The sequence below is a fragment of the Sturnira hondurensis genome, unplaced genomic scaffold (genome assembly GCF_014824575.4).
Source record: "Sturnira hondurensis isolate 20B ecotype Veracruz unplaced genomic scaffold, ASM1482457v3 Scaffold0009733, whole genome shotgun sequence".
NCBI classification, from domain to species: domain Eukaryota; kingdom Metazoa; phylum Chordata; class Mammalia; order Chiroptera; family Phyllostomidae; genus Sturnira; species Sturnira hondurensis.
Window position 1 is genome coordinate 6812249 of NW_028082364.1, and position 101131 is coordinate 6913379.

General features: G+C 62.2%; 4 protein-coding genes across 12 annotated transcripts; 3 read left to right on the forward strand and 1 right to left on the reverse strand.

Moving 5' to 3' along the window:
* Positions 1–4401: 4401 nt before the first annotated feature.
* Positions 4402–13910, reverse strand: BRAT1 (BRCA1 associated ATM activator 1). Of its 3 annotated transcripts, none has more exons than XM_037057917.1 (14): positions 13878–13910; positions 12949–13091; positions 10279–10433; positions 9788–9935; positions 8761–9133; positions 8364–8480; positions 7917–8008; positions 7276–7394; positions 7015–7201; positions 6733–6806; positions 6081–6183; positions 5882–5980; positions 5548–5723; positions 4402–5261 (listed from the first exon to the last, which is right to left on the reverse strand). In XM_037057917.1, exons 2-14 carry the CDS (start codon positions 13073–13075, stop codon positions 4566–4568), a joined length of 2466 nt encoding a protein of 821 aa, XP_036913812.1. In that variant the 5' UTR covers positions 13076–13091; positions 13878–13910; the 3' UTR covers positions 4402–4565. The 3 variants fall into 3 exon arrangements, with proteins under 3 accessions (XP_036913812.1, XP_036913809.1, XP_036913810.1); XM_037057914.1 differs by having other exon boundaries at positions 4402–5264; XM_037057915.1 differs by lacking the exon at positions 13878–13910 and adding an exon at positions 13286–13852 and having other exon boundaries at positions 4402–5264.
* A 1703-nt stretch (positions 13911–15613) lies between these two features.
* Positions 15614–39241, forward strand: IQCE (IQ motif containing E). 5 transcript variants are annotated; one of them, XM_037057922.1, is made up of 23 exons: positions 15614–15809; positions 18276–18323; positions 18951–19053; positions 20556–20678; positions 20907–21044; positions 21610–21680; positions 22298–22411; positions 22506–22556; positions 22947–23017; positions 23599–23671; positions 23854–23903; positions 24999–25162; positions 25494–25549; positions 26207–26397; positions 27726–27830; positions 31020–31110; positions 31263–31433; positions 31782–31805; positions 33684–33779; positions 34218–34339; positions 35101–35195; positions 36189–36305; positions 37223–39241. In XM_037057922.1, the coding sequence occupies exons 1-23, from the start codon at positions 15648–15650 to the stop codon at positions 37414–37416; spliced, it is 2430 nt and encodes an 809-aa protein (XP_036913817.1). In that variant the 5' UTR covers positions 15614–15647; the 3' UTR covers positions 37417–39241. The 5 variants fall into 5 exon arrangements, with proteins under 5 accessions (XP_036913817.1, XP_036913813.1, XP_036913814.1 ...); XM_037057918.1 differs by having other exon boundaries at positions 15616–15809; positions 20910–21044; XM_037057919.1 differs by having other exon boundaries at positions 15616–15809; positions 19008–19053.
* Positions 39242–47012: 7771 nt separating this feature from the next.
* TTYH3 (tweety family member 3) lies at positions 47013–72562 on the forward strand. Of its 2 annotated transcripts, XM_037057923.1 has the most exons (16): positions 47013–47343; positions 59508–59527; positions 59589–59738; positions 59840–59951; positions 60109–60329; positions 60636–60731; positions 60941–61013; positions 61290–61365; positions 63166–63221; positions 63737–63829; positions 65813–65905; positions 66109–66245; positions 66813–66986; positions 67666–67741; positions 68404–68504; positions 69801–72562. In XM_037057923.1, the coding sequence occupies exons 1-16, from the start codon at positions 47221–47223 to the stop codon at positions 69814–69816; spliced, it is 1617 nt and encodes a 538-aa protein (XP_036913818.1). In that variant the 5' UTR covers positions 47013–47220; the 3' UTR covers positions 69817–72562. The 2 variants fall into 2 exon arrangements, with proteins under 2 accessions (XP_036913818.1, XP_036913819.1); XM_037057924.1 differs by lacking the exon at positions 68404–68504 and having other exon boundaries at positions 47014–47343.
* Positions 72563–81697: 9135 nt separating this feature from the next.
* On the forward strand, positions 81698–99615 carry EIF3B (eukaryotic translation initiation factor 3 subunit B). Of its 2 annotated transcripts, none has more exons than XM_037057925.1 (19): positions 81698–82157; positions 86442–86634; positions 87987–88106; positions 88538–88595; positions 88788–88916; positions 89131–89288; positions 90824–90955; positions 91044–91110; positions 91412–91458; positions 92221–92431; positions 93149–93221; positions 93910–94032; positions 95402–95480; positions 96126–96264; positions 97373–97498; positions 97872–97949; positions 98288–98396; positions 98576–98693; positions 99213–99615. In XM_037057925.1, exons 1-18 carry the CDS (start codon positions 81731–81733, stop codon positions 98677–98679), a joined length of 2373 nt encoding a protein of 790 aa, XP_036913820.1. In that variant the 5' UTR covers positions 81698–81730; the 3' UTR covers positions 98680–98693; positions 99213–99615. The 2 variants fall into 2 exon arrangements, with proteins under 2 accessions (XP_036913820.1, XP_036913822.1); XM_037057927.1 differs by lacking the exon at positions 93910–94032 and adding an exon at positions 94469–94591.
* Positions 99616–101131: the final 1516 nt, after the last annotated feature.

The following is a 101131-nucleotide window of genomic DNA, read 5'->3' on the forward strand; positions in this document are numbered from 1 at the left end:
GGGCCGGCCCGAGGGTGCCCGTTCTGGCTGGCCCTGCCTCCCTGCCCCACTTCAGGTGGCAGTGAGCCTGCGAGGGACACCAGGCCATTGCTGCAGCGCAAGGGTGGGACACCAGGCCATTGCTGCAGCGCAGGGGTGGCCCCGTCCTGATGCAAGAGCTCCGGTGAGAGCATGAGCCCAGGTCAAGGCCCTACCTGAGCAGCACTGGTGAATCTGGCTCTTGTTGACAGACAGACAGACAGACAGACAGGCCCGAGCTCCCTCTTCCTCCCCAGCGTACCTGCCCCAGGCTCCAGGGAAGGTCAGGAAGACCCCAGGGAGCTGGACCCAGTGCAAGTCTCTCCATAGGGGTTCTGCACCCCGGGACCCCACGGTACAGACAAGGTGTCTCCTGTTCCCCTGTGTAGCCAGGGCCCCTCCGATGTCCCCCCTTCCCTCCTGGGGGGCACCCTGGAGCCAGACCCTTCAGGTGCCAGAGGGGATACTGAAGCGGAGACACAGCGGACGCCAGACGGGGAGGGCTCTGCGCTGCCCCAGCAACCCTGGGGCCACGCTGACCTTCGGCCGGCCCTCCTCACCTCTGCTCTGTCCAAAGGCCCCGCAAGGGCGTGTCCTGGCCACTTCCTCCCCAGGAGAGCCGCCCAGCTGGAAGGGCATGCGCACCAGCCAGATGATCAGGGCTGGCTGTCCCCAAACCTCGAAGCCCTGGGCACCAGTCCCCCATCTGCCCGGACAAATGCCCCAGACTTTGAGCAAGAAGGCACACCGATTCTGCTCTTCTGAGAACGCCTGGCCAAACACGCCAGCAGCTGCATTATGCTAGTGGTCCAGGCGAGGGTGTCCCACCGGCGGGCTGCACGCAGCCTAGAATGGCTGTGGGTGCGGCCCAACGCCAAGCCGTAAATTTGCCTAAAATGTTATGGGAGCTTTTGGGATTGGTTACGTGCTGCAGTGTATGTAACGTGCGGCCCAGGACAACTCTGCTTCCTCCGGTGTGGCGCAGAGATGCCCAAAGGTAGGACACCCCCCGAGGGTCTGGGGTTTCACACTCCTCAGAAGTGTTCCGGGCATGCGCTCAGGCCCCCCGGCTCCTGTGGAGGCTGCTCTCGCCTGTGAGCCCCAAATTCCACTGCACCACCGCTTCCTCCCCAGTGACAGGCAGGGGAGGCCCCTCCCCACACTCATGGTCTGGGCTCCATGGAGCCCTGTTTGGGGAGATTCTGAGAGTCTCGGGCTGGGCAGGTGTGGGGTGGGTGGGACAACCCAGCCACCTGGATTGCCCAGGTCAGGAGATGCCTTCCTGCACCTTCCCGGCCCTGCTACTGCCTGCTGGTTCCAGTGGCCAGGAGAGCAAACAGTGCCCAGGTCACCTTCCCCGGGGGCCCACCCCCAGGAGGGGAAACCATGCAGCCCCTTCGCTGATCGGGACTCCCCGGCCCCCACACCAGCCCTCCCTTTGCAGCCCCAGCCCCAGCGCCGTGCGCAGATGCACCCTCCCTCCTGCACGCTCAGCTCCAACGTCCGCACAGCCCTCCGTCGTCCGGAGCAGGGAGTGTAGATGGTGACGCGAGTGTGTGTGTGTGTGTGTGTGAGACGTCCAAGCATCGCCCTCGAGAACTCCCGATTCTGCAAGCCCTCTCATTTCTGGTGCTGGGGTGGGTGGGACAACCAGCATTGCCTGCTTGGGAAAAAGCCTGCTCCATCAGGACAGAGTTCTTTCTTTCTTTTTTTTCAATATACTTTATTATGCCGTTACAGTTGTCCCATACCCCCCCCTTCACTCCCCTCCACCCTGCACACCCCGTCCTGTCCACATTCCCCCCTTTAGTTCATGTCCATATGTCTTAAGTTCTTTAGTTTCTACATTTCCCACACTACTCTTGCCCTCCCCCTATTTTCTCCCCACTGTCTATGCTTCTTATTCTCTGTACCTTCTCCCCCCTTTTCCTCCTCCAACTCCCCTGTTCCTAACCCTCCATGTCATCTCCATTTCTGTGGCTCCACTCCTGATCTAGCTGTTCGCTTAGTTTGCTTTTATTTTAGATGTGGTTGTTAATAACTGTGAGTTTGCTGTCCTTTCACTGTTCATAATTTTTATTTTCTTTTTCTAAGATAAGTCCCTTTAACATTTCATATAATAAGGGCTTGGTGGTGATGAACTCCTTTAACTTGACCTTATCTGGGAAGCACTTTATCTGTCCTTCCATTCTAAATGAAAGCTTTGCTGGATAGAGTAATCTTCATGACTTGGAATACTTCTTTCCAGCCTCTTCTTGCCTGTAAGATCTCTTGCTGCTTCTAGAATTCTCTCCTTAATTTTAATCTTGGTTAATGTAATTATGATGTGCCTTGGTGTGTTCCTCCTTGGGTCCAACTTCTTTGGGACTCTCTGAGCTTCCTGGACTTCCTGGAAGTGTATTTCCTTTGCCAGATTGGGGAAGTTCTTCATTATTTGTTCAAACAAGTTTTCAATTTCTTGCTCTTCCTCTTCCCCTTCTGGTACCCCCACATCTTGATTCAGACGTTGGAACATTTAAAGATGTCCTGGAGGTTCCTCAGCCTCTCCTTTTTTTGAATTCTTTTTTCTTCATTCTTTTCTGGTTGAATGTTTCTTTCTTCTTTCTGGTCCACTCCCTTGATCTGAGTCCCAGTTTCCTTCCCATCACTACTGTACATTTCCCTTTATTTCACTTAGTGTGGCCTTCGTTTTTTCATCTAGTTTGCAAACAAATTCAACCAGTTCTGTGAGCATCCTGATCACCAGTATTTTGAACTGTGCATCTGATAGGTTGGCTATCTCTTGGTCACTTAGTTTTATTATTTCTGGAGCTTTGATTTGTTCTTCCGTTTTGGCCATTTTCTTTTGTCTTGTCCCACCTATTAAGGGGCAGAGCTTTAGGTGTTCACCAGGGCAGGGCCACCCAAGTCCCTGGGTTGTGACGACATATGTGGGGGCAGGGTCAGAGAGGGTACAATGGTGCTTGCTCCACTCTCAGCCAGATTTCGGTCCCTTCTGCCCCTTCCCCCAAGCAAACTGGGCCCTTCCAGTGCTGATTCCTGGGTGGGTGGGCTTGTGTATGTTCAAAGACCCTGTGCGTCTCTCCAGTGAACTCTCCTGTGAGGCTGGGAGTTCCTCCCTGCGGCAAACCCCCACAGGTGTTTTCAATTGGTGTTTTGAGGCTTTATTTCCCAGCACTGGGACCCTGGGCTGCGCAGTCTGCTTTGCTCCCCAGTTATATGCATGTGACCGTGGGATCGCCACCGGTCAGCCAGCCTCCTTGCGTGTGGTGTCCCACTTCACAATCGCCACCTCGCTGGGTCTGCCCGTTGCCACCCTGTGCCCAGGGTCTGCCATTTCTGTAAAGCATTGAGTCCACCCAGATTTTCTTTCCTCATGGGCAGGTGTTGGAGCTTGGTCGTGTCTTTGAGGGACAGGTACGTCCACCTGGGCCATCAGAGCTGCAGGCAGAGTTGTCCCTTGCGTCCCTCCAGGGTCCTCCCAGCATCCACAGGAGCCATCAGGGTGTCCCCTCTCCCATTTCTGACATTAGTAATGGCTGTCCTTTTTTTTTTAAGTGTGGCTAAAAGCTTATCCATGTATTGATCTATTGAGGAAAGGACCAAGCCTGTGGTTTAGATGATTCTATTGATTTTCTTTTTCCAATTCGATTCTGCTTTAATTATTATTATTCTTCTTCTTACTTTGGACTTAATTTGGTCTTCACTTTCCAGCTCTCCTGAAATAAAGGCTTACCGATTTCAGACGCTCTTTTCTAACATAAGCGCTCAGTGCTATGAATTTGCCTCTCAGCACTGCTGCTGCTGCACCCAAGTTCTAGGTGTATTTTCACTTTGTCGAAAGATCTGCAGATTTCTCTTTACGTTTCTTCTTTGACTGCGCCAGGCCCCTTAGAACGCTAGGACGCTTGCCTTTGGAGGCGAATGGCAGACGGGGAGGCAGGGCCCAGAGCACGTGGCTCACCCACGTGAGCACATGACCCCCCACGCTGTCTGGGGGTCATGCCGCCCAGGACGGCAGGACTGAGGCTGGCACACCTGTTTGGCCCCTGGGAAGCAGCCTGGGTGTCCACTCTCCCAGATGGCAGCTCTGCCTGCCTGGTGGAGGTGGTGAGCTTTGATTCGTGATGAACCTGGGTTGATTGTGGGGATTCTGAGACTGGAAACGCAGCCTTGGTTGGACCTGGGGTCACTGCGGTGGGGCCAGAGTCTAGACCCAGACGCTCTCCAGTCTCGGCCACCTGACATCTGACCCTCAGGCCTCCCAGAGGCCCAGGGGGCCCAAGCGGAGACCCCGTGCCAGGGAGCAGGTGGCCGTACCCAGGAGGGTCCCTCTTCAGTTGCTTCCCCAAGCTCCCTTAGGACACGACTCTGACTCAGGGGCCCTGTCAAATGCCATTTATTTTCAGTAGGAAAAGCGCCGCTTTAACAAGACAGCAAAACGCACAACACCGGCCTTGCCGGCTCTGGCTTCCCTGAGGGTCCCATGTTCAGCCGGACTGAGCTGAGGCCCAGCGGCGGGAACAGGGAGGCCGCGTGGGGCGGCCTCAGTAGCAGTCGGCCTCGTTGTCCCCCAGGATGCCCGCAGTGGCCAGCATGTCCTGCAGCAGTGACTGGGGGCTCCTCTCCACGTGGTCGCTGCTCTCTGCCAGAGCCCCCCGCAGACCCTCCAGGTCCATGGCCCTCAGCACCGCCACCGCGGCCTCGGGCTCCAAGGGCCCCAGCGGCTGGCCCTGCTCCCCTGCCCGCCACCTCTGCAGCGTGGCCTCCACAGAGGCCACGTCAGGGCTGCTCCCCGCCCCCTGTGGGCCGTGGTAGGGGGCAGCCTTGTCCCTCAGAAAGAGGAGAAGGTCGCAGGACTTCTGGGCCACAGCTCGGTCACAGTCAAACAAGGCGCGGAAGGCGAACTCAAAGAGCCGCACTCGGCAGAGCACCAGCAGGGCCTGGGCCAGGCGGCAGGGGGGAACGGCCGCAGGCGGGGCCACTGCATAGGGACAGTCAGGGCTGGGCTGGCCCAGTGTCTGGGCCAGGAACACCCGTGCCAGCTCGAGGCCCTGGGCCCGTACCTCCCAGTCCAGGTCCTGGCTCGCCGCCTGGAGCACCCTGGCCACGAAGTGCTCCGTGTCCTCGGCCACCTCAGCGTGGCCGTCCCTCAGCCACTCTGTGAAGACCTGCATGACGGCCCTCCGGGGGAACCCCTCCGAGTCTGTGGAGAGCACGTGCAGAAGGTCCAGCAGCAGGCTCTTCTGGGGGACAGAGAGGAGCAGGTAGGGGCCCTGGGGGCAGGCTCCTGCTGACTCGGGGTGCAGGACAGGGAGAGCCCCTCGAGGGCCGGCCGTGCATGTCTGGGGCCCAGCCACGTGCCGCCCCCAGGACTCCACTGGCACCTGGGGGCAGCCGTACCTGAAAGTCGTGGGGCTGGACACTGAGTAATGGAGACTCAGGGGACGTGCCCAACAGAGGCCTAGCCCCAAGTGCCCACGCTGGGCATCGAGACGGGTCTCGGGGACGGGCCCTGCCGGCTCTTACCTGCGGGCCTCCCGGGTGCTCAGGGCTGCTGCGGGCAGCGTGCAGCCCCCGGCCGGAGAGCAGTCCCACGGCGGTCACCGCACTCGCGCGGACGTAGCTCTCGGGGTCCTGCAGGAGCTGCTCGGCAAGCTCAGGCACCTCCGAGGCCAGGAGCGCGTGTCTGAAGCCGGCCTGTCCTGCGGACGGGGCCGCCACAGCCAGCTGGGACCGGGGGGTCAGGCCCACGGCTGCCCTGCCCTCCGCGAGGGCAGCCGAGGGGGCCCAACTCCCAAACCAGCAAGGGTGCCGCGGCGCCCAGGCCGCCGGCTCCCCCGAGGCCCCCGCCCGCACTCACCTGCCCAGGACTGGGTCACCTGGGCCAGGAACTCGAGGCCCGAGTCCCTCACCTCCCAGCAGGGGCTGCACAGGCGCTTCTGCAGCACAGGGAGAAGCTCTGGGGCGGGAGGGCGGTTCAGAGTGGCCCGGCCGCCCGCCCCGCCCCCACCCCAGCCCTGCCCCTCGGGCCTCGGTGCACCCAGGAAGGGCCCAGTTACCTCCGAGGAAGCGCTGGGTGTGGGGTTCCAGGTCGCAGCAGCCGGGGGGCTGGGGTGAGCTCAGCAGCCACCTGAGCGTGGCCTGGAAGGCCTTCCTCAGGACCTGGGGCGGCAGAGGGGGCTGCAGGGCCGGCGGAGCGCCCACCTGCCCCACCCCCACCCCGAGCTCCCACCCCCTGGACGTGAGATGGGGCCGGCCTGGGGAAGGGGAGCGCTGGGCTTCCTTCCGTGAGGCCAAAGCCCCCCGAAGCAGCAGAACTGAGCCCCCAGATGAGGGAGAGTGGAGGGGGCCCTCAGGAGGAACCTCTCTCCTGGGGAAATGCAATTTCTGCCCCAAGACCCTGGAGATGGCCAGGGCACCTCCTCCCTAAAGCCCCAGGAGTCGGGGGTCCCTGTGTCTAGCTCTCACGTGCCGTTCACTCTGCACCCACGGGGCCGACTTAAGCGTGGGGCTGAGGGACCGGTACGTCTGCAGTAAACACCTGGACACGGAGCACAGGGGCCCCCTGGCTCCAGGCCACGTCTCCTGGGGAGACCCCACAAGGGGCCCAGTGCACCCCAGCACTCAGCCTTCAGCCACGCCAGGCCCCGGGCCGGCCCCTCCATGCTCACGCTGAGGAAGGACTCGGCCCCCCAACCCCGCAGGCTGTACCGTGGGGCTGGAGTCGGGGCTCGTGAGGTAGTCCAGAAGGACGGCGAACGCCTGCGTCACCAACTCTCGGGGGCCTGAGAGAGACGCGGGAGGGTGAGGCCACAGCCTCCAGCTGGGGGTCCCCAGCAGAGGAGGGAGAGCGTCAATCGGGGGAGCAGGGGCAGACCATGGCAGCCCAGTCCGCCCCACAGACAACGGGCCGAGGGCAGTAGCCCCTGCGCAGCGAGGAGCGTGGGGCTCGCTCCACACCTGCGCTGCGCGAGAGGAAGCGTTCTGACGCACCTGCGCCCCGAGACAGCGCCCCCAGGAAGTCCAGGGCCGCTCGCTGGACCCGGACACAGCCAGCCAGGGTCGTGCAGAGGCGGCTCCCCATGTCGGAGGTGGGCACTGCCGAGCCACGGCAGAACTGCAGGACCGTCACCGTGGCGCCAAGCAGGGTGCCCTGGGGCCAGGGCGAGGGGCGCTGGGGCTGGGGGGGAGGCAGAGTCAGTGCGGCTGCCGGTCTGCCTGCCACGGGGGGCTGTAGGCTGGGGCCGCATGTACCGTCTGCAGCAGCAGCTCCAGGTGGGCCAGGGTCTGGCACAGGAGGCCCACGCAGGCTGACCTAGAGGACAGGAGGGCGTCCACCACGGCGGAGTTGCACGCGGGCTCAGCTGGCAGGCCTGTGGGCGGACCAGAAATGGCTCCCAGTCAGCAGGCGTGGCTGCCACGGGCCTTGCGAGAGGTCGCCAACCCCTTGTCCACTCTCCGCCACCAGAGACTAGGACTGGAAGGTCCAAGCAGGCAGCTGGTCCAGGGTGACGGCCAGCCATTCCACGCTGGGCCCGAGCCTGTCTGCAGGGCTCCTGAGCCCCTGTCACCCCACAGCCCACTCTCGGGTCGTCGACCCAGGAAGCTCCTCTCCGTGCTTGGCATGGGCCACGCGGCACAAGTCACTGCCCGCCCCCTGCCCCTCGCCGTCTAATCCTTGACCCATCTTGCCGCTGATGGGACAAGTCACAGAACCCAGGTGGGTCTGGGCCCCACACCTCCTCTGCTCAGAAGCCACCACCTGCAACAGCTGGGGTTGGGGGAGGAAGGCCGGCAGCTCTCCAAGTCGGTGGGCGAATACCCACTACCGCACAGCCTGCCCTGGCCCGAGAGTTCCACACCCCTGCACCAGCCTACCCTCCCGAGTGGCGTACCTGGGGGTCCGGGGGCCTCAGCAGTGGCTTTCAGGACACAGGCCAGGGGCTGGAGGAGGATGTCGAAGGCCTGTGTCCTCAGTGTCTGGGGACTGAGGACACGGGATGTGGTGAGTGCTGCTCCCTGACACCAATGCAAGCCAGCTGCCCCCTCACAGCCTCAGCCAGTGTGGTGAGCAGGCCCAGTGCCCGGCTTCTGGGGCCTAATACCCAACCTGGGGTGTGCTCCCAATGGTGGCCCAGGGCCCCCAACCTGAGGTCACCGTGGGGGGCCGAGGGCAGCGGAGCAACCTGAGGAGCCCGCGCAGCTTTTGATGGAAACAGTTACGGCCCACGCACCACCGGCCCCGCGCTGCCCAGCAGGCCCTGGAGGGCCGCCTCTGGCTGTCCTCAGCCTCTAGCATTCCCTGGAGCCCCCTGCCCCCACACCATGGACCCTGAGCTCACCAGTCCTGCAGTTTCAGGACCCCCAGAGCCAGAGGCCCTGCCTGTGTGGGGCTCAGGTGGCCCAGAGTCTGCTCCAGGGTCTCCCACAGGCCAGCGTCGGCACTCAGCACAGGGCACCTGCAGAGAAGGGCCCCAGAAAGAGAAGGTTACTCCCGTCCCCGGGGTACCCAGGGGACCACCACGCCTGCAGCAGGGCGTGCCCGGCAGACGGAGGGTCCTCCCCAGGGGCTGGCTTTCAGACCCTCTGCCGCTCCCTCTGCCCGAGGCAGTGCACTGGGGGGTCCGTGAGACACAGCCCAGCAAGACGGCTGCTCTGAGGCTTCCCAGGGGCAGCCAGCACCCTCGCCCCCCCGCCCCCACCACGCCCACTGCGCCCACTGCGCCCCTGGGGCCTGACCGGGCCACACTGAGGAGGAGATCCACCAGCGAGTGTGCAGCTGGGACGGGGTCTCTCTCGAGCAGACAGGCCACCCGGGGACTCAGCCGCACCCAGAGGACTTGCACCCAAGGGCTGTGGCAGTGCCCGAAGGTGGTGCTCAGGACGTTCAGGGCCTGCGTGACCCGCGGGGCAGCTGTGGCGCACAGGGACTCTTCGATGTGGCCCACAATCCTCTGGGCGCACGCAGGCCAGTCGCGAGCCTGCAGGCCGGGCTGGGCCCCAGCTGGGCCTCGCATACACAGGTCCAGTACGTGGACTAGGAGCTGCCCGGCCGCTGAGGCCACGAACAGGCTGGAGTCTCCCTGCAGGGAGAAGATGGCGTCCAGGGCACCTGGGGAGCAGGAAGACAGTGGGGTCACCAGGACCAGGGCAGTGTCCATCAGCAGAGCCAACACCTCAGGGGAAGCTCCTGAGCACCGCCAGCCGCCAGAGGGGCCATCCTCTGCCTGGCCATCCTCTGCCTGGACACCGGAGACCTGGAGCTGGGCCCAGGCTGGTGTGATTCAGTGGGGTGGGCATCGCCCCGCAAACCAAAAGGTCGCTGGTTCAATTCCCAGTCAGGGCACACACCTGGATGCAGGTCAGGTCCTCAGCTGGGGGCTTGCCAGAGGCAACTACACACTGGTGTCTCTCTCCCTCTCTTCCACCTCCCTTCCCCTCTCTCTCCAAAACCCCACTGTTTCCTTAAAATTAAATATTTTAAAGGAAAAAGAACTGGAGCCAAAGTGTGGTGGGGTGGTCAGCACCGTTTCCTGCCAGGGCTTTACACCCACAGGGCCCCGAGTCCTCCAAGTGGTTCCAAAGCCGCCCCGGCTGCTGGGCCTCACACTCCCTAGAGCCTCCACCCCCGGTCACCGTGTCCCTCACAATAGCACCCCAACGTCCCTGCCACTTTCAGAGATGACAAAGCGGGGCAAAGGCCTCCCGGGGGCCACACAGCACCAGGCTCGGCCAGGCCCGGGGGAGGCGGGGGCGAGACACTCACCGAAGTCATCCAGGAAGCGCAGGGCGCTGGGGTGCTGTGCCAGGGTGCGCAGGCCCTGGATCCAGCCGCTGCGCACCGTGGGCGCCGTCCAGGCCGCTCCGCCCAGGGGGCCCGCCTCCCCGAAGAGCCCGGGCAGCACTTGTCCCTGCTGGAGTGGAGAAGGGAGGGTGACGGGCCAGCTCCCAGGGACAGGCAGCCTGGAGACCCTCTGCCTCTGCGGGTGCTCACGGGGGAAGCTTCAGGGCCACGTTTTAAACAAAGGTCCCTCGATCTTATCCCTGTTCGCTTCCGACACACTCCCCTGCAGGACACCACCCTCCTCGTGTCCCCTGCCCCGATGCCCAGCACCGCTGGTGTGGCAGGCCTGTCCCCACCCCCGTCCCACTCTTTACAAGCCACGGGGTGGGGGGAGCACACTTCAGAGACTCAGGAGTGGTGACAGCCATCCCTGCTCTAAGTGCCCGCGGAGAAGGCACCTGGCCAGGGCTCACCTGAAGGTACTGGAAACAGTCTTCCTGGGCCGCCAGCACGCCCGCCAGGCGGAGGGAGAAGGAGAGGACGCCGGGACTCAGGCCCTGGGCTTTCGGCGCCTGGAACAGCAGCTCCACCAGGCAAGGGCTGTCCTCCAACAGCACCAGGCTGGACCCTGGACACAGGCCCAGCCAGGGAGCGTGTCACCAGGGGCACAGCACTGCGTGTCCCCCAAGGGACCCCTTCCTCTCAGGCCTCCCGGCTCAGCCATCTAGCAGTCACCTCCCCACCGCCATCGCAACAAAGGACTCCTATCATGGGGACAAACTAGAAAGCCAGCACCTCAACACAGCAGGTCGGGGCAGAGACAGGAAGTACCAATGGCCAAAAGCCCTGAAAAGATGCACCGCCTTGATGGCCATGGAAAAGAAGTACAGGTCCCATTTCCCCTCTCAAATGGACACTCTTCCCTTAAACCGCGAGGACTCGCCGATGCAAGGCCCAGACCCGGCCTCTGAGGTCCTGCCCCACCCATGCTGCGTCCACGGCGAAGGCTGGGAGAGGCCCCCCAACCCGGAGCCACCCTGGAACGCGATGGACAGAGCGAGGGAGAGGAAGGAGCAAGAGGCAGAGACCCACAGCAGACACGTGGGCAGGTCTGAAAGGCAGTGACTCCCCCCGTCGGGAGTGACCGTCAAAGGGCTTAACACAAGAGGGACTCTGAACAGCAGATGAGGACAGAGAGGAGCATGCCGGCGTGCCGGGGGCCCAGGGTCCTCTGAACAGCGGGCAGAGATTCTCACTTACTCGAGACTGATACCCAGCCGGCGCCTGCCAGGAGCCACGGAAGAACACACGTGGATGGCACACGCAACTTGAAAACCAAAAGCTTTGACTACCCCACGGAGGGCGGAGAAAGGAGGAAATCGGAGCAGAGACAGACACGGGAAAACACGAAAGCACACGGTGAGCACAGGTCCAATAGAACAGCAAACTCACACACAGAACAGACCCAGCTTCAGTAAGAGCCCTCCGGATCAGGGTAGGAGCCAAAGGCCACCCGAGAGTGGGAGGTCTGTGGGAGACGGGGACGCGTCACGCACGGGGACCTTCCCGGAGCTGGCGGTGAAGAGAGGCAGTGGCCGAATTCCAAATTTAAAAGAGCTGGCGCAGCAAGAGTCAAGTCGGAGAAAACGGACTTCAGGCAGAAAGCACCCGCAGTGCTGCGGGACGAGGGGATGAGGGCCGCGCTCAGGGACAGACCCAGCGGGCGCGGAGGCCTCTGCCTGCTCGGACCTGCCCTAATGCCCAGGTCTGCAAAAGGGGAAGAAAGATTCCCAGAGAAACACTGCCGAACCCACGGTCTCGCAATAACATTTCGACACACCTCACAGAAACAACGAAGCAGATGAACTAGCGAGAATGACAGGGACTTGAACCAAGGGACCAGTGTGGGACTCCGGGCTAGAACACGTGGGGGGACTGAGCACGGGCTGGGGAGCGCAGGGGGTGGGGGGGCTGCTCCAGTACCAGGCTTCTTTTCGGGGTAAAAATGTCGCAAAACCAGACTGTGGCCATGGCTGCACCACCCTGTGCGTTTGCTATCGGCCACTGAATTGTGTGCTCTAAATGGGTCAACTGCATGGAATGCAAATTCCATCTCAATAAAGCTGCTCAAAAATATTCTTCTTTAACTGACTACAAACTAGGCCACCACGGAGGACTCTACAGACACCAAAGAAGAGCATCGTCCAGCACAAAACCCACAGCGCGTGTGGAAACTGCCCGGAGGCACACCTCCACCAAAGCCCAACAGACAGGAAAGAAAGAGAGTGCAGGTGTTTTCTCACTCCAACAAAACCCATGAGAAAGACTGAAAGGAAACCGTTTTGAAACTAAAAGGCACCCTGTTAATAAATACTTTGTGGGCGAAGGAAAAAACCACCATGCCAAGTCTGAAATACCTGGAACTAAATCATAGCAAAAAGGCACGCGGGGAAACGAGGAGAGCGAGACAGCCAACTTGAGAGAGGAAAAGGGAAAGGAGACGGAGCCAGGAACGAACTACAGACATCAGTGACTGGGATTATCAGTGGCGGGACCTGTAATAATGAAGCAAGAGACGCATATGTCACCTAACGACAGCGAAGTGATTAAGGCAGTGAGTGACAGCCCATCGCCCGGAGGGCTCCGTGCCGAAAATGCCCACCATGAGGGTGAGGGAGGAAAGGAGGGCGCCGAAGTGTCTCGGGGCATCATTTTTATAGGAAAAATACAGCTTTGCGATGAGTTAGGGAAAAAGCCTGACCGCAGACAGAGAGCTGAGGGTGGTTTATCATCTCTCCTCCTTATTCCTTCCCGCTGTTCACATTTTAGGTAAAGAATGGGTATTACTTTCATCATCGGAGAGAAAGCAAAACCCTGTTTCTTAATGAAGAAACAAAAACAAAAGCACTGATAACAAAAATAAGTCTGTCCACGCCCTCTGCAGCCATCTGGGAACTGGCTAGGGCACCAAGCTCCAGCTCTCACCCCCTGATGGCTCCCTCGGGGGTCCCGAAGTGGCCAGGGGGATCTTTAGGGTGTGAACGAAAGACTCCATCCAGATGGGTACCCCTTCCCCAGGACAGGGGAGCCCCGTGCACCCTCTGGCCCGTGGGCAACGTCAAGAGCAGCATGCCCACCCTTACCCGCTTCAGTTACGGTTTTAAACCAGTCCAGCAGCTTCTCCAAACAGGTATCATCCGCGACGGGCTGCCCGGGGTCTGCCAGGGCAGCACAGAGGGCGGGGAGGAGCTGAGAGCACTCGGGGTCCATCGCGAGGCCGGGGTTCCTGCCAAGGAAATGTCAGGGCCAGGTGCCACCAGGACTGCCAGATGAGGTGGACGCACAGCGTTAGCCTGAGTGGGGCTGGAGAGAGGAGGTCAAGAGCAGGCAGGGCCCTGTGTCCTAGCCACGGGGCTGGGAGGGAGTCTGTCTGGCGTCAACCACGAGGCTTTAGGGGAAGGACCAGAGCATGCCGCTCATCGAGGATGCGGGTAGGCCCGTGGGGGGTGTGGGTACGTTCTGAGGCAGCCACGTGTACAAAGCAAGCGCGGCTCTGTCCGGGTTGGAAGGTCAGTCCGGAGTCAGCCCGGCTGACTGACCCATAAACCCTGCAGTCAGCGGAGTGTGCGACGGGAAGGCCAGGACCTGGGTGTGCACCTGCGTGTGGGGCCTGGGAGGGGGTGCCCTCAGATGCATTAACCTGCACCCCGAGCGCAGTAAGTAACCTGCCTGGGGTTCAGGAAGCAGGGAGGGGTTTGGAGGTGGCCAGTGGCTCTGTCGGGGTCGGGACGTCTGCTTGGGCTGGGGTGTCCGTCTGTCCACCCGGATGAGACTAGGTCCCTGCTGAAGAGCCCTCCCTCTGTTTGGGGTCCGTCTTAGGCCTGTGGACCCCGCGGCGGGCGCCCGGCCCGGGCAGCCCAAAAGGTACACAGGGGACAGGGGCAGCCAGCCGCGGTGGCGCTGAGATCCCCGCGCACGCCGACCCAGGATGCGCCCCCGCCCTCACCAGGGATTCCCATCGCGCCCCGCCACGGAGCCCGCGACCCCCACGACCCCCAGGCACGCGCCTCACCAGCTCCGCGTTCTCCGCCACTAAGGCTCCGCCCCCACCCCGCAGGCCCCGCCCCGGGCCGCGCCACTTGCGGGATCTGGAGGGGACAGGAAAGGGGACTGCGGCCGTGGGAGCTGTGACAACTTCCTAGAGGCCACTATTGGTGCTCAAGGGTCCGTATTTGTGGGAGGGGCTCAATCCGAAAAGCGTTGGAGACCAGCCGGCGCAACACCGGTCGCTCCGACTCCGAACCTCCCCCCGCCCCGGGGCACTCAGTGGTACGCGCCAAAGCGAAGGCCCGACCGGCCCTGCGTTTGGAAGGCGGGGCTTCCTCGGAAGGGGTTGGGCTCTTAACAGGAAGGGGCGTGGTCTTCCCAGCCGGGGTTAGGGGAGCTATCTCCAGTTAGAAAGGGCTGCACGTGTCGGAAAGGGGTGTCGTCGCCCTTGAGGCTAAGTCCTTGGTCATTTGGCTTCAAACCTGGGTCATCCGGTGCCCGTAGCCATGTGCCAGAGGCTCTCAAGGCCAGTGGATAAAAATAGAAAAACAAAGCTCATCTTCACTGAGAGTTTTTCAGCAACATTTTGGGGGAAACGCTGCGTATAAGGAAGTAGAAAGCAGATTCCTGTGGGCATTAAGATAAAAAGGGACACATTAATTTTGATGGGGGGGCCACTTCGGGCAAGCGTCCTTCCTGATCCTCGCCCTCCGGCCCTAGAACTGCGTGGGTGAAAAAGTTCCAACCGCATGGGTACCTGCCCTGAGCTGAGACCCCTTCACGTAAAGTGGAGATGCGCGTCTTCGCCAAGGCAGTGGTCATGGGGGAACCTCTTGGCACTGTGCTAAGTGCTTCACTCCACACACGCTCGGGTGATTCAGCAGCAAGCCTGGGAGGGTGGGTGCCACGGCTGTCCCTCCAGATGAGGAAACTGAGGCACAGGGAGGCTCATCCCCACGATCTCACAGCGGGTGGGTTGGTGCGGCTTGGACTCGGACCCAGGCAGTCTGGCTCTGCACTTACAAGGTCCACTGTTTCTTACCAGGATCTTGGGGACAAATGGTTCATCTCAGAGTTGTTCAGATTTTATGGATGGTTCACTTGGGTTGTGTATGAGATTAAAATCCCAGGGCGGGGGGGGCGGGGCGGGGAACTGATGCCGACCCCACCCTACGGTATCCAACCTTTTGGCTTCTCTGCGCCACACTAAAAGGTTATCTTGGGCCATAAATTAAATGCATTGTGACTTGTAATCACACACACACACGCATGCACACACACCTTTATAATGTTTGAAATAAACTGGGCCGCATTCACAGCCATCCAGGGCTACGTGCCACCAGCGGGCACAGGTTGGATACCCCTGCAACTCGAAGCATTTGTCGTTCTGCCACGTGTACGCCAGTACACGTGGAATAAACACTCAACGGCCTCAGCGCAGATGCGTGTGGACAAATGCGTGAGGGCTGATTTTGCCAACATGGGTATTATGCAAGTTTTCCAAAGTTTTTAGCATTAAGAACGGCAGATAAAAGGTCGTAGACAGTGAGGCCTGTATAATCGAATGTGAGAAAGTGACGCAGCGGACGCAGGCCGCGCCAGGAGTCTGCGCAGCCCTAGAAGTGGGAGAGGCAACTCGAGCCGCAGGCCAAACGGAGCACTGACGGCCGAGGAGCCTTGCCGCAGCGGAGGCTCCGGGAGAGCGGCCTCCCGGCCCGCTGGGGCTGGAGCGCATGCGCAGGGTCAGCCAGCTTACCCGCGCTACATCCGGGGCTCAGCGGGCCAGCAGGTTGCCATGGCAGCGGGGTCGCGGCAGGCGCGCGGACCGGCCCAGGCTGCTGGCGGCCCGGCGGCCCGTGGAGCCCGGGAGACGGACGGCCGCGCCCACAGCGCCGAGGGGCGGCCAGGCACTGCCGCTGCCATGTCTCTGGGCACCGGAGATCCTGCTTCGGAGACGGTAAGCGTGGGCGGGCCGGCGGGCGGGCGGGCCTCCTTGCTCCCTCCAGCTCGCCGGGTCGGCCGGTCAGGGTACAGGCCGGAGGAGGCGGCCGCCGGTGACAGCTGCCCTGATTGCTACCGCCTGAGAGCGGACCGCCGGCCCCCGCTCGCGTGCGGCCCGCCAGGCTTCGCTGTCCCTCGCCCAGCCTCCAGCGCCTCTGGCTCCCGCCTGCCTTTGCATAGGCCGCCGCTTCTAGGAAGCCCTCCTGGACGCAGCGTCCTCACCTAGGCTCCCGGGATCGGGGCCCGCGTGGGGACGGAGCTCACTGTGTGAGTGCCCGCCCGCCCTGTGCCTCCAGGGACAGGCAGCGGACCTGGCGAGCAGCCGACCCATCCCTGGAGTGAAAGAGGGAACCCCAGGCTAGAGAACAGGGCCCTGCCCAGCCAGCACCGCCCAGAAAAGGCTTCCCAGAGGAGACTCCGCCCAGCTTCCCTCCCTTGGGTCGGGGCGAGTAGGCTCTCAGCCCTCCCTTTAGCCAGTGTTTGTGGCCCAAAGACCGGCTGTGAGGGTCGTGTGTGAGCATTCTAGCAGCGGGAGAGCAAGGCAATGGCCAGGTGATGGGCACGCGTCAGAAAGTGGAAACGGCACCAGACCGCGGAGGAAACTGCAGGCGGGCTGGGAGGGCTGCTTTCCAGTGGGTGTCAGCAGCAGGTGCTCTGAGCGCCCACGTGCTTGGAGGTCTGCAGTGGAGGGACCGGACAGCGCAAAGGCACCGAGATGGGAAGGAGCCTCTGCTCCAGGGCCCAAAAGAAAGCTCGCTGGGCCATCTGTCGTGGGGAAAGGGTGTGGATGGGGGCGCACACCTGGCCTGGCCTCTCGGAGCCTCACAGACCCTGCCGGGAGTGTGAACTTTATTCGGGGCCCAGTGGGAAGCTTCTGGCGGGTTCCAGGCCAAGGGAACCTCGGTCCCTGAGGCAGTGTGCAGTGGCACCCAGAGGAGGGCGCAGTGCTGCTGGCTCCTGGGAGCGGCCGAAGCTGCCTGCTTTTCCCTCTGGGCCGGGGTCCTGCCCGGTTGTCTGCAGGCCGCAGTTACTGCCCCTTCATCTCCGAAAAGTAACTCCTTAGCGATAAAAATAGTTTACGCCCATTAGAGCAAGTCTGAAGAAGGGCTAAAAGTACCCGTAACCTCACTACCTGCGGAAAACCAGTGAATGTTTGGGGTGTTTCCTTCCAGTTTTTTTCAATGCATCTTTTTTTCCATACAGTTTTGAAAATTGAGACATTTATATTGTTTTATAACCTTTGCCATTTAATCTGTTGTTCGTGCTTTTCCCATATTCACACATTTTCAAGAATGTGATTTTGAAAATTCCAACCCGAGGATCCCCCTGTCTTATGGATCCATTTACTTGCGTTTGCTCTTCCCTGTTTGTCTTCTGCTGCTAGAAGCATCCTTTCTCCTTTCTCGTGCACCTGTCAGGCTCCTCCCACAGCCAGGCTCTGTGGGCACACAGCACAGGAGTCAGGCTGCACTGAGCCCTCCAGGCACTTCGGGGACTCAGCCCTCGGCCCAGGCTCCCGGTGGCGTCTCTGCGGAGCCAGTCTGTTTCACCAGGCAGGAGCCACTGCAGGCCAGAGGCTGTCCAGCCTGTCCAGTCCCCACCGTCCCTCAGCACAGAGCTGCCCCCGGGCTTCCTCATGAACTTCACAGAATACTTGCCGGGGTGGGGGGGGAGCAGGTGGTGTGGTGCTCACCCTGCTGTGGCCGTGACAAACCCCACAGTGCAGAGCCCTGGGGTGCCATGGGGCCTGGATGTGAACAGCAGTGAGCCAACGCCTGTGAAAGGCCATCAGCATTTCAGCCTGACCTCCTAGGGGTGGCCCTTGGGTCAGCAGAAGGCACTTGTTAGTCAAAGCCTGTGTTTAAGGCCCTGGGCCAGTCCGATTCTTACCCTCGACCACTGCACGTGCTTGCCCCACGGCCCGGAGGCCGCTGCCACTGGTCGGGGTGGACGGGTCTGCCCGGCACACAGCAGGGACCAGCGTCCTGGTACTGGCATCAGGCAGTGTGGACCCACATCACTCACTGGGCCAGGGCAGGCGCTGGAACCAGGACACTGGGGCCTTTGTTGGCCCAAACAACGCAGGTGGCCCTGAGTGTGGCTTTTACACGACTGTGACTTGCTATCACCAGCACAGGGGCACAGGTTCCTGGTGCTTCTATGGGAAGATGAGTAAGAGAACATGTAAACAGCGTGAGAAATGGCACCCTTGTAGCACACTGTCCCCCGCCTGAGACTCTGGAAATTCGCTGCTAGGCTGGAGTGGCCCCAGGGGGAGGAGTCCTTGCTTTTTGTCCCCCACCTTCTCTTCCGATGCCACCGAGCAGCCCACTGCCGGCTCCCCGGGGGGCCTCTGCCGGAGCGTGACCGCAGGGGGCCCGGTGGGCACCGGGGAGTCTCAGTGTTGCATCTCTTCCTGCAGGGGGATGACAGTCTGTCTGCGATCACCTTGGACTCTGACTGCGAGACGGTGAGTGTGGTCGGGAGGCCGCCGCGTGTCCCAGGGCTGCGGCTCCCTGACACGACTCAGTCATGCCTGTGCCCCCACCATGGTGGTGCCTCGGCCTGGGGCACAAACCCCAGGTGCTACTCGGTGTTTGTAGAGTGGCGAGTCTTTAGCTGGAGTTGAGTAACTGTGACTATAATTTTAAAGCTCTTGTCCCTGAAGTTCATCCTGGGTAGACTGCATGCGAGGCGGTTGACCAGGTCCTTCCTGCACCTGCTGTGGGCCCTGCCCTGACTCCCCGACCTGACACAGAAGGGGTGGGAGCAGGGCTCTGGGCGAGGTTGGCAAAGCTCTGCAGGGGAGGGCACTCTCTGCTGCCGCACAGTGATGTCCTGGCCATCCTGGCCGTCCTGTGCGGGCGCTGGCCCAAGGAAGCATAGGCGGCAGGGTCACCTGGCCACACGATTATGGCTGGCTGAGCCCACCCTCAGGCACAGTCACACCTGGCACCGCAGGCCTGAGGTCCCGCGCCCTCCATATCTGCTATGTGACCAGGGCCACCAGGACTCTGGGGGCCCTGCCAGCCTGAGCACACGCGGTGCTGTGGCACCTCCTCCCTCGTCGTCCTTACACTCCCAGCCCCCTCAACAGGCCAGTGCGGCGGACCCGGGCCGCAGGGGCTCCGGCGGTTTTCGTCCTTCCTTCCAGACCACGGAGAGGAGAAGCGTCCACAGACCTCCACCCACGTCTCCGAGTAAGTATGTGGCTGCCCGCGCCTCCCCCTTCAGCTCCTCCCCGGAGATGGTTTTGGAGCCTGCACTGCCCCCATGTCCTGGGGGAGAGACCGGGGTGTTTGCTCCTTACGTACATAGGATCGCTGAGACCAACACCCCGGCCCCTCGCTTGGTTTTTCTGTTTGGATCTGGGGGGCGTCCGCCGGTCGCCACAGCCCTGGCTCCAGCAGGAGGAGGCCCAGCTGGGAGCCCGTCCCGGAGCTCCCTCAGACTCAGGGCCTCGTGGCCTTTTGTGCTGGGTTTCTCCCGCGGCTCAGGGAGCTCAGCCCCTCGGGATGCAGCCATAGAGGCCACTCTCGGCCTCAGGATCTGTTTCCTGAGACCGGAGCTGCTCGTCGGGGTGGGGGTGGGGGGCAGTGCTGCACAGGCGCAGACCCTCAGGCCAGGGGCAAAGGCAGCGGCAGTCTCCCACGGGCTTGCTGCCAGGAGGTGGCTCTGTCCCCCTCCCTTGGCCGAGCACACACCATACATCGTGCATGGGGTTCTTTGGATGACGACTGACTCTCGCAAACAAGCGCTTATGTGGACATTCGGTTCTGGAGGTTCCTTCCCTCAGAACATCCCAGAGTGCGTGTGGTCTTGGGCTGATGCCCTGAATCTGTTCGAGGTCTGGTGTGTCTTTTTTTTTTTTTAAGATTTTTATTTATGCATTTTTAGAGAGAAGGGAAGGGAGGGAGAAAAAGAGGGAGAGAAACATCAATGTGTGGTTGCCTCTCACGTGCCCCTTACTGAGGACGTGGCCCGCAGCCCAGGCATGTGCCCTGACTGGGAATCGAACCAGTGACCCTTTGGTTTGCAGGCCAGCGCTCAGTCCACTGAGTCACACCAGCCAGGGCCCGATGTGTCTTTTGTCCCTCATGCTAAGTTATAACAGGAAATTTTCCATAAATTTTAAAGCCATGGAAAAAATGTAGGAATTAAAAAAATGCATTAGACTTATATTTTTAGTTAAGAAATATATGCATGTTTTATAAATAACGTAGCTTTTGTATCAATTTGTCATATTTTACAAAATCAGAGATGAAACCCCAGACTAGAAAATATTTTTAAAACATTTCCCTCACTTTAATGACAGACTCATAAAGAGCCTGGAAAGATATAGTTATTTTTGTTTCCTCTAGACAGTTTACGTGTTGAGTTCCAAATGCTAATTACTGTGTTCGAACTATGTAGAAACATAAAAAGCATTTACATTACTGAGTATAAAGCATGCAAAATTACATTCACCACGACAACAACTATGTAAAATACGTTACCTGAAAAAACCAACTGGGAAGTTAACCGCTGTAAGGTTGGTAGAATTGCGGATCTGTACTGTAAAGCAAGCTTCCCGTCATGTTGCTGCTTCGAGACGAAGTGCAAACCAGCGCGAGCGTGCGTCCCCGCCGTAACTGCCACTGTCGACCATGCCGCCCTCCCCTGCCTGCAGTCTTCTGTCCCTGAAACGCCTGTTGCCTTTCAGAGTCGCCCTACTCCTCCCAGCCGAGGGCAGGGCCCTCCTGGAAGTCTCAGAGGTCGGCCGCGAGCTTGCCTCTCAGTCACAGAATGACCCCGAAGCAGCTGTGGCCGGGGAGTTCAAAGCCAGGTACGCGGGTCTCCCACAGAGGCCTTTTGGCTCAGGGGCACACTTCCTGGGGGAGCCCCAGAGGCCGCGCCTCGGGTGTCCCCGTTCCTGAGGGCCAGCGGCCATGCGCATACAGGCTCCCTGACCCCGCTGTCCACTGGTCGGCCGGCTGGCATCACGCCACGAAGTCCGTTATTGAGGCAGGGCCTCCCCTGTGGCGCTTGTACCTAAGCCCTTCCCCACCTCAAGCAGGCGGCGCGGCCCAGCCCCCGAAGCCAGGCCTCACCTTGGAGCGTCCCTGGGCCCACCCCCCAGGCAGCACCCCTGAGCACCCGACGGAGGCGCTGAGAGTGAGGAGGTCAAACCTCAGGCGTTCAGCCAGCAACGGTGAGCTCGTGGGGGTGGTGGGCCTGACGGAGGAAGAGAGGAGGGTGCACCCCGTCCCGGGCTCCACCTGTCCCTGACCCTAAGTTGGGCGCCCCAGAGACACCAGAGGGACTGGGCCTGCCTTCCCCGCTCTCTGTGCTGACGCCTCAGGCTCACTACCTGCCGCGGCCGCGGGCATATCTTAGGTCCTGAGAGATGGGTGCCCGTGAAAGCCAGCGTGCTGTGTGGCTGGGACATCGGAGCGGGTGTGGTCTGTGGGGAGGTGGTGTGCTTGTCTCTGTTCTGGCTGCTGTTGGAGGGGCAAACACACCCTCCCTCCACCCCTCCCCGCCTGCAGCCATCTCGGTGGTCCAGCCCTTCACGCCTCCCACCCAGCGCCTCCCCACCACCACCACCACTGCTCTCCATTTCCTTTGGGGTGCTGTGAGATCAGACTAAAAGTGTTGAAATATTTCCGCTGTTATTTTTAAGGGTAATTTTATTAGCTTCCAGGTTTTTCTAAAGGTACAGCCAAAAATTCTTTCTGCTTTTTGGATGGTTAAGGGGCTTGTGTGTCTCCCTCCAGGTCATGTCCCAGGGACCCCCATCTACAGGGAGAAGGAGGACATGTACGACGAGATCATTGAGCTGAAGAAGGCAGGCCCCCCTCTCTGCTCTAGTCTGACTTGGGGGGAGGAAGCCTTGCCCAGCAGTGGGGGGCGGGAGCAGGGGCGGGACACAGCTCCGGCAGGGCGACACCTGTGCTCACACCCGTGCTCACACCCGGGCTCGTGGCCCTGGGTGAAGAAAGGCCGGCTGTACCTGTGCTCCCCGAGTACCGGGCAGGTGAGGAGCCCTTCGGGGCTCTTGTCGCGGGGAGACCCTCATCGCAGTGCGGCGCCGTGGTGTCTTGCATTCCGTGAGCCCCCCACTGGTGTGTTTCTCCAGTGGAGCCTGAATGGCGGATGAAAGTTTTAGGGGGGCCTCTGCTCGTTTTGATTCTTAGTGACAGGCGCCATGGCAAAGTGGTCACTACCACCCCCCCACCCCCGCGCAGGGCAGCGTGGCTTGTAGAGCGGCGTCCCGAGGGGCGCCCGTGGCCTTCTGGGTGAGAGAGTTCTTAGTGGGGTGGGGGGTCTGCACTGACCCCCCAGTGGCAGTAGTGCCCTCCGTTCCGCTTACTGCGATGGCCAGCCTCCCCGCCACCCCGCCCCGCACGGGGTCCCGGGAGCGACCGGGCGTCAGGGAGCCTGTGCGTGGCCATCTTCCCGCAGTCACTGCACGTGCAGAAGGGTGAGGCGGACCAGCTGAGGACGCGGCTCCGGCGCCTGGAAGAGGAGAACGCCCGGAAGGACCGGCAGATGGAGCAGCTGCTGGACGCGTCCCGGGTAAGGCCCCGCCCCCGGGTGGTGCCCTGCCGCCTGACGGACGGGGCGGGGCCTGCACTGCGCGACCCCTTCACGGCTCCATCTGCTCGCCCAGGGCCCCGATCGCGTGTGGACTCTGGCGGACAAGAGGCCCGACGCCGGCTGGGTGAGTGTGACCCGCAGCAGGACGGGTGGTCTCCCCTCGTGAGGCTGGTGACGGCGCTTGGGTGCAAGGGGTAAGGTCACAGGGTATAGTTTCACTTAGAACGTGTTTTTACAAGAAAGCGTATTCATGTGCTACCAACACAATCTAAACTCCCCTTAAAATCCAATGAAAAAGTCGTTTGTCTGTTCACAAGGGGAGGAAGGGTCTTCTTCTGGGAAGGTGGGGCGTCGCCCCCACAGTGAAACAGTAACGGACAGAAGGAAGAAGTGTGGGCACTTCTGGGTCAGGGTCAGCTGCAGGGGCACCGACCCAGCTGGGGCTGGACGGCCCGTGTCCAGAGGAGGGAGGCCGCGCACAGGTGGCCGGCCTGACGGGCGGCTCTGCGGGCAGGTGGTCAGCGGGCTGAGGCAGCGGGTGCTGAAGCTGGAGCAGCAGTGCAAGGACCGGGACAGCACCATCAGGTACGGCTGCGCGGCCGCCCGGCCACCCCCCACCACCGCCCCACCCCCCCACCCCCGGGCTGCCGGCGCCCTCAGCCGGCAGCTTTAGTCCCACCTGCCAGCCTCTGTCCCTGGTCCCTGCTCCCAGCTGCATCTTTCCACCAGAAGAAGTAAGCGTCCAGCTGCTCTTCTCAGACATTGGTGAGAATGGTGCTGTGCGTCGGCCTCTTCCTGTCCCCATCCCTTTCTCTCCGTAGCCTCCTGGTGCTCCCTCCTCCCCTCCAACCTGAACTTGGCAAATGCTTCGCCATGGTGTCCCGTGTCCCCCCGCCCCTCCGCAGGCACGTCCCGCCGCGGCCCCACTTCAGCCTGCTGGCTGGGAGCAAAGGGGGAGCCTTTTTCAGCTGGGCTGGGGTCCATTTAAGGAAATCCCAAGTTCTATTTTCTGGTGCCCCAAACGTGTCCAGCTGTAAAGGCAGCCTCTTACTAGCAGAGGACAGTGTCAGGGAGTCGGTCACCTGCCCTTGGGAAGCAGCCCGTGGGTGTGTGCACGTTCTGGGGAACGCAGGCACCGCGTGCTGACCATGAGCTTGGGTCCACAGCAAGCTGCAGGCTGACATGAAGACCACGAACTTGGAGGAGATGAGGATTGCCATGGAGACCTACTACGAGGAGGTGGGTGCCCTGTGCCCAGGGTGGGAACCCTGCCCTCCTGGGCCAACGTGACGGGAGCACCGGCACCTAGTGCTTGCCTCTCATGGGGGGAACACGGACTGGCCCCCGGCTGGACTCTCAGGGGAGGGCCGACTCCATCCGTGCGCATGGGCACCTCATGCCTTTCCGCTTGGTGTTTGCAGATCTACCGGCTCCAGACACTGCTGGCGAGATCCGAGACCCTGGGCAGGAAGTATGATAACCTCGGGCCTGCTCGGGTGCCACCTCATGTCCAACCCCGCCCTCAGTCCTTGCTGGCTGTGGGCTGTGTCCCCACGGCCATGGTGACAGAGGCGTGGTCGCCCCATGCTCAGCACGGTCCCCAAGCAGCCGTTGTCCTAATGAACACCCGAGAGCCCCTGGCACGGGGTCAGCAAACACGCGTCTCTGAGACGCTGGGTGCAGGGACGTCTGCCGACTGCGCATGTCAGGACACGCCCTGTTTCCCCGCCCCCACCCTACCCCACCATCAGACCGCCCTGTCGCAGGTCTGCCTCTGCGTAAGTGGCAGCATGCTGGAGCGCCCCCACGGCTCCAGGCACGGCCTTCCCTCCTGCCCTGGCGCCAGCCGTAAACAGCGGGTCGGCGCGCCCTTCCATGCAGGCCTGGGGCGCTGGCGTCGCCCCGCCCCCAGCAGTTGGGCACCGCCGCCCAGAGCGGCCCCAGGGGCTGCAGCCTCACTGCCAGGTCGGCCCTGTTTCCGCTCATAGGTGTGGCTTCAGGTGCTGGTGTCCAAGACACCTCCTCGGTGAGAAGGGCCGACTCGCGGACGTGGGACTCCCAGCCCTGTGGCTGTGTGCTCCCCCAGCGAGACGCACTCTCTGCTCGGGGAACACTGTAAACAGTGACAGGCATGTGTCAAGCAGACGCGAAATGGCCCCAGCGACAGCGAGGGCCAAGGCCACGCCTGAAGTGCCTTGTGCCCTTGGTGCCCGTGGTGCCCATGCACCCGCCGTGGGTTGCCCAGGGTTACAAGTGACCGGTGCTGAGGGGGCGGATTTGCAGGCTTGAAACCTGTGCGTCAGGAGGGTCGCCTGAGCTTCAGACTGATGAGCGGCAGGGCCAGAGCGTCCGAAGCCCGGCGGCGCCACACACACGTCCCCGAGGCCCAGGGCTGCCAGCCGGCACACGGAGCTCTGTTCAGGGTAGAGTGTGCAGGGGGGTGTCAGACTTCATGTCCCCCACGTGACTCCAACACTCATCTGCCGCGCGGCGCCTGTCCCTCACCCACACGCTCGTGGAACCACTCAGAAGCGCGCACTCAGCCGCGGGGCTCTGTGGTCCCCAGGCCGCCGGCAGAGAGGAAGCCCAGCCTCAAGCGGCAGAGGAAGCTGAGCAGCGCCCTGCTGAGCCTGTCGCGCAGTGTGCAGGAGCTCACCGAGGAGAACCAGAGCCTGAAGGAGGACCTGGACCGCGTGCTGAGCAGCTCGCCCTCCGCGGCGGGCAGGAGGGGTAAGGCTGCGCTGTGCACTGGGCCCCCTCCGGGGTGCAGGGACACGAGCACACAGATGCCCCTTGTGGGGGTGACAGCGTGTCAGGGAGGGGTGGATCAGGCAGGGAAAGTGCTAGGGGTGGGGTGAAGGAGCAAAGGAGGCAGCAGGTGGGGTGCACCTGTGAAGAGGGGAGGGGCAGCCCTGCTGAGAAGCCCTCCAGTTTGAGGGTCTTTCCGCCTGGCCAGTGGCCCCACGGTGGTGCCACCCTGGGAGGGGGACCATCAGGCCACAGGAGATGGCTGAAGGGGCCCGCTGGAGGTTGCCCCTTACACGTCCCTGACTGCCCCTAGGCTACTCGGAGTGGAGCAAGCCCCGGCTGCTGAGACGGGTCGCAGAGTTGGAGAAGGTGAGCGTCACTGGTCAGCGTCACTGCCTGTGCTCCAGGAGCTGGGGTGGCTGGTGAGGATGGGACAGGCGGGTGCTCTGCTCCTGGACTCGGGCTGAGCTGGGTGGCCCTGAGCATGCCGTGACACTGTCTGCAGACAGGCGCATCTGCCAGAGGGTGGACGGGACCTGTGGGCCACAGCACACCAGCACCGGGGCAGCGGTGGGTGCAGAGGGTCCCAGCACCTTCAGACACCCAGCACCCTGTGCACACCTGGGCTGTGCACTGCCCAGTGTCATCGGTGGTGCCCTCACCAAGGAGTGGCGCTTGGGATCACAGGAAGTTCTGCTTGTGGACACGCGGAGCGTTTGCTCCCACCGCCCGCCGGGCGGGTTTGCGGACCGTGGCCAGTCCGACTCTGTGGCTCAGGGTGGCTGCGCCTCCCGGGGGGCTGGGGGCACACTCAGAGCCTTGCAGGCCGAGTAGAGGCACCCAAGAGGGGCGGTTTTGTGTATTTAGAGGCAGAAAACAGTGTGAGCTTCGATGCTTCATGGTGGTTTCTAAACAAAGCTCATTAGGAGGCACGGGCCCAGTGCGGTCACAGGTCTCCGGCCCAGTGGCCCAGTGCCGTGGGGACCTCGAGAGCCAGCATCTAACTTGCACCCGTGTCCCCCCCAGACGGTCAGCGAGATGGAAAGCCCAGAGCCACAGGCCGCAGCGGCAGGCCAGCTGGGCCCTCGGGCCCTCTCTGCGATCAGCTGCTCGCCACACCCGCTGCCCAGCACTGAGGACAGTGAGAGTCTCCGGGGCGCCGTGAGCAGCCTGCAGGGCGAGCGGGGGGCCCTGCAAGCCCAGCTGCAGGAGCGAGAGTACGTGGGGCCGCCCTGGGCCTGGGCTGCTGTGGGTGCGGGGTCTCAGGCTCAGGCCGGGGAGCCGGTCCGCTCGCAGCGGGAACCGTGTCTATGTTTGTAGGTGATTCCAGACCGATGTTTTGGTTATAAAGTAAAGGCAGTTTGTGTGGTACAAGGACGGCGTCAGTTGGCCATGTTACACCGTTGAAAAGTGGTCATTTAAGTCTCTCCCCCTGACTTCCGAAGGGGTTTCCGAATTATTTTTTGAATCTTGTGCAAAGATTCAGTAAATGTGCTTATCACATCGTAACGTTGTGATATCAACACTGTGAAACAGTCAGCGTGACCCTAAGGGTTCGAACGGCAAAGCCTTATGACTTTTGCTTATTCTTTGCTCTCCGGTACCTTGATCTGGTGCCCACCCAAAATGTGCCTGTCTCTTCCTCCCGCTGGCAACTTAGGGCTGCTCTCGGTTCAGTTGTCACGAAGAATCTAAAGCCCTGGGCCCTCTGAGACCGTGTGTCCCAGAACCTGCTACTCAGTGGTGGTCAGAGGTGTCGGGGCTCTGCGTTGGACCTGGGAGCCCGGCGCGCCGGCACCTGCAGGCTATAGGGGGACCCCCTAGCTGAGCGGCAACCAGAGCTCGCTGCTGCTGCCGGCCTTACAGGGGAAGGCCAGGCCCTCCGCTCCGACCGGTCCTTCCCCGGGGGTCAAAGCTCACAGTGCGTCTACGGGATTGATGGCTTCTTTGTAAACATGGGTGTTTCAGGGAAGGTTTTGAAACTCAGGCTAGGCGCTCTGAAAAGAAAGTCACGTCTGGGGTGACCCTTCCCGCCACCCCTGCGTTGCAGCAGCTCTGTGCCCGGGGTCCCGCTGTGGGCCCTGCTCTGCTGGCCTCTCCACAGGTGTGGCCTCCTCGGAGGACCCTGGAGAGTTCGGAGCTGAGCTCAGACAGGTCTCATTTTAAAGCCACGTTCTCGGCCACATGTCACCTGTGGGACCCGGGGAGCCCCTCATCCTCAAGGTCTCCGCTCCAGCAGCCCCACTGCCCAGGCCACCCAGCCTTCCAGGGCACTCACCCAGGGCCCAGGCTGGGGACCCAGCTGTGTGACTGTGGGGCAAGCCTGTCCCCAAGAGACTGAGGTCGTGAGAGCAGGGCCACAGCGAGTCTGTATTCGCCACGGGTCCCCTGCACCCCGCTGGGCTGGCACCCGGCCAGTGGGTGCTCAGTGTCCCCTGGGTCTGTTCCTGGCTCCTCCCCAGCTCTGCGCCTGGGCCTGAGTGCTCTGCCTGCTCCGTGGCCCTCGGTGTGACCGTGGCCCTCAAACGCTCTGCTCTGTGCTCAGTCTGGAGGTGAAGCAGCTGCTCCAGGTGAAGGCCGACCTGGAGAAGGCACTGGAAGACCTGCAGGAAGGAGAGAAGGCGAGGAGAGAGAGGGAGGAGGCTCTGAGGTAAGCAGGGCTCGGCATCACGCAGGGCGCCCACGACCCCAGATCCTCCCATGCAGCCAGGCTGGGGGGCCGGCACGGCGCCTCCCCTGCACGCCTGCTGTGCCCATCACTGACGCACAGCCGGCCTGGGTGCCCTCTCCCTCCTCGGGACAGTGCCTCCCACCCACCCGCACAGTGCCGTTGTCCACGGCAGCCCCGGAGCCGGAAGGACCCAAGTGCCCGTCAGCTGACACGTAGATTGAAAACATGGAGCGTGTCCATACAGGGAGTAAAAAGGAGCATCGTTCTGCTGTGTTCCGCTGCAGGGCTGAGCCTGGCCAGTGGCGTCCGGGGGGAGCCAGCAGGAGAGGCCGCGTGCTGTGTGTTGTATGCTGGTGACAGGTCCAGACAGGCCACGCCACAGGGACAGGAAGTAGCGCAGAGGGTGCCAGGGGCAGGCGTGGGGGCGACTGAGACTGACTGAGTGCTGCAGAGGTCTGTCTGGGGGCGACGGGTGAACCCTCGGCAGTTCCCGAATTAGCTGGCGGTGATGGCTACCCAACATCTCGAATTGACCGAGTGCCACTGAATGGTATACTCTAAAACAGTAGATTTTATATCAATAAAAATGCCCCCCAGAGTAGATTAGAAGTCTGAGCAGAGATCTTTAGCACTCAGAACAATTAGTAAGACAGGTTATGCACGAAACACAAACTTTCTTTAAAAACTATATTTTATTAACTATGCTGTTACAGTTGTCCCATTTTCCCCCTTCACTCCCCTCTACCCTGCACCACCCCCACCCCCATTCCCCCTATTGTTCATGTTTATGGGTCATACATGTAAGTTCTTTGGCTTCTACATTTCCTATACTATTCTTAACCTCCCCCTGTCTATTTTCCTTTTTTAGATTTTATTTACTTATCTTTAGAGGGGAAGGGAAGGAGAGAGGGAGAGAAATATCAATGTATGGTTGCCTCTCATGTGTCCCCTGCTAGGAACTGGCCTGCAACCCAGGCATGTGCCCTGACTGGGAATCGAACCTCAATCGTCTGGTTCACAGGCCCATGCTCAATCCACTGAGCTACACCAGCCAGGGCCTCCTCCTGTCTATTTTCTACCTACCATCTATGCTGCTTATTCTCTGTACCTTTCCCCCCTCTCTCCCCTTCCCCCTCCCTGCTGATAACCCTCCATGTGATCCCCGTTTCTGTGTTTCTGTTCCTGTTCTAGTTGTTTGCTTAGTTTGCTTTTGGTTTTGTTTTAGGTCTGTTTGTTAATAACAGTGAGTTTGTTGTCATTTTACTGTTCATATTTTTAATCTTCTTTTCTTAGATAAATCCCTTTAATGTTTCATATAATAAGGGCTTGGTGATGATGAACTCCTTTAACTTGACCTTATCTGAGAAGCACTTTATCTGCCCTTCCATTCTAAATGAAAGCTTTGCTGGATAGAGCAATCTTGGATGTAGGTCGTTGCCTTTCATGACTTGGAATACTTCTTTCCAGCCCCTTCTTGCCTGTAAGCTCTCTTTTGAGAAATCAGCTGACAGTCTGATGGGAACTCCTTTGTAGGTAGCTGTCTCCTTATCTCTTGCTGCTTCTAGTATTCTCCCCTTCTTTTTCATCTTGGGTAATGTAATTGTGATGCGCTTTGGTGTGTGCTTCCTTGGGTCCAACTTCTTTGGGACTCCCTGAGCTTCCTGGACTTCCTGGAAGTCTGTTTCCTTTGCCAGAATGGGGAAGTTCTCCTTCATTATTTTTTAAGTAAGTTTTTAATTTGTTGCTCTTCCTCTTCTCCTTCTGGCACCCCTGTGATTCAGATGTTGGAATGTTTCAAGATGTCCTGGGGGTTCCTAAGCCTCTCCTCATTTTTTTTGAATTCTTGTTTCTTCATTCTTTTCTGGTCGAATGTTTCTTTCTTCTGGCCCACACTATTTATTTGAGTCCCAGTTTCCTTCCCATCACTATTGGTTCCCTGTACACTTTCCTTTATTTCATTTAGTGTAGCCTTCACTTTTTTATCTAATTTGTGGCCATATTCAACCAATACTGTGAGCATCCTGATCACCAGTATTTTGAACTGTGCATCTGATAGGTTGGCTATCTCTTCGTCGTTTAGTTGTATTTTTCCTGGAGCTGTGATCTATTCTTTCATTTGGGCCTTTTTTTTTTTTGGTCTCCGAGGCCTGTTATGTAGTAAGGGCGCGGAGCCTTAGGTGTTCACCAAGGTGGGTCAGCCCAGTCGCTGGGCTGTGACACTGTCTGTGGGGAGGGTCTGAGAGGGAACAATGGTGCTTGCTCTGCTCTCTGCTGGATTTCAGCCACTTCCCTCGCATCCCATAAGCAAACTGGGCCCCTCTGGTGCTGATTCCCGGGTGGGTGGGATTGTGTGCGTTCTAGGACCCTGTGGGTCTCCCCAGTGAACTCTCCTGTGAGGCTGGGAGTCCTTCCCGGCACCTCAGCCCCCACGGGTGTTTTCAGTTGGTGTTTTGAGGCTTTGTCTGCCCGCACTGGGGTCCTGGGTTGGGGTCTGTCCCGCTGCCCACTTCCTCCCAGTTTATCTCACGTGAATGTGGGACCCCCTGCCCCACCAGCTGCCGCTGCCCGTCTCCACCCCCCCACCGGTCTGGATGGATGTTTCTTCTGTAACACCTTGGTCGTCGGACTTCCGTACAGTTCGATTTCCTGTCAGTTCTGATTGTTTTTGTCTTTAAGCTGTTGTCCTTGTTCTGGTTGTGCGAGGAGGCGCAGTGTCTACTTGCGCCTCCATCTTGGCGGGACCCGAACACAAGCCTCTGTTTGCAGAGGAGACAGAGCAGGTTTGGTCCGACAGGGCAGGCGCGCAGCGAGGACCTGCGTTTGCTCCTCCTGTAAAGCCTGAGGCAGGACACGGGGTTCCTCCGCCCACCTGTGTATTTCAACCACCCCAGTCCCCGTCCGTCACCCGCGCAGCGGCAGTTTCAGTCCCTGCCAGCTGCAGGCGTGCTGCTCGGAGACCCCCGGTCCGGGCCCAACACCCGCCCAGCACTCCCACCCAGGGAGACACAGACGGCAGACGCCGCCCTGCGTGCCGTGGGTGGCAGCCGGGCCCCCCGCTCTGGGAGAGGCGTCCTGGCCCACTCTTCAGGCTGCCATCCCCACTGTCACACACGGATGTCTCATGCAGCATGGTGACAAGTGATGTGCCTTTTTTCCTCCCCACATCAGAGAGGAAATTCAAGTCCTGACCAAGAAGGTCCAAGACCTGGAAGCAGGGAAGAAGCAAGAGGAGGGCAGCCGCATGGGGCTGACCCCCGAGGTGCGGCCCCGCTCCCCCGGTGGGCAGGTGGTACAGGTCTCTCCTCGGGGTCGACCAGTCGGGTCAGATCCAGAGCGCAGCCTGTGTCCTGGCAGGTGGCGCCTGCTGCCTTCCGGACGTGGGGTCACCCTTTACACCTCGAATCCCTGCAGGCCCAGCCGCAGCCTCGGCCTCCCTGTCCTGCTGGCGGGCCCTCTCAGCAGCTCTCGGAGCCTGAAGCCAGTGGGGAGGACTTGTCCCAGCCCCCAGGCACCTGCGCGGAGGGGCGGAGACATGCGGCTGCCCGAGCCCTGCAAGCCCGTTGGAAGGTGTACAGACGGCAGGTGAGACGCCTGCACCAGCAGGACGGTGCTGCGTCACTGCCCAGCGTCAGAGACCTCTCTGCGGCCGGCTGTTTCCCCGACCCTCCCTCCCCAGGCCCCTGCGATGGGCAGGCTTAGCGGTGGGCGCAGCAGCACACAGGAGGGTGTGGAGAGACGGAGCAGGCAGACACCCCACCTGGAAGCCCGTGGGGGTCTGGGGCCCAGGGGGTGGCGTGAGTTCACTCCCGCCAAGTTCACGCCCGACTTCCTGCCGAGGAAGTGGCCGGGACTGTGGCTGGGCAGGGTCAGAAACAGACATTGCTGTGAAGCCTTCACCCTCACGGTGACTGTGATTTCTCTTTATTTCAGAAGGAAAAGGCCACGCTGGACGAGGTAAGCAAGGTTCAATTCACCAGTTTCACAAAGGCACATGGGGTGTCTCCGGAAGTTAAGTGTTTGTCTTCCCGGAGTCAGGCCAGAGCCCGGCACTGAGTGTGAAACCCGTGAGTGACGTTGACCTTGAATAAACACTCGGATAACTCACATCTTCACTGGTGCACTCAGTCACTCGTTCATCAGCTCCGTGTGAAGTGCCCTGCTGGCCCTCCAGATGCAGGCATACAGATAGGACAGGACAGGACAGGACAGGTCCTGTCTATACAGGACAGGTCCTCAGAGTTCAGGGGAGCGTGTGGCTGGGGCTTTGTGCGGCCCTGGCTCTGGGGCAGGCCTGGGTGTCCCTGTGGCCACCTCTCCAGCAAGGCGGTGACAGTGAGCAGGGCCTCTCGGGACCAAGGAGGGAGAGGAAGGGCATTCTGGGCGGAACGTTCGTGCAAGTGAAGCCGTGGTCGCAGGGCTTGCAGGTGAGAGGGGAGCAGGTCCGCGTGAGCACAGAGGCAGAGCGGACAGCAGGTGGCGCCGATGGCGTCGGCCTGAGGGCGGCACAGGCCTGAGCCAGGGCTTCTGCCTTCCTGCCGCCTCTCCCCGGCAGCCACCAGCGTGATGCTTTCAGGTGCTAATTAACACTGCCCCTCTGGTCCCTAAGGACCCTGCGCTCCCAGGACCCCTCGCTCCATTCGGAGGCACCTCTGGCCTCACAGCATCAGGCACATCTCTGCCCCGCCCCCCGAGGCCCCTGTTCCAGAGATGTGCCTGTCCTGCTCCCTGGCCTCATCGGGGCTCCCCTGACTCATTCCCCCAGGGATGCCCCTCTGAGCGCCTGCCCCTCTGAGCACCTGCCCCGCCGTGCATCCTCCGGGCAGGTGCTCCTCCCTCATAAGTGCCATGGAGCGGGGCCACCTGTCCATTGCCACTGCGTCCCCTTACCAGAGGCGCCTGGCATGTGGTCAGTGCCTGGTACTTCCAAATGAGTGAGGGAGTGAGACAGGCCCGTAGAGCGAGCTTCTGAGCCAGGTTCTGCTGCCCCATCCCCGTCTACCCCCTCCAGAAGCCCCAGCCTCCTCACCCCAGAGGCCCCGTGAGAAGACCCCCGAGTGGGGCTGTGGTGAGGGCTCGCGGACAGTCTGCGCCTGAGTGTGGCTTCTGTCACGCTGCCTGAACAGCACCAGCCCCCCAGCGCTGACAGTCGCTGCAGCTTGCTGACCCCAGCATGACCGCCTGGCTCTGTGCGAACACCCGTCTGCTCTCGCCGTCCTTGTTCCTTAACCACGAGTCTGTGTCACTGGGCCCCTCACCTCTGAGAAAACAGAGGCTCTCTCTGGGCAACTGCGGTCCTGGGGCATCCAGACCACTGAGGACTCAGTATGCCCAGCGGCCTGGCCGGGGGCCTCAGTCCTGTCGGGCCGAGATGCTCCCACCCGCAGGGGCCGTAACCACGTCAGGCCCCAGCTGCCCCGAACTCAGGCCGTCGGTCTCAGGGCTCCACGTGGTTACAAAAACTGTGACAACATGAGGCCAGGGCTCCCATGTGATTATATGAGGTGGAGACAAAGGGTCCACAGTGGGACGCGGTTCCAGCGTGAGCCCTGCTGGTGGCTACAGCGAGGGCTCGTGCCCGTGACGCAACCTGACAGCCCAGCAGACAGCTCTGTCCCACTCTGAGACACAGTCTACGGGGGCCAGGCATCCGAGCCTCTTCCCCCCGGAGGGCGCTGTGTGTGGCTGTTGGAGGTTCTGGGGACTGAGGGAAGAGGCGCGTGTGTGTCCCTGTGACTGCGTGGCGTGCAATGTCTGTTCTCTGTGGCCAGGCGCAATCTGTGCCTGCCAGCCAGCTGAGAAGTCCACAGCCCCTCTGTCCCCTCTCCCTGCCAGGCGGCCCGTGTGCTTCAGGCAGCTTTCCGGGGACACCTGGCGCGGGCGAGGCTGTTACTGAGCAAATCTCCTAGCCCTCCCAGTCTCCCAACCCAGGTAAGCCTCTGGGGCAGGATTCAGCCGTCAGCTTCATCTGCCCAGGAAAGTGGCCCCTCCTGGCCTCTGCCCTCCCTACCTTCCCTCCACACCCGGGGCTTCCAAGCCTATGGCCTCGGGGCCCAGTGACAGGGAGGTGCTAGAGGATCGAGCAGCAGGCCCATCTTGCAATAAGATGGAAGCTTAAACGTGTAACACGGACCTGCATTTCCCATAGCAGCCTGAGAAAGTGACGAGGCGTCAGCTGCAGGGTCTCGGGTCTGGGAATTGCAGCCCTGCAGTCAGGAAGCTGCCCACCGAGTGAGTGGTAGCGAGGCGAGCCTCCCGTACTGGACTGCACCGTCCCCTAGCTCCCCAAGGTCCAGGGTGACACCAGGCTGCACTGGAGGGCGGCAGCGGGCCTCACGGGGCTCCCGTACCCCTGTGGCTCTCCCGCAGAACTCTCCCGTGCCCTGCGTTCCTAGCCCCACTGTCCAGGCCGAGGGTGACCCAGGGCAAGAGGCAGCCATCACCCTCATCCAGTCTGTCCTCCGGGCACACCTGGCGCGGGCTGGGCACAGGTGAGCTCACGGACCAGCCCCACACTGCTCTGCAGCCCTGGGGGCGCCCAGGGGGCTAGAGCCGGGGCCTTGGCCTGCATGTGCCAGAGCAGAAGGCACACCTCGTGAGAAATTTCTCCGTGCTGTGGCAGGAGGGGTGGCTGCGTCCTAGCTCTGTGCGAGAGACAGACAGAAGGGCTGGACACCAGGTTGCCGGTGGAGCCCAGTGTGTGGACTGTCGGCCTGTCCACCTGTGCCGCCCCTTTCTAAGGGTCAGCACCACCGGCCAGGGCCACCCTTCAGGCCGGACTCCCAGGCAGCAGTCGCTCAGAGCACCACTGCGTGGCCCTAGGCCTGGTGTGGTGGGCCGGGGGACCCACAGTGAGGCTCCGAGCACAGCATGCCTGGCTGGGCCTGCGCCCTGGGCAGCCCAGGCCCTCCCAGGCCCGCGTGCCGCTGTCCTGCCTCCGCCAACCCTTGCTGGGCCTACGTGGCGGACAGCGGCCCCACTGCTGGTAAGCCCACAGCACCGCCCCGCAGAGGGGCCATCCGAGTCAGAACCACTCGGTCCCGGTTCTGTCTCACCGTCACGGGGTCCCTCGGCCCGGGGTGGACAGCGGCGGGCCTCGACCACTGAGACACCGCTAGGGGAGGAGGGTGTCTGGGGGCTGGCCGAGGACACGGCATGGCCCCTGCACGGCTGACCTGAGCCAGGACGTTGGCTCTGGGGCGCGTGGCTGCTGGCTGCCCGATCCGGCGTCACCGCTCCGTCCGTTCCCCAGTCCCAGGACTTGCGCCACGGCTCCTTCGCAGAGGTCGGCTGCTTCGGCCACATGCTGTGGGGCCACCTCTCCAGCCCCCGCGCTGGCTCCCACTGGTGAGTCCCTGTGGTTGTGACCGTCAGTGCTGGGGTCAGCGCGCCCCCAGGCTTCAGCCAACACGGCTGTCCCCAGAGCGTGGATGTGTGAGCATGTGGGAGGGCTCGTCCCCTCTGCGGCACCCACAAACCAGGTCCTGTCTTCGCTGGGAGACGCCTGCGCCCAGCGCCCCTGTCACAGCTCTGTCCTCTGTCCCTCAGGTCTTAGGAGAAACAGGCACAGCTCACAGAGCTGGAGGCAGTGGCTGTTGGTGACGTGGGCAGTTCCCGCCGCCACCTGCAGGCCACCCAGTGGAGCTTCAGGGCCCCGTGACTTGGTTCCCCACTCAAGCCAGGCTGTGCAGTTCCTTCCCTGGGCCAGAGCTTTCCCCACGGCTGGTTTTTTAAGTAAAACTTGGCTCCTCTTTCCTTTTCCCATCCATTAAGCTCCAAACTTGTCACTGGAGACACCTGGTGTGGCTGACATTGCACGTGGTTGTGGGGCCAGGTCCCAGCCCCGCCCAGCTCCCTGCAAGGGGCCAGGGCCGGTCTCCTCGAGTCTGGGGCTCTGCTCTGGTGGATGCAGAGTGGCACAGGGGCAGCGCTGGGATCTGAGACCCTCACTAGACTGAGAACGCAGCCTTGTGGTCTCGGCTGTGAAGGGGCCACTTGGGGACGCTGTTGTCACAGCGCCTGGAGGTTTCCCAGGGAGCTCTGCTCTGTGCTGCCTTCTCAGTGGAGAGATGGACCCCGGAGGGGCCGGGCGGGTAGGGAGCAGTGCTCTGGATCGAGGAAAAGCTGTAGAAGGGAGCAGGTTGTGTGGGGTGTGGCTTGGATTAGCTGCAGGTGTGATGAGGTGGCACAGTATTTGTGTACCCCAGAGGTGACCTCCTGGGAGCGGGTCGTCTGAACCGGAAACGGGGGGGGGGGCGGGCAAGCGATGGCTGTGACAGGCCGTGCAGGCCTGGCACTGGCTCCACAGACCATGTGCATTTCATTCAAGTGTCCTTTCAGGTCGGGAAGACAGCAGCATAAGCCCTGGGGACACCGTGAGGGGACCAGCTGCCAAGGCTGGGGCGCCCAAACCGTGGGAGCTAGGGATACCTGCAGCCCCAAAGCCCTGCAGCCCTGGTGAGTGTGGTCTTGGGGCAGGAGGAGGAGGTGCGAGGGGCCGGAGGTGGGGGGCGGGCTGGCTCGCTCTGCACCAGCCAAGGTCGGGGCCCGTCTCACCCAACCTCCCCACCCTCGAAATTGGGTTTAATCCACTGCGGTCCTTTCTTCCAACTTGGTCTGAGCTAGTGGGCTTGGAACTTTGATTTTTGCCCCAAATCCTCCACTTGTAAAGCTCAGCAGACCAAGATGAGCAGTTCTGGGACCTCGGGGACAGTGGGCACAAAGCCCCAGCCCCCGCAGGAAGCCAGGGGCTCCCCAAGGCCGAGCAGACCCGGCATGGTGACCCTGCGGTCCTGAGGTCAGGGCGGTGCGTCTGCGGACCGACCTCCTGTACATGGACACAGTGTAAACACAGCCTCACTCCACCACCCAGGAGCTGGGCCTGCGTGACTGTGCCTATCGGGCCCTGGGTCCATGTGCTGCTACCAGAGTGTTTCTGGAGAAAAAGCTTGACACGCCTGAAAACTGATGCCGTTAACTTCGTGTTTCCCTTCTAGTAATTGTCTTGAAAGTTACAGAAAAGAAGCCAATCCAATTAGAGTATCAGCGGCATGATGAGTCTTCACTTTAATGGCCTTCCCTTTTCTAACTCAAATCTGTGGCTGGTCACTTTGATGCTCTTATCTTGACGGAGCCACCAGAGCGAGGCCCTTGCCTGTGGCTGCCGACACCCAGGCTTGGTCACGAGGCTTCACCCTTGGAAAAGGCCCCAGGTCCCAGGCTTGCAGACCGAGGTGGGCGTGACCGGGAGGCAATGAGAATCGTTTCCTGGTCCCTTTGGGGTGTGGCCCCGGGCCTGCCAGGGAGAGCCTCACTCGCACACCGGCACCTGGGGTGTCTGGTGGGACCCGCCTTTCCTTCTCTGTTCCTTTCAGCCGAGTCCCCGCCCGCAGGGTGGCCACCCCTGGCACTCCCACCTGTGGAGGACACCTGCTCCGCAGACTCTGACGACTCTGATGAGGTGGTTGTGGCTCTGCGGCCGACCGTGAAGAGCGCCTCCCGCCCACCCCGGGCCCTGGGCCCCTGTCAATGCAGCTCCCCTGGCGACGCGCTGTCTGGGGAGGGGTAGGCTGAGCAGATGGTCACGCTGAAGGGCAGTGCCTATGCCTGGCCTGAACCGCAGCTAGGCCCGTTCGTTTGTGGGAGGAAGCCAAGTGCCTTTGTCTCGTCTTGGGGAGGTGTCTGCAGTCCCACCAGCCCCTGGTCTCCCATGCTGACGCATCACCACAACTGGAGGGGCAGCCAGGGAGCCCCGAAGACACATTTCTCTCACAGCAGCTGGTGGCCGCTGACCCTTCACCCGGAAACAGTTGAGCCAGGCCTAGTCCATCCGACTGTTTGGTCTGCAGCCTGCCCACTCGATCTTCCTCTGCCCGCTTCCCCCACTGGACCGACTGGGAGCTTGGCTGACGTGGGTGCTGACCCGTGCCTGGTGTCATCCCCTGGGCCAGACCCAGGCAGCCCGACCCAGCCCATGCTGGTTGCCAGGCTCGGAGCTGAAGGTCTGTGGGAGCCGGTCGACCAGGAAAGCACCGGGCCACAAGCCTGCGTGATCCTCGTCCACAACCAGGCGGTCTGCGTTTCCGTCCACCTGAGGAGCTCCAGGCTGTGTGTCCGGAGGGGTAGGGCAGCTGTGTCCAGGCCGGCCTGCGCTCTGAGACCTTCGGGGGCCTGGCCAGCGCGGCACTGAGAAGGATGAGCCTGTGGGTCTCCCAAGAAGGCGCCCCTGTGCCATGGGAATACGCACTTCCACCGTGCCCCAGGGTCTCCTGCGGCCCAGCACGGAGGGCCTCGTAAACGCAGAGCCTACCTCCGTAAACAGCAAACCTCAGATGACTCCAGCCATCCGATGGCCCATGTGCATCCCTGGGGGCCTCAGATGCTGCACCAGCTGGGCTCCAGGCCTGGGCTGGCCCCACATTGCACTCAGGCCCCAGGTGGGCACAAGGCCGAGCAGGGGGCAGGGCCAGGGGCTTGAGCAGGGCGTGGAGCAAGCTCGTGGGGGGAAAGGCTCTGGGAGGTGGCAAGGCCAAGGTCCCTGGGGAGACTGGAAAGGGAAAAGTGACCTAGGAGAAGGGACCGCAACCTCAGGTGTCAGTGCCAGAAGGCCAGGTCCTGCGTGTCTGGGTCGAGGAGGGGCTGGTGTGGCCCACGGGCCTGGTTCTCACCACAGTGCCTGCGCATCCCAGGCACCTGACAGCAGAACACACCCGTCTCACCCCAATACCCCAAACCAGCAGTGACCAGGTGTGGCCGCTGGGCCTGGCTGCCTGAGCTGTGGGTGGGCAGCAGGCTGCTGTTCCCACCCCCCACCCAGCTCCCATCTGTGGGCCGATGCCAGCCGGAAGTGGGCTGCCAGACTCGGCAGGCAGAGGAGAGGGTGAGGCCACAAGCCACGGTGGGAGTGGGTGTGTCGCAGGAGGGTCCCAGGCTGTTGGTTCGGGGGTACAGTCCCTGAGAGTGAGGGGCGTGGCTGGGAGCCGCCCCTGTGGGGGTGGTGAGGGGCAGAGAGCCGCAGGGTCATCGCTGTGGGGACCAGGCAGGGAGCAGGGCTTCTGCAGCGCGGTCACTGGGTGCGGTGAGGAGGGACCCTGACGGCGCCCTGGCTGTCCAAGCTGTGCTGTTGGGCGAGTGTCTGCCTGAGTCTGCGAGGTCCCCTGGGAGGGAGTGGTCCTGGCGTCAGGAAGAAGTAGACCACCAGGCTCAGCCATGCAGGCAGCAGGGCAGGACAGTCAGGCTTCCTGTCCACTGAGCCCCCATCGGTGCAGGGCACCTGCCCGCCACCCCGGTGGGACCCGGCTGGGCTCGCTGGGAGCCCCTCCCATGTCTGGAAGCCCTGATTCCCCCTGCTCATCACTGTTGGCCCGCACAAATAAAGGTGGTTCTGCAGCGCATTCGTCACCATTGCCCATCGGCACGGCGGCTTGCACTCTTCCCAGGTGTGGACCGTAGCCACCACGCTTGCGTGTCACCTGCTGGGCCCCGGGCCGTGTGCTGGCTGTCTGGCTCCGGCCTCCCTGTGTCAGACCTGGCTCCTCTCGACACCTCCGTCCCTCCAGCTCCCCCCACCCCCACCAGTGAGGGCTTGCGCATCAGGAAACAGAGACGGGGTGTTTTCCCCGATCCTGTTTCTCATCTGTTTTAGGGTCAGGGAGCGAAGGATCTGCTCAGGAATCACCCACAGATGCCAGCAACAGGCAAAGCTGATTTCTGGGAAACCTGCCACCGCTCTGTCCAGTTGCTCCCGTCCCGGGAAGGCCTGCTTCCCAGCGCCCTGCTGCACGGGATGAGGTGTTTGTGGCCTCGCCCGCCGGTGCTGCTGGCCCGGCCCTTTCACTCTCTGTGGCCACAGACCTGCTGAGCCCATCCCGGCGGACTGACCGCGCACTCCGCCAGCCAGGGGTCCATCAGAGGACCTGGTGCTTCGCAGAGGGGCTGTGGGGCCCCACAGGGTCTGTGGCAGTGGGGAGAGGGGCACCTCAGAGGCCCCAGACGCAAACAAGCCCACCACGCGGCCTCCTGAGGCTGGGGCCCAGGAGCAGAGTGTGGCACCCGGTGGGGGTGGGATTGCTGGGCGCTGGCCAGTGGAGACGGGTGAGGTCCAGCCTTGGGCCTGTGGCCAGCGAAAGGCAGGCCTGCACGTGCGTAAAGAAACAGGCTCGGTCTGCAAGGAGCCACGGGCCCCCTCCAGCACCGGTCACCGAGTGACCCAGGTCCTTGCCAAGATGATGTAAGTGTGAGATTCCTTGAAAGTCACCAGGGAATACAGGGGAAAGGTCGGGGTCAGGAGTGGAGGGACCAGCAGCAGGTCTGGGTCCTTGCTTGGGCGCTGGCCTTCGGCCTCTCCTGCCAGCAGCACCGTGGGAGCTCAGTCCTGGTCCAGCCAGAGGGCGGCCCCGTCAGAGCCGGCTGCCTGGGGACCTGCGGAAAGTCTCCACGGGACTGGGTCCTTTCTGAGGGGGTGGGCGGCCCCCGAGCTGTGAGTCAGGTAAGCCCCGAAAGCCTGGGACTCGAAGGCCCAAGTCCGAGCTGTGCCAGGCGTCCGGCTGCCGACGAGGCAGCGGGTTTGGCCGACTCCTTCCTCCCTGGGTGCGTGTGCCCCGAAAGTGTCGCCCTGCTGACACAAACACACATTTTAAATCACAAAGTGAAGAGGAGGCGGGTCTGGTGGCTGTGCCTGATCCCCTCCAGGCCACCCCGGTTCCGGGGCCAGGACCTTTGGTCCTTACTGTCCATGCTGCCACCCAGGTCCTAGGCCCACTGTGAACACCACCTAGTCCCCTCGCTCAGCAGGCCCCATGAAGGAGCAGTCAGGCTCCCTGCCCACCCAGCCTGGCCCACCTTCCCCAATGCAGCCCTGCCCCCTCCCCGCAGCCGCTGTCAGAAACGCAAGGCCTCCCACCTCCCGTCCGCCCCTCGCACAGCTGTTCCCGGCCAGGAAAGTCCTTTCCCAGAGCCAGCCCAAGGCCCCACCGCCTGGAGGCCCTGGGACCAGCCCCTCTTTCTTTGTGCTCTCACGGAGTGAGCTCATTCTGTCTGTTTTAATGTTTGCCGCACGTCCACAGTGTGCCTGGTGCCGCGGGAGGGGCGCTTTATGCCCGATACCAAGGTTTATTTTGCCTCTTTGCCAGCCTGTCTGCACAAGGCCAAGTGCCACGCACCCTGAGCAAATTCCTTCACCCAGGAAACATCCACCTGCCCAGGGGTGGGGACCCCCCAACAGGGGGGAGGCCTGGGACTAAGCGCTCCCCCCTGCAAGTGGCCAGGCTGGAGAGGCCCAGGGACGCAGAGTGGGCAGTGGCCAGGCCTGCTCTCCCCCTACCCCACCCCCAAAAAGGGAGACGGGCTGTGCCGAGGGGTGGGGAGGTGGGGTCTTCCCGGCCATCAGCACCAACGAGGTCTTGAGAGGGAGAAGGAGGAGGCTGTGTGGGGGCTGCACGCCTGCTCTGGAGCTCGGCCTCACCCGGGAGCCGTGGGAACAGGGAAGGCTGCTGGCTGGAGAATGACAGGCTTGGATTTGCGTTTCAGAGGGCCGGAGGGCTCAGTGGTGCATCGGCAGGAGAGGGCCCCTCAAACACTGCCTGCCCCCCAGTGCCAGAAGCCCAGGAAGGCTGCCCCCCCACCCTGGAGAGAGGAGAGTGCTGGGTCATCCCAGGTCCCTGAGGGAGGCCGTGAGGGCTGGCACTGGCCAAGGAGGGGTAGCCTCAGAGCGGGAAGGGGCGTCTCCAGCCACCCACCCCCTCCGGCGAGCAGGGAGGGGCGGCTCAGAGCTGAGTGTGGGGCAGAGGCAGAGGAGGGAGATCGGTGTGGGCTTCTGCTCCCCAGTGCCTGCCCCCCCCGCCCCCCCGCCATCCTGCAAAGCAGGTTAAGGTGTGATGGCACAGGAAGGTTTCTGCACTGAGGGTCCCCACTGCCCCCTGCAGGCCGGGCCCTGGCATGAGCCTCAGCCCCCCCAAGTCTCCAAACCAAGGACTGAGGCCCACCCTGTCTCTGGGCATCTGTGAGCAGGGGGCCAGAGCCGGCCTGTCCCAGCCTGGGGAGCTCTCTGAGCATCCACTGAGGGCCAGGCCATGATGACACCCACCCCCATCACAGACTTGCTCCTGTTCTGACACCTGCCTGAGGGAGAGAGGAGGCAGAGAGGGCAGATGGGGCAACCTTGGACTCAGCCCTTGGCCCTGGGAGCCAGGGCAGGGCAGTCAGGGCACAGCAGGGCAGCTTCCGTGGGGCGGAGACCAGATGGGGAGGAGGAGCCCCAGGCAGAGGGCCGGGCCTCTCTGCCTGCCCCAGCCCCTGGGGACCTTGAGGTGGATGTTGGGACAGCACTTCCAGGATGCCCAAGGTGCTGGGGAGGGCAACCCTGGCTTACCCTGCCTCTCTGGACACGCCCCCCACACACACCAGTGAAACAGGCCACCCGATGGAGGCTTGTCAGAGCCCAGCCCTGAGTCCTGTCAGGCAGGACACAGGTCTCCCTCCTGATTCGGAGGGCAGAGGCTGGACCTCCATGCTGCCGGGCCAGGGTCTCCCCCTAGTGGGGCCCCGAAGGTGGCACCGGCTCAGACTCCGGGCACAGGGCCCCTGCCGGTTGCTACACCCTTAAGCTTCAGTTTCCTCCTCTGTGGGGCAGGGCCGTTTGATGCCCAGTGGCCTGGGAAGCTCGGCCGTGCGGCCCGGAGTCTGGTGTGCGGTGTGTTTGTGCAAACGTCTGGGCTCTTGCACAGTCACTGTACTTGAGTAAGAGGAGAGACCGGATACCACTTCCTGTCATCTGGTGCATCTGATGGAGCAGCGTCCCGTGGGGAAGCTGGGCCGTGTGCATGCCGCGGGCCCAGGGGCGACTCGGGTTCCCAGCACCGTGCCTACTGCAGCGCTGCCCAGCTGGGGGTGGGGGGGAGCAGCTCTCAGGGGAGGAGGGCGTCCCCGTGCGTCCTCCTTACGCCGTCCTCCTCTCCCAGCAGCCCTGGTCTGCCTCCCGCCGGGCTGGTGCTGGATCCTCGGGGCTCAGGACCCAGAGACTGACCTCACCAGCGCCGTGTGTGTAAGGTGGTTCTGAGAGAGCTAGGCGCTTGCGGCTAGGACTGGGGACCGACTCCTTGGCCGCTCGCTCAGAGGCCACCTTTGCTGATTCGCTGGACCCAGGGGCTCCCTGGAGGGGCAAGGCCGCTGGCGTGGTGACCCGGGAGGACAGGGGAGGCTGCTCACATCTCCGCTCCGTGGCCCTCTTGGGCACCAAGCCGGCTGGCATCTCTCCCAGCCTCCAGAGCCACGGGGCTGGTTCCATTGTGGCCAGCAGTGCTCCGTGGTTATCCTGTGGCCAAGGCCCATGAGCCAGGGGTCTGCGGGGAGCAAGCATCGGCCTGGCTGAATGGCCACAGCTGGGCGGGCGCCAGGGAAACCCGGCCCCCAGCTTTCTCAGGAGCTCTATCTCCACGGAAAATATGAACCTCTTTGGATCAGGCCCAAAGGCAGGGGATTCCATTGTTCTGGCTTCCGCCCCAGCATCGGGGGCCCAGCCCCCGCTGGCCCTTCTCCAGGCTCCCCCAGCTCGTGGGACTACGGCACAGGAGCCTCGACCCAGCCACCTTCCTGGCCTGGGAGAGGGACCCTGGGCAGTGCCTGGCTGGCCCTCCCCCTCATTCCAGATGCTTCCAAGTTGCTCAGACCTCGGCACTCAGACTTTCTGATCCTTGCGCTTCCCTCACTAGGAAGGGGAAGAGGAGGGATGGAGACGGAACCGAGGGAGGCCCTTCCCACGCAGCCCTCTCTGAGGGGGTGGGGTAAACTCACACAGTGTGTGAGTCACGTTTGAGCGTACACCTCAGTGGCACTCAGCACAGTCACCCTGCTGCACAGCCACCACCGGTCTCTACTCCGAAGTCTTTGCGTCACCCAGAAAAGAAACCCAAAGACGCCGAACACTCCCTCTCCGCCGCACCCCCAGCCCAGCCCAGCCCAGCCCCTCGGCCCTTTTCACGGCTGCGCAGTGCCCGCTGTGTGGCTGGGCCACCACTTGTCCCTCGCTCAGCAGCTGGTGGGCATGCCGGTTGTTTCCGCGCGTCAGCCAGCGTGAACGGAGCTGCGGTGTCCTGGCGTCTCACATTCCTGCGAGCTCAGCGTGACTACCCCCATCTTAGCCGTGTCGGGGTAAAGCTCACAGAGGACCCCAGACGTGGGTATAGGTCGGGTGATGGGGAACGGAATGGACAAGCCCTGGCGGGTGCATGGACGGTGCCCAGGGACGGAGCGGGCAGGCATGCTCCGTTTCCACCCAGTCCCGGGGGTGGGTGATTTTCTGAGCCTCACAAGCTCCCACACCACCCCTCTGGGACCTGGGGACGTGGCTGGAGGTGGGAGGAGATTGTGGGTTGGGCTCTCAGGCACCTGGCCCAGGGCTCTCAGCTGGCGACAGCCGGGGCTGCCCTTCCTGTCCCCTCCGGTCNGGACAAGCCCTGGCGGGTGCATGGACGGTGCCCAGGGACGGAGCGGGCAGGCATGCTCCGTTTCCACCCAGTCCCGGGGGTGGGTGATTTTCTGAGCCTCACAAGCTCCCACACCACCCCTCTGGGACCTGGGGACGTGGCTGGAGGTGGGAGGAGATTGTGGGTTGGGCTCTCAGGCACCTGGCCCAGGGCTCTCAGCTGGCGACAGCCCGGGCTGCCCTTCCTGTCCCCTCAGGTCCCAGTGGCAGGGGGGATGGGACACCACGGGCCCCCAGTCGCCTGGGGCTGCTTCCTTAGCTGGAGAAGGCCTAGCGGCTTCCCTTCCGCCACCTCCTCCTGAGTCACCCCTGAGTCATCGAAGGCTTATCCCTTGTGTGGGAGTCGGTGGCCAGCCACGCCGACCTCACTCTCCGCAGCACAGGAGCCCCAACTTGCAGTTCAGGGACTGGAGCAAAGAGGCTTCCTTGAGCTCACCCCGACGCAGCAAGCGTGGGATCCCAGATCCCCGGGTCCTCCTAGTCTCCTGGGAACGCATGTTCCTGGGGCTTTTCAGTCCCGTGGGGACTCCTTGCCAGCACCAGCCCCCAGCCCTAGCCGGTTCGGGGCTCAGGGTCCCCACCATGGAGGCCCTGGCAGTGTTTTGCCAGAGCCGTACGTGTGGCTCCCTCCTTTTCTCCACCTGCAACCCCTTTACCGTCCTTCTTCACGGACCCCTTAGGAAAGGCCTCACCCGACTGGGCGCACTGCGAGTGTTAGTGATGAGCTCCTTTGCTGGTCCGTACCAGTCAGTCAGAGAGCACCTGCCACCTGGAAGCTCTAAACAGCCCAGCTGAGCCCTCGCCCAGGGAACCAGTGAGTCAGTACAGGGCCTTGAGAAGCCACTACCCGGAGCTGTCCCTGCCCACAAGAGTCCAGCCTGGCCCAGGCTGCTGTGGGGGCTGCTGGGGCTGGGGGGCACTGTCTGCTCACAGAGCCGGCTGAGCCGGGGCACAGGTGCAAAAACCTGTTTCTCAGAACCCAGGAGGGCCAGAAATAATTACCCAGGACAGTGAGGAGGCAGAGCCAAAAGGACATACCTCCGCGTCCTGAGCGCTGAGAGACAGGCGCACCAGGGCCAAGCACCCACAGTGCCGCCAGCCTCTTCTGTTGGCTCCCGTCTCCCCTTTATGAGAAAGAAGGTGCCCCGGAAGGAAGGGTGGCCATGTGGCGCTAGGTCTGAGGGTGCCAGGCTTCCTCTTAGGTCTGGACCAAAGACAAGACCTTCCCCAATTGGAAAGCCAGATGGGATCCAATCCCACCCAAGAGTAGCTTGGGTCCCCTTACTGGGTCATACTTCTGTTACCAGCGAGGCGAGGAGACCTGGGTTCCTCAGTCAGGTGACCAAGTGCAGTAGAGCAGGAATGTGTCAGCGGCAGCAAAAACCCCTCAGGACTGTGAAACAGGGAAGGACTCGGAGCCAAGCAACAGGAGAGCCTAGGCGGGGCTGCTTGAGCTCATTGGGGAGCCAGAGGTGAGGGGTCCTTGGAGACAGGGTCAGGGGTCTGCCAGGGACTGGCTGACACTGCCCACTGCTCTCCTGGTTTCGAGTCTTGTGGGGTCCGGTAGAATTGAGGAGGTGTGTGCCTGTGGGGGAAGGAGTGAGGGAAGGGAAAGGTGGGGGCCCTGCATGCCCCCAGAGGGGGAGTGTGCTGGGTCCTTCGTCCTGAGGGTTTCTCTCTCTCTCTTGCAGGTGGGGAAGCTTAGAGAGGCCTCCAGGCCTCATTCAGTCGAACGTGGACCCGTTCTCCAGGCGCGCCTTCTGGAGTCCTGGCCTTAGCTGATTGGTCGGTGCCTGGCAGGGGGTCATTAGTCAGTGAAGCTGGTCCCCAGGCAGCCATGGGGCCGCTGGTCTGGTTTTGCTGCTTTTCTGGGCCTGGAGCTGAAGCGCAAGGGAGGCCTCGCTGTTATCTCTAGGGGTCACTGTAAGGGAGTGATCCCATGCGCAGGCCTCATGGGACTGTGTGAGGCCCCCCTTCAGCCCCTTGTTCCTCTCCCAAGGGGGTCTACCGCAGGACTAGGGACAGGTCAGGGGAGGAACGGTTACTCTGGGGACAAGGTCCTTATTGTTCCAGTTTTGCCCCTTGCTAGGCACCCTGGTGACCTTCTGTTCCTGGCCCACTGGCCTTGCTCTGCTCATGTCAAACTGCCTATCATACTTTGGTGTTCCGAGCACTTTACACTCATTGTATTTCCCTTTTACAGATGAGGACATTGATGCACAGAGAGGTTAAGTCTCTTGCCTAAGGTCACACAGCTCTAGGTAACCATGCCAGGGTCTGAATTCAGATCATCCTTATTTTCCGGACAGGCCACTAGGTCCATTGCTGCGCGCCCCCACCAGCCCGGCCACGCCAGGCCGGCCCCCAGAGAAGCTTAATGAACGTGCAGTGGTGGAACCGACGAGCGACAGCCCGGGTAAGCTGCAGCCAGCGCTCGGACCCTGGTCCCGGTTTGCGGATAAGGAGAGGGCTCTGATCCTCCTGGCCTCCCCTGCCAAGCGCCCCTCGGCCGGAGGGCGGAGCCACTGGTGGGCGGGGCTTTACCCAATGTACCAATGGCGGCGTTGGGCGGAGTTAGATGGTGGGGCGGGGTTAGTTGGAGGGGTGGGGTCTTTGGGTAACAGACCAATGGCAATTCGGGGGCGGGGCGGCGGCGGGCGGGGGCGCGCGGAGGCGGTGGCGGCGGTGAACAAAGAGGCGGCGGGCACGGGCGACCGAGAGGATCCGAGCGCAGCCGAGCGCAGCCGAGCCGGGCCGATCCGGGCCGGGTCGGGCCCAGGAGCGCGCGGGCTATGCGGGCTGCCAGGCCGGGGTCGACGGGCCCCTGAACCCGGCGCCCCGGACCAGCGAGGAGCCCCGCCGCGGCCGCGCGCCCGAGGCGGCCGGCCCGCCATGGCCGGGGTCAGCTACACGGCGCCCTGGTGGGTGACCCTCCTGCACCGGCTGCCGCACTTGAACCTGCGCTGGGAGACCACCAGCAGCCAGTTCCGACCCGAGGACACGGACTACCAGCAGGTGACGCGGGCCCCCGGGTCGAGGGTCAGGGTCCCAGGTCATGGCCCTTTCTTTCAAAGGTCTAAAGACACCCCTCCCCCATCGAGGGTCATAGCCCTTCTCCTTGTGGGTCGCCTGTCCCCTCCACGAGGGTCGCTGTCCCCCTCCTTTTGGAGGGTCTTAAGACGCCCCACTTTTCATCACGAGTCATTGCTGCCCCCCCTTCTTGAGGGTCTTCTCCTGGGTCACGGGTCTCCTCTTTCAGGGTGTAAGGACACCCGCTTTCCTATTGAGGGTCCACCGCCCTCCTGCCAGTTCTAGCCTCCTTCTGGTGCTGCTTAAGGCCCTCTTTTCTAGGGTCCTGTGGAGCCACCTCCCCTCTGTGCAGCCCCCTCTGCCAGCTGTCAGCTCCTGCCCAGGCCCCTGTCCATCACAGGGGCTGTGTGGGGGCTGGGCTGGGGTGGGGGTAGGAGGTAGTTGCCAGACAGAGCCCCCTGCCCATAGGACCCCACAGACCTGCTGGGCTGCCAGGCTGTGGGAGGCACAAACAGTGCAGTGTGCCTCTGGTGACACCTGGCCTGCCCGGCACTGGCTGCCAGGAGCCCCTGAGGGAGGAGGCCCAGCCACAGGGACACAAGGTGGGCCTCAGCCTGGAAGGCTGGAGGGGGCTGAGCCTGGGCAGAGCCAGGGGTGGCCGGGCCTTTCATAGCCCTCTCCCCAGTGACTAGGCTGTCCCCAAGGAGCCCTCAGCCTGGGGTCATACCCAACCCCAGCGCCAGCCCTGTCACTGGGCCACTGCTGTTTGAGTGGCTGTGGGACCAAGCTGTGGGCTTTCCCTTCCTGCCCCCGGGTCCAGATTCCAGCATCCTCTCGACTTGGGCGCCTGGTCTCCTGGCCATTGGAACCCCTCAGGGCCTCTGTCTCTGACAGTCGTTGCACAGCCGCCAGGGTGGTGTGGAAACAGCTTTGCTTGTTGAGATGGCCTGGGAGTCCAGTGTTTCATGGCCCATGTCACACTGCTCACCTGCTCACAGCTCCTCTGTTCCCTGTGGCCTCCTTCATCCAGGGGGAGAGAACCTGAAGCAGAGGGTGAGGGTGCCGCGGGCGCCCCGGCTCTGCAGGGGAGCCCCAGGCTCCCAGTCCCGGTGCTCACCTGGTGCCTGCACCCCATCCCACAGATCTGTGTCTGAGCAGGTTAGAGAGGGCCCAGGCACACCCAGAGACAGCAGGATTTTACAAAACCCCACACCTGCGTCCTAGAGGCCGAGCCCTGGGGGGGCGACCAGTGTGGGGGCTCCCCGGGAACTCTGTGTGCTGGCTCTGCCGCCTCTGTCCCGGGGGCTCTGCTTCCACAGGCCGGAGGCTGGGCCGCCCTTATGGAGGTTCCTTGTCAGCTCTGCAGCTCCAGGCAGCCCCGGGGGCACCAGGGGCGTCCAGCCGCACTGGGCGTCCTGCTGGCCCCTGTCCCTGCTGCCCACCACGCTTGGGCTGGTGGCCTCGCTCCTGCCCTCCGGGTGCCGTCCTTCTTGGGCCTCCCAGCTGGGATTCCAGGACACCTGGTCGGGAGTGAGCAAGGGGCAGGCCCATGAACGCAGGGAGGCCTTGGGGTGGCGGCCAGGTGTCCCTCGGCACAGCCTGCCCTCCTGTAGGGCTCTTTGCTCCCGAGAGGAGCTTGGTTCCTGCCCGAGCCCTGTTTCCTCGTCGCTGTGGGAGGCTCTGACTCACCCTCTCTCCTGCCTCCTCTCTGAGGAGCAGAACGAACCACTGAATAATTCACGGGGTGGAAACCGGCCTGTCTCCGTCCCCCGCCACCCGTGCTCCTGGCGGGGGGCTGTGGGGTGAGCCAGTCCTGGGCCTGTGGCCCGCCTCTACCCTCTTTGCTGGTGCTCTTGGGCAAGCGTGCAACCTCTCTGAGGCGTCATACCTCCTCCCAGACCCTGGGCTGGTGCACCTTGTCTCCAAGGTCGCAGCAGGGATGCAAGGGCCAGGGCTCCTGCTCCCTGCTGGGCAGACAGCAGAGGGAGCTCCCTCCCAGGGGGGTGGGCTGATGGGGCGCCGTGGGCCGTGGCTAGGGCCCCTTCCGTCCTTCCCTGGTGAAGCATTCCTTGCTGTGAGGGGCCACTGGTGGGTGGTGGACTCTTCATCTCCTGACCTCTTGGCTGGGGTACCCGCCTGTCTCCAGCCCCAGCCTGGCCTGCAGGGGCCCCGCAGCCCTCTCCTGCTGTGTAGGCTGGGCGCTTCTACCTTCTGAGCCATCCAGGGGAAGGGGGGCCCTGGTGCAGACTTGGGGTGGACGGGAGAACAGTCTTCAGCCTTCTTTGCTGTTTCCTGCCCCCCATCCACTGCGGGGAGCCCTGGTGAAACCCACTGGAAAGCCCCATGGGCCACCCTGTTTCAGGGCTGTGTGCGGACATTTATCACTAGCCCTTTGTGACACGAACCTGGAGATGGGGACCGTGTTCATTATAGAGATGAGCAAGCTGAGGCTCCGGGGGAGCGGGGACTGGCCCGGAATCACAGAGCGAGTGGGGGTTAGGCCAGAACCCTGCTGCCGGCCTCTCGTTCCCAACTCAGGAGCCAGACTCAGCTGGGCAGCAGGCGGCTGGGGGCCTCCTGGGTGAGGGCTGTCCTGAGGCCTCCCCGAGCCCAGCTGGCCCTGCACCGGGGCCTGTGGGCCCCTCCGCAGGGGTGCGGGTGTATGTCACCTCCTGAAGGTTGTGATTTCTCTTGGCTGAGGGTCTCAGGCTCCCAGATTCCTACCCAGGCCTCCATCCTGGAGAGGAGGGACTCCTTGGCCAAGGGTGCATCTCTTGAGGGCCTGTGGAGTCTGATGGATGGACAGATGGTGGGGGCGTGCGGTGCTGGTTCTGGGAGGCTGATGGGATCTGTGACGGGAGAAGGAGGCCAAGGAGTTTGGGGGGCTGCCTGTGCCGTATCCCCACCTGCCGCCAGGAGGGGCAGCCGGCCTGGCCCCCCTGGGGCTGAGCTGCCCCCCCATGCCTGGAGCTCCCACACACAGGGCAACAGAGAGGTGTTGCCTGGCCTTCCACAGAGGCCACGAGCCAGGCGTAGAACACCCAGCAGGTCAGTTCCTTCCTGGAGCCTGGCCTGCAGCGGGCACACCGGCCCATGAGCCAGGACAGATGGCGGCAATCGCCTCAGGTTTTCCCCATGTAGGGGCCTGTTTCTTATTAGACATGTGAGTGCTAGCGTGTTGCTGGCGTGACCCCAAAGATGAGAGGCTGAAGTAGCCGTGCGGAGGCCTTGGGGAAGAGGGCCCCAGGCAGCAGGAACAAGCACATGCAAAGGCCCTGAGGCAGGGAGGAGCCTGACCCCAGCCCAGAATTAGACAGTTGCTCTGGTCTGAATATGCTGCCTTGGGAGGTGGGGAGTGCTTTGTGCCTGGAGGTGTGCGAGCCCAGGCTGCTGGCCACTTGCGGGAGATGTGAGGCCACAGCACCTTAGTCTGATGCGAAGCGAGCCAGGTCAGCCTGTCCCGTCAGCAGGTGGCAGAGCAGCCCCGTCTGGTGGGTGAGTCTGGCCCTGGCGCCACCCTCACCTCTGATGGGAAGGACATCCACTCTGGTAGAACGACAGCACTTAGGGGCACTTTTCTAGTTCGCGAAAGGCTTGCACCCGCAGGGGCCGTTTGGCAAACAGGAAAGAGCGTGAGAACAGGAACAGAGCCTCTCCGGCCAGAGTCCATCCGAGCGCCTGTGCTGGGCAGAGAGGGGCACTCAGCGCTAGAACCCCACCGTGCACCCTTCCGGTCGCCTGCGTTCCATCGCCTGGTGTTTGGGCCTGTGTCCCTGGTCCGGGTTCTCGACGCTTGGCCTCAAGCGTCCCCCCCGTGTAGCGGTCCAGCTTCTGAGGCTGCAAGCGACGAAACCTGCCGCACGGCAGAGCACGTGGGGAGCTGGGTGGCAGCTTCGGCAGCAGCCCCTGCACGGACGGAGCTCAGGGCCGGGCTTCAGGGAGCAGGGCCCATGCGTGGGTGGGCAGGGAAGCCCCTGCAGGGCCACATTGACTTTGGCTGTTTCCCTCTTGGCCAGTGTCAAGGTCCAGGGGCAGAATCCAATTGGCAGCGCTGCGGTCATGTGCCTGCCTTTGGCCGGTGGATGGCTGGCCTGCTGGTGGCCTCCGCCGCCAAGCGCACACCTGAGGAGGGGCAGGCGTTGGTGCCCGACTCTGGGTCCTTCGCCTGGCCGTGTGGGGTGTGTATGGCCAGGCTCTGTTGCTAGGCTATCGGCTCCAGCTTTTCAAGGGTCTGAAGATACAGTGACAAGTTCTAGGGGACATGCAGGAGGGGACATCGCTCCTTCATCTCTGGCTAGGGGCTCTCGGTCAGGGTCTGGGTAGGCAGTTCTGACCCCCAGGCCATACCCACTCTGCCCAAGAGGCTTGTGCCGTCTTTTCCATAAACGGTTTTCTGGGCAGCCACACACTGGCCCTGGGGGGTGGGCACCATCAGCCCCACGCCAGCCAGTGAGCGCCCGTGAGTGACAGACTGCCCCAGCCAACGCCCCGCCCCCAGCGGTTTCTGGGCCCCCAGCTAGTGCGGGTTCAGCAGGCTGCAGGACTGGACCCCCTCCCGTCAGACACTCTGCTGAGTCCTCAGTTGGAGAAGAGGAACTGAATCTGCAGGCACAGACAGGTCACCAATATGGGAAGTGCCCCGTGTGGCCCCTGAGGGATCGGGGCACGTGACGGAGGCAGCCACGGGACCCCGGGAGCACCCAGTTGCGCTGCCTCCTGGGGTCTGCGGGGGCCAGGACATGCAGCCCTTCGATGCCTCCGGGGCTCCCCACAGCCTTGGGGTGGGCGACACCCTCAGTGGGGTGAGGCTTCAAAGGGTGCACACTGGGCACTGCCAGCCAGAGCAGGGGGGACCACTTCCCAGGGGACGTCCGGAGCTAAGATCCTGGAGAGGGACACAGGCCTGCCCTGGGTACTCTCCGGGAGACAGGGTGACAGAGGCCAACAAGATTGGGCCTCCTGCCTGCCCAGCAGGCCTCCCAATGGGTCCGCAGCGCGGCCGATGTCTGCTGAGGCTGTGGGGGTCCACACCACAGACAGGGTAGGAGGGCTATGGTGGGCTCCGTCAAGGCCGAGCCACCAGCCCAGTGCCAGAGCTGGGGTGGGCTTGGTGCCAGCCCGCCACGAGGCCACTCTTGTTCTTGTCTAGAGCCAGGACAGGCTCTCGGGTGTGGGGTGTGCCCCCAGGGAGCAGGGTCAGGTGGAGCCAGGGCCACAGGTGGGCTGGGTGGGCAGCATGGGCCCCCAAGGGTCCCCCTTTCCACTGCCCTTCTCTGAGGGCTGGGCTGTCGGTGCGCCCCTCCTCTCCCCCACCCACAGGAGGGGCAGGGGGGCTGTGAGGGACAGGGGTGCCAAAGAGGCTGTTTCCTCCTGCAGCCACCACTGTGGCCAGGCCTGTCCTTCGCCAGCCAAGGGCCTGGGGTGAGGCTGGGCTCCCCAAAACCTAGGTGGCCACTTCTACCTCAGAGAAGGGTGGCTGCCACCATGTCACCTGCCTGGCTGCCCGCTCTGGCCCTGTACACCCCAAGCTGGGTTCCCAACCATCATGAGGGGCTCTCAGTCCAGGCCAGGCCGTACCCCCCAGGTCACTTGTTCCTGGTGGAGGCAAGTCTGGTGGTGCAGGTGGCCTCTGGCCGTGTCTGTGGCCTGTGGCCGGGTCCCCCAGATGTGGCCAGTGGAGAGGCAGTTGCACACAGTCCTAGTGAAGGGCAGAGGAATTTTCTGGGTGTCACACTGGGAGGGACATTAGATCAGTGGGACGGAAATAGACCAGGCTGGCTGCTGGGCTCTCTGATGTCCACTCACACTGTGAGCAGGCGGGTGGGGGCAGGGGGGCTGGGCCTCAGCACTTCCTACACACTGGCCCCAGGCTGGGGGGCGGGGGGGCGGGGGTGCTGGGCCAGGGTCGACCCGCCCGTCTCTCGGATGCAGGGGGGCTGGGTGGGCATCCACTCCGTTCCTGGAGGGCGAGGCGAGTGTGGTGTGTGCCTGCAAGGTCCTGAGAGCAGCTGGTGTGTGTCTGTGCGCCACCTGCCGGCCTGGACATGGGTCCTCAGACCCATGGTGGGGGGGCTTGAGCAGAAAGTTGGGCCCCTCCCAGGCTCCTGCCCAGCCGGCTGCTGGCTGCGTCCTCTCAGGCAGGACCACGAGCTCACCGGCATGGAATTCACAAAACCCAAGCCCAGCTCAGTGGAAATCTGTTTTTAATTTCTGGCTGGGATCTGGCCGCCACAGCCAGGCGTGCTGGAGGGGTGGGGGGGATACAGCCGCACAGCCAGCGCGGCCCGGTGGCCCAGGCCCTCAGCGTGCCCTCGGCCTGGCCCGGGAGGCAAGGGGACCTTTTCTGGAGCTTTCCTCGGGAGGCCTGTGCAGCTCTCACCCTGCCCCTGTCACTTCAGTGTGGGCTCTGGGGGTCTCTTCTAGCCTCAGGTCCCTGGCCTGGGAAGCGGGTGCCCCACTGCCTAGGCGGCCTGGGGACCAGTGAGTCTGTGGCTGAGGCCGGGTCTCAGTGACGTGGGGCAGCTGTGGGGTGTGCGCCTTCCCAGCAGGGGCCCAGACGCAGGGTTCGGCCCAATGCCCCTTCCCGGACCCCCCCCCACACTCGGGCTCCAGCTCAGACACAGGGAAGGGGATCCCACAAGGCACCTCCTGGACGCCCCGTCCCAGTCTTGTCCTCTGAAGGAGGCAGTTCGGGAGCTGGGGAGGGACGCCCCTTCAGATACGATCCAGGGCCCACTGCCCCCCTGCCCTCCTGCTCCACCCTGCCCACTGGGCCCCTAGCTCTGCCCCCCAGCACTGCAGACCCAGGCCTGGGCCCTGCCTGCTCTCAGCTGCCCGCTGTCCCCACCCCTCACGGTGCCCTGCTGGCACCCACTGACCCCAGAGGACAGTTTAGGGGACACCACCTGATGCTCTGTGCCCTCCCGAGGCCTCCCCCCCACCGGCCCCGTCTCTAAGCCTCTAGGCCAGCCCAGCAGGGCTGTGTCTTTGGTGCCCCAGCGCCAGGCCCAGTGCCGAGTCCAGATGCCACAGGTGCTGCCCTTTCCAGTCTCGGGCTGGTGCGGGGCCAGGGGCCTTCTGTGGGCCACTAGGCCTTCCTGCCCCGGGTGGGGGCAGGGGTCACCAACATGAGGATGGCGGTGCACCCTGCCCTTTGCCCCCTGGTGGGCCTGCCCTCAGGGAGGGCTAGCGAGGGCCGAGCCCAGGGGGGCTGGCATGCGGGCCCTGGGCCTCGCCAGCTCCCGGCCTGGCTGGGCTGCTGCTCCACTGGGCGGGGATCCTGCCTCCTCCCCCGCCAGCTGCGTGCCCTCGAGGAAATCCCGGTGACTTCCACAGTGAGGCCGGCAAAGGGGGTCAAGCTGCTGAGCCCCGGCAGCAGGGTGCTGGTCAGGTCACTGTGGCACCCCCAGCCTGGTGGCCTGGGCCACGCTGAGCCTGCCGTTGTGAGCAGGTGGACGCACCCACGTGCACTGACCGGCCTCGGTCAGGAGCAGGCAGCAGGGGATGGAGAGGAGGTGTGGCAGGAACTGGCAGGCAGCCTACAAATCTCTCGCGTTCTCCCGTCTGTGGGGTGGAGCTGAGCTTCCTGCTGGGAAGCTTTTAGGCAGATTTGGTGGCTTGCCTGGGCCCTCGGGGGATGGGCCTGGGGCCTAGGCCCCTTGCAGTCAGAGTGCCAGCAAGGCTTGGGCGGACCCAGGAATGCCCCCACCCCTTGAGGCGCACCCCCCCTCACGTCACCCTGCCCAGGCTGAGAGGACCTGCTGGGGGCCGGGGCCTGTCCAGTTGCCTGACCGGCCTGGGCCTGGGCTGGGCCTGGGCTGGGCTGGGCTGGGCTGGGGTGGAGAGAGGCTTCCAACCTCCAGCTCCGGCTCATCAGTGCTTCCCAAGTGGGCGGGCTTTCGGGGGCCTCCGGGCATCAGAGGGGGTTGCATGGGCGCAGGCCAGGGCATTCTGCTGGGCACACTTCGTGGCAGGGGCTGCAGGGCCCTAGAGGAGGACGGGCATCCGGGCTGAGAAAGGAGCTGGGGGGCCAGGAGGGCGGGGGGCCCGGGTCCTCACTGCTCTGCCCTCATTGAGCCCAGCACACTCCTGGTGCTTCAGGCGGCTGGTTGCCAGCGCCGGGGCCGGCAGTCGGGACTTGGGCCTGAGCATCTCTCCTCACCCCACCGAGTGCTGACGTCCCTTCCGTCACAGACGGAAAATTCCGTTTGGTCAGAGCCCAGATGCTGATCAGACAGTTCCCATTCTCTTTCTGAATGGGCCCAGGCAGAAGCCCGGACGCCAGTCGGTGGGAAGGGGAGGCGGGCCCCAAGGGAATGCCCGCGGAAGCCCGGACCCTGGGAGCTGTCCTCAGGAAACTGGGGCAGAGGTCAGGTGTGGCACTGGGCCAGGGGGCTGGATGAGGTGGCCGCCCAGCCTGATGGTGCCTCACCTCCCTGTGGGGGCCCTGCCAGGCTGTCCTGGTACGGAGCCCACAGCCCACCCAAGTGGGGTTGCCATTTAACATTCCTGGGAAGGAGCTGTCCTGGTCATGACAGAGAGGAAGGGGCCAGCCTCTCGGAGATGGGGGTGGGGGTCAGGGGCCCCCGTGTTCCTGAGCGCCCGCTCTGTGCCAGGCCTCGGGGCCACAGGGCACCACCCCTGCCAACAGATGAGCCTGTAGAGGCCTTTCCGGCGCCCCCTGGGGGTAGTGTGGGCAGACGGATGCCGGAAGTGGGGTCCCCGTCCTCGAAGCAGAGGACAGACGGCTACACCCCGTGTGCAGGGTCTCGGAGGCTACATGGGGCCCCAGGGCCTCCACCTGCCACTGCCTCCTGGGCTTGAGGTACACATGCCCTTGGGTGCCCTGCTGTGATCCCAGGTCCCATTGTCACTTCCAAGGGCCTGGGCCTGGGGGCACCGGCCCCACCCGGACTCGGCTCCCCAAGGCAGGGCTGCCTGGGAGTGTCTCGTGAGTGAGGCTGCCCCCTGCCGGCTGGCCACTCGAGCCCCTTCCAGTCTCTGGTGGGTATCTGGTGCCCAGGGCTTGGGGCCCCACCACCCACGACCCCTGGAAGTTTGTAGCCACTGCTGGGAAGCTCACGGAGCAGCCCCTTCGTGTGCTTATGTGAATGTGGGTATGTGTGGGTGTGAATTTGTATGCTATGCGTGCGTGGGCATTAACATGTATGTGAATGCATGGCTATGGGTGGGCATGTGTGTGAATGTGTGAACATGTGTGTATGAACATGTGGGTGTGGGTGTGCACATGCTCACCTTGCCTGTGAGTGGCCCTGGGCTGGGCCGCCGGCAGCGGCGCCCCCTCCTGCCACCTGCCCCCGCCCAGGCTGCGTGCCCGAGGCCCCTGACTCCTCCCAGAGACTCCTTTCAGAGGGGCTGCTCCAGGCTGCTGCACACAGCTGCTCATCCAATCTGGGTGACCATCCAGGAGAGGGATGCGCCCGCCTCTGCTTTACACATGGAGAAACTGAGGCACGGAGTTTAAAGCTGCTGGCTCAAGGCCCCACGGAGAACCAGGCAGAGGAGCAGCTGGACGGCGGCATTCCCTGGGAGCCGGGTGCCCCTCTGGGGCCTCAGTTCAGGGGGTGGGGTGGGAGCCTGGCAGGAGGCCCTCCCCTGGGCCTCTGTCCAGCAGCAAGTAGGGCAGCTCTCAGCCTCCTGCTGGGGACACCCAGGGAGTCCCTCCTTTTGATCTGGGCTCCTGGGCCCGGGGCTCTGGCGGGGGCCGCGGCATGGCACCGCAAACCGAGAGGGGCCCAAACTTGGCCTGGTGACTGCCAGGGCCCTTCGTCTGTGTGAGAGTCCGGGGATGGGGGACGGAGGCGGGAAGGGCTCATCCCTCTCGCCCAGCCAGCAGGGCTGACCAGAGGCCGCACAGGATTGCGCGTGGACGAGCTGGGCTCAGGCCAGCAGCTGCCCACGCTCAGCTGGAAAGAGCTGCTCCCAGGTTTCTGGTTTTGTGTTTTAATTATAAAGGTAGTACATGTTCGTGGCTTCTTAAAAAAGCAGAAAAACAAACCAACAAAAAGAATCCAACAACCAAAAAGCTAACCCATTCAAAGCTGTAGAAGAAGGTTCAGGAACGCTGCCCACCCGCCCACCTCTAGGCCCGGCCCTGGCGCCTCCCAGCTTGCCTCGCCCCAGGCACTAGGGGCTGGCTGGGACTGTGATGCTTATCTTGCCTCAGCTTTCTCATCTGGTCAATGGGAGTGGGTGGTCCTGGCGCCACTGAGGCGCGTGATCCAGGTGGGCGAGCTCTCTGCCTCCTGTCCACAGGTCGGCGGGGAATGCTCACCACCAGGCCGAACTCCGAGCCCTGTGCCCCGACCTCGCCCCCTTGCCCAGGAGGGCCCTCGGAACCTGGAGCCTGGGCAGGCAGGGCTTTGAAGGGGACTCAGGGGGTGCAGGTTTCTAGGGAGGGGTATGGGGGGCCTGATGGAGGGGTTGGGGAGGAGCCGCAGTGGCAGGGCCTGGTGACACACTGGGGGCTGGCAGGTGGCTTTGATTCTGGAAGTGCAGACATCCCCTGGAGCCAAGGCCCCGGGTGGTAGACTGTGCTGCCCTTTGCCTCTGACCTGTGGGGACGGGTCAGAGAGGCCCTGTGGCACCCCTGGTCAGAGTCCAGCCGTGCACATGCACGCAGACCCAGGGAACCCACAAGAGGGCGCTCTTTGAAGCACCCTGCTGTTCATCGACTCCTTGAGTTGGACAGTGTTGGGTAGGGTAGGGCTGGTGCCAGATGCCAAGCCCCTTAAGGTGAACGTGCCCCCCACCACGACTGGGTCCTGGCCCTTGTCCCCATGACCTTGAGTGCCCCGGGACCTCGAAGGAGCCTTGGGCTGAGAGGTGGCTCTGGTGCCAGCCCCATGAGGCCTGCCCCCTGCCCCCATCACTGGTGAGCAGGGGCGGTCAGCTCTCTGGCCAGTGCAAACCCCGGCCCAGATTGCTTGGTGGGCAGTGCGGGGCCGCCAGGGGGAAGGGCTGGAGCAGCGTGGGACTGCAGCCTCCCAGTGGTGCCCTGGCCTTCCCCTGGAGGATGCCTTCCTCCCACGCTGCCTGGCAACCATCTCCAGGGAGACAGCCGCTGGGCCCGGGGGCTGAGATGCAGTCACAGTGCCTCTGGCCCAGCCTCTTGTCCCAGGGTGCCCCGCGGGCACCAGGCCCCAATGTTCCACCCCCAGCAGCTCCCCGGCTCAGGCCGACGGAAGGCCGGGTTGCTGAGCGCTCAGACATGGGGAGGGAGGGTGTTCCCCGGTCGTCCTGAGGTCCGGGCCTCAGGGCCAGCGAGGGCATTCGAGAGGTGCTGGTGGTCCCACCGCAACAGCGATGGGCCCCTGGGGTGGGCACCTGCACATGTCAACCTTCAAGGATACGTCCTTGAGCTGCTCCCAAGAGGTGCTCATGGCCCTCCATCTCCCACCCTAAAGCCTGTGCTGAGGGTCCCAGAGGGCCAGTGGCACAGGCACGCGCCCCCTTCCTCCATGCCTCCTCTGAGCTGTTTATCCGTGAAATGGGGCGAAGCAAAATGACCGGGGCTGGGCTGGCACCCTGTCTCACCGACCAGGCCCCATGCTAGCTCTGACTCTCAACCCTGTGAGCGCCCGCTGTGGGGGGCCCAGCCTCAGGGACAGGGGTGCCTCCCGGGACATGGTAGGGAGTTCTGGGCCCTCAGGGTCCTGGGAAGGTGGCCAGGCCCAGGGCAGCCTGAGTGCAATGGTGAGGATGGGGCTCCATGCCAACGGCCCCAGCGGGGCCTTTACGGGGGTGGAGCCTACCTCTGCCCCGAGGCCACCCCCCCCATGCATATCCTCGAAGGGGGAACCCTGCTCAAACATATCCCACCTTGGGCTCTGGAGCCCAGGAGGTGACAGCTCCCATGGGGAGGAGCCTGGGGCGGGGTGGAGAAGCAGACCCTGTAGCTCTCCCCACCTGGGCCCGCAAAGTGGAGCTTGGCTTGGGTCCCGGTGTGTTGTGCAGGGTTGAGGACCAGACTCTGGGTGACCACAGGCGCCGCACGCAGGTGTTGGGGAGCCACGACCCCAGAGGAGGGGAGGGCTCTTCGGGAGCGAGTGCCCGGTGCCTCGTTCTGGAGCTCAGGTGGGACGGGCTGATCCGGGACCCCACCTCCAGCGCCACTGCCCCGCCCGCAGGCCCTGCTGCTGCTGGGCGCTGCCGCGCTGGCCTGCCTGGCCCTGGACCTCCTCTTCCTGCTCTTCTACTCGTTCTGGCTGTGCCGCGCTGGCCTGCCTGGCCCTGGACCTCCTCTTCCTGCTCTTCTACTCGTTCTGGCTGTGCTGCCGCCAGCGCAAGAGCGAGGAGCACCTGGACGCGGACTGCTGCTGCACCGCCTGGTGCGTCATCATCGCCACGCTGGTGTGTAGGTGAGTGGGGAGGGGCGGGGCCTGGCCTGTTGGCCGGGGCGGGGCCGCTGCGGGAGGCCTGCGGGATGCCTGCGGCCTCACCGCGCCTCGCCCTGTCCTAGCGCCGGCATTGCCGTGGGGTTCTATGGCAACGGGGAGACCAGCGACGGCGTCCATCGGGCCACCTACTCGCTCCGCCACGCCAACCGCACGGTGGCAGGGGTCCAGGACCGCGTGAGTGCCTGCCGAGATGGCAGGGGGCTCTCCTTTCCCTGCTAAACCCCGTGCCTGCACGCGTGCCTGAGCTACTGGGAAGGGGCCCGGTGGAGGGACTGAGGGGTGGGTGTGTGCGGGGTGGTCATGCGCCGGCTTACGCGCCTGTCTGGCGCAGGTGTGGGACACGGCCGCTGCCCTGAATCGCTCGGCAGAGCCCAGCCTCCAGAGCCTGGAGCAGCAGCTGGCTGCACGGCCTGAGCCGCTGCGGGCGGTGCGGCGGCTGCAGGGCCTGCTGGACGCGCTGCTGGGCTACACAGCCGCCATCCCATTCTGGAGGAACCCGGCCGTGTCCCTGGAGACGCTGGCCGAGCAGGTCGACCTCTATGACTGGTACAGGTACTGTGCGCTCCTTACGGTCCCCCCCACCTGGCCTTGCTGCCCCAGGGTTAGGCTTTACCTTCCAAGGGCCAACTGGCTGCCAGGGCCTAGTGCCTGAGTCCCCTTTTATGGGTGGGTGGGTCTGAGCCTCCAGCAGCCACTGGGACTGATCCCAGCCCGAACAGCCCAGAACCACCCATGGGTGCCCCTCTGGGTCCCCAGCTGCTTGCCTCGACTCTGCCGGCCCCAGTCCTGATACCTGATCTGCCCCAGCACCTGCACCCTCCCCCAGCCACCTGGGGCCCACCTGCCCTGTGCCCGCAGGTGGCTGGGCTACTTGGGCCTGCTTCTGCTCGATGTCGCCATCTGCCTGCTGGTGCTGGTCGGTCTCATCCGCAGCTCCAAGGGCATCCTGGTGGGGTGAGTCTGTGTCCTGGCCTCCCCCTCCCCCATTGGTGGGTCAAGCTCAGGGTTTGCCTGGAGGCTTGGGAGGAGAGCCACAGGCCCTGTGTGGGCAGACCCACACCTGTGCAGAGGGAGCTGGCCTACAGCCTGCCTGGTGGCATGACTCCCGCCGTCTCCCCTGCACACCTTATCTGGGGGTGCCGACTGGCTCTCATTGTCCCAAGGGTCTGCCTGCTGGGGGTCCTGGCCCTGGTCATCAGCTGGGGTGCACTGGGCGTGGAGCTGGCTGCGTCTGTGGTGAGTGGCAGCCAGAAGGGTGTCCTTGTCAGCAGGGCCTGTCATGGGGGTGGGGAGGGAGCCTCAGTCCTCGCCCCTCCTGACTCCCATGGGACACCGAGGGTCCGAGGGTGGGCCCTGCCCTGGGGCACACAGCCCGTCCCTGCCACCTCTCCTCCCCCCCTTCAAAGGGTGCCTCCCCCACGAAAGCAGACCCTGGGGGCTCAGACTGCACCCCTGAGAGTGGAGGGGGACCCAGCTTGGTTGCCCTGTCTTCCTTGCCCGCATCCATTCCAGGGTTCCAGCGACTTCTGCGTGGACCCCGACACCTACGTCACCGGGATGGTGGAGGAGCACTCGGTGCTGAGTGGGGGTGAGTGTGCGTGCCTGTGGCTGGGCTGCACAGGCCCCGCTGAGTGGGGCCAAGGCACCCGGTCGGGGCACCAGGGTCAGGGTCAGGAGGAGGCCGCCAGCGACGGGAGGGGGCAGGTGACACGGGGGGCAAGGAGGGGTGCAAGTGATGGGAAGAGGTGACAATGGCTGCTTAGAGCAAGCAGCCAGGGCAGCTGCCAAAGACGGGCATTGAGTGGGAACAGAGACGGCTGTGCCCCGTGTGCAAAGGCCCCGAGGCGGAGACACACAGTGGGGATGTTGGTGAGGCAGAAAACACCTGTGGCAAGAGGAGAGGGTGGGAGGCATCAGGGCCTGGTGCGCTCAGGGCTTTGGACTTCACGGCAGGGGCCCGTGGGAGGGTGGGGAGCAGGGAGCTGTGTAGGGGCGAGTGTCTTCAAGCTTCTCTGGGCTGTTGGAGCAGCAGGGGTCAAGGAGGGAGCCGGCAGGAGACGGGGCAGCTTGCGCCCATAGGCGAGAGGAGAGGACAGCGAAGTGGCCGGGCCAGAGGGGGCGCAGATCTAGCGGGACCTGCCCCACAGTTCGGGTGTGGAGGGAGGCGGGCGGGCTCCAAGCTGTGTGCCGAGTAGAGTACAGAGCACAAGGGTGCTGACCAGCCCTCAAGGGACTGTCCCCCACGGTGCCCAAGAAAGCCCCAGGGGTGAGCGCACGGGCCTGATTTTAGCCCATGGTGTTAAGGAGTCATTTCCACCTAACCCCGAGGAGCCCCACCATGGCGGCAGGGGAGCCTGCTGTGCCGGGGGCTGGCCAGGCTGGAGACGGTTGTCCCCGCCGGTTGTCCCCGCCGTTGTCCCAGGCCTTGGTGCCCTCGGCCCCGCCTCCCCAGGCCCTCACTGGTCCTTCATGAGGCCCACTCGCCAGCCTCGTTGACAGTGGCTGACATGAAGTAGGGTCTTCGTGGTGTTTCCACATGAGCTTGAAGGGGCCCCAGAACCGAGGGGCTGGGTGTGGGTGGGGCCAGCCCTGCCCCCCCCCGCCCCTGTCCCCATGCCCATCCTGCTCTAGGTCCCCAAGGGCCCTCCGCAAGGGAGCCGTGTGGAGCTACAAAGCCAGTGTCCTATTCAGGGGGGTCTCTGACCTCCTAGGGGGGCCCAGAGGCCAGAGAGCAAGGAGGGGCAGAGAGCAGGTAGTCAGGGTTCCTAGGGTTTTCAGAATCAGAACTGTGAGTGGGTCCCTGTCTTTAGATGTTGGGGGCTGAAATGACCCGGCTTCAGTGGGGTGGGGACAGACAGGACAGCTGTGTCCTGCCCGGGCCCTCTGGGCTGCATCTCCTGCTCTTGGAGATGACACCCTGCCTCACACAGGGTGTTCTGCCCAGGTGGCCCATGAGCGGGTGCTTCCTGGGGGTCTTCTGACCCTGCAACCACCCCTGCCCCCCTGAGTACCCCGTCTGCTGCTGACAAGGGAGGGCAGGTATGAGGCTGCCCCCCCTCCAAGAGAGTCGTGCCCCTGGTAGGGGCACAGAGCAGAAGGGCCTGGGCCTGGCCCGGCTCCCTGGGGGCCAGGTCCACCCCACCTGTGACCATAGACACACACATGTGCACGCAGGCAGGCACGCAGACGTGCACCCACATGCCTGTGCCCACATGTGCACACAGATGCACGCGTACCCACACACATGTGTGCATAGGCTGGCACATGCAGGCCCACATGCATGCCATGTGGGCGCACATGGGCACACAGGTGTGTGCACACGTGTGCCTGTGGGGACACACACAGCCTCGATCACACGTGCCGCTCAGCCACGGCCCTCTCCCCACAGACATCCTGCAGTACTACCTGGCCTGCTCACCCCGCGCCTCCAACCCCTTCCAGCAGGTGAGAGCTCGGGCTGCTCCAGCCCCTGGGTCACAGGTTGGGGCGCAGGTGGAAGCCCCCCCGCCGCGGGCCCTGGCCCCTCATCTGGGGTGTCCACTGCCCCCCAGGTTACTGCCCTGGTGCCCCCGTGCCCCCCAAATGCCTGGGGCCCCTCTCATTTCCTGGGCTGCCCTTGGCCAGCCCTGCAGGGCAAAGCCGGTGGGTGGGTACGGAGGAGCCCAGGGGCACCGCGCAGTGCGGAGGTCCCGTGCCAGCTCCAGAATAAGTGGGCAGGTGTGGCCATGGTGGTTTCGGAGGGAAACCCTCAGCCCACTGCCCGTCTCTCCCCGTGGCTGTCTGGCCCTCGGGGTCCTGAGGACCACCCATCTGCTTGGAAGATGCTGCACCTCCAGGTCTGCAGCCTCTGGGTGTGTGGTGCCTGGGGCCAGGAGGGGGTGTCCTGTGTGAGGCAGGGCCTGGGGGGGGCGTAGTGGGCTGCCGGCCTCACCACCCCAGTCGGCCTCTTTTTGGAGCAGAAGCTCTCGGGCAGCCACAAGGCGCTGGTGGAGATGCAGGACATCGTGGCCGAGCTGCTGAAGACAGCGCCCCGGGAGACGCCGGCCACCAAGGTGAGGGGCGGGCACGAGGTGGCCAGGCGGGCCACGCGCAGGGGCCTCCTGCCCGTTCTTCCACGCAGAGGTTCCTCTGTCCCTCTCCATCCTTCCCTCCGTGTCTCTGGGATTTTTGGTGCCTTCTTAAAACAATTCTGCCCTTCGTTTTAAAAGATTTTATTTCTTTATTTTTAGAGAGAGGAGAAGGGAAGAAGAGAGGGAGAGCAATATCAATGTGTGGTTGCCTCTCACACGCCCCCTACTGGAGACATGGCCTGCAACCCAGGCATGTGCCCTGACTGGGAATTGAACCTGCGACCCTTTGGTTCACAGTCTGGCACTCAATCCACTGAGACACACCAGCCAGGGCTCTGCCCGACATTTTAAAAGTCGCACAAACTCCTTATATTAAAAGAATAGGGAAACTGGGAGCAGGTGCAAGGGCAGAATGAAGACCTGCCTGGCTGTGATTCCTGCACAGGTGCGCCCCCTGGGGGCGTCCTGGGGACCTGAGGCAAGGACTGTGCCTGCCTCGATGCTGGGTGGTCTCTCTCTCTCTCTTTCTCTCTCTCTCTCTCCTACATACACACACGGCACTGTCACTGCCACTGCCAGACCCCCCAGAGGCCCACATACTCCCCCACACCCTAGGTTAATGTTACTCCCTTTCATTTCTCATGTCGGCCAGGGCCCCCTTGGTTTTTTGCAGCCTGAGTGGGTAGGTAGGTGTGTTGGCGGCTCGGATGCCATCACAAAGTGCCACATGGGCAGCTTAGGCGTTTGTCTCCCAGGCTTGGTGGCTGGAAGTTGGAGACACAGGGGTGGACAGGGCAGGCTCCCCGAGGCCTCTCTCCCGGGCGTGTGGCCGGCCGGCCATCTCCTCCCTGTGTCCTCGCATGGCCGTCCCTCTCCAGGTCTGTGTCCCGATCTCTTCCCACAGGGACCCCAGTGAGACTGGCTTAGGGCCCCACCCACACGGCCATATTTTACCTTCATCATGTCCTCACAGAGCCTTCCTCCACGTACGGGCACATGCCAAGGAGCTGGCGTGAGGGCTTCAGCAGGCGGGTTCTGGGGGGACAGAGTCAGGCCGTAGTAGTAAGTCATGTTCTGAGACCCATTTCAGGTTGCAGGGGGTCCTTAGAAACCGCATCACAGTAGGTGGGTCAGGTCCAGTGCCTCATCCAGGGGGACCACTGTCACCCCTGGGGTGTGTCTCTGTGGCCTCTTTCCTTGGAGATGTAGGTGCATGAGTCCGTGCGCCTGGGCACACACGGCACAGACACGCACCCAACAACATGCACATGTGAATACACACAACACAAATACATGTGGTCGGGCTCACTCTACACAGTATTTTCAGGAATGTTTTGTCACTTTAAAAGTCGTGGAAATTTTTCCTTGTTTTTAGCTATTTCTTAAAATACGGCATTTAGAAGAACCAGGCCATGGCTGGCATGGCTCAGTTGGTGGGATAATTGTCCTGTCATCAAAGGGTTGGGGTTCAGTTTCAATTTCCAGTCGGGGTACATGCCTGGGTTTCGGGTTCGATCCTGCTCGGGGTACGTATGGAAGGTGGCCAATCAGTGTTTCTCACGTTGGTGTTTCTCTGCCTCCCTCTCTTCCTCCCTCCCTCTCTCTCTTAAAAATAGAAGGAACAAAAAAAATATCTTCAGGTGAGGATAAAAAAACACTCAGGCCCGCGGCAGGAGACATGAGGGTACATCTGTCCCTTCTGTGATGATAAAGGGACCACATAGCAGTGTCTGCACTGGACAGGCATTTGCGGGTCCTGCTGTCCCCCTGAGGCCAGGCCAGACTCTGGGGGTGCTGTTCGTAACAGCTGGGGATCCTCAAGGCCTGAGTGGGGATGGCAGGGTGGGGGGTGGTCTTGATGGCAGGGGCGAGGGGACAGAGACCTGGGGGAGTCCCAGGCACCTGGGGCTGGCTGGGGCTCCCCCTTCCAACATGGTGCTGACCTGCCACGGTGTGTGTCCCCAGGACCCTCTGCTCCGTGTCCAGGAGGTGCTGAACGGCACGGAGGTGAACCTGCAGCACCTCACGGCCCTGGTGGACTGCCGCAGCCTGCACCTGGTGAGACCGGCTCCCAGGGCTGCAGCTGGGAGAGGGCAGTGGCTGGGGGCTGTGGTGGGACCCAGCCCAGCCTCCAGGCTGGAGCGGGGGACGGTCCAGGCTTCTGTGAGCTGGGCTGCAACCCCAGCATGTCCGTCTCACCCCGCCGTCCCGCCTCTTCCCGTCCCCGTGGGCCCTGCCATCTCTGTTCCCGCCGGACTCAGGACTACGTGCAGGCCTTGACCGGCTTCTGCTATGATGGCGTCGAGGGCCTCATCTACCTGGCCCTGTTCTCCTTCGTCACCGCCCTCATGTTCAGCTCCATCGTCTGCAGCGTCCCACACACCTGGCAGCAGAAGAGGTGAGGGGCTCAGAGAAGCCCTCGGGCTTCCCCGGCCACGGCTGCAGGGTGTTTTGGGAACCTGCCTTCCCGACACCCCCGTCCTGGTCCCCAGACACAGGGACCGGTGCGTCCTCCCCTCCTGTGCACCACCAACCCCTGCAGTCTCTGTGAGGCTGGTAGGTCCTAGAGGAGCCCTGTGTCACAGGCGGGACACTGAGCCTCAGGAGCTCCCAGGGGGGAGAAGCGGCCCCCCTTGTGGGGCTGGCTCCCCGCCCACACCCTCCGCACCTCTGGCTGGTCTCAGAGCGCCTCGTCCGTCCCCCCACCCTGTGCGGGTGTGCAGGGCTGTGGTGGGGGAGAGCAGCTGGCCGGCTGGGGAGGGCCCCAGGTGGCTGCGGCTTCCGTGGCCCGGCTGACCTGAACCCTGAATGACAGCTCTTGCCTTCGTCGGCATTCCTACTCCATCCTGCTTCCATGTGATGGAGATGCCGCGGCTGCTGATGGAGAGGCGGTGACGGTGAGGGGGATGGTGGTGCTGACGGTGAATTCAGGGCCTGATCTTGTGCCTGGTGCCTCTCTCCACAGAGGCCCAGATGAGGACGGGGAGGAGGAGGCCGGCCCAGGGCCGCGGCAGGCGCACGACAGCCTCTACCGCGTCCACATGCCCAGCCTGTACAGCTGCGGCAGCAGCTACGGCAGCGAGGCCAGCATCCCAGCCGCGGCCCACACCGTCAGCAACGCCCCGGTCACCGAGTACATGTGAGTCCTGTGGAGGCGGGGGCAGCCCGGCGGGGGCAGACAGAGCCGCGCCAGGCCGGCCTCAGGAGCTCTGTGCGGCCACAGGCACCCCTGCCCCGCTGCAGCTGAGAAGGCAGGCTGAGCCTGTGCGCTGAGCAGGACAGGGTGTTGGAGAAGGGGACAGAGCCAGAGAAGCGGGGCTGCTGGGCAGAGGCCCACAGGAGGCCACACGGGGAGAAGGGCCCATCCCACAGCAGGGCCACATTAGGGCTGGGCCTTCCCCACACAGGGGCCGCCGGGGTGTGGGGTGGGCTTGGCCTTCTGCACCCAGGCAGACCTGGGTGGAGGCCACAGGGAGGCCACGGGGTCAGACACAGGGCCTGTGTCTACCTGGCCTCGGGGGTGTTGTGGCCCAGGGCCAAGGCCAGGCACGAGGTGAGCAGGTGGCCAGGTGAGGGCAGGCTCTGGTGGGGCTGAGGCGGACAGGTGGACACCCTTGGGCCCACTCTGAGCCCTGGGTTACTGTGCCGGGAGCTTGCCAGGAGGCAGCACCCAGGGACGGTAAGAAGGCCCAAGGGGCACTGCCCCTGCTGTGGTTGGGGGCGCCGGGCAGAGCAGGGTGGCACAGGGTTTGCCTGGCTCCAGAGCTGGGCCTCCGTGGGCCGCGACCACTCACAGTCCCTCTCTCCTCGCTCCTCAGGAGCCAGAATGCCAATTTCCAGAACCCCCGCTGTGAGAACACCCCCCTCATCGGGCGAGAGTCCCCACCACCCTCAGTAAGTCGGGGCTGGAGGGCGGGCGGGGGCGTCACCCTGCCCCCTGAGTGGTCAGTGCGGTCCTCTGTGAGCCTGCAGCTGGGTCCATGGGGCCGGGTGGGCTTGCAAGCTGGCCTCAAGGTACCCTGGGGCCTGAGTGGGCAGCAGAGGCCAGTGGCTTGGCCACTGGCTCAGCACCGAGGGGCCCTGGCTGCTTCTTTCCAGCCAACTTGCTTCCTCCTCTTTTCCTTTTTCTGGCGTCTTGAGCTGAACCCAGGCCTTGGCCCCTGGCGGCTCCAGACTGGCCTGGTGTCCCCTCGGCCATCAGGGACATGGGGAATGGGGGACAGAGCGTTTTTGTGCCAAAGAGAAGGAGCGTACAGAGAGCCAGGGCCCCAGGCGGGCCTCCTAGAGGCGGTGGGCTGCAAAGGACAGGGTGGCCAGAGGGGCTGAAGGTCACTTTGCTTCAGAACAAGTGCCCTGGTGTGCAGTGGCCCCACTGTGCTCTGCAGCAGAGCTGGCCTGGACCTCCTGGACCGGGGGTACCACAGGCTCCCCGGCTATCACCTGGCCTGCACTGTGCTCCGGCCCCCACAGCCGCCCCCGCTGGGCCCTCACCCTGGCGTTGAGGCCACTCTCTCTTTCTCTCTCTCCTGCACCCCTCCCACCCTGGGCCCTCCCAGCGGTATCTGGCTGCCCTGGACTCTGGCAGCCACACGGGCTGGCAGTTTAAGCCCCTGGACAGTGCCCGAGCGCGGTGGTGGCCGTGCCCTCAGAGTGACAGGTACTGACCCACCTGGCCCCTGCCCTGTGCAGCGCCTGCCTGCCTCGCCTCCGCGCCTCACGCCCTCTGCTCACTGCTGCCCGCAGCAGGGCTGGCCAGGGCCCGACAGAGGTGCCCCGGGGCCACCCCGGTCAGTGCTATGGGGCTACATAGGCCTGTATGCCTCGTGGCTTCCAGCACAGCCACAGAGACCTCTGGGGCCAGCCCTGGGCCATCACCCCCACATCAGGGGCAGAAAGACCCGCCCCCCAGCCCAGCTGCTGGCAGCCGCAGCTGCCCTAGTCACGTCCCAGCCAGAAGACCGTCTGTCCAGGCCCCCGGGAGAGCCTGGCCCTCGCGGCACGGCCCTGCATGTCCAGAAGTGCACATAGGTGGTGCCGACGAGCGTGTGGGCTGCGCCCAGCCGTCCCCATAGTGCTGTGCACCTGCATGGGCTCCCTTAGCGGTCTGGGCTGCTGCCCCCGCCCCCTCCGCATGCCCACGGAATGCCACGGCCCCTGGCACCCGCTGCTGCTCCTCCTGTGTCCCTCCTGGCCCCCGGCGGGCAGGACAGACCCTCCCCACCAGGAGTCCAGGGGGGCTCTCAAGGCCAGGGGGCCGTAGAGGGGTCTAGTGTGTGGCTGGGGGGTGAGTCTGCCAGACTCCCTGACCACTGCTAACCTGTGGCACAGGTCTCGGCCTTTGTCCCCATCCCTGTGGGTGTGAGACCTTTGCACATGGACCATCGCACACACCTCCTCCACATGTGGTCCTGGGCACACATGTACACTCACATGCAGGTCCCGTACACACATGTGCACTGAGCAAAGCCCTCGTGCCCCAGGCTGGAGGAAGGCAGTGAGATATGCGGCCTGCCCCTCCCCCAGTCACCTGTCCCTGCATCTGGGACCTGGGAGGAGGCCACAGCTGGTCCCCCAGCTAAGTGGCTGCAGCATCGCCTCAGCCTGAGGGCCCCACGCAGCTTCGGGGCTCCGTGTCCTTGTGGACCATTGGATTCTTCCTGGAACATGCCCCGCCCCCACCCTTGCACAGCGCCCCACAGCGGGAGGAAGGCCTGTGTGTGGCCTTCAGGTCCTAGGCTTGGGGGCCTTTGAACTCTGGTTCTTCAGAGTAGGCAGGGTGCTTATCTCATTGGGACGGGGCCCTCAGGGCCTTCAGTCCCTGCACTGAGCCAGCTGGCCCCTCCCAAGCCGTCCCCCAGGGCTGCAAGCCACACGCCCTGCCCCTAGGGGTGCTTGCAGCTGGCTGAGGCTGTGCCCACCCCCTGCTCACCGATGCCTCCCTGTCTCCCCGCAGTACACGTCCAGCATGAGAGCCAAATACCTCGCCACGAGCCAGCCTCGCCCCGACTCCAGCGGCAGCGGCCACTAGACGCCAGGCCGGCCACCGCCCCACGTGCCAACCGCCCTGCCGTCCCCAGGCCAGCACTGCGGCTCCCACCTCCCTCCAGGCCGCCCGCCAGGCCCTCCCCTCCTCTTCCTGCAGGAGCCTGGAGTTCCCAGCAGGGACCCCAACCACACGCCCGGACACCTGGCTAGCGCGGCCAAGGGACTTCCCAGCCCCACGCCTTCTGCCCGCCCAGGGTTCAGGCTCACAGAGCCCTGCTCCAGATGCCCCTGGCCCGCTCCTGCAGCCCGGGACCCTCAAATCCTGCAGCTTCCACCTCACCACCCCCTCCTTCCCTCCGCAGCCCTGGGGCGCTTCTGTGGCCTGGCGCTGGCGCCTCCCTGCTCCGCTCTGCAGCGTGTCCCTTCTCTCCCACCCGTCGGCAGGCCCCTCCCACCAGTGGCCAAAAGCCTCCGAGGGGCCACCTTTTCTGCCTCCGCTCAGCGTCGCTTTCTCCCTCAGCAGCCGCAGCACCGGGCCCTCCACACCGCGGGAGGCCCCAGGTGTCACGGCCAGTGCAGGCCGCTTCCCCAGTGCTGGCCGCCTTCTTGGTGCCAAACCCCCTCCCTCTCTCCCCAGACTTGGCAGCTGGTTCCAGTTCCCTCTTGCACTAACCACACTCATCATCTCTAGGGCGGGCCGGCCACGGGGCTGCCGGTGGGCGCACTCCCTCCCGTCCCCCTTCCATCCAGGACAGGTGCAGTGTCCCGGAGCCCGGGCTCGGGGGCTGGACCCGAGCCTCCTGTGAATGAGCCCCAGCCCCTGCCGCCCCCGGGGACTAACCACTAACCTCACCCCAGCCACCCACCGGGGTCCCCCGGCCAGGCTGACGAGTGTGACCCCGAGTCCAGGACAGCCGGCCGGGAGTCAGGCTGGCACCGCTGGTTCTTCTTGGGTGCTGCTGTGGGGGGCACAGGCAGCCTGCTCAGGCCCTGGAGAGCCCTTCCCAGAACGGTGTTGCCCCAGGCGGACTGAGGGCTGCAGGACGGAGGTCCCTGTGGCCTCGGTCTCCTACCTGTGAAGTGGGAGCAAGGCTCCCTCGGGTGCTTTTGGCTTCAGTGTACAATGTTTGCCGCTTCCTGCCCTGGGGGGGCCAACCCTATGTCGGGACAGGAAGGCCCCTGCCAGCCCCAGCCCTGGCTTGGCCGGCCTCTCACGGAGGGGCTGGTGCTGGCTGTGGCCTGTGAGGCCCCCGGCCGGGGTCCCGCAGAGGGAGCCAGGCAGCTGGCTGGGCAGTTTACAGACCAGGGGCGGCAGGGACGCTAACTCCCAGAGCGCAGGGCCTGCTGCGAAGAGGCCGCCTCCCTCCCTCTGGGACCCTCTTTCTTTGTGCTGGTGTCTGGGACCAAAAGGGCAGGGACCGGGCCGCATCTGCCCCACCAGGGGTCAGCCTCTGCCCTGGGAAGGGAGGGGCAACGAGTGGACTCACCCTGGGCTCCCAGCATGGCCAGACCTCGCTCTCACGGCACTTCGGGGCGCTCCAGGCCCCCAGGGGCCGGACAACGGCCCGCCTGCCCACTGGCGCCCTGGGCTCGGCTCTGTGGCCGTGGCCGGAGCATCCAGGCCTCTCTCCAGGAGAGCCCGGCAGTCCTGCGGCGCCTGCTGTGTGCTCCCCACAGCCCTGGCAAGGCCGCCTCAGGTGGATGTGGGTTGAAAGGGCAGCAGCCCTGGGGCACCAAGGGCACCAAGGGCACCACGACCCGTGACGACTTGGTGCCCCCCGTGTGGGCAGGGTGTGCCCGTGATGACCCCCAGTTTCTTCACTCACCGACGCTGGACACAGGAGAAGGGAGGAATCCAGGGGGTTCAAAGATGAGCTTCAGCCATGGGCCGGGGTCCCATATTGGTTTTACTTTTGTTCTGTGTTGGGGGCTCTTCCTGGCCATCCTCTACCCTGCCAGCCTCCCCACACCCCTGCATCAGTCCCCCACCCCAGTAGCCTCTCCACACATCCCCACCCCTGCACCGGTGGGCCTTGGGCCCCTCTGGCCCTGCAGCATCCTGGGGGGTGGGTCCTCGGCCCTGTGGGGGGCAGGGAGCCTACAAAGCCCCGCAGGGCTCAGCCCCCACAAGCTGGGTGAGCTGCAGGCGGGGTCGAGCTGGGACACCTGGCCCTCGGGCCCTGGTTGCTGCCCCGTAGTGAGTGGGAGGCCTGGTCGGAAGCCCCTGACCCTTCTCCTGGCCGCACCCACCCCATCTCACTATGCAATTCCCATCCAAGCACCCTGCCCCTGCCCACCCCGGATCCTACCCAGCCTAGGAGGAGAGTGGGTGGCAGCCCCCTGGGGGCCCAGTGGGGGCAGCTGGGGGAGGTTTGGGTTCAGCCATACCACCACACGCTCATGTTTGCCACACGTGGTCTCGAGATAATCTCGTTGAGACTCCACCCCTCCTGGCGCCCTCCCACCAGATTTAATGTCCGAGCTGACTGGGGACAGAGGCCTGAGCCACGGGTCTCTGACCTCTGACCTCTGACCTCTCCCGGGCCATGGCTGGATGTGCTGTCGCTGTGTTTGTTTTTTCTTTCTTTTTTTTCTTCCCCCAAACTGGGCTTGGGGTTTAATTTTTATATCTTTGGGGCTTTATTTTTCTTGGCAAATACTAAAATCTCATCAATATAATTTCCGTGGTTTCTATTCAGCTTGGGTTTCATGTTTTAAAATAAACAAATTTTGAAAATCAGGCCTCCCTTCCTGAGTCCGTGGGCAGGGTGGCCTCGTGCGGGGACCGGTGGCTGGGGCAGCACCGTGGGGTGGGCATCAGACCCAAGGTTTGGGGGCGGAGCTTCTGCTCCACCTTGCAGTTGCTCTGCAGGGCCTGTGGGCTGGGAGCTGTGTCTCGAGGGCCCCACGGAAGCCTGGATCTTCAGTGGACAGCCCGAGGGGACGTGGGTGGAGGAGCGGAGACACTGCCACCACCAGGAGAGGTGACAGGCAGGGGGCAGAGAGGCCGGTGGGGGAATGGTGGGTGTTGTCACCCGGGACTGTGGGAGAGCCACGGTGCAGGGAAATGGGGTTCCCCAAGGGCCTGAGGCTCTCGGTCTGGAGCCCAGAGTAAGGCTGGGGGGAGCAGCTTCCTGCCCAGGGTGGCTGCTGAGCAGGGGGAGGGCGGGGCAAGAGTCAGGCCAGAGGCTTGGCCCAGGGAACATGTGGACGTGACCTGAGGCCGAAGGAGGGGAGGGGAGAACAAGCGAGGTCAAGGGTATGGCTGTCCTGGGACTTCAGCTACGGGACGGTTTGAAGGCCAGGGATCGGAGGTGCAGTAGACCCTGCCGCCGTGGGGCGGGTGCGGTCTAGGGAGCGGCCTGGAGTGGGGCCTGATTGGGGGCGGTGGCCTCTGAGGAGAGGGTGAGGACAGGGCTGGTGCACGGACTGTCAGGGCCGCTGCTGGAGCACGGAGTGAGAGGTCCGTCAGCTGAGATTGAGGACGCGGGGGTTCCGCTGGGCTGGACCATGAGGAGAGATGGCAACCAGTCCTGTCCCAGAGCTGTGGCACCAACAGTGACAGGAATGGCCTCTGGGCATTACACATGTTGCTCAAACCAAATATTGGTAATGACGTTAAGATTTGCACTCTGGCTGGTGTGGCTCAGCAGACTGAGCACTGGCCTGACAACCAAAGAGTCATAGGTTCGATTCCCAGTCAGGGCACGGGCCTGGGTTGAGGGCCAGTCCCCAGTAGGGGGCGCATGAGAGGCAACCAAACGTTGATATTTCTATCCCTCTCTTTTTCCTTCCCTTTCCCTCTCTCTAAAAGTAAATAAAATCGTTTAAAAAAAGAACTCTTTAAAAAATAAAACAAATAATAAAGGTCTCAGGAACCCTGGTTGGGGCAACAGGAGAGGAAGATGTAGGTCCCACTCCAAGGGTGGGAATGGACCTGAACTTCGCTGATGAAATGGGGAGTGATGAAGAGGGAAGCCGGCCTCCAGAAGCAGCACAGCAGCTGGCTGTCCACGCGCAGCTGAGTGGAGCAACACTGATCTTTGAGGCCATTCCACGCCCAGACAGCTACGTGAGAGAAATAAAAGCACATGTCCACAAATTTAACCAAAAAAAAAAAAGGCTCTTTCTTAGAAGCTGAAAACCACTGTCCGAGAACAGCGGCCTGGATGACACACTGCTGTGGCGTCACCCCATGAGATGCCCGTTGCAATGACGGCACCCAACATGCCCACAGGGACACTGGGAAGCGGGGTGCTGCTGTAACGAACCCCGAAGCGTGGGGCTGGCGTTGGGATTGAGGACTGGAAGCATTCTGAGAGGTGTGGCGGAGGAAGCCCAGGTTGCCCCGAATAGCTTGTTCGTGGACACGTGGATGCTAACCGCCCGCCGGTGAGGTCATCTGAGCGGACACACCTGCTGTCAGCATGTCGCAAGGGGCCGTGGGTAGATGCGCAGGCCGTAAAGGCGCCACCTCCAGTGGGGAAAAGAACCTGTGCCACCAGCGGGAGGCAATAAAATCGGAAGACTTGCATTGATCGGCACGGAGGTGCCCGGAGAAAGCCTGGGGCAGCTGGACAGCCATTTCCCGCTGCCTGGAAGGAAACAAAGCTCCCAGTGTCCAGTCCCAGGAAGGGAACAGGTGTGCACCGGGTCAGCAGAAGCAAAAACAGAGGGGACCACTCAGGATGGCCTTGCGGACGGACCGGGGAGGCCCAGAAGGGTTTTGAGTGCGCTACGTCAGCAGAGTCTCTGCCCGCTCGGACGCAGAAGGACGAAACAGGAGGCCTCCCCGGGCCTCAGCATCTGCAGCCGGGGACCAGGCTCACAGGAGCCACCATCGGGGAGAGAGAAGGAGGTCAGGGTGGAGCCGCAGCCCCGGGCCGTGGGGGGCAGGGAGCAGAACCTTGAGCCTCAGAGGATAATTCCCAGGCCTCGACTCCTAACTGCCTCTCTTCCTTGGGATCCCAAAGTTGCTTGGTCTGCGGACTCGATCCCTTTTCCTTCCCTGCTCTCCCCTTGGAAGGGGACTGTCCACGCCGGTCACACACGCCATTGTGTCTGGGGATTAGGGCACCCGTTTGTCCAGAGGGAAAGGCACCTCCCTCGTACAAGGGGTCTCACCCAACCCTGGTCGACTTGGGCTCCGCGGAGATTTAGATGAGATTTCAGACTTTGAAATGCTGCCGTAACTTGAGACTTTGGGGATGCGGAGGAGAGGAGGGTGGCTGTGTTTTGCTTACTGGGTGGATGAGGATCTTGGGGGGCCCGAGGGTGGCCTGTGGCAGAAGAGGTTCGAATCCCCGGAGCCTGTGAGTGTGTGACATGGAGCAGGCCAGGGGACCACGGAGGAGGCAGAGGCTGGAGCCCTGAGGCCCTGGGGGCCGGAGGAGGCGGGAATGGATTCCCTGCGGAGGGAATCCAAGGGAGTGGCCAACTCCTGCCTTCCAACCCGGAGAGACGGACTCGTTTCTGACCCTCGCCCTCCAGGAGCCTGAGGCCATCACTCCTGCGGCACCAAGTTGGAACTGACGTGGTGCCACTGAACCGCACCCTTACAAATCAGCTGCGATGGCTCGTTTGTGTTATGCAGCCTCTCCCGCACCATAAAACACAAACAAGAACCTTCCTCACGAAGCAGACCCCTGGGCCAGGTGGCTTCACTGGGAAGGATCACGCACGGCGGCCTCACGGAGGCAGAGCCGTTTCCAGGGGTGTCACGGTGGTGTGATGGTTTGGGAAGTCGGTGCAACTCACTGTCTTGGCAGAAGAGCCACAGAACCACCTCATGGGCAGGAAATGGAAAATTCAGGGGGAAAGAATGCAACAACAACAAAAAAAGCCAAGCATTTCGACAAAATTCAACATCCATTCGCGATTCTAACTGTCGGCAAACTGGGACTGTGAGGAAATGTCTTCAACCTGATAAAGAGCAGCTATTGCTGATTTCATGCATCGGAGTGAAAAACTAAGTAGTTTTCCCCATGACTAGCAACAAAGCAAGATGTTCACGCCCACCCCTACTCCACACTGACTGGAGATACTAGCCTGTGAAATAGGCCAAAAAAAAAGTGTATATGTCGGAAAGGAAGGTGTATATGGAAGTATGTGTGTGTGTATATGTGTGTGTGGTATGTGTGTATATGTATATGTATGTGTATGTATATATATATATATATATACCTAACCAGAATTAAAATGAGCAAATTTTTGGAGCTGGCGGGATGCAAGACTGATACACAAAAATCAACTGTATTTCCATGTAGTAGCAACAAACACATGTTTAATAAAAGGAAGAAAAAAGCCCCTTGCCCAGTCTGTCCACGCCTACAGAATGTGCGGCATGAAGCACATTCATGTGCTTCATGGAGCCCCAAGGCTAGCTGGACTTGCAGGGGGGCGGGAGGGCGGTGCCAGTGCCAGTCCCTCCCTGCCAGCCGCCCCCCCCCCCCCCCCCCGCCTACTTCGACTCCAGTGGGAAGTGCTAGTAAATGGAAGGGGCTGGCACAGGGGAGGTCTGGGTGCCTCCTTCCCAATCTTGATGGGGACCTTCTCTAAAAGGTCTGTAAAAAAAGTATTTTTAAAATATTTTATTTATTTATCTTTAGAGGGGAAGGGGAGAGAGGGAAAGAAGTATCAATGTATGGTTGCCTCTTGTGCGCCCCCTGCTGGGAACTGGCCTGCAACCCAGGCATGTTCCCTGACTGGGAATTGAACCGACATCCTTTGGTGCACAGGTTTGCACTCAATCCACTGAGCTACACTAAAAAAGTATTTTTTAAAAAATGATTTCTCCAACTCTTTCTCTCAAAGTCTGATACCAAACTAGGACAAAAACTTTCAGAGAAAATTACCTTGAAAACAAAATCAGACAAAGAAAAGGAAACTACAGATATTATTCCTCAGGGAAACAAGCACAAAAATCCGCAACCAAATATATGCAAATTCAGTGCAGTGATACGTGTAAACCGGATGAAATACGGGGACCAGGTGAAAGCCAGTGGATAGACTGAGCGTCTCAAACTCAATTGCACGACTCAGCACACGTGTTTGTTTCCCAGAGCCGCGGCAAAAAAGCGCCACGAACTGGTGGCCAAAACCAGCAGATGGTCACCAACCCACCACCCCGCAGGCAGGAGGTCTGACCTGACACTGCTGTCAGCTGCCGCACCCCAAAACTTATTGGGGAGCCCCTTTCCTGCCTCTCCTGGCTCCTGGTGCGTGCCCGCAGTCCTCGGGGTTCCCAGGCTGGCAGACACATCGCCTCCACCCCCGCGGCTGCGGGCACCAGCCAGGTGTCTCTGTCTTCACTGGGCATTTTCTTTGTCCTGCAGGGACACTGGTCATACTGAGTTAGGGCCACCGAATGGCCTCCTCTTAACTTGGTTATATCTGGAGGCCCTATTTTCAAACAAAGTCGCGTTCCTTGGTCCTGAGGGCTAGGAAGGACCTCGATATATATTATATAATATATTATATATTATATAATATATATTATATATATCTTGTATATTATATTATATATTATATAATATATATTATATATAATAATATATATAATAATAATTTTTTTTTTTTACCGGGGCTGGGGGAGGAGACACACAGCCCCACCCCGAACACCGCATCGATAGAACAAAGGAGAAAATCCATGTGCGATCGTTTCAGTGGATGCACAGGAACCATTCGAATCGCTTAGCCTTTTGGCCGAGATGCAGGGTGAAAGCGTTTGGAGACGCCAGCCCTCCGCACGGGGATGAGGCGATGCTGAACGCCCGGGAGCAAGGCCAAGGGCACACTCGCTGCTCACTGCTGGGAGCCGATGGAGGCTGTCTGAGCCGTGACCCTGCCCGGAGTGAGAAGGCCATCTCGGGAGGGAATCCAAGCAGCCTTCGGCGAGGGCAGACGTGTCCTTGGTCAGGTGTGAAGCAAGGGTTCAGAGGCTTGGGGGCCACCGTGGACCCTTTGGGTCAGTCTGTCCCTGTTTTCTCCTCTCTCCACTCTGTGACCCTAGAGACAGCCCTGTTCAGGCGAGACATCCAGGAGAAATGATTGAGAAGCTCGCCTGGGAGCTTCCTACTCCTGAGGTTAGGATGGGGAAGGAGAAAGCCGCCCAGCTGGGTAACTGCAGTGGCTGGACCGCGAGCGCCACCTGCAGGCGGGTAGTTTTTTCTCTTCTCGTTCATTCGTTCCCAATCTAACACCCCAGGAAAGGCCAAGGCCCCCTCAATTCAGCATCCTTCTGGGGATTACCAGCCAGCTGGCAGGACAACCACCACCAGAAAGTCAGGCTCGCAACATTGTTTTTTCTTTTAAAAACATTGTGGCAAAGTGTGCACAAGATAAACAACATCTACTGTTTAACCATGGGTAAGTGTGGGTTCAGTGACAGGAAGCAAGTTCACCCCGTGGTGCACTTGGCACCAGGGCCTCCTCCAAACATTTCTCACCTTCCCAAGCTAGACTCTGTCCCCGTGCAACACTCAGCCCGTCCCCCAGCCCCTGGAACCTACCATCTACTTCCTGTCCCTGTGGACTTGACCGCACCGGGGACCTTGTATGAGGGGGTCCCACACCATCTGTCCTTTCCGTCTGGTTTGTCTCACTTGGCACGATATCCTCAGCGGGGCAGCAGGGGCCAGAGTCTCCTTTCTGTCCAGGCCCAGTGGTGTCCCTGGTCTGGAGGCCCCCAGTCTCAAGGCCTCACGTTGTTTAGGCATTCTCCCATCAACGCGCATGGGTTCGGCCCCCCTGCCCCCGCCCCCGGTGCTTATTGTGAAAAATGCTGCTGAGGACCTGGGGTGCACGAGCACGCTTGAGTCTCAGGAGTTTTTAACAAACTAAGATTTTATTTATTTTATTTTTTAGAGATGGGAAGGGAGAGAGAAAGAGAGGGAGAGAAACATCAATGTGTGGTTGCCTTTCCCACACCCCCTACTGGGGACCTGGCCTGCAATCTTGGCCTGTACCCTGATTGGGAATCGAACTGGCCATTCACAGGCGGGCACTCAAACACTGAGCCACACCAGCCAGGGCTTAACAAACTTTTTATTTGGAAGAAATTAAAACCTGAAAAAATGTTGTGAAGGGAGTTCAGAAAGCTCTCGGGACCCCTCATATTAACATCTCACCCCTCACAGCCAAGAAAAGAAAGTCAGCCCAGGACCCCAAACTGCTCCCAGACATCATGGAGGTTTCACCTGTCTGTCCTGTTTCTGTCCCAGGACCCAGCCCCGACAGGCACTTCTTCAGTTGTTTTTGAAGGGTCATCACAAACACACATAATAACGTTACAAACATGACATCACAATGCTGAAAAACACTGACGATACTGTTGAGAAACAGTACAATGACATCATATATGAGCAGACTTCGTTGAAACTTTTTCATCCTCACCCAAGCACACTTTTAAATTGCCTTTTTTAAAAAAGATTTTATTTATTTATTTATTTTTAGAGGGGAAGGAGAGAGGGAGAGAAACATCAATGTATGGTTTCCTTTCGTGCATCCCCTGCTGGGAGTTGGCCTGCAGGGAACTGGCCTGCAACCCAGGCATATGCCCTGACTGGGAATTGAACTGCGATCCTCTGGTTCGCAGGCCTGTGCTCAATCCACTGAGCGACACCAGCCAGGGCAAATTGCCTTTTTTTTTTAAAACACAGAGATCAATGTGTGAGAAACATCAATTGTCCCCCATACGCATCCAACCCAGGGATCGAACCTGCAACCCAGGCATGTACCCTGATTGGGGATGGAGCCCACAACCTTTTGCTTTATGGAATGATAACTCTACCCAGCTGAGCCAGCAGGCTGGGCCGAAATGTTATGCAGTGTGTGGTAACAATGTTGGGAGGCAGGGAGCACAATTACCCGCCTTTTCCTGATGGAGAGGGCGAAACCCAGAAATTCAGGGAGGAAAGAAGAGTACCAGAAACGGTAAACACATGAAGAGGCTATTTTGCTCCTATTAAGTTCTTGCAAATAAATGTGACTTAGAAGCAAAAATGATCACGTTGTCATGTCGGCTTTTCAGTGTGTATGTTTCATCCTTTTTTTCCCCATGTATGATGGCGCTAGGAATTCGTAGTTATCTTCAATTTCATTTGAAACAATTTTGTTAGATTGTATTGTGACAGCTGTCATATCGGCAGGCATTTTAAAAAACAAAAATTGATGAATTTTAGGTCAATACTGTAACATTAAAGATGGAAGAAAATTCACATTTTCAGCATATTATGCTTTATTATTTCAAGAAAGGTAAAAACACAACTGAAATGCATAAAAAGATTTGTGCAGTTCATGGAGGAGCTGTAAGTGGTCTGACAAGTTTTGTGTTGGGGATTCCTATCTGTTGAAGTTGATAGCGATCAAATGGAGACATTAATTGAGAATAATCAACGCTCTACCGCGGGGGAGATAGCCAACATATTCAAAATATTCAAATCAGTCGTTATTGGTGAAAGTGAAAAACACGTCTTTTATGAAAAAAAACACACGGATTTTTTTGGCCAACCCAATATATATTTTTCTGCATCACGAGCACATCCATCATTCCCCTGCACTAAACGACGTGACACTAAACCCCTTCACTGGGGAACAGCAATGCCCTGGAGGGTCTCCCGGAACAAATACGCCACGCCAAACCAACCTCTGCCGTTCCCAAGCTTCCATCATTGATTTGTCACTCTTAGCACGTTGTAGAAGAAAAGGGCTGGCGGAGCCCAGTTATCTACGAGAAGTGCAGCTGGAACTAAAAGTGAAACCTCTGATCTCCAGAAGAGGTTAATTTGGCTTTAGGAAACCGTTCCACCATCGACTCAAGAACTTGCTCCTCTTCCCCTACCAGGCTCTGTCTCCATTAAACACCAACTTCCTGTTCCACGCCCCCACCCCCGCACCGAGTTCCTTTTTTAGGATGATTCAAACACCCCCAATCAGCACTTGTCTTCACGCCTGGCAAGAACCAAAGCACACGATGCAAGAACGCGACGCCCTTCCCGAGAGGGCAAACCCGAGCCGAAGCGGCCCGTTTCCCAATTTTAGCTGCACCTTGCAGCGTGGCCCCGCCCCCGCGCTGGGCCCGCCCCCTACGCTGGGCCCGTCCACCCACGTGACCCGCGCTCGCCCTCTCCCCCGGCAGGAGGGCGGAGGCTCCTGCGGGCCGAACCACCGTGGACACGGGGATTGAGGAAGGCCGGATTAGCGACGCCGCGGTGCGCTCGGGCGTGCTTGATTAAAGCAAATCTCATTTTGGGGGTTTTGCGCCGGAAGTCGTCTTTCCAGTAGTGTTGGCCATCTCTGGCTCGGCAGGAATTCCTTTAATGTTTGGAATCGTCCATTCTTTTGCCCAGTCAGTAGACGAGTCTAAACACCGACATGGGAGAGGGGAACTTAGTAATGTAAGTGAAACTGCAATTTGGTGAAAGGCTAATACGTCACAGCTAAAGCAGTTCGTTGAACTTACAGGTTTTTCTAGTATTAATTTGTGAGTTATTTTTTTACCCAATTCCAGCTATTAAACTGACTTCTGGGACCTCCCTCTCCCTGCGGCGTCACAAATGGTTTAGTCCTTCGCCGCAGTGCCCGATGGGGGAAGGCCGCCATGTTGGGCAAAACCATCCTCTTCCAAGGGCAGGGGTCTGCAGTTCGCATTGATTTGTATTCTAGTGCGAGGAGCTCTGTAATTGCCGTCGAGCGCGTACTCGTGGTGGAAGCGCCGTAGTAATCGCCGATAGACACACTGATGCCCTCTAAGTTTCCTTGTTCGCGCTGGGAGGCATAGGGGCGTGGGCACACTTCCCCGGCCCTTGTGGGACGCGCCGCCGCACGCACATGGCCCGGCCGTAGGCGCGGTGCGGCCTGGGAGAGTCGGAAGCGCGGCGAGGCGGCAGCGGCGAGCCCATGCAGGACGCGGAGAACGTGGCGGCGCCCGAGGCGGCCGAGGAGCGGGCAGAGCCCGAACAGCAGCAGCCGGCCGCCGAGCCGCCGCAGGAGGAGCCGCCACGGCCCGCGGGACCCGGCGTGCAGGAGGCGGAGGACGTCGAGGACGAGGAGTCGGAGGCCGGGCCCGGGCCTGAAGTGCCGGCTGAGCCCGCGGCCAACGGAGAGGAGGCGGCCGGCACGACCCCCGGCGCGTCCCCGCCCCCGCCAGAGGAGCTCCCCGCTCCGGCCGCGGACGGGGCCCCAGGAGAGCAAGCCCGGGACGCGGCGGCCGAAGCCCGGTCCGACGGGGCGGGCGGGGAGCTTGGCGGCGCGGCTGAGAACGGCGATGCGGACGAGCCCTCCTTCAGCGACCCGGAGGACTTCGTGGACGACGTGAGCGAGGAAGGTGAGGCGGCGGGGCGCCCAACGTGGGCGGGGTCAGCAGGCTCCTCGGGAGTCAGCGGGGGGTGGCCCCCATTTTCCATCTGGCTCCTGCACAGAGGTAAGGTTTGCTGGGAGATTCTGGATCCTCTCCTTTCCTCCCGTAGAAGAGGGGTAGGATGAAGATAACCTGGCTACCCAGCTGTTCCTACCCCAGGTGTTTGGAGGCTGGGATAGCCACACGGTGCGCACCGTGGAGCCTGGCGAGTGTGCGGGGTGGGGCGGGGGTGGGGGTGTCGAGCAGAGCAGGACACACTGCACGCGCCGCCCGGTCTCCAGTGACAGTTGTCAGCTGCAGGTGTGGGTGCCCGAGTGTCCAGCCACACCTGTCAAAGGTGAAACCGACCCAGTGCGGGCTCCCGAAGGGGGTGGGCCGCTGTCCCTTGGAGCATGCAGTGGCAGAGCTCCCTGCGGAGAGAGAAGCTCCCCACTGGGACAGTGCCAGGCACGCTCTCCGAATCCCTGCCTGGGTGTCTGTCTAATCAGGAAGGCCGTCCACCGTCCTGTCCCAGATAATTGATTGTTTCAGGTTTCCGGTTGATTACAGCTTGCTTTGCTCTTTTTCTACATGATTCGATTGACAGGTGTTATTTCTGCTTCCTGCCCCAGAGGGACAGTTCAGCTCCTAATCTCAGCGGATTTTGTTGGCTTCTGTTTTCGTTTTTAGCGATTTAATCTCTACAGGCACGAAGCATATCAGCGGACCCCTGTGCGTTGACCACATTTCCATTCAGTGGGGGCCCTAACAAGTCACCACTCCAGCAGCCAGCGCTGCGCCAGGAAAACATGGCATTGCTGTGCCCAGATGCAAACTGTCTGCTGAGGTGGTGTGTGTGAGCACGCTGACAGAATCAGAATCCTAACGCATCTCTAGTAAAATGTAAAAGCTTAGAAAACTGAAATAGAGCTCTCAGCTCTTAAAGGAGATTTTAAAGTGTTACTTTGTGTCCTTACTTACCATGTCTTACTTTGTTTCATAAGATCAAAGGCATTCCTGGGTGAGAAGCAGGGAAGGCTGCACAGCTCCCTGGGGCAGTGGGCGGGCAATGGGCCTCCATCACTGACAGGCCCCCGTGAACCTGGCCGGGGCTGCGCTGCTGCGGCCTCTGCTGCCCAGACCCGAGCCTTTCTACCCCACCGGCTTTTGTTACTTTAAAATCTAATGTTGGTTTTAATCCTTTCATTATTTATTCTACATCTCCCTTTTCTTTTAAAGATTTTATTTGTTCTTAGAGAGAAGGAAAGGGACCTGGCCCACAACCCAGGCCTGTGCCCTGACTGTGAATGGAACTGGTGGCCTTTTGGTTCGCAGGCCAGCACTCAACCCACTGAGCCGCACCAGCCAATGCTTGACTTCCTTTTTAAGCATTTTTTTGAGCATGCTCCCTTCACACAAGAATTGTAATGCATGAACCGTGTCCAGATTTGCCCACTGTGGCGGTCAGCTGCTGCCATGAGCAGGTCTCGGGGAGCGTGTGGTCCCCAGGGTGACACAGGCCCCAGCCGGCCTGCAGCTTTCTGAGGGCCCTTGGTTGTGTCCGGTGCCCATGAGAGTTTTGTGAGAACTATCCTGTGTATAGGGAGCAGTGAGTGGTGCACAGGAGCCTCGTCTCGGGAACACGCAGAGCTGTGTGTAGTGCCCACTCCGGGGCCATCCGCTGCAGCGTGGGCTGCAGGGCAGCCTGGGCCCCTCCCGCTGAGACACCGGCCAGCTGCGTCTCCTCACAGGCCCCCTGCTCAGCCTCGCTTCTCAGCTGCTGGTGGGCTCTGCCAGAGTCGATGGAGGTGCTAACTCTCAGACGTGCCTCCCTCGGCTCATTAAGTATTGTTTGGGTATGTATTTACTTTTGAGAATTGCTGCTTTCTGTTTCTCCTGGAGCCGGATGGGGACTCCGAGCCAGGAGTAACCAGAAGTGTGAGTCGGAGACAGGTTTCTCTGCGTGTAGGTGCCACCCTTGCTCCTTGCTGTGTGCAGCAGACTCTCATAAAGAACTGGTACTCCCACTCGTAACTCTTGTCCGTTCAGGTCGGGCTTCATAGGCCACTTAATTGCACGGTCAGGGAGCGGCGGAAGGAACCCCGGACCCTGCGGAGCCACGGAGGGCAGCATCTTCAGGGTGTGGCTTGGACCTGCCTCTTTCCCTNTGCTCAGCCTCGCTTCTCAGCTGCTGGTGGGCTCTGCCAGAGTCGATGGAGGTGCTAACTCTCAGACGTGCCTCCCTCGGCTCATTAAGTATTGTTTGGGTATGTATTTACTTTTGAGAATTGCTGCTTTCTGTTTCTCCTGGAGCCGGATGGGGACTCTGAGCCAGGAGTAACCAGAAGTGTGAGCCGGAGACAGGTTTCTCTGCGTGTAGGTGCCACCCTTGCTCCTTGCTGTGTGCAGCAGACTCTCATAAAGAACCGGTACTCCCACTCGTAACTCTTGTCCGTTCAGGTCGGGCTTCATAGGCCACTTCATCGCATGGTCAGGGAGCGGCGGAAGGAACCCTGGACCCTGTGGAGCCACGGAGGGCAGCATCTTCAGGGTGTGGCTTGGACCTGCCTCTTTCCCTGTTTTCTGTTTGGTCTCAGTTTTTGTTTCTTTGAAATTTAAGTGGCAGTTTTTTTTCTTTTTTGAAAGATTTTATTTTTTTATTTTTAGAGAAGGGAGGGAGACAGGGAGAGAAACCTTGATGTGTGGTTGCCTCTTGTGCGCCCCGCTGCTGAAGACCCTGCCCATAATCCAGGCATGTGTCCTGGCTGGGAATCGAACCAGCGACTCTTTGGTTTGCCGGCAGCGCTCAATCCACTGAGCCACACCAGCCAGGGTGTGAAATTTAAGTGGCAGTTCTTTTCTTAAGGTAACATTTTCACTTATAAAGGTTGAAATTAGTTAGAAGTCATTTCCAACAGGGCAGGACTCTTTAAATTCAAGGACTTCTTTTTGAAAGACCTTTCGGTTTCTCATGGAGTGTCTCAGACACCGAAGTGGGGGGAGGGGATGCAGCGAGGGGCGTTTTCTGACAGGTCCCGTTTGGCACGTCGGCATTCTCTAAAGTGCGATAAAGACGGAAGGGTGGCGCTTGGCTCCAGAGCCCGGAGACGCGTGGTGCGGAGCCACTGGCCCAGCCAGGCCTGCAGGTGCCCTGCACTCACGCTGGCTGGCAGCCTGGCTGGTCTTGCTGGTCTCGCTTCGACGGTGGCTTCTTCGTCTGTCCTCTCTCTCCCAGTCCGGCGCTGTGGCACGTGTCACCGCTTTCCAGACCAGCCAGTTAGAACAGGAGGGTAGGACTTGCTTTGTTTCATCTGACGACGCTGTGACCTCCGAATGCCCGTCTCCAGCAGCTGTGTGGCACTTACCAGTTCTGGGGCCTTGTGGTCAGAGGACCCGGGTGTGGGATCCGCCCCAGGGAGGGTGGCAGCAGGCAGGTGGCCCCGAAGCGCCCAGCAAACCAGTGGGCCTCCCGTCTGCTTCCCAGCCTGTGCTGACTGGTTCTTCTCGTTTTGCACCCGCCTTTCCTTCTTCCTTCTGCTCCCACCTTCCAGCTGACGGAGATGAAGCAGGTCTAGGAGTTTCGAACACTGGAGCTGGGTACCTTAACTTTCAAAGCAGATACGCAAGCATAACACACTTTGTCTTTGCGTGTAGTTGAGAAAATAACAGCACATACCACTCGCCGTGTTCCCAGCACCATCCCAGCGTGTAGGGTGTGATGCCCATAAACAGCGGGGGGCTCCCAGCAGAGATGCTTTGTCCCGCGGGAGGCCCCACCCATAGGCAGTCGTAGCGTTTGCGCACATGCTCCCCTGAGCTTGCAAGTTCTCTGGTCTCCTTGTTTACACGCCCAGCTCGCCTCACCCTGTCTTAAGACAGAAGGGATTTGGGGGAAAGACGCCTGGCAGTGGGTTGGGGAAGGCTTCCCTGGTCAGTCCCAGCTGCCCTGGACTCCTCTGGTCACTGGCGCAAGGTCTTCCTCTTGGTCTGTGTCCTGCGTTATTTGCGGTCTGTTTTGAACACTCTTCATGACCTTCGCTGGCTGCCAGGGCTCTGTCCTATGTCCTGGCTGCTGGCCGGAGCGGGAGGAGTCCAGTCTTCCTGACTCTTCCAGGTGTAGCTTTGCAGGCAGCCGGGGCTGAGGCCTCCGTCCTTCCCAGCGCAGGCGTCGGCTCGCCTTCCTGCTCCTGGAAGGGGAGTTTGGGGCACCGAGCTGCTGCGCAGGCCTGTGGTCAGACCATTCGGTCACAGGGCACATCTCTCCCCGCACAGAACTGCTCGGGGATGTGCTCAAAGACCGGCCCCAGGAGGCGGACGGGATCGACTCGGTCATCGTCGTCGACAACGTCCCTCAGGTGGGGCCGGACCGGCTGGAGAAGCTCAAGAATGTCATCCACAAGATCTTCTCCAAGTTCGGGAAAATCACCAACGACTTCTACCCAGAGGAGGATGGAAAGACAAAAGGGTGAGTCGCGGGTGGTCTCACCGCAAGTGTCGTTGGTGTCTCTCTGGTGTCAGACGCCTGCGTCGGTCACGGCGAGGCAGCCCTCTGTTGCTGGCCTATCGCCTCACTGGGGCACTCGGCAGCGCAGGCCTTGGTTCCGGCCGGCCCCCAGAGGTGGCAGCAGGTCTGCCGCGTGCTGGGGGTGTGGGGTGCTGGGTACTGAGTGCTCAGGAGATCGGCACTTGGTATTCTACTGTGCGGTGGTGGTGGGTGCGTCCTGGGCAAACGGCTTGTGGATCTGGAAGCTGGCAGGGTTTCAGGCAAACTGTGCATGTGGGTTTATTGGATTAAAGATGGTGCGCTCCCCCCACATTTGACCTCTGAGATGGGGGTGTTTTCACAGTCTCGGTGGGAGCACCAGGTCTTGCCGGGTCAGCAGCTTTCTTCTAGAACTGCCTGAGGCGGTGAGGCCTCTTTGAAATGTGGGAGCGGGGGGCGCTGCGTGCAACCTGCCGTTTGCTTTAAAGTTCCGTGGGGTCCTCCGTGCTGGTGAGTGTGGTCTGGGCCTTCACCTTGTGTCCATCACACCGCCACCTGCTTTCCTGCTGGTCCACCCACAGTGAGTCGCAGCTGCAGGCGCGGCATGTGTCCCCTTGGTGGCAGTGTGGTCATTTCTTTGCTCTGGAGCCAGGAGTGGAGTGGGGGGGGTGGCATGTAGCCCCCACAGTACTGCTGGGCAGAGTCTGCCCACGATGAGGCGGTGACTGACTCACGCTGCAGCCGGTGGGGACACGCGAGCGTTTTGCATCTTGCTGCGTGGTCCCGTCGGCCTTCCTCCGTTGGCGTTCCCTGGGGGGCCAGCCTCCGAGAGGACAGCCCTGGGAGGCGACCGTGGGTTCTGACTCAGGTTTGCAAACCAGCCAGGGCAGCTTTGATTTCTTTTTGGAAATTAGGAGACCAAACGCAGGTAACGCGTGTGACGTTTTCTCTTTGGAACTGGGTGGAAGGGCACCTCGCATTCTCTTTTCTTTATAATGAAATGTTCTTGAACCTCTGAGACTGGAATACGGCATGGTGTGTAACACTTGCGACTCTGTAGCTGCTTTATTGGAATAATGGACACTAACCCAGCCCAGTTTTAAATACACGGTTTTATAGGTTTTGATGTGAAGCCACACGGTAGTCCGGGTAAGGGCATTTTGACGGGTGGGCTGCTCTGTGATGGCGGGGTGGGAGACTTGGGTTGCTGAGGGTGTCTTTCATGCTGAGGAAGCTTCGCCGCCGTGACGACTGTCTCCACCCAGCAGGGGCGCGGCCCAGGTGCCGGCCCTGACCCCAGTCTGACACACGTGCGCCAACGGCCCTCGCTGCAGGTACATCTTCCTGGAGTACGCGTCCCCCGCCCATGCCTCGGACGCCGTGAAGAACGCCGACGGCTACAAGCTGGACAAGCAGCACACGTTCAGAGTCAACCTCTTCACTGACTTCGACAAGTGAGTTCAGGCTCTGGCCTGAGGTCCTGGACGTGCCCCTGCAGAGTGACCAGGTTCCAGAGGCCGTGCCCCAGCCTTCCGGGTGGTTCCATCCTCTGGTCAGACCCCTACAGGACCGTTCACACCCCTGGCCCCATGCACTGGCCAGTAGCACCCCCCCCACCGGCATCCCCCACCAGGTATTAACAACCAGTAGTAATAACCAGTAGAAGCTCACCCTCTCCCTGCCCTGCGATGCACAGGCGGGGGCTCGGAGCGGCGGGTCCCCAGACAGCGTCCCTTCGCGATAACGTTGCGGAGCTGCTATAAGACCCGACCTTGGTCACGCGGCTGAGCCGGCGCTCAGTGAGGGCTAGCTGTGGACTGCCTGGGCGGGAACCGGGGTGGCCGCCGCTGCCCTGTGTCACCAGCCGTGTCCTCTTCCCCTCCAGGTACATGACCATCAGTGATGAGTGGGACATTCCAGAGAAGCAGCCTTTCAAAGACTTGGTAGGCGGTGTCAGCGCGACAGCCGGGTGGTGGGGAGAAGGGTGGGTGGCCGCCCGGCTTGAGTTGGCAAATTCCTTGGGAGTCAGAGATGCCGATGGGCTGGTCAGCCTCTGCGAGCAGTAGCCATGGGCCAGTTTCCTGTAGTGGACGTTAACGACGGGGGTTGGGTCCCTTGCCCTCGGTTCTTTTTAGGGAAACCTGCGGTACTGGCTGGAGGAGGCGGAGTGCAGAGACCAGTACAGCGTGATCTTCGAGAGCGGGGACCGCACCTCCATACTATGGAACGACGTCAAGGACCCTGTCTCCATTGAGGAGAGAGCGGTGAGTGTTTGCTGCCGCGAGGGGCAGGCGAGGGGTCCTGTCCTCCCAGGTGCGGTCTGTGAGAATGGCTCCAGGCTTCCCCAAGCTGTAGCGTGAGTTGGGGGGCGGGCAGGGGGCTCCTGGTGTGTGCTGGGTCAGAGTGCGCGGGCGGGTCCTTGGGTGGGTGGGGCGGGCCGTGGCTGTCGTGGTCACGTTGGCCTGGCGTTTTCCGCAGCGGTGGACGGAGACCTACGTGCGCTGGTCTCCTAAGGGCACCTACCTGGCGACCTTCCATCAGCGCGGCATTGCACTCTGGGGGGGCGAGAAGTTCAAGCAGATTCAGAGGTTCAGCCACCAGGGTGTTCAGCTCATCGACTTCTCCCCTTGTGAAAGGTAGGCTCGTGGGGTCTGTTCCTTTCGGAGCCGGCCTGACCTCTGCGGCCCACCCTGCACCATCTCGGGGACTGGGGTGCTGTCGTTTCACGCTCGGACAGCACAGGGTGCAGAGAGCTCCTGTGTGCTCTCCCCGCGGGACTGTGTCGCTCCGCCACCGCCTCTCTCCCAGCGTTCCTCTCTCCCAGCGTTCCGGCCAAGTGCGTCCAGGAGCCGTTCAGGGGTGAGGGTGAGGGGCAGCCCTCCCCCAGCGGGAGGCTCTGCGCAGCCCCGCGCCGTCACCAGCTGCAGGGAGGGGACTGCTGGCTTCCGTCCAGTTTTGTTCCTCTGTCCAGGGACATCCTTTGTACTATGTTTTCCCTTCGGGTCAAGATCTAGTCCAAGGCCGGTTGTTTTGGGGATGGTTTTCTTGTGAATAGACGCCCTCCAGTGTGCGCTGCTCCGAGCGGCCCAGCTCTGGGTGGGTCGACCAGAGGGAGCTTGAAGGCCACACCGCACAGTGTCCTGTCTGCCCTGGCCTCAGCCCCGGCGTGCCCTCCCCAGGAGCACACGCCGCCGCCACCCTTGTACCTCTGGGGCGCTGCAGCTCCGCCTCTGGCCACCAGGCCTTCCTCAGTGGGGCTCCCCAGAGGCCCCCTCACAGGCGCCTGGAGCCTCCCCACACACGCCGCACCTTCTGAACTCCTGAGTGTTTTCAGCTTTCTCCGCACCCCATGTTGCTCTGACTCACAGCTGGTTGGTGCAGACCTGGGCCCAGGCCGGGGCACACGTGGCGTTTAGGCCCTTGTGTGTCAGAACTCTCTCGCCTGCAGCTGCGCTCCCTCCCGGTTGGGACCAGGTCGGCGGCCTGTGAGCCGTCTCATCTCTCTGGCTTGGCCTTCACTTTGGTCCTGGTGTTTCCTGTAGACCTCGGTTCTAGCTGAGGTTTCCTCGTTTGATGGAGTAGGTTTTGTTTTTTTTTAATAGTTTCTTAGGGTCCTTGGCGCTTTCTTTCTTTCTTTTTTTTTTTTTTAAGATTTTATTCATTTTTTAGAGGGGAAGGAGAGAGGGAGAGAAACATCAATGTATGGTTGCCTTTTGTGCATCCCCTGCTGGGAGTTGGCCTGCAGGGAACAGGCCTGCAACCCAGGCATGTGCCCTGACTGGGAATCGAACTGCGATTGTCTGGTTCGCAAACCTGTGCTCAATCCACTGAGCTAAGCCAGCCAGGGCTGATGGAGTAGTTTTTACACCGTTATTTCTGCCTGTTTTCAGCACGGAATGGTGGGTGTCTTGTGCGGCAGCCGCAGCATGTGTCGTTGGGGTGGAACGACACGTGACTCGAGGCCGGGGCCACCGCAGGGTCGGGGTGCTGCCTCCTCCCCCTCGTCCCCGTGACCCCGTCTCAGCCTCCAGGCGGTCGGTGGTTCTGCTCCTGTTCCGCTGGGGCCTCCTCTCGGGAGAACCGCCAGGGAACCTGGGGCCGAGGCCGTGCCGGCCAGCAGTCGTGGCCTCGGGGAGAGGGCAGGAGGCTGTGAGTGTCCCCTGTGTTGCAGGTACCTGGTGACCTTCAGCCCCCTGATGGACACGCAGGACGACCCCCAGGCCATCATCATCTGGGACATCCTCACTGGGCAGAAGAAGAGAGGCTTTCACTGCGAGAGCTCCGCCCACTGGCCCATCTTTAAGTGAGGAGGCGGGGCCAGTGAGGAGGCGGGGCTGGGCCCCTTGGGGGGGCTTGTGGGCGGGGCCTGGCACTGTTGCTCTTCTTCTCAGGTGGAGCCATGATGGCAAATTCTTTGCCAGAATGACGCTTGACACCCTTAGCATCTACGAAACGCCTGTGAGTGGCCTCGGTACTGAGACCTGAGTGGGGCTGGTGCGGGGTGCCCCCGAGCCTGGCAATGGGGGTGGGGCTGCATGTGCAGGCTGGAGGCTGTGAGGCGCCCCCTTGGGGTCTCGTGTCCTGGGACAGCCAGGCGGCTGGGAAACAGGAGCTCTTTCGGTGTTTGCCGCTCGCTCCCTCTTCTCGAGGCCCCCTTGGCAAGCTCCCACTGGGATCTGGGGTTGCCTTGGTGAAAAAAATTACATTGTTGAGACATGGGGCTGATGTGAGTGCACTGTGACCCCGTTTTTTCCGGCAGTCTATGGGTCTCCTGGACAAGAAGAGCCTGAAGATCTCAGGCATAAAGTGAGTGGCTGTCCCTCCCAGCTGCTGTCCCTCGCTGTCTCTCCATGAGCCCTGGGCTCCACACTGTCCTTGTTCTGGGTGTGAAGATGGCTCAGGCTGCTGCTGGGTGCCACTCGGGCCACTCGTCTCCTTCCCTGCACACAGGCACCTCTGAGGGCCCCAGGGTGGAGCTGGGGCTCTGCCTCCTGACTGGTGTTTTCTGTTACTCGGGTGACTGCAGTGGGGTCAGGTGGCCTTTGGTGGGTCCAGGTCCTGTCTGTCAGGGCCCCCTTTCCTGTCTCGGAAGCCCCTGGATGGGCCAGTGTCTCCACAGTGCAGTGTCCACTCTGCGGGGGCAGCATCGGGGCCCATAGTGAGAACGAAAGCAGCACCAGTCCGCCTGGACGGTGACACCTCCGGGGCACTCAGGGCGGGGCTCTGCCCCGACTCCCCAGCCCTCTTTGCCTACTGTGGTGGGGTTTCCCCACATCACCCTTAGAAGCCTGATGGCTGGCCCCTCTGCCTAGAGCGATGTCACCTGTAGACAGGCACAGTGGGGAGTGGGGCCGGGTGCTGCCTGGAGGCCCGTGGTGCCGGGGTTGGCGCGGTCAGCAGCCCCCGCCCCCGCCCTGGCAGGGTGGGTTAGTGCTGTGCTGTCCCAGGGTGAGATGACCAGCACAGCCCTCGCACAGCACCTGGTGGTCACCTGTGCACACCCAGTGCACTGTGACGTTGGAGTCGCTTGGCCTGACCTCGGGTGACGTTGCATCCTCGGCTCCACAGAGACTTTTCCTGGTCTCCGGGGGGCAACATCATAGCCTTTTGGGTGCCTGAGGACAAAGACATCCCGGCGAGGGTCACCCTGATGCAGCTGCCCAGCAGGCAGGAGATCCGAGTCAGGAACCTGTTCAACGTCGTGGACTGCAAACTGCACTGGCAGAAGAACGGGGACTACCTGTGCGTCAAGGTGGACAGGACGCCCAAGGGCACCCAGGTGAATAGCGCCGGGGGCCACTCCAGGCCAGCTGCTCTGTGTGCAGGGAGCTGAGGGGTTTGCGGTTGGGGGGGGGGGTCGTGTTTTCAGACCCACCTGACACTGGAAGTGGTGAGCTGGCATGTCACAGTTGGAGCGGGTGGCACACTCACAGTGCAGAGTCATCAGGGGAGGCAGCTGCCCATGGACAGCGCAGGTCTGAGCAGTGCGGGACACCTGGACGTGGGCTTTTTCTGAGGGCAGTGGAGCTGGCCCTCTGAGTTCTGGGCTCCGTGTGTGCAGTGCAGCCAGCCACAGGCAGGGAGCAGCGCAGAGGGCCGGCCGTGCGCAGTGATGCACGCGGCTCATGTGTGGCCTGGGCGCCCATGGGGCCTGGTGTCCGGCTGTGGTGCTGCTGGGAAGCCCCCAGCAAAAGGGCTCTGACCGGCCCACGGGCAGAACTTTCTGCCCCGGGGGCGTTCTGCAGACAGGCTGCAGTGCCAGTCTGTGGGCATCTGTGCAGGACCAGGGCCTGCACGGCAGTTCCTCGAAGTCGTGCCCACGTGGTGTCTGTCCAGCTGCTATACAGAGCCTGCGTCACTGCGTTCTGTGCGTGCCCGTGGGCCCCGTGTCATGACGAGGGGCGAGATCCGAGTCCTCATACTCACATTTTTCACAGTGTCGTCCTTTCTTTTTTCTTTCTCTCTTTTTTTCTTTTCTCTCTCTTTTTTTTACCAGGGTGTTGTCACAAACTTTGAAATTTTCCGAATGAGGGAGAAACAGGTACCTGTTGACGTGGTCGAGATGAAAGGCAAGTCCACAGGGCCCTCCCATGGTCAAGTTGTCCTGGTGCACCGTGCGCACCTGGCCCTGGAAACCCGTGGGGGTGCCGTGCGGGCAGAGTGCTGGGACTCGGCGCTTGCTCCCAGTGGGCGGCTGTGTGCTGAGCTACCAGACACGTTTGCAGGGTGGCCAAGTCCAGTCTCCTCACTCCCCCATCGGCCAGGGGAAGTGAGGTAGCGGCGGAGCAGGCAGCAGAGGGTGGGGGGTGACTGCACGGGGTGGGGCCTGGCCTCCAAGCCCTGTCACTGCCTCAGTGCAGGCTCTGGGCTCAAGTGGCCTGTTTGGGCCCGGAACCGCTGTGCCAATGCCAGGGTTCCGCCCCAGGTGGCTGTGTTGGTCTGCGTGTTTTGTTCCTCTGGAGGGAGGAGAAAGAGCAGGGGTGTTAAAGAGGTGGAGAGGAGGCCAGCCCGTCACGGGCCGTGGGCTCTCTGTGCGTGCCACGGCCAGTGTCGGGGAAGGTCATTTAGGGTAGGGAAGGGTGAGTGCTGGGGCCACACAGCCCAGGGCAGGTGGCCTGGTGGGGCCTCCCCTGAGGGTGACCCTGCCATGCTTGGAGTGGCTGCTGTGGGGCCTCAGATGCCCTCTCCTCCACCTGCGCCGAGTGCCCTCCAGTGGATGGGTGGGGGGACTGACCGGGACCACTCTCCCGGCTGCAGAGACCATCATCGCCTTCGCCTGGGAGCCGAACGGGAGCAAGTTTGCGGTGCTGCACGGGGAGGCCCCACGCATATCCGTGTCCTTCTACCACGTGAAGAGCAATGGGAAGATCGAGCTCATCAGTGGGTGGCCTCCCTGTCCCGTGTTGCGTGGGGGGCGCCGGCCGGGGCAGCCTCGGGAAGGACAAGCTTTTGTGGCTCACGTGGGCACATCCCTTCCACAGGGAGGCGGCCCCCCCCNCTGCGTGTTTTGTTCCTCTGGAGGGAGGAGAAAGAGCAGGGGTGTTAAAGAGGTGGAGAGGAGGCCAGCCCGTCACGGGCCGTGGGCTCTCTGTGCGTGCCACGGCCAGTGTCGGGGAAGGTCATTTAGGGTAGGGAAGGGTGAGTGCTGGGGCCACACAGCCCAGGGCAGGTGGCCTGGTGGGGCCTCCCCTGAGGGTGACCCTGCCATGCTTGGAGTGGCTGCTGTGGGACCTCAGATGCCCTCTCCTCCACCTGCGCCCAGTGCCCTCCAGTGGATGGGTGGGGGGACTGACCGGGACCACTCTCCCGGCTGCAGAGACCATCATCGCCTTCGCCTGGGAGCCGAATGGGAGCAAGTTTGCGGTGCTGCACGGGGAGGCCCCACGCATATCCGTGTCCTTCTACCACGTGAAGAGCAACGGGAAGATCGAGCTCATCAGTGGGTGGCCTCCCTATCCCGTGTTGCGTGGGGGGCGCCGGCCGGGGCAGCCTCGGGAAGGACAAGCTTTTGTGGCTCACGTGGGCACATCCCTTCCACAGGGAGGCGGCCCCCCCCCTCCGCCCGCCTCGGCGGTGTCTGCACTTGAGTTTCCTGCCCTGTGGGTGGAGCTGCCATCTTGGGGGCACACCCCCCGCCCCTGCTCTATGTGGGTTCCCTGTCCTCACCCTGCCTCAGCCCTGCCTGGGAGGGGCTGGCCCGTTCCCCCAGGCAGACAGGGCTCCCCTTCCGGGTCCTCAGTGCTCAGCACACAGTAGGTCTTCAGTGAGCACTGCGGTGCGGGGAGAGAGATTGCTTGTGGTACCGCCCACCCTGGTCAGACCCCGCCCCTGGCCCCCTGGGGCTCCTCTGGGTCTTAGTAGGCAGTGGGCAGGGATGGCTTTGGAGAGGTGACATGAGTGAGATTCAGGAGGACATGGGAGTTGGAACCTGGTGGAACCTGGAGTTGGGCCTCCTTGCACACGTGGTCCCCCTGTCTGACGGCACCACCTGGCAAAGTGTTCGGAACACAGGACGTTGCTCAGTGATGCCACAGCCCAACCCGTCTCTGTGCTCAGTGGGCCGCCACTGAGTGTGCGTCCGCGGAGGGTCGCTGGTAGTTCTCACAGGCACAGTGCGTGGGGGGTGCAGAAGCCCATTTCACAGTGCCCACGAGGGCGGCGGGACCCCGTGGCCTGCCCCTCTGTCCTGGCTGCAGGCTGGCCCCAGAGCCTGCGGCGTGAGCTCTCACAGGTGCCCCCTCCCTTCCAGAAGCGTTTGACAAGCAGCAGGCAAACACCATCTTCTGGAGCCCCCAGGGCCAGTTCGTGGTGCTGGCCGGCCTCAGGAGGTGGGTGTCCGCCGTCCTGTCCTTGACCCCGTCTCCTGCACTGGGTCCCGAGTGGAGGCACTGCCCAGTCCTCCAGAACCTGAGTGTTCTCTCAGTGGAGGGTCACCCCAGCTTCGGTCGGTGGGACAGACGTGTGGTGGGAGCGCCGTGCTCCCTGGATGTGGGCTGAGACCAGGCAGACAAAAGTGGGCACTGGCTGGGCTCACTTCACAGGCCCTGGGAGAGGAGGTCAGGCAGGACCACCTCCTGTGGACTTGTGTCCCAGGGCAAGCCCGTGTTGTAAAGGGAACGGTGCCCCCAGGGGCCATCAGACAGGGCGAGCCTCCCTGGGGGTGGAGGGTGGGAACACAAGAGCGCAAACACAGCCCCTCCCCTGCCCGACACGGCCGCCCTTCTCAGTGTAGGGCAGTGCGGGCCCTGCAGCCGCCTGGCCCCACTCGATGGGAGACACCTCCTGTTGTCTCAGGTCCTGGCACAGGGCCAGCCTGTCCCTGGAGACGGTGCCACCTCGTCCTCTCGTTCCCACACCAATAGCGGGTGGTGGTCAGCGGGGCCTGGGCTCTCCCCCAGGCCCTGCCCAGCACAGGGACAGGAGAACCACGCACAGTGGGGCTCCCGGTGAGGCCCGTCCATCTGTGTCTGCAGCATGAACGGCGCTTTGGCGTTCGTGGACGCCTCGGACTGCACCGTCATGAACATTGCCGAGCACTACATGGCCTCCGACGTGGAGTGGGACCCAACTGGCCGCTACGTCATCACTTCTGTGTCCTGGTGGAGCCATAAGGTATGGGGCCCAGCCTGCTCGCTCTTTGGAAGCAGGGCGCTGCCAGGCTCACAGCTTCCTCATTGCCTTGGAAAGAAATCCCAGTGCAGCATCGCCTGCTCGCCATACCCCCGCGGGCAGCGGGCAGCGGGCAGCGGGCGCTGCTGTCGCCACTGTTTAGGGACTCTCCGTGCCCGGCCCAGGCCACCTTAGTACAGTGCTCCTCAGTGCAAGGGACATACATCCCCATTATCACTGAGAGGATGTGCTGAGGAGCACTGGTCCAGGGAGGGATCCAAAATTCAAAATCCGAAGTGTGGTTCCCACTGCGCGCGTGCTGATTTCCCACCGCTGCAACCCCAGTCTCCAGTGCTTGTGGCCTGAGCACCTGAGGTTCAGCCTCCGCACGTCGGGCGCTCCTGCGCCAAGCCATGTGCGTCACGGCCTGCAGCAGCCAGGCTGCTCGGGTTCCCCGTCTGCAGCCCGCCCTGCGGTTCCAGATGAACCCAGGCCGCGTGTTCTGCGCCGGAGCGTGGAGTGGGTGCGGGAAGGGGAAGTGCATCCTGGTTCACTGGCGTGGCTCCTCCTCTCTCAAGCGGGAAGGCCGGGGTCGCGGATGGGTTTTGTCCAGTGGAGTGAAGTGGCAGGGACACTCTTGCCAACAGTGCTTTGAGTCAGACCTTGGCCCTGCGACCAGGACCAGTGTGTGGGCCCTGCCTGCGTCTGGGCCTTCGGAGGAGGCAGCCCTCGTGGCAGCAGCCACCGTAGTGCTGGTCTGAGACGGGGTCACAGCGGGGAAAGGAGGGCCCTGCTTCCTTCTCCAGGAACTTGTCACAGATGGCGTCGGCCGAGTGCGGCTGGGTTTGGTGGCTGTGCTGGTTTCCACGGTGGCCCAGTGAGAGCCTGTGGGTGGTCAGCGCCGTCGTAGCTGCTGCGTGGGTGGCACCCTGGGGTCCAGGGCCCCGGTCGGGGGTCTCCTGGTCTCCTGCTGTCCCCTGCTGAGTACGGCTGGGTGAAGGCGGCGGTCTTTGGGTGTTCCTGTGGTCCCACTGCTGCTGTGGGTCATGGGTCCCTGGTGTGGGTCAGGGCCGGTGCTGTGAGCGCCACCTCCGACCTCTGCCCCTTGCAGGTGGACAATGCGTACTGGCTGTGGACCTTCCAGGGGCGCCTCCTGCAGAAGAACAACAAGGACCGCTTCTGCCAGCTGCTGTGGCGGCCCCGGCCCCCGACGCTCCTCAGCCAGGACCAGATAAAGGTCTGGCACCCCCCGCCCCCCAGCTTATGGTGACAACAGGGTGGGAACGAGTGAGCAGTGGAAAGGTGACATTTTGGTGGTCCTTTGAAGAGATGCTTGAACAACAGCAACCGAATGGAAAAGAATGGTTTGAGGACAGGCCCCAGGGTTTTCAGGTGGTCTCAGGTCACACTGTTCTCATTCTAGGAAGTTCGTGTGAATGGGGGTTGGCGAGACTAAAACACCCGCCTGTGGGGCTCCTATGAGCCTGGGGACTTGCGGGCAGGGCTCCCAGGAGGTTGAGGGCGTCGTGTCACGTGGGCCACATGTCCGTGGTTGTCCTCGTGGGGCTGGCCTGCGCATGCAAGTCCTGAGTGGCCTGTCTTGGTTTCAGCAAATCCGAAAAGACCTGAAGAAGTACTCCAAGATCTTTGAACAGAAGGACCGTCTGAGCCAGTCCAAAGCCTCAAAGGTCAGCCTTGGGGACGTGCCGCAGAGAGCCCCTGCCTCCCCTGGCCGAGAAGGGCAGCGCCCAGCTGGGGCGGAGGGCGCGTCCAGTGGGGGCACTGACTCTGACCACAGAGCATGGTCACGCACAGAGAGGGGCTGCAGAGGCCGGGATCTGGGCTCGTCAGACACAGGGCTGGGGGTGGGGCGGTGAGGGGAAGAAAGAGGAGAACGAGCCCCGCCCCTTCCCGTTCCTCCGTGGCGCCCTCGCGGAAGGGGAGTCCTCAGGCCCGCCTGTGTGAGGTGGCTGCTGACAGGTTTCCGTGTTGGTCCTGTGACACTGTGACCCCTGCCCTGTGCCAGGAACTGGTGGAGCGGAGGCGGACCATGATGGAGGACTTCCGGAGGTACCGGCAGATGGCCCAGGAGCGGTACCTGCAGCAGAAGAGCGAGCGCCTGGAGCTGCGCGGAGGTAGCGTGCGCGCCTGCGCGGAGGCGGGCTTGGGCCGCGTGTGTGGCAGCGCTCCGCTCCCTGCGTGTCTGCACGTGGGGTTCTCGGCGAGCATCCCTGCTGTGTGTGTGACGGTTCTCTGCGAGGAGGGGGGCCGCGCACCGCCCCGCCGCCCACTGGAGCCCCTCCCTCCTTTCCAGGCGTGGACACGGACGAGCTGGACAGCAACGTGGAGGACTGGGAGGAGGAGACCATCGAGTTTTTCGTCACTGAAGAAGTCATCCCTCTCAGCAGTCAGGAGTGACCGAGAGCACTGTGGTGAGGTGCCTTCTGGGGGGGTGGGGGGAGCAGGCGCCCTGTGGCTGGACCCCCACACTGGAACACGTCTTGTTTGAGGCGGTTCGAGGAAGCCCAGGGTCATGCTCACAAGGTTACAGCAGCCTCTCGTGTGGGAGCTGTGACGTCTGGGGCAGGACTGGCCCCCCTCACCACGGGGCTCGGGTGGAGGGAGCAGGGTTAGGGTCAGGCTGAGAAGGCGAGAGCCTGTGACATCTAGTCCCTGTGGCCGGGGCTCCATCGCTGCCCGGGTGACAGGGCAGGGCCCAGAGGGTCGATCCTTCTTGGGGTGGGCGGCTGTGGGGATGAGAGGTCACTGGGTGTCCGGGCAGGACAGGTGACTCCTGTCGTCCTCTGCTGTGGTGCTCCTCAGCCTCAGACTGAGTGGCCCGGGGCTGCCTCCACCGCCGGGAGGGGCTGGTTTGGGGCTGCCCGCCCGTGGGGCCCCGGGGTGCCAGGCTGGGCCCAGTGCCGGACACACAGTATGTTCCCTTGTTGCAGCGTCCCCGAGGGCCGGAGCCGGGGCGTCCCTGCAGACGGCCTGTGCCGGCCCAAGTGCCCGTGCTTCCCGCTCCGCACTGACCGCCCGGGAGGCCCCGTCTCCAGTCGTGCCTTCACCCCGGGCCCCGGGGCGGTGTCCAGGCGCTGCTTGCAGTCTCTTGTTTGGGTTTCGAGTCACGCCACCAGCGTTTGTTACTGAGACGCCTGTGTGGTGCAGTGGCACAGCCGCTCCTGCGACATCGCGGCTGCCTGTGGGACTTGCCATCCTGTGGGCGTGGGCCCCAGCCCGGGAGCAGCACGCCCGCTGTGTCCCTGCTCCGGGCACTGCAGCGCCTGGTCCTCGCCTGCAGGTGGTGCAGACACGCAGGGGCCGAACACAAATAAAAGCAGACCTGACTGAACACGTCTGTCCTCCTGTCTTTAAACATGGGTGGGGCCGGGGTGGGGTGCCTCCCTCCCTGCCCCGCAGGGCTGATTTCGGTGGGGCTCTTCCACACACACGTGGGGCAGGTGTGGCACGCAGGGCCCTCTGTGGTTGTGTCCTGCCATCCAGTCGGTCCGGGAACTGCTCCTTCAGGTCTCTACGCGCTCCCCATGGCGCAAGGTGAGAGCCCAGTGCATCGTTCCTTGGGCATCCAGCTGGGGGCGTGCGTGGTTGTCCCTTTAGCTGCTGCCTTGTGGTCCTGAGGACTCAACCTCTTTCTCCGCTGACCAGGGAGTGGACAAAGCCACGTGTGCTCAGCCCATTCTCTGTGACCTGTTGCCCATCTCTGACCTGTCAGAGCACAGCCTCCCCCACTGGCCTCAGCTCCTGGCACCCAGGGCTTGGCCTTCACACCCACGCAGTGAGGCTGGACAGGCCCTCCGGCCTTGCTGGAGTGGGCACAGGCCTCTGACGTCTGTCCTTGGACGATTGGCCAGTCTGGGAGGTTCTTGCCCCTGGCCTTGGGTTGCAGCAACTGCTGGGGCTGTGGGCCACAGGCCTGCCCCCCACGGCCCGCTGGCGGCAGGTCTCCTGAGCCCAAAGTGTCCGAGCTGCTGGCTGGCTGGTCCTGGCCGTCAGCGCACTGTTGTGACCGCTCTCCTTTGCAGTTCTGCAGGCTCAGTGTGCTGAGACCTGGTGCCAGTGAGCAGGAGGGCACAGACTTTCAGCAGTGTCCTCAAACCCACGTCTCATGCACGAGCTGGCAGCTGCTAGTTGTGACATGGGACTCTGAGCAGGAGGCTCCTGGGATGCTGTTAGCACGAGCTCTCCTCTGCTGCAGGGACGGGCTTCCCAGGGCTGGCCCTCTGGGGGCTGTGTGACCCGTGGGGGCAGGGTGGGTGCTGGGCTCTGGCTGCCTGCACAGGTGCCAGAGTCTGCTCACGTGGAGCCAAGGGGGTCCGGGGGCTGGAGCAGGTGTGGTGGGGACGGTGCCATCTTCCCTCCCTGCCCTTGGTCGCCTCGTGAGGAGCCCTGGGGCCTAATGTGGGCCTGCAGGCCTAGCACCAGCCTGCCCCCGCCCACCGAGCCACCACCCGTGTGGTCTCAGCCCCCCGGCCTTTGGGCCTCACGGTGCTCTGGGTGCTCAAGCAGCCCCAGCCCGAAGCTTCGGTGCACTGGTGCGGGCCTCTGCCACCCTCAGCCCCCGCGGTGGGGACCTGTCTCTGACTAGTATCCAAGTGTAGCCAGGATGCTGCGAGTCGCCCACCCTCACGGGGTGCTGAGAAGTCGGTGGTGGGCTCAGGCCCTGGCAGGCTGACATCGTGGGCAAGGGGGCGGTGACCACACCCTCACTGTCAGAACCAAAGGTCATTGTAAGGTTGCTTTAGAAAGTCGTCTGGGCAAGTGATCACAGCTGAAGATGTTTCTTCGAACATCACCTGGTGGCCTCTGCCCCCCTTGTGGTGAAAAGCCCCGTGGCTGTGGCCAGACAGGT

Excerpts from the sequence above, each read along its gene's own strand:
- BRAT1 (XM_037057914.1), bottom strand. The coding sequence starts at position 13,075 with ATGGACCCCGAGTGCTCTCAGCTCCTCCCCGCCCTCTGTGCTGCCCTG. Across the intron at positions 10,434-12,948 it reads TAAAACCGTAACTGAAGCGG|GGTCCAGCCTGGTGCTGTTG; the intron begins GTAAGGGTGGGC and ends GCCTGTGTCCAG. Across the intron at positions 5,981-6,080 it reads CACCCAGCGCTTCCTCGGAG|AGCTTCTCCCTGTGCTGCAG; the intron begins GTAACTGGGCCC and ends CTCCCGCCCCAG.
- IQCE (XM_037057922.1), top strand. The coding sequence starts at position 15,648 with ATGGCAGCGGGGTCGCGGCAGGCGCGCGGACCGGCCCAGGCTGCTGGC. Across the intron at positions 22,412-22,505 it reads AGCTGCTGGACGCGTCCCGG|GGCCCCGATCGCGTGTGGAC; the intron begins GTAAGGCCCCGC and ends CTGCTCGCCCAG. Across the intron at positions 23,018-23,598 it reads GACCGGGACAGCACCATCAG|CAAGCTGCAGGCTGACATGA; the intron begins GTACGGCTGCGC and ends TTGGGTCCACAG.
- TTYH3 (XM_037057923.1), top strand. The coding sequence starts at position 47,221 with ATGGCCGGGGTCAGCTACACGGCGCCCTGGTGGGTGACCCTCCTGCAC. Across the intron at positions 59,952-60,108 it reads TGGCAGGGGTCCAGGACCGC|GTGTGGGACACGGCCGCTGC; the intron begins GTGAGTGCCTGC and ends TGTCTGGCGCAG. Across the intron at positions 61,366-63,165 it reads GCACTCGGTGCTGAGTGGGG|ACATCCTGCAGTACTACCTG; the intron begins GTGAGTGTGCGT and ends CTCTCCCCACAG.
- EIF3B (XM_037057925.1), top strand. The coding sequence starts at position 81,731 with ATGCAGGACGCGGAGAACGTGGCGGCGCCCGAGGCGGCCGAGGAGCGG. Across the intron at positions 92,432-93,148 it reads GGACGCCCAAGGGCACCCAG|GGTGTTGTCACAAACTTTGA; the intron begins GTGAATAGCGCC and ends TTTTTTTACCAG. Across the intron at positions 98,397-98,575 it reads GCGCCTGGAGCTGCGCGGAG|GCGTGGACACGGACGAGCTG; the intron begins GTAGCGTGCGCG and ends CCTCCTTTCCAG.